At 33.6% G+C, this 118,042-nt stretch overlaps 4 protein-coding genes across 13 annotated transcripts in view; 2 read left to right on the top strand and 2 right to left on the bottom strand.

The window, feature by feature from the left end:
• Window positions 1-14,608: 14,608 nt before the first annotated feature.
• On the top strand, window positions 14,609-67,899 carry LOC111044174 (sodium-independent sulfate anion transporter). 4 transcript variants are annotated; one of them, XM_039435013.1, is made up of 13 exons: window positions 14,609-14,822; window positions 31,798-32,009; window positions 45,680-45,936; window positions 46,749-46,944; window positions 49,241-49,461; window positions 50,060-50,240; window positions 52,869-53,033; window positions 54,318-54,479; window positions 59,425-59,565; window positions 60,548-60,693; window positions 63,218-63,382; window positions 65,429-65,592; window positions 66,791-67,899. In XM_039435013.1, exons 2-13 carry the CDS (start codon window positions 31,841-31,843, stop codon window positions 66,840-66,842), a joined length of 2,019 nt encoding a protein of 672 aa, XP_039290947.1. In that variant the 5' UTR covers window positions 14,609-14,822; window positions 31,798-31,840; the 3' UTR covers window positions 66,843-67,899. The 4 variants fall into 4 exon arrangements, with proteins under 4 accessions (XP_039290947.1, XP_039290948.1, XP_039290949.1 ...); XM_039435014.1 differs by lacking the exon at window positions 14,609-14,822 and adding an exon at window positions 22,867-23,014 and having other exon boundaries at window positions 66,791-66,994; XM_039435015.1 differs by lacking the exons at window positions 14,609-14,822; window positions 31,798-32,009 and adding an exon at window positions 38,014-38,361 and having other exon boundaries at window positions 66,791-66,994.
• Window positions 67,900-69,878: 1,979 nt separating this feature from the next.
• LOC111044177 (probable DNA-directed RNA polymerase III subunit RPC6) lies at window positions 69,879-88,977 on the bottom strand. The gene is given in 7 exon segments (XM_039435005.1): window positions 69,879-70,016; window positions 70,018-70,035; window positions 75,366-75,527; window positions 77,405-77,656; window positions 81,775-82,026; window positions 83,500-83,620; window positions 88,729-88,977. Coding segments are annotated over 7 exon segments (930 nt in total). The 5' UTR covers window positions 88,797-88,977; the 3' UTR covers window positions 69,879-69,959.
• A 73-nt stretch (window positions 88,978-89,050) lies between these two features.
• LOC111044176 (hexosaminidase D) lies at window positions 89,051-106,538 on the top strand. Of its 2 annotated transcripts, none has more exons than XM_039435004.1 (8): window positions 89,051-89,549; window positions 92,229-92,393; window positions 95,085-95,325; window positions 97,252-97,444; window positions 99,552-99,722; window positions 103,992-104,102; window positions 105,353-105,439; window positions 106,287-106,538. In XM_039435004.1, exons 1-8 carry the CDS (start codon window positions 89,259-89,261, stop codon window positions 106,468-106,470), a joined length of 1,443 nt encoding a protein of 480 aa, XP_039290938.1. In that variant the 5' UTR covers window positions 89,051-89,258; the 3' UTR covers window positions 106,471-106,538. The 2 variants fall into 2 exon arrangements, with proteins under 2 accessions (XP_039290938.1, XP_039290937.1); XM_039435003.1 differs by lacking the exon at window positions 95,085-95,325 and adding an exon at window positions 93,518-93,758 and having other exon boundaries at window positions 89,259-89,549.
• A 2,139-nt stretch (window positions 106,539-108,677) lies between these two features.
• LOC111044179 (lysosome membrane protein 2) overlaps window positions 108,678-118,042 on the bottom strand; it is a 224,715-nt gene continuing 215,350 nt past the window's right edge. For all 6 annotated transcript variants that reach the window (XM_022329263.2, XM_039435000.1, XM_022329262.2 and 3 more), the window contains exons 9-11: window positions 117,717-117,835; window positions 116,445-116,567; window positions 108,678-112,586 (exon numbers count right to left, since the gene is read on the bottom strand). In XM_022329263.2, coding sequence (XP_022184955.2) covers window positions 112,269-112,586; window positions 116,445-116,567; window positions 117,717-117,835 — 560 coding nt within the window. In that variant the 3' untranslated portion in view covers window positions 108,678-112,268. The remainder of the gene's footprint in view (window positions 112,587-116,444; window positions 116,568-117,716; window positions 117,836-118,042) is intronic.

The following is a 118,042-nucleotide window of genomic DNA, read 5'->3' as shown; positions in this document are numbered from 1 at the left end:
TTCACGTGAAATTAATCAGGATTAAAATTTAACCTGCTTTTGTGAGAGAAATTTTTGCATTCCTCTGGGAATTAATCTCAATCCACTGTGATTAGATAGAACCTTTCTGTATGAACTATAAAATATATTATAATTTATATATTTTCCTAAAACATGTAATTATCACAAATTCAATCACAATAATCAGGGAAGATATGGAGCATATCATGGACAAGTTATGACAATAATCATTTATTATTTCTTTTTTCGTAATAAATTTCATATGCTTTTGCACTCTGCGGAGCTCGGAGCCCCGATATTTTCATATTAACTTTAAAAAATCATTATGAGATTATTGAAAAATATAATTTCTTGCTTAATAAAATATTATTGATTATTTTAAACGAAAATGAACCATTAATAAACCTGTATCAGCTACCGTCCATAGAAGGCATTGCCAAGACAGAGGATCGGAAACGTTTTTCTTCTATCTTTCTCCACTGCCATTATAACGTGGACCTCTCTATAATATACTCATTGAAATTAAACTTATCTATATCAACAAGAAGATTGATAGTTCGAGAGATAATGATCGTCTCACTTCTCTCTGTGTAATTCAAAATGAACCACGAATCAAAACACAAAAATAATAGTACTGTATTCTCTGTCTAAATAACATTTTCAACAGTTCCTAATTCACTTGAAACTGTGAGGATTACTCATAAGTAACATTATTGCTTCTCATTTAACCAGTGTGTAGTTTCAAATGGATCACACTATACCAAAAACACTTTGAATGAAAGTAGAGCTCTGATGATTCTGTTATTGTAGAATTTTAACTCTCCATATTGGCCTGCATCGTTTGATGAAACCGCCTCTAGCCAGCTTTGCTACTGTAGCAATAAACAATGTGAATTAATAAATTGAGATTGACCTCACCAGCTAATTGTGCTAATAAAAGTGTTTGCCACCGATGATTTATTGTGCTCGAAATATTTTTCGGTTCATAAAATTACAGCATGCTGAATATAGTCTAGATTCACCCCTATTGTATCACACTCTACTCTTTTGTATGGTCAAGAACATGTCGTACAGACGATGATACGATGAAACTATCAGACGTTCACCTTGAGGGCAGGCATGCACCAGTTAGTCAAGACAAGACTAGTCACGATTAGTCACATTACTTCACATAGTTGCATATGAAACAACACACACCGATTAGTCATTGCAATTAGACATGTATTCATAAGCAACTATATGAAGTATTGTGACTAAACGTGTCTTGTCTTGACTAACTGGTGTGCGCCTAGCCTTAGGCTGGTCAAGACAAGACTAGTCACGTTTAGTCACAATACTTCACATAGTTGCTTCTGAAACAACTCACACCGATTAGTCATTGCAATTAGACATGTCTTCATAAGCAACTATATGAAGTATTGTGACTAAACGTGTCTTGTCTTGACTAACTGGTGTGCGCCTAGCCTTAGGCTGGTCAAGACAAGACTAGTCTCGTTTAGTCACAATACTTCATATAGTTGCTTATGGAGTCATGTCTAATTGCAATGACTAATCGGTGTGTGTTGTTTCATAAGCAACTATGTGAAGTATTGTGACTAATCGTGACTAGTCTTGTCTTGAATAAGGGTAGGCACACACCAGTTAGTCAAGACATGACTAATCACGATTAGTCACAATACTTCACATAGTTGCTTATGACGCAACTCACACTGATTGGTCTTTGCAATTAGACATGTCTTCAGAAGCAACTATGTGGAGTATTGTGTCTGATCATGTCTTGTCTTGTCTTGTCTTGACTAACTGGTGTGTGCCTACCCTTATTCAAGACAAGACTAGTCACGATTAGTCACATTACTTCACATAGTTGCTTATGAAGCAACACACACCGATTAGTCATTGCAATTGGACATGTCTTCATAAGCAACTATGTGAAGTATTGTGACTAAACGTGTCTGATCATGTCTTGTATTGTCTTGACTAACTGGTGTGTGCCTAGCCTAATAGTTAAAGGCTTCCACCAATAGCGGTGATCGACCATTCTTATAAATACTGCTTGCGCTGTACTTTTAATTTCATTTTCCGAGAGATTGATAATGGTGTAACAACCGAAACCAGTATCTGGTCTATCAATAAAACTGTGGTTGGACAAGAGTCTTCTTATTCAGTATCATACATCTTTTTATTCTTTATTGGTTCATACATCATCAAAATGATAGAGAGAGAAAAAATAAGGTAACCTTGTGCTATTCCTCTCCCAAATTTAGATAAGGTTACACATAGTCCCAAATAGGTTGAGCCTTGTAGTTGTTCACTTCATAAAATTTTCAGTCCTTACTTAGTTTCACAAAGTAGATTTTTAAATTGAGATGCTTCAAAACCAAACATTCCTCTATTATTTATTCACAAAATAACTTCATAAAGAAGAAGGAGAATAATGAGAAGTAGGTAACATATTTTGATATAAAGCGAACTCCTCAAAATTATATGATGTAGGTATTTATGAGCGTGCCGATATAATTTATGGGACTAATAAACTTTGAAGTATCTACCAATTATGAATTAAGTCATTGAATTGTTTTCATGATTATGAATCGTTGGGGTGTAGAGTGCTGTACATCAAACCACTTGAAATACATGAGAACTGAAAACACTTCAAATATTTCTAGAAAAATGTGTTGCTCAAATCTGAACAAATAATAGTTCATTACTTGAAATATTCCAAGATCAAATATATCTTAAATTGTTGTTTCCGATTTTTGAAAAGTTGTTGAAATAGGAACATGAAATTTGATAATATTGTGCATTCCGAAACCAGTTTACTCTGTTGAGACTTTCATTCGCTTCTCAGACATTCATTATCTAGATCCAATTTATTTTGAAACCATTTACTTCATTATAAATACATCCGTTAACGTGCTTAATTATACTGATAACAATTTATTCATTATTGTAATTAATTTATTTAAAAAAATATATCCTGAGTTCTCCAGCGCTCTTCTACTGTAATACCCGTGTGGGTTTCACAAGAACCACAATAAAATATTTGATGATTATCTGTATTCTCTTGCTATAACATACATAGCAAACTAATTGGTTAATTAGTTTATAGACATCAATTCATGGGACAATAGTGTGTCATAAATATTTTATACCACGCAAGAATTCACCGGCGTAGGCTATACATTTGAAGAGTCTATTGACTCTTGGAGTGTTTTTCTCACTTGCTCTCCCGCGTCGTAAATTTCTAAGACAATATTATTGACGTCATACTGTCTTTATTACTAAGTTGAAGCTCATAATAATATTTTCAGTTACAACTTGCTTTTAGGAACTGAGTACACGATTGGATAATTTATGAAAATATTTGATCACCGATATTTTATGGAGTGAAACGCCTTCTAATATGACTAGAATATAATAAGAATTAAATAATTATTTAACAAACAGACTAAGAAATTATTGTCAAAAACCACAGAATTAGTTGCCATAAACTCAGTTTATGAGAGATTGACAATGGTGTGACAACCGAAACTGGTCTTTCTAACCATTAATAAATCAGTGGTTTTTGACAATTTCTTAGTATTTTCATTTAATATGAGTAATTACCACAATATCAACTTCTTAACTATAAAAAACAAGAATATAAATTAAGGTTATCTCCATACGAAAAGTAAAGGGAAATTTATTATTCTTTTATAAACGTTTCTCCAAGATCATTGTCAAAGATCTCCCATGGAATAGGCCTATGATCGTGTAATGGGCCCCTAAGATCTTTTCCGAAATTCTATTTTCTGTTTTGAAAGCAGAAGTCAATCATTTTTAAAAAATATTTCTATGTAGGCCGGAGATTACGACGAAGGTAACAGATTTCAATCCATCTAGCTAGAACTTGAAAGGAGAAAATGATAGAAACTTGACAATATCAATCTAGAAACTATCATTCCCGGATCTTGAAAGTTTTCAAGGAAATTTCAATCGATTTGATAGTTTCCTCACTTGGATTTGAAGAAGTGTTTTGTCAGAATTTTAGCTTGTTCGTCACACTTCAAAACATTGATCTCCAAGTGGTAGAGAATTATTCGATAATATGAACCATTCATAATATTCTTGAGCAATCTGGAAGATTCAGATAAAATTTTCAGCTTAGAATACTAATAGTACCTGAAAATCTTACGATTATTTTTCTAAAATTGAAACATTTCTATGGTTTCTGGAAGATTTAGATAAAAGTTTCCACCAATAGCGGTGATCGACCATTCTTATAAATACTGCTTGCGCTGTACTTTTAATTTCATTTTCCGAGAGATTGATAATGGTGTAACAACCGAAACCAGTATCTGGTCTATCAATAAAACTGTGGTTGGACAAGAGTCTTCTTATTCAGTATCATACATCGTCCTTTTATTCTCTATTGATTCAAACAATATTCATCATCAAAATGATAGAGAGAGAAAAAATAAGGTAACCTTGTGCTATTCCTCTCCCAAATTTAGATAAGGTTACACATAGTCCCAAATAGGTTGAGCCTTGTAGTTGTTCACTTCATAAAATTTTCAGTCCTTACTTAGTTTCACAAAGTAGATTTTCAAACTTAGATGCTTCAAAACTAAACATTCCTCTATTATTTATTCACAAAATAACTTCATGGAAAAGAAGGAGAATAATGAGAAGTAGGTAACAAATTTTTTGATACCTACAATTTTTTTATTTTTTTGATATAAAGTGAACTCCTCAAAATTATATGATGTAGGTATTTATGAGCGTGCCGATATAATTTATGGGACTAATAAAACTTTGAAGTATCGTCCAATTATGAATTAAGTCATTGAATTGTTTTCATGATTATGAATCGTTGGGTGTAGAGTGCTGTACATCAAACCACTTGAAATACATGAGAACTGAAAACACTTCAAATATTTCTAGAAAAATGTGTTGCTCAAATCTGAACTAATAATAGTTCATTACTTGAAATATTCCAAAATCGAATAAATCTTTAATTGTTGTTTCCGATTTTTGAAATGTTGTTGAAATAGGAACATGAAATTTGATAATATTGTGCATTCCGGAACCAGTATACTCTGTTGAGACTTTCATTAGCTTCTCAGACATTCATTATCTAGATCCAATTTATTTTGAAACCATTTACTGCATTATAAATACATCCGTTAACGTGCTTAATTATACTGATAACAATTTATTCATTATTGTAATTAATTTATTTAAAAAAATATATCCTGAGTTCTCCAGCGCTCTTCTACTGTAATACCCGGTGTGGGTTTCACAAGAACCACAATAAAATATATGATGATTATCTGTATTCTCTTGCTATAACATACATAGCAAACTAATTGGTTAATTAGTTTATAGACATCAATTCATGGGACAATAAGTGTGTCATAAATATTTTATACCACGCAAGAATTCACCGGCGTAGGCTATACATTTGAAGAGTCTATTGACTCTTGGAGTGTTTTTCTCACTTGCTCTCCCGCGTCGTAAATTTCTAAGACAATATTATTGACGTCATACTGTCTTTATTACTAAGTTGAAGCTCATAATAATATTTTCAGTTACAACTTGCTTTTAGGAACTGAGTACACGATTGGATAATTTATGAAAATATTTGATCACCGATATTTTATGGAGTGAAACGCCTTCTAAGATGACTAGAATATAATAAGAATTAAATAATTATTTAACAAACAGACTAAGAAATTATTGTCAAAAACCACAGAATTAATTGCCATAAACTCAGTTTATGAGAGATTGACAATGGTGTGACAACTGAAACTGGTCTTTCTAACTTTCAATAAAATCTGTGGTTTTTGAAAATTTCTTAGTCTTTTTATTTAATATGAGTAATTACCACAATATCAACTTCTTAACTATAAAAACCAGAATATAAATTAAGGTTATCTCCATACGAAAAGTAAAGGGAAATTTATTATTCTTTTATAAACGTTTCTCAAAGATCATTGTCAAAGATCTCCCATGGAATAGGCCTATGATCGTGTAATGGGCCCCTAAGATCTTTTCCGAAATTCTATTTTCTGTTTTGAAAGCAGAAGTCAATCATTTTTTAAGAAAAATATTTCTATGTAGGCCGGAGATTACGACGAAGGTAACAGATTTCAATCCATCTAGCTAGAACTTGAAAGGAGAAAATGATAGAAACTTGACAATATCAATCTAGAAACTATCATTCCCGGATCTTGAAAGTTTTCAAGGAAATTTCAATCGATTTTGATAGTTTCCTCACTTGGATTTGAAGAAGTGTTTTGTCAGAATTTTAGCTTGTTCGTCACACTTCAAAACATTGATCTCCAAGTGGTAGAGAATTATTCGATAATATGAACCATTCATAATATTCTTGAGAAATCTGGAAGATTCAGATAAAATTTTCAGCTTAGAATACTAATAGTACCTGAAAATCTTACGATTATTTTTCTAAAATTGAAACATTTCTATGGTTTCTGGAAGATTTAGATAAAAGTTTCAGGTTTAGAATAATAGTACCTGAAAATCTTACGATTATTTTTAAAATTTGAACATTTTTATGGTTTGTGTATTATTGATTGAATTTTTAAAACTTGCATGAATGAATAGAACAAGTTACCCCCGCAGTTACAATCATAGTATTCATTCCGCATTTTTCAACTATAACGAACCGATTGTTAGAATGCCTTAAAAGGCAATGAATATCATTCATCATCATCATCATCATCATCATCCCATCCAATCCAGAAGCAGAAGCCTAAAGCTCAAGTTGATATTATCCTCAACAACAGAAAGTGAGATATACTAGAAATGTTAGAAGTTTGAATACATTAAAATTCAACTCTAATAAATTAAAGTATTATACTTACTTCTTACTTCGTACTTCATACTTCTTTCCTTAGTGACGAGAGATCTGGATTGAATAGAATAGAATGACTGCCTTTATTTTTGACCTAGGGGGGCGAAGTTAGGGCGCAGTCGGCACTTAATCCTCTAAGACTGATTGACTGTGTCTGGTAGTGAACCTGACTTGGTCCTTGCCATAGGATTGACATACATTTTTACATATACATTCCATTTTTCTGTGATAAAATATAGGAGAATTCGAATATTTGAATGTACTTATGTGATCTAAAGTTAAACTGAATTGCAACAAAACTATTCCATTCAAATATCAATTTTGGTCAGATGTTTGATTATTGGAATAGGAATGATTCCAGGCTTAACTCTAATAGCCAAGTCTTTCCGAAAGTATGCATTGAGAAATGATTGTATTCTATACTATTAAACAAGCAATTTGTGTTTATATGTTTAGATGTTTATATATCTGTATGTTACCGGATCTCGAAAACGGCTATAACGATTCTCACGAAATTTGGAACAAAGTAGGTTTATAATATGAGAATTTGATTACACTAGGTCTCAACCTTGGGATAACTCGCTGAAGGACATTAAAAGGATAAATACGTCCTTGGAAAAACAGCTGGAAATTTTGTCGTAATGGAAGTGAGTGCGCGAGTGCGTGGGTGGGTTATTCCTCAGCTGATCTCACAAGAAGAATAATCCAGCAAGAAAAACTTATTTTTCTTTATCTTTTTTTAGAAAACATGTTTACTTCAGAAAGTCCAAAATATTAACTAGATGCTGTTAGTGTAGAATAGTACATAGTATGCTAACAAATATTGTAGCAAACATAGTATATCATTCTAAATCGAATTCATACTAGCCTATATCTATTTGTAATTGATGATGTGTTTGTTTTTTGAAGTGTGAATAAATTGTTATTTTGATGAGTGATAGTAGCTTAACCTAGATTTTGATTCGACTGTAGTATAAATTTGAAAAGGGACAGTTTTGGGTATAAGCCTGTTGTGCCTCCTCATATAACTGTAAAAATAATTGTACGACTGAAAAAATGAATAAATAAATATAAACTATAAATTTAATCTTTAGTTACAAATCTTCTATGCTTTTACACTCCAGAGCGAAGCTCGGTCCCCCGACATTTAAATTTAAGAAGGCCCGTATGCAGATACTCGGTTTAAACGGAGAAATGTCAGCTGTTCGTTTGAACCCCGTATGAAACACATTATGATAAATGCAGCCATATCTACAAGTAAACGTGGTTTAGCGTTTTTTAACGTATAGTGTTAGCATATTAATTGATAAATAAATAGGCGTAATGCAAAATTCGAGAGCATAATCGGGTGATTGACCATCACAATCCTTGTCCTTGATTGATCAATTGACTGGCAAACATAATTGATTATTATTTACTGGTGCACAAATCCTTTCTGTTGATTCTTCGCAGACTTCGTTTTCCCAATTTCCATAATTTACTTCCTCTAAAAGTGCATTCCGTTGCATTTCCTCTAAAAGTGCATTCCGTTGCATTTCCTTGTTTCATCCTTCGTTGCTTCGATTGATCTCCGTTTTGCTCCAGTTCAGTGGTTTCCTTTCGATAATTCCTGAGTAATTCCTCTCTTTCATCAATTTTGGATTCCATCACAAAATCATTCATCATCAACTCACATTTAGAAAAATAGAAAAATTTACAATATAGAATGTGAAGTTTGCTACTTGAAAGTAGAGTGCAGGCAGCCGAGATGAGATTTCTCCGAAGAACCAAGGGATGTGACAGAAGATATCATTTCAGGAATGAAGATATTAGGAAAGGGTTAAAAATCTGCAGCATGAATGAAAGAGTTACGGAGAATCGGAATCAATGGAGGGAGCATATTTAAAGAATGTCAGCTGAAAGAATACCATTTAAAGTCTATAATTATCAGCCAGTAGACAAAAGAGATGTTGGCAGACCACGCAAGCGGTGGCAATAATAGGATTTTTTATGTTTATTTGAATTCAAATAACTGATTATTGATTTCAAATAATATACTTCTATAGTGAGGTCCACGTTATAATGGCAGTGGAGAAAGATAGGAGAACAACGTTGCCGACCTTTGTATTGTTAATGCCTCCCACACCATGGGATATCTTCTTAGGCTATCTTTTCTTTATGATTATTAATATACTTCATGCTAAATGATTGCTATTTTGAGACGATCATGTCATCATCATGGTTCTTGACCTTGATGCATTATCAATAGATTTAATCATTACTAATCCAAATTTGGGGAAGGAACAGTTCAAGCCTTTTGTTCCTTACCCAATCATTCATAGTTGAGAATGATATTGTATCCATCAATATATAGATAAATAAAAATAATAAACAAATAAATAGAGTTTAGGCATTACATAATGAAGGGAACAACGATTTTATCGTCTGGTGATATTTTTTTCCCTTGAAAATACTTGAATCCTGATTGTTTATTTCCCGCGGAAGAGGTTCCTTGTCATTTTTTCTCAGATGGAATCGTTCAAGAACAAGTAGATCGACTTTTGACAGTCAGAATTGCTTGGATGAGGAGATTGGTTTCATTCATGATAGCATAATATCATAGAGAAACGATTGCATAAGTATATATCCCATGGTATAGGGCGTTTATGTCGCAATTTTTACTGTTATCCCAAGCCGATAGTTCACGTAGTTCTTTCCTATGCAGCTGTGTGACGCTGGTAGTCTCTCAAATTGTGCCGTTCACACACTCTCACCCCAACAAAACAGTAAAAATTGACAATAATCGACAGTAATCGGCTTGAGATAACAGTAAAAGTTGCGACATAGATTCCCTATACCAAGGGATATCTACTTACGCTATTGTTTCTCTATGATAATATTCAAAGTGAATTTCACTACGACATGTATGATTGATCTACAAGTGGATTGAATGATGAACTTTCACGAATTTCCACTTGATTTCTCAACTTTTTTTGTCTTGTTCAATCAATTGCTGGGAAATAGCTACTCAATGGAAAGAGCTTCTGTTGAATGATTGAATTTTCAATAACAAAAAATGATCATGAACAAAAATGAACTTCAAATTCTTGAGTGGTTTTCAAGTTTGTAAGATTATTTTGGAAGTAGTTTTCTCGACTTTGAAGTTCTTGCTTCTTAATTAGACAACAAAGTGTGGATCAAGGTATTTAATGCTTTATCTGTTAAGGTCGTTTTACTATTAAGTTCAAGGGATGATCATGAGGCTATCAAGTTTATCTGTGAAATTTTTGTGAAAACCTTTAAAGTTTGAATAAGAGTCTAGTAAGTGCACTTCCTAACACTTCCGCTATGTTGATTTCTTGAGAGTTTACGTATAAAAATAAAAAATATGACCTACTTCTTCTAGTGAGGTCCACGTTATAATGGCAGTGGAGAAAGATAGGAGAACAACGTTGCCGAACCTCTGTCTTGTCAACGCCTTCTATAGACGGTAGCAGATACAGCTGTATTGATGTAATATTATATATATATATATATAGTGAGTCCACGTTATAATGGCAGTGGAGAAAGATAGGAGAACAACGTTGCCGAACCTCTGTCTTGTCAATGCCTTCTATAGGCGGTAGCAGATACAGCTGTATTGATGAATATTATATATATATATATTATATATATATATATAGTGAGTCCACGTTATAATGGCAGTGGAGAAAGATAGGAGAACAACGTTGCCGAACCTCTGTCTTGTCAATGCCTTCTATAGACGGTATCAGATACAGGTTCATTGATGTAATATTAACGGTTCATTCTCGTTTAAAATAATCAATTATATTTTATCAAGCAAGAAATGATATTTTTCAATAATTTCATAATGAATTTCCATAATTTAGATGGAATATTTTGTTAATTTATTATCAATTCTACATTGTTAAAAGACGATCTGGCAACAGAGAAAAGCGAGAGAGAGATAGCGCTGTCTGCTTTGTTGAATGATAGACAAGGATAGACCATTGCTAATCAAACACTGCCATTATAACGTGGACCTCACTATAGAATGATATTCACTTTAAACTGTCAGTCAGTATCCATATAATACTTTTCAATGAACCAGTTCATACAATAATTGTCAGTATTCCTGATGAATGACATAATTGCTTTCCACTCAACCGATACTGCCAACTTGAAGTGAATCTCGGCACAGGGCAATTTTTCAAGCTGTCAAAACTCTTATTGATTGGTTACGCGAAATCAATGATATTATATTTTATGAACGATTAGAGACCATGACTTCGGCACATATTATACTGTATTCAATAATAATTGATACGGCCTTGTGTCAACAATACGACGACTTATTGAGAGAACATCTACAACTTTAGGAGTTCTCGTGTGTTATTCACACATGAGGGAAAAGGGAAAATTTGAGGGAACTTTATGTTCTGAATTTTTGATGATAGAGTTGCAGATTATTCGTTGAAAAAGACCACGGTAGCAGATACGGAAAAGAAGAAGAAGGAGAAGATGAGGAGAAGAAGAAGAAGGAGAAGAAGATGGAGAAGAAGAAGAAGAAAAATCTGGTGTGGCGCACTCACACAACTTTCCTTGCCGTTATGAAAATTGATCAACTGACGCTAGTGTTCCCGCGCATATCAAATCTACTATTCTAAGATCTGAGACAGCTGGTGACAAGACGATAGCGCTGCAGACACACGAAGTCTGCTATCTCTTCATAGTGAATGATTTAATAGAATCAACAGTTGCCAACAGTTTGCAATTAAATGATCTTATTTTCTCGCATTTCGAGCTTATTTTCAATTTTTGGTGAAAATGTTACTGAACATAAATTGTAGAGATATTCATGCTGAATCTTTTCCACTAATTTTTTTTGTTTGAATTGTATCTGAAGCCTGATAATTGAGAATCTAAAATCAAACTTTGCATAGATGGGGCGGTGCTCCTGAATTTTTTACAGATATGGGATTTGTGGCAGTCGATAGAGCTTATCAATGACTTTTTTAGGTATGAATTTGATCAAAATCGTTGGAGCCGTTTTCGATAAAATCGCGAAAAACCCTGTTTTTGACAACATTTTCGCCATTTTAGCCGCCATCTTGAATTGCATTTGATCGAAATTGTTCGTGTCGGATCCTTATAGTGTAAGGACCTCAAGTTCCAAATTTCAAGTCATTCCATTAATTGGGAGATGAGATATCTTGTACACAGACGCACATTCACTCATACACATACACACACACACACACACCACACACACACACACACACCACACACACACACACAACACACACACACACACACCACACACACACACACACACACACACACACACACACACACACACACACATTTCTGAGTTGCTTACCTAACTCGCAATGTCTATCTGTAGCAATTCAAATTTATAGCTGGTAAATGTAGTTGGTAACCCTATCAATATAATCTTTTGTGAGTAAAATAGGTTAGATTAACGGATTCATTGTTATAAACTTTGGTAACGATTAAATATTACTCATTACATCAAAAATACAATACTCACATTAACTTCCTGATCCATTGAAGAGCCACTAGATACCGGAAATATTCGTAGAACTATAAAATTCACGAGAGCGGCGATATAAAGGTCAGTTGCACTTGAAATTCGCGACGCGACTGTTCAAATCAAAGGCAGAGGTGACCGTCAAAATTTGACAAGTTATGACAAGCGACGTGCTTACCTGACGGCCGGCAGACGGTTCATGGCTGCCGCGTGCCGTTCACCGGTTGCCATGGTAACGGCGCTTGGCGGCACATTTGAAAATTTCAAAATTACAGCCGACTGAGTTTCTGTAGATTTCTGTAGACAGTTATATTGTTGAGCATTGTTGAATGAAGAAGGAAAAGAAGAAGAAGAAGAAGAAGAAGAAGAAGAAGAAGAAGATGAAGAAGAAGAATGAAATTCATATGAGAAAAATAGTACAGATGAAGAGAAAGTATGACTAACAACAGGATAAAAATATGAGAGACGAATATAGGAAAACTGTATCAGATGGATGGGATGTGTAAGACAATGGCCCATATGAATAAAACCAGAGCAAATGCTCATGAGCAAGAGCATGGAGCATAAGGTTTTGCTCATGAGCAAAAGGTAGAAGCAAAAGCATTTGCTCATTTTTATATGAATAAGCTTTACCTTATACTCTTACCTTATGCTCCTGAACTCTGGAGCAAATGCTCACGTATTTTAGAGATTTTTCATCAGCTGATTCGCTTTTGTAGCCTTGGTTTGTTTTTATAGCTCACGGAAGCGCTAAATATGCAAGTAGGGTGCACCGCTTGTGTTTGCGTCGTCTGCTCTGTTTTCTATTTATGAATAGAGTTTTAGGTTAGTTGAGTTTAGAATTTTGAAATAATAGCGTGAAAAAATGTCATCTCTATAATAATCTTCAGCATATTCTTATAATATCAATAGCCTTCTTGTAATCGTACACACTCTCATCTTCTTAAATGCCTATCTCCTATTTTATTTATTTATTTACTCATTCAGAATTACACACTTACAGAAAAGTACCACAGGCTTATAAGCCCAAAACGGTTCCAATTCTAATTTATACAACAGTCCAAATGTAGCTAGGTTATGTGTCACTTAACATTCATCAATTACACACTCAATTTACAATTCAAAACACACAAAAATCATTTTTAAATTAAAAATACTTCTAAATCAAATTAAATCAATCACAATTAATAGAAAATTCCAAACTTTTAAAAAACTATAAAATTTTGAGACCGAAAAGACAAACACACTGATGGCTATCTTTATAACAGGTAGTCTATCTTTTTTGATGGCTATCTTTTGTATTTATTCTTTTGTAGGAATAATGGTGATATATCATGGTTGAATCTAATAAGAGTTTTATAGTTCTCAACTATTGGTTGTGATCGTATCTGGTATAGTTTCCTCTTCCTCATACGGATTAGTTGAGCCATTTTATTATGAGCAAAAGGTGATAAGCTGCTCTAGACTAGACTCACTTTTTTTGAAGCATTTGCTTCAAAAGTTGAGCAAATGCTCTAGTTTATTCATACAATTTTGAGCAAAAGCTTTTACTTTCGAGCAAATGCTCGAACTATTTTTTTGATGAGCATGAGCAAAAGGTTTTGCTCACGTTTATTCATAAAAAATGAAGCAAATGCTCCATATTTTAGAAGTATAAGCAAATGCTCAACTTTATCATATGGCCCAATGAATGTGAAAGAGGTTGAGAAAATAAGAGGTAGGGCTGTATTAAATAGGATCCAATTACTCTAGTGTAGATTTCTTTATACTACCTACATTATAATCATACTGTTGCCCATGCACAGGGCTTAATTATAAAGAGCTCTACTTGAGTTCAAATCTTTGTTCGTCAATAATAACACTGATAAGTATATAAGAGTATATATGTATAGGGATATAGGGATATAGGATGATGGAGAGGAAGAGGAGGAGGAGGAGGAGGAGAGGAGGAGGAGGAGGAGGAGGAGGAGGAGGAGGAGGAGGAGGAGATCGATGACGAGGAGAAGGAAGAGAAAGAAGAGGAAGAGGAGGAGATGATGATGAGGAAACTGTGAAGAAAATGGATCAGAGATATCGTTTCAAAAAACCATGAAGTGAAAAAAATGAGAATTTGAAATAAGTTTTTCAAGTTCTCCAATCAAGGGAAAAGGGAATTTCCGAGGGAATATCTCCCCGCGACCGCGACCACTGTAGAGATAAAGAATGAAGACTGTTTTTAAGGCGGGATTGCATTTGAAGTGGTCTAGTATTGGGCCTTTTCTTCAATTAATTAGACAGCCGATTCCGAACCAGTTAGTCACAGTTCGCGGTTGAGTTCGCTGCAGTTAGTAGTTATCAAACTCACTGTTCAAGTGCGAAACGTCTTCACAATCTTTCCATCGCCCAAGGAATAATTATCTAGTGTTTTATGTGAATTTTATCGAGGAACACTACAAGGTAATAGAATTATCAATTATATCAATATTATAGTAAAATGTCAATATTCAGTTTCAACTGTCAATACACTACTATTAGTTCCCATTCCATTAACAATTACATTCATTATTTGATTAATTTTTGTTGGTGTGCCATTTTTGATATTATTTACATATATCCTACTTCAAGAGAACCCGAGTTCGAATCTTGATCGGGGCAAACGTTTTTGACCACAGCACACTCACATAGATACGGCCACCCCGTCTTTCGGAGGAGACGATAACCGTCGGTCCCGACTATCTAAAAAGTAGTCATCTATCATCATCATCCCTCTCACTCATTACCCACGCACAAGAGCTTATGTGGGCATCACCCTCAGTAATATTAATACTACTATATCATTTTTATTGTATGGAACCATTAGTATAGCATACGTTTTTATGTGTCATTGAATAAGATAAATTGGGACCAGTGGTTCTCCAGTATATAATGAAGCTATCTTGTAGCCCTGAAATGAATGAGAAAATATACTGTTTTAATATTTCAGGAAGAGTTTTGAAAACAAATATACACATTTTTTAAAAACACTTCACTCACTTGGGCTACTTTTTAACAAATTGATAAAAACCTTGAAGTACCCTTTATTTTTCAAAAACTTTAAAAGTAGATTAAAGTAAACTTAAAATTTTAAAGTTTTAAGAAAATTAAGGGTACTTCAAGATTTTTATATTGTTTTTATTAATACACATTTTTGTACATTGATCACTACAATTACAATTTTGCTGGGAGGTTGATCTTCTCTCAAACATTAAATTTTCTCTGTTGTATATCCATACTTTTTCACTGTTAAAATTAAACTTGAATTTTAAAAAACACTTTTTTCACTTCAAAAGTGTTTTTTTTATTCAAGTTTAATTAACTTTTCGCTTGCGATTGAGTGATGAGAATGATGATGATGCTGATGATTCCAATGAGAAACGAGTCTCTTCAAATTGTATCTTTACTAGTTTTTGAATATGATTCATGAGCATAGTGTTCAATAAATGTTCAACAAATAGTGAGTAGGTTTTTGATATTGTATTCAAATTTTTTAAATAAGTGCAATATTTCTAAAGTTTTTAATTTATTGTGATTCATTTAGAGTATAAAATCAACCTTCAAAATTCAAAATTTTAAATCATCATTTCTGGACAGAAAATCAAGTGACGAAGCAATGTGTGATTATATAACCTTATCTTTTGGACAACATTAACATTTTATCAAAATTTCTGGAGAGAAATAGTACAGGCTTAGCCTAGTTTTTCCTCCAATGTCATAATTGTATTATGATTATAGTATTTAATACAATAAATAAAAAAAATAAAAATAGTCAATCTTCCATGAAACTCTTATATTACTTTTTATTCTCTGTTTCTCCATGTAATTACCTCCTCTTTAGTCAGTCTTCTTCTACCTCACTCTTCTTTCTTATTCACCTCCTATTCCTCAGTCCTCTCTCTCATCTTTTCCCATTTTGTTCTTGTTCTTGAATCCAATAGTCACTATAAGAAAGCTTGATTAGCATCACTGTTTGAATTTTTTTGTCGTGAATCCTATTATATTAAGCGAGCAATTCCTGTATTTTTATATATTTATATCTGGTTATTTACGTTCAACGGATCTCGAAAACGGCTCTAACGATTTTCACGAAATTTAAAACATAGTAGGTTTATGATATAAAAATTCGATTGCACTAGGTCTCATCCTTGAGAAAACTCGCTGAACAACATTAAAAAGATAATTCATCCTTGGCTGAAACAGCTGTGGATAGTAAAAAAGTGAGTGAGCGAGTGAGTATGTGAAAAATCGAAATATCGGATCTTCGAAATTCATAAGGTGACATAATTATAGCCAGCTGTGGAATATAAACACGATCATTTTTGAGAATAATTGTGTTCTGTTTATCAATAAATAAAAATAAGGAGCAAAGTTCGGTGCCCCGATATTTGGAGTGAATACAGCAGTTTCTCATGACTGTTCAGACTCCAGAGTAATAATTGTTCGATTGATTGATTGAGTACTAGTAATAAGAGATATCTAAGCAACAGTACCTCAATTTTAGAGAATCAAGTTGCAATTCTCATTTTCATGAAGTGAAGATGACATCCACTTCATCACATTCCCTTTCTGATAGCAACCAGATCTTGAGGAGCTGAGATTTCGACTAACTGAGACGCTCTCATCCGACTTATTCGTGGTCAACTGAAAACGTGATGAAGTGAATGTCAACTCATAAATGAATCTCAGTAACGATCTAAGACAAGAGAGCTCTAGTTGTATTGCAACCAATAACATGAACCAGTCGGGGCGATTACAGTTTGGCTAAATCGAGTTCCAATTGTTTACGAGAATCTTCAATTTCAATTTTCAATTTATTGGAAAAAAAAGATACATTGTAGTGAATGTAGCTAATCAGTGTGGATGCGACAGGCACACTGCCCAAAACCGCACTCCTCACAAAATAATAAGAAAACAAAAACAACTTATACAGAAATATCTTATAGAGGATGAAGCTCTAGAATCTCGAAAAAAATTCAAAATATTTCAATATCTAACTCTATTGGAAAAGGCTTGTATCAGACCAGAGATTACAGAAATAATCTATTTTAATAAAATGTTTCTCAAAACATTTTCTTATGATCAGACCAAATATTTTTAGAAGAGAATTCAACATGTAATAATATTCATGAAATCCAGTTTGTTGACATTTCTTGAACCCATATTATAGACTATTAGTAGGCCTGTATTCGTGATGAAAATTCCTGACACCCATTTTCTTGATTAAGGTCATGTCCCAATATTGAAATCACCTTCTCCTTCTCAAACCAAGTCGAAATTACATCCATTTTTGTTCAAAACTTTATTATGAATAAATTCCCTTGCCAAAAGCAATGTCACCCAGTGCTCCATAAGAACAGTGACACAGATTTGATCTTCTTATTGAAATTCCTCCATGCTTGGACACGTCTATGGACCCATCATTAATGAGTTTTTTAGCGGACGATAAAATTTTATTCGCGAATATAATTTAAAGTGACTTGATCCTAAAATACAGAAAAATGTTTGAGATATAATATAATCCATATATCTACTATAGGCCCACTTTATTATCTGAATAATAAAATTATATTATCTCTGCCAAATATGAGCCTAGAACCAGAATGTAAGTTGCCTATATTCTCCGAAGATCTCGTATCCAGAAGGTTTTACTATGTTGAGATCATCGTAAAATACAGCTTTTTCCGATTTGAATATTTCATTATTCATTGAGTAATTTGCAAAACAGTGCCATAAAATTCCAAGGTAATCAAGCAAGGTCAAATATGGGGGATAATGAATGATTACAGGTTTTCAATGAGATTGTTTTCTTGGCTTATATGAGGTGTTGATGTATTAAAGAATGTTATGGTTGATTCTTGATTCATCGAGAAACATCGAGAATGTTAGAAAAACAAGCAAGTAAGAAAATTTTCCATGCTTGATATGATATTTGTTCTAGTATCTGTAGTAAGTCCTTGAGATATGTTCCAAAAAGACTGTGTGATGTTTCCCAGTCCTCAAGAGTACTTGAAAAGTTCACTTTAATGACACAAAGTAAAGAGAAGAATTTCCAAGTTCATAACACGCTGTATAGTGGAATTTCAGAGTTGAAGTTGAAAATAAAATGATAAAGTAATATGATAATAGGCTATCACATTTTATATCATAATCAACTTTAAAAAATTTCATGAAAAACAGAAACTAAAGAATTTACTCCAAATTTTATAGGCTGGGTACTTTAACAAGATATTTGGTAAAATTAATACTGTAGGCCTACTAGGCTACTACCTACTAGACAGATTCAAAGCGTTACGTATGTGTTCTAAGAGAGGGGAAAATCTTGCAGAATAATACTGTCTATAAACAAGAAAGATTAAGAGATATTTTATACATAATGTGGAAATTGAAATAAATGATAATTGTCCATGAATTATAGAAGAGAATGGAACATAGACGACACCTGACAATCTATAAATCTGTCTGAAAACAATCTTGTAGGCTACCATGATACTGAAAAACTAGGTTGTTTTTTACTTTCCTTGCCCTATTACCATAGGTAAGGAAAGTATTGCTTTCCGAAAAAAATTAAGGTACCCAAATTTCTACATTTCTATACGTTTCAAGGTCCCCTGAGTCCGAAAAAGTGGTTTTTGGGTATTGGTCTGTATGTGTGGGTGTGTGTGTGTGTGTGTGTGTGTGTGTGTGTGTGGTGTGTGTGTGTGTGGTGTGTGTGTGTGTATAAGGAGTTTATGTGCGTCTGTGTACACGATATCTCATCTCCCAATTAACGGAATGACTTGAAATTTGGAAGTTAAGGTCCTTACAATATAAGGATCCGACACGAACAATTTCGATCAAATGCAATTTAAGATGGCGGCTAAAATGGCGAAAATGTTGTCAAAAACAGGGTTTTTTGCGATTTTCTCGAAAACGGCTCCAACGATTCTGATTAAATACCTGGAATAGTCATTGATAAGCTCTATCAATTGCCACAAGTCCCATATCTGTAAAAATTTCAGGAGCTCCGCCCCATCTATGCAAAGTTGGATTTCAGATTCCCAATTATCAGGCTTCAGATACAATTTAAACGAAACAATTCGAGTGGAGAAGATTGAGCATAAAAATCTCTACAATTAATGTTGAGTAACATTTTAACCTAAAATTGAAATTAAGCTCGAAATTCGAGAAAATGTGATTATCCTGTTGGCAACTGTTGATTCTATTAAATCATTCACTATGAAGAGATATCAGACCTTTTATGTCTCCAGCGTTATTGTCCTGTCACCAGCTGGCTTAGATCTTTGTTCATAAGTAGACTTGTGATGCGCGTGAACTCTAGCGTCAGGTGATCAATTCTAATAACGGCAAGGAAAGTTGTGCGAGTGCGCCACACCAGATTTTTATCATAGGCTAAATGAGAGACTATGTTGTTAATCATAAGTTTGAAAAAGAGCATTCAATAGTATAGTCATTTATCAGCTAAGGGCTGTACGCACAGTCTAAATTCAATGCTGATTTATTATAATATGTCAAGTTTTGAGTTAGAATCACTAGCTAATTCAGTTCAATTTTAACTTCGACTTTGCATAACTCCTACGAATACTAGCTTTTGATGCATTCTCTCATAAAACTGCTTCATAATCGCATGAACCGTAGCTCATTCACTCAAGCATTTATTTAGTTCCATGATTGAGTAAATGAGAAATGTGTCAAATGGAATACAAAATTGAATAAATAGCCTAAACTTCAACAAAATCAAAAACAATATTGTGGAACCGATTTGGGCAAGTCGCTAAGCAATTAATGGTCAGTTTTCAAAACTGATATGCAATGGGAAAAACTGAGACTTATCAATGAAGAACTCAATTGAAATCCTAAAACCAAAGCATGACTAAATTACTACTATTTCTCTACTTCATAAGGTTACTATCTTATCCACTATTATTATTCACTATTCTACTAAACTGTCCAAAATAGCCGACTACAAATCTAGTTATCTTGACGAGCATGAAATCGATTTACTGCTGGCTTAAACATTAAAAAAAAACAGAGTTGACCTTACTTTAAACTGCAACAGAATTGTGCATCTCTGTCATCTAATCGGCTTGAGATCCATGCTAAATTGACAATGAAGCCATGTCAACCAACATTATCAAAAATCATCCCAAAAAGCCGTGAAATCTTCTCATAATAGGCTATTTGGTTCTATTTTGAAAATAGTTTTATTGAAACAAAAGAAGTATTTCAGACCAAAACTATGTATGAAATCATCTCTTAATACTTGGTTCTATTTTGACGACAGTTCTATTGAAACAAAAACAAGTAAGTTACAGCAAAATATTCAGGATGACTACTTATGTAATAAATATAATGATAGCGTGAAAAATCATTCTATAATATTATGTTAAAGTTTAAAAGTTCAATATCGGGGAGTACAAAAGCATGTAAAATTTATTACGAAAGAAATTATAATATATTTATAGTTCATACAGAAAGGTTCTATCTAATCACAGTGGATTGAGATTAATTCCCAGAGGAATGCAAAAATTTCTCTCACAAAAGCATGTTAAATTTTAATCCTGATTAATTTCACGTAGTCAAATCAGAGAAGACTATTTCATAAAGATAGCTTATCTGATTGGTTCTACTGGAATTAATCAGGATTAAAATTTAACCGGCTTTTGTACAACCGGCACTAAGTACCTGATTGAATGATTACAAAAGTTCAACAGCTGAGTCATAATTTTATCTCAGTCCCACACACATGCACTCGCTCACTCACTTCCATCATCAACAGACGACGAAATTATCAGCTGTTTACCGGAAAAAACACTAAATCCATCTTGCTTCTTCTTTTATATCTTTGTTTTCTTACTTCTCTTCTTTTATTTCTTGCTCCCCTTTGCCTTCTCTTCGTCCTGTTTTTACCTCATCCTTCTTCTACTTATCTTTCTTCTCCTTATACGTCTTCTTGTCTCACTTCTTCATCAACTCTAACTCAAATATTTTCCCTTTATTCAAATTATTTCATAATCACATCCATCCAATTGTATTTCTATTTCTTTCCATCCATATTCATATTAAAATTCTTCATTCTTCTTATTCTTCCTCTTCTTCTTCTTCTTCTTCATCTTCTCCTGCCTTCTTCATCACCTCCACCTGTCACTTCTTTTTCTTCTTCTTCTTCTTCTTCTCCTTATTCTTCTTCGTCTTTTTCTTCTTATTTCTCTTCTTCTCCTTCTTCTTTTTAAATTCTTGCCTTTTCGTATTCTTTTAATGTTAATACAACCCCATCTTCCTCTGCCATCTGCTAAGTATTTTCCTTTCATCTCTCTCCATTCCCTCTCTCCTTACCTCCATCTTCAATTCATGTAGATGCATAACAATATAATTATCTATAGTTATTATATTACAAATTGCTTTTTCATATTATAAACAGCTCAATAATTATCTTCTTAATTTATATTATGTAAATTCATCCATAATTTTGCTGTATTGTAAGCTATTGTATATAAGTGTATAAGCCAGTATATATTGTAATCTACATAAATAAAGTACTCAATCAATCAATCAATCCTGCCTTCTCCTTCTCCTTCTTCTTCTTCTTCTTCTTCTTCTTCTTCTTCTTCTTCTTCTCCTCCTCCTCCTCCTCCTCCTCCTCCTCCTCCTGCCTTCTTCCTCTTCTTCTTCACCTCCTTCTGTCTTCTTCTTCTTCATCTTCTTCACCTCCTCCTGTCTTCTTCTTTTTCTTTTCCACCTCCTACTGTCTGCTTCTTCTTCTCCTCCTCCTCCTCCTCTCCTCCTCCTACTGCCTTCTTCTTCTTATTTTTCTCCTTCTTCTTCTTTGTTCGAATAGATCAGCTATTTCTTCCTCTACTTATAATAAATAGGCCTACAATAATATTATTCTCATATCTGTGGTTCTTTTTCTAAAATCATCAAGTTTTTTTTAATTTCATTCTCCCCCTCCACTTTGTTCATTTCTTTGGTTTCTGAATTTTCACGTGTTTTACGAATTTTGCCCTTCTCCTTCCACCTACTAGTTTTTCACTAGTCATCTTATCTTTTGTCTCCTTCTCTTTCTCCAAACCATAACCTTCCCTCATAACATTTATGTTTGATTGATCCTCGTGCCAAAAAGAACTGGATCTACAGCATCTGTTCTTTGCTACTTCCTCCTCTGTTTCTTTTCCTCTCTCTCCTTTCTCCACACTTCTCCTATTCCCAGTCCTTTTTCTTCCTTATTCTGCTACACCATCAACCTTCTCTCTCATACACGCAAGTCTCATCCAGTAAAATACAATCTCACGCACATTCCAGTTCAGAGTTTGCCGGAGTTAAGACTAGTGACGTTTTCTTCATCTTCTGACAACAAGTTATTATTAATTTCTCACGTGGACTGATCAGTTTCGCACATGCTTTTGACGAGGAAAACTTACCGCAACATCGCATTAATCTTCTGCACAAAGACTCCACTTATCTGCAAGTTTATCTGCAAGTTTACAGTGTCATTCGTAGTTGTTGCTGAGAACTAGAAGGAACAACATTAGGGAAATCATTTCATTCTTGAATCTGTGTTCAATTGTTCATCTACATTGATCATTTCTGAAGTGTTGATAGCCTCTGTCGTCACAGTAAGTAATAGTCTCAATAGTATAATGTTTACAAATCTGTTGATATCATGTTTACGATATTATTCCAATTTAGAATGAATATTCAAACATTATTTCATAATTTTCAACATTAGGAACATTATTTCAGTCTTGAAGCTTCATTTGTTCATTACATCGATTGTTTCTGAAGTGTTGATAGTCTCTCTGTCGTCTCAGTAAGTAATAGTCTCAATAGTATAATGTTTACAAATCTGTTGATATCATGTTTACGAAATTATTCAAATATAGAATGAAGATTCTCTACGAAATTATCTTGATTGACCGAGCGAAGTGAAGTCTAAGATTCAAGTCGACGGTTTGGCATTTCTCTTTATGTCCATATGTTTTCATGTTATATGTTCCGCATTTACGGCGAAACGCGGTTATAGATTTTCATCAAATTTGACAGGTATGTTACTTTTTAAATTGCGCGTCGACGTATATACAAGGTTTTTGGAAATTTTGCATTTCAAGGATACTATAAAAGGAAAAGAAGCCTCCTTCATACGCCAATATTAGAGTGAAAATCAGACTATAGAATTATTCATCATAAATCAGCTGTCGAGTGGATTATAAATTGCATGCGATTCAATATCTCAATGTAACTTAGTGAGAAAAACAGCTGTTGTGTGGACTATTAATTGCATGCAGTGAGGCATGCAATTTATTGATAACTTGAAGTAGCATAGTATTTTCTCCCGACTTTTCTCTGCTTTCAACTCGGTAAGCTTTTGATGATAGTAGCATAGCTGTTTACATCGAAATATTTGCATTGTCGATACAACAACCCAAACAGTCATTAATCGTTTATACACCGATATCTCGCCGACACGACAGGACAGGACAGAATTTACTCTGGTGGACAGTATTAGAGGAGACTGTGATTAATAACTGCGCGAGGTCTACTGTTCACAGAACTAATAGTATCAATTTATATTTTATACATTGTGATAATTGAATTTATCCATCGATTACAACTCTTCCATTGCATTGAAAATCATAGTTTAGACTCCAGGTTCTTGTAACTCAAAAAATGGACAATCTGGAAGTATCAATAAAAAACGTTGAAAAAGTGTATGAATTCAGGGCTACTTTCTGGTATTTATAAAATAGAATAAATTTAATTATAGTACCCTTTGAAATTAATGAAATAATAGAATAAGAATGGTGTGATCACCGAAACTAGTAGTTATAATTTGTATTCTCATTATATTATTTTATTAATTTCAAAGGTTACTATAATTCTATTTTATGAATTGATAAAAGTGTTTCATTCCTGATTAATTTGAAAATAATAAGTTTTCAAGCTGGAAGACTATTCATTTTCATAGAAACTATGAGTCCTATTTTAGTGACATAACTCAAATTCAAGGCAATTCCTTAATCAAGGTCAAGAAAACATTTTTCATGACCAAAATATTCGATTAAGTAAGCTGATGTCATTCTTGGAGATATCGCTACACATAATAAGTTGTCAGCTAACATGTCATGTCAATTTATTATTGAACTATCTTCTAAATTTTATAGCGGTTGTCAATCAAATTCGAAAAAAATTGATAACGAAATTTCCGTGAAGCGATTTTGATAAGAGATTATCGCGTTGAAAGGTTGCCTACATTGATGGGTTCACAAGGAAAGTTTCAAGTGGAACTCAAGGACAGAGGGTGGATAATTTATTAATAATAGTCAACTCTTAAGCCGTGTCCACACTGAGCACAAACATGTTTGTTGAGGAGCTCAGGGACAAACATTTCAAAACGTTTGGACAATCATTGTTTGTCAAACAAAAAATTACTGTTTTTTTCAAACATTTTCAGTGTTTGCTGTAAAACATAAAACCTGTTCTCCCCACTTACAAATATTTTGTTTGGTGACGCGTCCACACTGGCCACGGGCAAACATTGTTTGTCAAACATAATAAAATTCGCCAAAACATTTTCAGCAAACAAGTTTGTCAAACATTTGTTTAGTGTGGACATGGCTTTATATAGAGTTAGAGTAATCAATGAGATAAGTAAATAATGATTGATGAACTTGTAATATCACAAAATTTATCGAATTTGTAGCGTTAAGAGCAGAATGTTCAAAATATATCAATTCGATTCTCCATTTCCAAAGAAGATTCACTTTATGAAACAAAACAAAATACAATAATTGATGGACAATTTCAATTAATTGAATATCATAAAACTTAGTTCTTGAGTCTTGAACAATTCATTGTGGAATGAGAGAAATGTGGGTTGTCGCTTTGGTAGTGAAAACCACGCCTTCTTGGCTCTCATTGGTCAGAAGCTCTCAGCGCTTGGCCAATCGTATTCTTTCACGGTTGGTTTAGTCATTGAGCTAGTTCTGTTACGGATTGAGATAGAACGATACAAATCATAATTCTATCTTGACGGCTTATTTGAAAAAAAGATTTTCTCGACTCCCAATAATATTGATTCATGGTGGATGGTTTTTTATTCAAATATTGGTGAATTTCATCAATTTTCCCCAAATTGCTTTTAAATGATATTATGATAGAATATGTGTAAACAAAATAGACCTTGTAAAATTCTCATGATGTTGAAAATTTCTGAATATTGAATTTGGTATAATATTTGAAGTTGGTTTTCAATATTGTGTCAAAGCATAGAGTAGTTTCTGAAATCCCAAACCAAATTACATTAACGACATGAAATCTGCAAAAAATAATCAGCCATTACATTTCTACTAGTTCTTTCTGTCTTTGATCATAACAGAAGAAATAGAATGATTAAGACGAAAAACAGCTGAACAAAAATAACAAAGAACAGGACATAACAATATAACGATATAAACAATATAACAATGTAAACATATATAACAATAGAAAGAAATAGAATGATTAAGACGAAAAACAGCTGAACAAAAATCCGGTATGTAATAAAAATAACAAAGAACAGGACAGAACTAATTGCAAAATATTATCCACTGAAAATACCAGAGAAGATCAATAATTGAAAGGAAAAATGATCCTTTTCCTGATGGAATTATTAATGAACTTGATTTAAAATTTCACGAGGAAAACAATAGATAAAAATAGCAGTTGAAAAATGATTCAATTCTTTGAATAATATTATTGAGGAAATCTATCAGGCTCTAGAACTCAATGAAGGAATGGATTAAAGAGTTTCATAGAAGCAACAAATTGACTTGAGAGAGAAACATATAAATTACAAAAGAGAAAAATTAAGAGAGGAAAATGAAATAGGAAAGATTAAAAATTAAAAGACCAAAATAAAATACAAATAATATATAACCACTAACGAATATTCCAATAGGAAACAATGAGAACAATCGAAATGAATTTGGTTTCCAATGGGGAAAATGCTTCTTCATCCTGAAACCTGTTTTTACTAAGAAAACGTGTTTTCCACACAATTGGTCAATAAAACCAAAGTACAATAATTAAAATCTACGGTCATAATAGCATTTTCTCACATTATTTCTATATGAATCAGTTGGTAAACGCTTTTGTGAACTACAATTAGTATGTTCTCAACCAGTTTGTAAATCCAGTCATGAGATATTATGCCTCAGGTATCCATTATTGAGTTTTTGATTTATTGAGACAGCATTAGTTCAGTGGGTGACATTGACGCTATTTATGAAAAATGCTACATTTTGGAGTGAATTTCACTGTAGGTTTTCACTGTAGAATTATGATACTCACACAAAGTTTCCAATTATTTATGTTTCCTAATAAAATGAATTTATATAATATAAATTAGGATTATACGTGTCATCATTGATGATATTCATATATTTTTAACCAGCTTCGTAAGGGTCTATTTTAAAACTTGACAAACTGGAAACTTGACGTAATGAAATTTTGAAAAATTGAAAATATACCTATAACCATCCTGGGTTAATTAAGAATCTATATGCAAAATTTCAAGTTGATCAGTCCAGTAGTTCAGATGTGATGATGCGTCAAACTTAATTTTCCTATCCTGTACGTGTTTAAGCCAGTTTTTTACTTATTATAGTACTAGCCGACAGGCTCGATTTGCTCGCGATATCCGTCTAGCCAGGGATCCGCCCCCTGGACCTCCGACTGGATCGTCCGAAAATGAGATTATCGGGCTCGCTTCGCTCGCCTGCATTTTTCATTTGAGCAAGCTTCATTCCATCAGAAAGTCAAAGTACTGAGAAAACGCAGGAAAGCTGGGAAAAACGTTGGACAAACGCTGATTTTGGGCGTATCTTTGAAGAAATATTAAAGTCACCTCATCTCAAAATTTTTAGACCCTAGCTAAACCTCTGTGCCAAATTTGAAAATTTTCTGTCTATTACTTGATGAAATAACTGAGAAAACTAAAAAAAAAAAAACGCTAATTTTTGGTGTATCTTTGGCGTTATTCCAAATTCCTTCTAACACAACATTATTACAGCCCAGCTGAGCTTCTGTAGTAAATTTGAACTATTTCTGTTCATTTGTTCTCGATAAATCTGAGAAAAAGCAAAAAAAAAACTCTGGAAAAACGCTAATTATGGGCGTATCTTTGACGTTATTGCAAATTCCTTCTAATACAACATTATTACACCCTAGCTTAGCTTATGTACTAAATTTTAACAATTTCTGTTCATTTGTTCTCGATAAAGCAGAGAAAAAGCAAAAAAACCGCTGAAAAAACGCTAATTTTGGGCGTATCTTTGACGTTATTGCAAATTCCTTCTAATACAACATTATTACACCCTAGCTGAGCTTCTGTACTAAATTTGAACATTTTCTGTTCATTTGTTCTCGATAAAGCTGAGAAAACGACCTACAAGTTTACAAAAATTATTTGCACATGAGGGAATCGAGACTAGAACCACAAAAGACACTATTTCATTGATCAAGAGTCAAAATAATATTATATATATATAATTTGGATTTTGAAATTCAAGTATTATAAATGAAGTGTCTATAAATAACAACTAGGATATCCATCCAAACTTATAAGAATACTATCTAAAAATAATACGGATTGGAATTTGAATTTGTATTTATTAAAGTTTCACCAGAGATCTAACAGTTTGGATGAATTTTATTCTTTGTTGAATCAAACTCAAACAAGTGATGAGCAAGTAGCCTTTCAATAAATGAGAGACATTGACCATTAATCGATTGAATGGAGTGAATATCGGTCAATGATTTACTCCTGAACTGAATTGACCATGATCAATGATCAGTTAACTGTTGGTCAACGATCAGTCAACTGTTGATCGAATATGCAATTATTGTATTTGCTAGACTCGTTTGTGTACGTCACAGATCATGTCAACCGGGTACAATGCTGTTGGTGAATGAGTTTTCGATGTCAATACTGATTTATGGGCGAGTTTGATAGGACATTAGTTATAGTATGAGGTCCACGTTATAATGGCTGCATTTGATCAACATTTTTGTATTGCTATCCTTGTCCATCATCCTTGTATCATCTCCGTATCATCCTTGTATCATCTTCGTATCATCTTTGTATCATCCTTGTATCAACTTTGTATCATCTTTGTATCTTCCTTGTATCAACTTCGTAACATCTTTGTATCATCTTCCTATAGTGAGGTCCACGTTATAATGGAAGTATTTGATCAGCATTTGTATTGCTATCCTTGTCTATACAATCCAGATTAGTTATAGAATGAGGTCCACGTTATAATGGCAGTATTTGATCAACATTTGTATTGCTATCCTTGTCCATCATCCTTGTATCATCTTTGTATGATCTTCGTATCATCTTTGCATAATCTTTGTATCATCTTCCAATAGTGAGGATCACGTTATAATAGCAGTGTTTGATCAGAATTTGTATTGCTATCCTTGTCTTACATTCGACAAAGCAGATGATGCTACTCTTTTCTAGCTCTGAAACGTAGCCAGATCGGTTTTTAACCGATACTGATACCAGATCAGAATGTGGATACTGAGTGAATGTCTTTAATACACTGGCAATGGAGACAATGCATCTCCAGCCTATTTCAGTAATTACATTATTATTTTAACAAGTGATTTTAGTGAATTTTCATGTTATAAACTACATAAAATTTCAAGTGATGAGATGGGATGATCGAACAACGAAACAAACTCCCTTGGTAAGACCCAAAGTTCAATAGTTTTTCCAAAAGAATTAATAAGTTTTCGTTAATTTGAGGGCTCAGTATCATCCATGATGAGAGATGAATTATTCGCCCCCTGTTTCAATAACTTCAAACTTTATGATAATCTTTTTGTGTAGTTGAGAAGTTGATATTGTGGTAATTATTCATATTGAATGAAAAAGACTAAGAAATTGTCAAAAAACCACTGATTTATTGATAATTAGAAAGACCGGTTTCGGTTATTACACCATTGTCAATCTCTGATAAACTTATCCGGTCTTTCTAATTATCAATAAATCAGTGGTTTTTTGACAATTTCTTAGTCTTTTTCATTCAATCTTTATGATAATGAATAATTCATAAATATTAGACAATAGAATAGGATGGCTGCCTAGTTATTGAAGTTTTTTCAATTTATCACATAATTTTGAAACCATCCCCTCTCTTTAGTACACTTTTTAGAATTTGACAAGAGATGGATACGGTTCAAGTTCACAGAGATTCACATAAATGAAATCGGTAGTACGTTGAAATTGTATTGAATTTAATTGGCAGTGGAAAAATAAATGTTGATAATATAAGAAACCAATTTATGGCAAGTTGCGTTGTGTTTCCTGTATGACTTATCTCATATAGAAATAGCCTTCAATTTTGTGTTTGATAGTTTGTATTCTGTATCAGTGGTTGTGTTAAGTTTCATGAGTGATGGAATGATGATTTTTCTAGTAGGTCTTTGTTTATGAGTTTGTTTTTGATGTTGATTACCAATAACAATTTGTTCTATCACAATTTAATATCGGAGCACCGAGCTTCGTTCGTTATTAATTTATTTATTGACTATTGATAAACCGAACACAATTCTTTAAAATGATTGGGGAAGGACTAAAGCTGGGTTTACACCAAAGTTATTAACAAAATGTTGATAACTTAATCCTTATAGATTCTATTAGATTGAACATAGCTTATGATACATATGACGAACATATGTGTTCGTCAAGTTCCGTACAATCTAATAGAATCTATAAGGAGTAAGTTATTAACATTTTGTTAATAAGTTTGGTGTAAACCCAGCTTAACAGACACAGCCCAAAACTGTTTCTTCTCCGAATTTCGATTTATACACAATAAATAGTCCAGAAAGTAGGTTATGTTCCTTACACTTGAATTCAGGTCCAATTTTTAGTTCAAACATTTGAAAAAAAAGTTCTAATTTAGATTATTTACAAACCAAAATTAATAACAAAATAACACTCACTAATCACTTAAAATTGTCAAATAATGATAAACTTTGAAAATTATGATATACTCTAGTTTAGAAGGATTATCATGTAATGTCAACAAATCAAATTATTTTCATTAAGTCGATTAAATTGTCTAGCTAGATAATATTTCTCGCTGATTAATTACACAGCTGGAAATGAATCTGTTTCTCTCCACACACTCATCTTCTGTTTCGACAGACGACGAAATTATCATCTGTTTTTCCAAGGATGAATAATTGTTATCCTTTTCATGTCCTTCAGCAAGTTTTCCCAGGGATGAGACCTAGTGCAATCGAATTTTTATATCATAAACCTACTATGTTCCAAATTTCGTGAAAATCGTTAGAGCCGTTTTCGAGATCCGTTGAACATAAATAACCAGATAACCAGATATCCTATACTATTAAACGAGCAACTTCTGCTTATATGTTTAGATGTGCAGATGTTTAGATGTTTATATGTTTGTATTTCACCGGATCTCGAAAACGGCTCTAACGATTCTCACGAAATTCAGAACATAGTAGGTTTATGATATGAAGATTCGATTGCACTAGGTCTCATCCCTGGAAAAACTCGCTGAAGGACATTAAAAGGATAATTATTATTCATCCTTGGAAAAACAGCTGATGATGATTATTTCGTCGTCTGTTGGTGATGGAAGTGAGTGAGCGAGTTCATGAGTGTGGGACTATGTCAAAATTATGACTCAGCTGTTGAACTTTTGTAATCATTTAATCAGGTACTTGGTGCTGGTTGGAAGAAAGCCGGGTTATTTCCAATCCTGATTAATTCCAGTAGATCCATCTTTTTGAAATGGTCTTCTCTGATTTGGTTCACGTGAAGTTAATCAGAATTAAAATTTAACCGGATTTTGTGCAACTGGGCCTTTGTGAGGGAAATTTTTGCTTTCCTCTGGGAATTAATCTCAATTTACTGTGATTAGATAGTACATTTCTGTATGAATGTTATTATAATTTCTTCTTTAGTAATAAATGGTTTATGCTTTTGTACTCCAGAGCGAAGCTCGGTCCCCGATATTAAAAACATAAACAGATATACAGAAATTGCTCGCTTGATATAATAGGATACAAAAGTTCCATGCAGGCCTAATTGATTTTTGAAAGTGACACATCAAATTTCTATGTAGACTCCATGCACAAGTTTGTTGAAATAAAGTCTAGCGGTAAGGAGGGTGACAAACTTCGGTCTGCTAGCACCGCCTGGTACGTGGGTTCGAATCCCGCTGATGGCATGGACGTTTGATCATCTCATAAATTCATCAACACACTCTCCATTACCCACGAACAAGCAAAACGATCATGTGGGCATCATTCACAATACAAAACAAAATTCACTATCCTTTTCATTTCTAAACAGAGTTTTCTCTATTTTTTCCAGATATGATAACAACGTAAACTTTATCCAATGAAATAGTGAGGAAATGAAGCAAGATCTTCTCAAGAGCGATCTGAACCTGAGAGACAACATGCAGACCAGTTACACAAACACCGCCTTCGACGGCAAGCAGAGTGAGAACGGAAACAATGAGACAAAGATGGCAGATCTCACTGACGAGAGACGTGTGAAGGTTGGCAGCAATGACTTCATTTGTGAGTAGAATATTTCATATTTTTTAGTTGGCAATAGATGTTAGTTATTTTCCTCACATTTTTTAGCAATGTCATTTTTAATGTCCTAAACTTGGGAGAGAAATAGTACAAGGTATTCTTAGTTCTTTTCTACCGATCTGTGCTTCATTGTAGAAAAGAATAAATTAATAAATATACGGTATGGCAATAGTTATTCGTGCAACTAGTGCGCAAAGTGACAATTTGCTGCACCGGAAGAAACGTTTACGAATGGTTTCTTGAGTGCAGCAGAGGAACTTTGCGCACGTATTTCACATTAAATTTTTCCTACAGTTACCATTGAATATGAAAAGTGGGTAATTATGGGTAAAATTCCCTGAAATCCATCAAATGTTTTTCTGTGTAATTTTATTATTAATAAAAACCTTAATTTACTTGAAATTGAATAATGTAGTAGTAAATGAATGAAGGCGGCTGTCACTCATGTCGCTGTCATCCACTGTTGTCCATCGTTGTCATCGTTATTATTATAACGTGCACCACAACACTATACCTCAGTCACTGTTACTAACTTCATTTTGCTGCACTGGTGCTCCATATATAACCTACTAACTATTTTGCGTTGCCATGTTCCAAATCTGGAGTGCAGAAAAAAAAATCTGCAGTGCACTAGAGCGGAAAAGTGATTCTTTGCGTTCTGTAATCAGTGCAGGAATGGTCACTTTTCAAGGTAACTGTAGGAGAAAGTAAATTCGTATGGCTTTTGTTGGTGGGGAGTCCCTTGCGGGAAGGTCCCACCGCCTGAATATATAATTTAAGCCGTCAATGGGGCCTTACGACTGTCATACTTCAGCCGGGTCCGACATTTTAATGTGCCCATCCGATAACACGGGAGTGATCTGGATAAAATACTTTTGGTAATGAGAGAGTTTGAACCCGGGATCTCTATGCTGCTACGCAAGCACTCAATCCACTAGACCACGGATCACTCCTGCGATATGGTATTAATGTCAGAAAAGGCATTCTGCTCCTGGAAAATTTCAAACTCTATTGGGGTGGAAGCCCATTTTTATGTTAGCTGAGAACTCTTCTACGTCACACAGCGTCGACCAATCACGTTCGAGTACACTTCAGCTGCTTGGTAGACCACGCCCACAACGCTCTCTCATTGGCTGATGATTTCATTACGTAACCTAACTGTCTCCATTCTGTTGAAAGATACCATTTTCTTCAATACAATAGTTGAGATGACTTTTTCAAGAGACGAGAAGTTGGGGATTAAGACGGCCTTCACAAATATTCCATTTATTTATTTCATTTACACAACATCCAATATGTTTTTGTAATGTATTACCGTACTTGAAAAGTGATAGAGAAATTGAAATATTCTGTCATGAAACAGCATAATTTCATTTATTTATCCGACACAATCTAATCTTAATGGAAAATAATCAGAAGAAAGTGGAAATCTATTTCAGTTCCATCAATCCACCTCTGCAACTTTCTTTTCGGCCCACTATTTCTTCAGATTCCATTCCCACCTTGAAATTCTTTAATTATCTCAACCTTGAATTGCCTTGATCTTAGTCTGAGTAGCAGTTATATGCAGATGAGGTTATCATTCTATTTAGAAAAAAGCTCGAATTTGAAATCTGTGCCAAGTCTTGAGACACTATGACTGCACGGGTGAGGATTTATTACAAATTGGTTCTTTTTTATTCATCATCTCATCTCTTTCTATTTTCTTCTCTCTTTCCATGTTCCCCTCTCTTTCTATATTACCCTTCTATTCTTCCTTCTTTTCCACATCATCTTTTCAATTCCCTTTTATGCTTCTTCTATTCATCTCAGAACAATTTCTGAACAAATCTATAGTTATTATATTACAAATTGCTTTTTCATATCATATACAGTTCAATAATTATTTTCTTAGTCTATATTATGTAAATTCATCTATAATTTTGCTGTGTAGTGAGCTATTGTATATAAGTGTATAAGCCAGTATATATTGTAATCTACATAAATAAAGTACTCAATCAATCAAAACAACGTCTTTCTCTTACCGTACCATCATTTTAGAACCTCTTACCGTACCACATCTTTTTGTATCCTTCCTCTATTACTCGTCTAATTGTATTCTTCTACTATTATTCTTAACACTGTGAACCGTATGCTACGTAACTGTCTTTATACAGAATGTTTCATAAAAACGGGAAATTTTGAAGGTAAATAATTTCAAGTAAAACAAATCTTTAAATGAAGTTTTTCATATAATTCAATAGTAAAAATAATGCCATTTTAGATTGAATAATACCGTAACATCTATTTTTTGAAGATGACATCTTGCAGGTGTGTTCCTTTTCTACGCAAACATTCCTGTAGTCTCTTCATCACATTGTCCATGGTTTGACGTAACATTACAACTGGAATTTGAAATCGCTTCTGGAATCTTGGCTTTCAATTCTGCAACAACTGAAGAATTGAAAGCCATGATTCGAGAAGCGATTTCAAATTCCAGTTGTAATGATACGTCAAACCATGGACAATGTGATGAAGAGACTACAGGAATGTTTGCGTAGAAAAGGAACACACCTGCAAGATGTCATCTTCAAAAGATAGATTTTACGGTATTATGTATTCTAAAATGGCATCATTTTCACTATTGAATTATATGAAAAACTTTATTTAAAGGTTTGCTTTTCTTGGAATTATTTAACTTTCAAAATTTCCCGTTTCTCTGAAACACTCTGTACTTTCATTGTTTCTATATAGGTTCCCCTTCTAAGATTTTTCTTCTCATCTGCTCTTTTATCAGTTATTTTCAACGTATATTAATAATTTCTATCCCAGTCAATTCTCTTTTTAATCTACATGATCGTTCATCTTTTCCATTCATTTTAATATTCTTTCTTCTTATTCTCATACTTTATCATTGTCAAGTTTCTTCTGATTCTCTTTATTTATTCATTCATTCATTTATATCATTGACAGTCACATATATCTCTCTTTCTCGTCACTCTTCTCATTATCAGCATCTCCTTCTTCTACTGTTATATTTTTTATCATTTATAATTTCTTTCTCAACCTCCTCCCACTCTTTTTCTTCTTCTTCTCCTTCTATTTTTTCCCTTTTCTTCCTAGTCATTTCATCCTGGTGATCCTACCTTCTGGAATATCCTATTTGCATCGTTGTTTCTTCTTCTTTTCCTTCTCCTGTCTTCATCATCATCATCATCATCATCATCTCCTTCTTGTTCTTCTTCTTCCTCGCTTCTACTGTTAATTTTCTTCTTCTCCTTCTTCTTCAAGCGTGCTGAATGTCACCGATTTAGCCGCTCTTTACATCTTTTGAAGTGGTGAAAGTGAACAAACTCTCCTCTTGACTTCGCGTCCAGTCTGAAATGATCACAGAACGTTGCCAAATTTTATTGGCCGAATACCGACGAGAGAAGTTATATTATAATAACAACACGAGTATTTAACGCTTGTCTCTATTGTCTGCTTTATCTTCTTCATTTCTATTCCAATTTGTTTCTCTTTCTCTGTTAATTTCCTTGATGTAATTTCAAAATGGATAGACGTGTACAAAATGTACGGTTTCAAGTTTGTCGTGGAAGTAATAACGTTTGATCTCTTGACCTTTGTTCAGCTACAAGTTTTGAAAATGCAATTCACAGGGGGTCGATCATTTTATCAGAGAGAACAGAGATGATATATTTTTGATATATTTTATCTCTCATCTCATTAAAAATGAATAAGTAGAAATTCATCTCAGTTTGTGTGATCGTCATCTCGAGAATTCATGAAGGTGTAACCCATAGATGGAACTTATACAATATACAGTAAACAGGAATAAGGTTAATGAACAGTATTTGAAGTCTAAAATAAGGATGATTGTAATGATAATTGAATCCTCTTTTACGTTATAAATTTATCTGGCATTAGACTTTCGTGATGAATATTAATAGACAACACAACAAAAGAGTAAACTACGGTACCAAATTCTGTTTCTGCAAAAATCATAGATCTTTGGAAATGACTCCCAATTATTGGTGTAGAACCCACGTAAATAGAAAACACTTATTAAAATTTACACTATCTTCATAAATTTTTCACCTCATCAAACTCTTATTAGACAAACTATTGAGATTTTCACAACATATTATTCATTCGGTGAATGTAAAAGAATATGATTCTCTTGAATCATGAATGATCTTCCAATACCTGAAACAGCTTTTTTTTCACTAATCTGTCAAGAAAATATCAATCTACAAAATGAACAACAAACTGCATAGGCCTACTAGCTAAAAATTTAATGAATCTAATTATTAATTCTCATTTCGAATGAAAACAAGGTGAGTCACTTATATGCAACACATTCTCATGTTGTGAAGTACTTGAATAATCTCTCAAGAGCTGATTGAATAAACTTGAAAAAGTAACAAAATAATCCACACAGTAGGCCTACCTATTTCAGTTGGTTGCATTCCTCATTGAAAACTCTTGACTTACTTATGTAGTAAGGTCCACGTTATAATGGCAGTGAAAACAGATAGGAGATCAACACTGCCGATTCCCTGACTTGCCACTGCCTATTATAGCAGATACCAGTAAGATCCGATGTAATATCAACACTGTTCATTCCTATTTTAAATGATCAATAATTATATTTCAATCGTCAAGAAATTATATTTTTCAATGATTAAATAATTAATTTTCATAACTGAGATTAAACATTCTATTGAACAATTATATTTCTACATTATTCAATAACAATCTGAAAACGATACGGAGCTGGAATAGTATATTTCGCACCTAGAGCAGAAAATGAGATTTTTCCGGCTCGAAATCGGTTTTCAAGTCCGAGGCCGTAGGGCCGAAGACTAGAAAAGATTGAGAGCCGGAAAAACATTTTTGCCCGTGGTGCGAACGCTATTTTTCGCCACACACAAAAATAAACAATATATATATGAGAATAGTTGTTTACTAAGCACTTCCGAAAGCAGAAGTGGAAGGTGATAGCTCTAGCAAATCTGAATATCAGGAAATTGTCCAAGTATTTTTATTTTTTAATCTGATTTGTCTAAATAACCTAAAAGATGATGTTCAATTATGTGGGAGGTTGAGTTTATACTTTTTTATTCTTTCAATTGACAATATAGGATAATATTATTATATAATATGTTTTAATTATTGAATAATGAACACAAATAATGAAACGTTTTTTGATCAGCTGTTTTTTGATCACCTTTCTTATTTCCATGTTAGCGGCTGGAAAGGATACTCTTTCCGGCCTAGGCCGGAAAGAAACCTGTTCTGAAGTCAGACGAGAGTCGTCTGCAAACAATGTCTTTCAAATCTACGTAGGGACTGGAAAACAGCTGCTTTCTGTGCAGTGTGGCGAAAAAGTATATACAGCTATCTGCTTTGTCGAATGATAGACAAGGATAGCAACACCAGTGTTAATCAAATACTGCCATTATAACGTGGACCTCACTATAGTTGTAGCCTATAAATATTAAATGAAGTATAGAATCGCATTCTATTATTGGGAGATATATAATCTAATCAGATAACTTGTCTCATTGCTAACTTAGTCTAATTCAATTATTGTGATTATCATCACTATGCTATTAATATTCAAATGGGGAAAAACTTCGGGGAATAAAAAAGTTCTCACAATAACTACTCTTCTCTAATATAACTCAGTTTCAATATTGCATCATTAAAACTGCATATTTTATTACATCTCCTCTTCATTTCTGCTCTAATTTCCACCTTTTCCGTTCATTGGTTTCAGAGAATGAAATCCATCTTGAATTTTCCTTGAAAATCTCGCTTCTAATTCACACCTCAATAACGCGCTAGGCCAACCGCTGTCCGAGGGTTATCAATCTCCGGTTTTATTCATAACTCAGAATCAGATAGCGACAAGTTTTTTGCTTTTTGGCGAGTTTTTGATCCAGTTGGCCATCTGCCTATTATACACCACATCTACCAGCGAAATTTACAAGACTGAATTTGCACTAGTGGGTAGTCACTTTCAAGTAGTGGAGAAGTCTACCGGACAGTGCTTAAACGGTGGTTTAATGTGAATAATTGGTGGTGAATCGCTAGTTAATCGATGGTTGAAGTTAGTCAATCAGTGATCAATCGTGAAATTAATCGAAGCGTTCCATAAGGAATTATTAGAGAATAGTTTTATATTATACTGTGGAGAGTTTGGAACGAGTGTGGAAAGTTTTTGAACTGTTAAGAACGGGAAGAAACGTTTGGGAGTGTTTAAAAAAATCAATGGTTTCAAGTTTTTCTACATCGTTTTTTAATAGTTTGGATCATCCGTTTGAAGAGCATTGAAAAGTTATGGAATCATGTGAGTTTTCAAATCGAAGTTTCCAATAACGGTTTATCATTAAATCTCCCCTTAATTGCAATTATAATAATAATTTATTTTTGTCAAGGAACAATAATTACAAAATTGCATTAGCAATTTAAAGGAAACATTACAATAATAATTTGGTTTGAATTGTTCCTGAAACACAAATATAGGATTCAGTACGGTAGTTTGTTCCACCGTTTCAAATCTGTTTTCAGTAGATTGTCTCACCGTTTTAAATATGATTTCAGTATAGTTTGTCCTTCGAGTACGGATATCGGATAATAGATCGATTGTATGTTTATTACTTATTAATACACTATCTCCATTTAGCCTAATTTGTATTTCTCAGCCCTATACTTATTTGTACTTATACAAAAAAGTACAAATACTTATTTTCTCAATCAATACTAATATAAATTTATAGTAAATTATACTTTACTATAATGTAAAGTTGAATAAATTATCAATACGGTACTGTACATACATTTCAAGCATAGACTTCCAAGAAACAAAACACATTTGTGAATTCATTATTCATATTATCATCGTTTGTATTTCTTGTTATTTATGAATGGTTTAAAAACCATCTTTTCCTTTCTGGAGGAATCAAATTTTAGTATGAATTATGAATCGTTTCAAGACAATTTTAAGTAGTCAATTGAAATTAGAAGCCAATTGAATTAAGTAGCCAATTAATTTCAAGTAATATTGAGGAGCAGTTTCATCATTCGACTTGCAGCTCAGATGCATTTTATCAGTTAGGCTCAACTCACACTTACGCGACTCAGGTCGAGAAGAGACTCAACTCTAGTCGAGAGCATGTGTTTCCAAATGGTGACAGTCGCGGAGACTAGAATCGACTGAAACACATGCTCTCGACTAGAGTCGAGTCTCTTCTCGACCTGAGTCGCGTAAGTGTGAGTTGAGTCTTAAGCTACTTTGTTTCAAACATTGTTTGGTAGCCTATTCAATTGAAATGTCAAGTAGTTTCAACTTAGTGCTTGAATGAGTAATTGGGAATGAACTCTTTGAATTCCATTCTAAATCTTTAACAACGAATTCAGTTTTTGAGTTCTCATTTTAAAATGAATATAGCCAGTAGTTCATCTAGTGTTTATAAGTCACATTTTAAAATTAATTTATATATTCAGGATAATAGTTAATAGAAAATTTATGGGACTCAATTGATTAAACAATTTAGATACTCAACACAATTTTAGATTGGATTAGATTAATAATTGACAAAAAAAACTATTTTAGCAATAATAGGTGAAAAGAAATAATCTAAAAACTAGAATATTTTTCAGTAAGTTATGAGCTCAAGATACCTCTCAAACGAAGATGATTATGAGTTCTCTTGTGAATTCGATATTCTTATTTATTTATTTTCCATTTCAAAACTCCATTGTTCAAAATTAAGTTCATATACGAGTTTAATTCCCAATGAAAGCTTCCTTTCTAGGAAGAAATCGATCATTTATTGATAAGACCCTGTTGTTTTTTGGAATGTGTCAACTCATCACCCAAGTTGAAATAACAATTAGATTGCTCTAAATTAGCAAGAGCGCAATAATTATGTCTGTATGATCCTGAAATTGCCAACTTGCTCCAGTTTAAACTAGTGTGTCATTGTTGGGAGGCAGAAACGTTGGAAGGAGTCATGTGTAGGCCCTGACTTATGTCAGATAAATTATGAAATATCGTCAACATATAGACTGTCCAAATCTTTTATATATATGTGGCATGTTAAATATCGTATTGAATTGCATGCCACATTCGAATGGCATAAATGAGTGGAATGTGCCTCTTTTTATATACTGTATATATTTTTTATACATATATTTTTTAATGTTGACAGTATAGATTTCCAGAAATACGGGTGAAGCACTCGTCAGTAAACTAATTACCTAATTGATTACCTGGCCGATCAATTAACTGGTCAACTAATTGAGACTTTAAGTCACCAATGATCAATTCAAACTAGAGTACCTATATCGAATATATGAATAGTTATTTTCAAAAAAAAATTATTTATTTATTTTATTTATTTATTTACAATGCAAATGACACTAATGTAATAACATTGAAAGATAAAATAATAAGATAGTCCTTGTGCTATTTTTCTTCCAAATTTATAGGTGAAAAAGTCTGAAATAAGGTTAGAATTTCTCGTGTACAATTTTGATAAAATTTTAGTCCAAAACAAAAATGAAAACTATAAATTTTGAATTTATATGGCTTGAATTAATAAATCAATTGGAAATATTCCACTCAATTACCACTTGTAACGAATAATATTGAGTTATTTAAGAAAATTTGAAACCATTTAAGCAACACAAACTTGTAAACACTAAAGCTCAGCTGATTATTGAATAATAATAAAAAACAATTATGAAAAATAAATTTTCTCTATTCACAAAATGAAATATATCTGCAGTTACAAATAAAATATAGTGAATACTCCCCATAAAGACACAGTCTGGGCGTGGAAAAAAATGCATTATCTTAAAATGTTTGTATTTAGGGCGACTTATTTTTATTTATAAAATAACATCATAGTACCCTTTTTTGAAAAGTTTTGAATATGAAATAATTTGTGTTTTTAATCTGTCATTTTATGTTAACAACTTTCCAATAAAAGGGTAAGTTACTATGATGTTATTTTATAAATATAATGTATTAAATAAATTTATTTCCCTTTCCCATTTAAATTGGAAAGTGAACTAATGATGATAATCTAAGCTGATGGAATAGAAGAATATGGATGTCTTTAAAATGTGATTATATTCTGTACTAGTTGTTCTGTGAACAGTAGACCTCACGCAGTATTCTCATCCACAAGTACCTGATTGAAACTATAGACCTTATGGAAATACAGCAATAGACTGGCTTCTCTACACACATCTGTGTAATCACTTGTCAGCTGATTTATGATGAATAATTCTATAGTCTGAATTTTACTCTATTATTGGCGTATGAAGGAGGATTCCTTTTATATTATCCTTGAAATGCAAAATTTCCAAAAACCTTGTATATACGTCGACGCGCAATTAAAAAAGGAACATACCTGTCAAATTTCATGAGAATCTATTACCGCGTTTCGCCGTAAGTGTGCAACATATAAACATTCAAACATTTAAACATTAAGAGAAATGCCAAACCGTCGACTTGAATCTTAGACCTCACTTCGCTCGGTCAATTAGATACTAGTGTTCTTAAAATACTAAGTAGTAGGGTACTTATACATTCTGATGGGGAACTCTATACCTGCAGTCCAAGATACTTTCTTATAATCATTTTCAAGATGAATCAATAAGGTTACAATTTTCAAACCTTACAGAATGTCCAATGGTTCTAATATAATCTTAACAGTTCTATGTATAACCCTATCTAAATTTGAGAGAGGAATAGCACAAGGTCACCTAATTTTTCCTCTCCCTATCATTTTGATGATGTATCATTGTATGATATATAAATACAATATTTATATTATAAAAAATATATGATACCGGTACATAATTTATATATATTTTTTTAATAAAGAATGAATGAATCTATTTCCTATTACATTTATTTGGGATACTATCAAACTATTACTTGCCATATAATAATTATTTTAAATTTCCAATGTAAGCTATACGGTAGGCTATGAATCCTATTATATTAAGCGAGCAATATCTGTATTTATATATCTTTTTATTTTTATATATCTGGATATTTTTATATCTGGTTATTCATGTTTAACTGATCTCGAAAACGGGTCTAACGATTTTCACGGAATTTGGAACATAGTAGGTTTATGATATGAAGATTCGATTGCACTAGGTCTCATCCTTGAGAAAACTCGCTGAAAAACATTAAAAGGGGCGGACAACATTATTAAAGGGGCAACATCAAAAGTTGCCCAAAGGGGCAACATTTCATCCTTGGCTGAAACAGCTGTGGATAGTAAAAAAGTGAGTATGTGAAAAATCGAAATATATCATTTCCGAAATTCATAAGATGACGTAGGCCTATAGCCAGATGTGAAATATAAACACGATCATTTTAGAGAATTGTGTTCTGTTTATCAATAAATAAAAATAACGAGCGAAGCTCGCGGTGCCCCGATATTAGAACACTAAGAAGGACTTCTGTTAATACAAAAATATTGACTGAAGAACTGAATAGCATAAGGAAATTTGAAAAATCATACAGTAAAGCCCTGTATACAAACATCGATTTTGTTCGTACGATATTTTGTCATCCTTATGAATTCTATCAGATTAAACGGAGCTTGACAAACATCATCTGTTTGAATTCATCTGTTTAATCCAATAAAATAAGGACGGAAAAATAACGTACGAACAACAATCGATGTGTGTGTAGCTAGCCTAATACAGTAATAATATTCCAGCAGCTGTAATATAGATGAAAATTTAAACTTTGATAATACCGATAGTTGAATATCATTTCAAAAGATTAAAAGTACAGAAGTAACAAAGTAGCCTATGTCTCAGCGACTACATTATCGCTCCTATCTTAGTACCTATCACCAAAACCTATCCGTGCTTGTTTAATACATAAAGATAAGGTTCTTCATTCTAAATTATCGCTAGTTTCAACGGACAGAGAAAACAAACGTTTAGTTGACCAAAGGATAGCTTACAGCGATCATGACCAAACAAAACTTTCTGCCATTTAGATAGAATTTTAATGTGTTTCAAAATTTATAAACAATTTTATAATCATTGGTACTTTATAATCATGTAATACTATTAATCTGAAGAAATTTGCATGCTGTTTTCATTTGAAACGTTATATATTACCAGTGACAAATTTTAATAACATTTTGACCTACATTAATTGGATAAAACTTTTCTAAGCTAACAAAGTGATTTTTGGAAATCAACATTTGAGGAATATACATCGAAAAGTAAGTTTGGTGATGTGTTATATCGTTATAATTATATATTATCAATTATCTTCTAATTAAGTAAGTTATATTATCCCATCCAATCAATTTCATTGAAAATCTCTCAGTTCTAATATTGTTGAGAGCAGTACTGTACTCGAAATGTTTCTTATAGAATCGAATAAGATAGAAAAATCGTTCAATGAAACAAATTGAAAACTTGCTGCTTGACAAAATTGAATAAAACATGTAAATGTGCAATTTGATGTGTTTATAAATTTACATAAAAATGAACATCATGTCTACAAGAATTCACTTGACAACTATGATGCTAATTTTATAAATTATAAGGTCAGCCTCCGATGAAAAACTTTATAAAACATTGAAGTTATATTGCACCTGGACTAGTATAACAAATGGAAAAATGATTTATTTTAAATTCATTGCCATTAGAGTTGACAATGTTACGGAGTAAAATGAGATTAAAAAAAAACTTGAAGTGCACTTCATAAGGATAAATCATTTTGATTAGTTTCAGGAAGGAATATTATGTATTGTTGAGTTTAAAATGATTTTAATTTTACAATGAAGATGTATTATGATTTGATAAATATTACACAAAATTAATAACATTGGGTAATATCCCAAAGTGATATCTTGTTAATTGTCGCTTACCGAGCAAAGTATTTTTCTATTTTATATTTAAGTTAAGTTATGGTGCAATGGACAAAACAGAACAATCAGTTACAAAAAAATGAAGAAATGTAATCAGGTCGATCAAGAAAAGAGAACTATTGTTATTGATTGTTTTATTGTATGTAATGGATTATTTTTATAAATCCCTTAAATAGCTTACAGCTAGAGGGATACTATCGCACTGTTGTAATATTCGAATAAATAAATAAATTTGCAATAAGCCTACTTAAAAAAAATAGACAATTATTTAAGAAATAACTAACAATGATAAAACATTAGTTTGACAGAATATACAAATCTTCTGAAGCATATAATATAATAGTTATTCACTAATAACGTATTTTATTAGGGTCACTGATTTTGATTTGTTAGTTGAACAATAATACCTTAGCACTTTTTTAAAACTTTTCTACAGAAGATAGTCAATAACGATATAATTCGTGAAATATATTACCTGTAAATTCTTCTCATAAATAATCTATTATATTCTTCAAGAAAATATATTTTTTAATGATGAATTAAGGTTGAATATTTCGTTAATTAATTATTTGTCTGCATTGATGAAAAACGATCAAACAGTGCGGAGGTTGTAAAGGAGAGCACTATCTGCTTTGTCGAATGACAGAAAGGGATAGCAACACCAAAATTATGAGGATCATTAAGGATAGCTACATTAAATACTGCCATATTATAACGTAGACCTCACTATAGCCTGAAACTGTACTTCTCTAAAGTCTTGATGAATAATAGTACCGTATGTTTCAAGAGATTGATCAAGCATTTATCTAGATGAAATAAAAAATGAATAAATAAATGTTATTTCCTGTTTCAAGAAATTGATCAAGCATTTATCCAAATAATGAAAAAAAAGTTATTTCCCAAAAAACTAAAACTACTACATCAATCACAGAAAATATTAGATAAATTACAATTACTTAAAATAAACATTTCTTATGTGTCCTCTACATGCTTAGTGTTTTCTGTGTGGAAATTGACCTACTCCACTACGGCCTACCATGTTCTAGAGTAGGTTTAATTATTAGATTAATCAGTAGGTTAATCTATTTACAAATATAACTTTCTGGAAGTATTTAAGTGCCTAGGTGATGATGAGGGTATGAATGATGATACAAAAAGTTTTCATTTAGGCTACGATGATTTCATGAATGGATAAGAGGAGAGATGAGCGTTATTTATTTATTAATTTATCCATAGACAATATAGATATAATCTAGGTGAAAATAACAGACATTCGCCCAAACCTGCTCTTAACCTTAATTTGAAATAAAACAGTCCAGAGATTATGTAGAGTTCATGGAGTTGATTTACACACAATTTCACTTGTTATGTACTTTATTATGCCTCGAATTTTATTTATTTATTTATAACATTGTGTACAAATACTTAACATGAGGGAAGGCACAACAGGCTCATGCCCAAAACTGTCCCATTTCCAATTTATACTACACAGTCCAAATCAAAATGTTGGTTATGTCACTTCCCACTTTTCAAAATATAATTTACGCTTTTTCAAAGGTTTACAGTCCTAAACAAAACAAGACTTCATCCACACATTATTTCTCTCTTTCAAGAGGTGGTAGACCGTTGCGAAGAATAAATTAAGATTTATTTATAAATTTTCTCTTTTTCCAGTTGTGGAGGACCGTAACATTTTGCAAAAAAATATGTTAAGATTTATTTATAAATTTTGTCTTTTTCCAGTGGTGGAAGACCACACAGGACGTCAGAGAAAAGTGAGCGTAAAGGAAAAGGTGGACTCTTTTGTGCCCTGGATGCAAACGAAGCTGAGGAAAGGATGCACCAAGAAGAATCTCTACAGGCGGCTGCCAATTCTGCAATGGCTGCCAAAATACAGCACCGATGATGCCGTAGGAGACCTCGTGGCCGGAGTTACTGTGGGACTACTAGTTATACCTCAGTCACTGGCTTATTCAAATATAGCTGATCTACCTGCACAGGTAATGATTTAAAAGAATATTTCTATGACTAGAAGAATCAGTTATTCATGGTAGTAGAGTAGTTGGTAAGAATATGGAAATATACGTTTTTTACTGGAAAAACCTTGTTGATGGTGAGTTCTTAATGAATATACCATATTATTTTCACACTGAATATGACACTATACGGCTTGAAACAGTTTGTAATTTTCAATTAATTCGTCATATTTCTAGAGTACATTCCAGTGTTTCATTGAAAATATAGATTACTTTAGCTTGATGATGAGATTTTGCTCATATCATCCATATATAATTATTGATTTCCTCAGTAAACGTTTTCTATTATTTCTTAATGCATTAATTTATAATGTTCTATCTAGTTCGAAAATCATTCCTCCCTTCTATAACTATCACGTCATACACATGATTTATTATCTGAATATAATTTTTTTACACAAATATAAGAATAGATGTATAGGATATTCATGTTAACAGTAACAAGAAGCTTATCAAGTAGTTTGCAAAAGATATTATAAAGACACGAATATTATATTATCATGTATCAGTTTTCGATTTTCATAATTGGAGAATGTACATATAAAAATAGAAATCCAAGTAGCTTACCATTAATTGCTCACTCACAACATGTTTCGGCTATATGTTGTGAGTAGTCTAAGCAATTTTATTTCAAAAAGGGTACTTTATATTTATATTAGAGAGTAGCCCTAACGGAAATTAAGACAATTGGATAATATATTTGGAAAATGGGTTTTCTCATTATTTCAAGATTTTTCTTAATAAAAAATATACTATATTGTATAATATTTTTGCAGTATGGTCTCTACGGATCCTTTGTTGGCTGCCTGATGTACATATTCCTGGGAAGCTGCAAAGATGTGCCCATGGGTCCCACGGCTATTTGCTCACTGCTAACTTACCAGACTATCAAAGGAATGGGACCTGACCATGCTATACTGTTATGCTTCCTAAGCGGGGTCATACAGCTTATAATGGGTATAGTTGGACTAGGTGAGTAGAATATAAGCTGTAATTTGTTTGCGAAAGAAAATTAGTTACAAACATCATGAATGAAACATGAATTGTATAACTTAATACATCATACGGAACTGTAGGTATAGGTACTGCAAATTTAAATTCACTCCTGCACTACCAAAAAAAGCACAATGTTTGAAATACAAATACAAAAGTCACACAGACAGATACAGAATGAAGCAATACACAAAAAAATATATGAAGTCTGAACACAAATAACAATAAGCTTCCACAAAATATATGAGTTCTATACATGAATAATAACAGATATAGACTAAAAATACATTTAAACAGTGAAATAAGTCAAGAAGAAAAGCCCTCCATACTCAGATCATGCTATTCTTTAAGTGAATAAAGTGGCTTAGCTTTCAGGAACTTGAGCTTTATAAATTGGAATTTTCTAAAGGTGACATTGAATGGTAAAAAATTTTCTACAAATTTTCTAACAAATACAAATATAATTACAGCATTTTCACTTATTTCCAACTAATCCGTCTTTCTCAATTGGAATTTTCTAAAGGTAACATTAAATGTTGAATTTTTTTTTTACAAATTTGTAACAAATACAAAAATAATCACAGCATTTTCACTTATTTTTAACTGATCCGTCTTTCTCAAGTTTTCTTTGTTTAATTTTCTAATTGATCCACAATAATTGACGCACAATGAGATTATCAATCTTGAAAGAGAAAAGTAAAAATTATTATGAGAGAGAAGTGAAAAGTGAATTAAATAGAAGTTAAGATTTGTGTTTGGTTACGTTTTTCAATCACAATCCAAGAAATAAGAATATATTTTATGATGACTCTGATGAAAATCAAGCTCATTTCCAATAACCAAAATATTCAAATGTTGTGTCTCAATAATAATAATATGTATCTAAAAACAAAAATACATAAATGTATGTCGTGTCTCTATTATTTAGGAATAATGGAAATTCAGGATTTATTTCAATTCAATTCAATTCAATTTATTCCAATACAAAAACAATGTACAATATAGAACAGAATAATAATTATGGAATAATTATTTCCCCGCATGGACTGTTGATTCGTGCGCGGGGAAAGAGTACACAATCTATACAGGTAATACAAGTGCAAAAATAATCAGTCGAATAATTTATATTGATTCAAGCTTAACCTATAAATAAAAAAAAATATGTTAAATCCTGTAATGTATAAAATACAAACTGTATGAATGATGATTCACACAGCACAAGTACCCGACTCAGAATACTTCATCTTCTTGTGAGCTATCTGAACTGACGATTTAACAACCTTAAATAGAAAATTTGGTACAAATAATAATAAAATTGAAACTATTGAAATTCAATTTATTCTGATGGGTATGGAAGTCGAAATTTTATATTGTTTATTGGTAGGAAGGCTATGTCTGGTGCACTAATTTTATTAAGGATTGATCGTAAAATTGGGTGAGCAAACAAAAATATATCATTCTGGTTGAATATGGGGGGAGTCACTTAGGGCCGGTTTCCGAGCTCGGGATTTGGCTAAGTCCTAGACTTTAAACAGCTGGAGTCAGAAAATTGGCTTTTCCAAAACGGGGCGTAGTCGCAGTCGATATTGTCATAGTCACGTTTGAATCGAATTTCAAAAAACTGGAAAATTAAACAAAAGAGAGAATAAAAAAAAGAGAGAATCGTGTAAAGCTTCAGCTATTTTGAATTATTTAGAAATGTTGAATTTTGCCAAGGAAAAACGTTTCCAATTATAGAAATGAGAAAATAAAAACTATGACTACTGTTATAAAAGCTGCGACTACGCCCCGTTTTGGAAAGCCAATTTTCTGACTCCAGCTGTTTAAAGTCTAGGACTTAGCCAAATCCCGAGCTCGGAAACCGGTCCTTAATGTTTTTGATGAAATATCAGATTAGATTTCAAAAACAAGAATATTTGAATGTTATGTCTCTCTTCACGAGGAATAATCACATTCTTTCAACAACCAAAATATTCAAATTTCATGTCTCTTTTTCAGAAATAATGTTTGATATCCAGAAACCAAAATATTCAAATTTTGTTTCTCTTTTTTAGGAATAATGATAGATTTCCAAAAACCAAAATATTTAAATGTTTTTTCTCTTATTCAGAAAAAAGACGTTCTTCTAGAAACCAAAATATTTAAATGTCGTGTCTCTTTTCAGGAATAATGATTGATATGCAAAAACCAAAATATTCAAATTTTATGTCTCTGTTGCAGGAATATGATTGATATCCATAAACCAAAATATTTAAATTTCGTATCTCTTTTTCAGGAATAATGATAGACTTCGTCTCAGGTCCAGTATCGTCAGGTTTCACTTCGGCTGTTGCTTTGCTGATCATCTCGTCTCAAGTGAAGGATATCCTGGGTATCAACGGAGGTGGGGCCACGTTTGTCAACATGTGGTACAACCTGGCGCAAGACATACAGAACATCAACTACTCTGACCTCACACTGGGTGTAACTTGTATCGTCATACTACTGTCTATGAGGGTGAGCATGATGTTTCGATAATTAAATATTTTTGAAACTAGGATAAATAAAAATCGAGTATTCTATGGAGAAAGTTAACTTGCTCTCCTTACTCATCAACATATTTTGTTCAATATTCTTAATATTCATATAAATTTTACATGTTTAATAAAAATAATGTACTCCTATCATTCCACTGAGGCCATTCAGACCAAAGACACACAATAGCCTACCAATGTCAGCAAAAAACAACAATACTCGAAATTTTATGGTATTTTCATTCATGGTAAATATGAATCCACAATATGGCTGATCTCTACTACCATATAAAAAGGTTTCCCATGATTTTTATTTTCAATTTGAATAGAAGCTAAGTGAAATTTCTCTTGTCTTCTTCTTCTTCTTCGATGGCCCAACATCCAGTCTAAATCGAGCCCTGGCCTCCTCAATCCTGCCTCTCCATCCATCTCGATCCCTTGCCTCCGCCCTCCAATTTCAACCTACAGCTCAAATCGAACCCTGGCCTCCTCAATCCTGCCTCTCCATCCATCTCGATCCCTTGCCTCCGCCCCCAATTTCTCACATAAAATTTATCTTGGCTATCTTTAATTTTTCTCAGATGCTGGGAGAAGTGAAAATCGGACCCGAGGAAGAAGTGCTATGTACACCGACGCAAAAGCTAGTCAATAAAACTATTTGGCTGATCGGTACATCTAGAAACTCGATCATAGTCATCATCAGTGGAATCTATGCTTATTATGTCCAGGTCCAATATGGCGAGATACCCTTTAAAGTTATAGGTGGGTTTCAAATTTTTCTTCTTTCGAAATATACGAATTAAATTTACACTATGAACAGAGATATTGTAGAAATTTTTCCATGATGAAATAAAAACGATATTGTCAGTTCCACATAATTTATTTGAGTCAAACTTATAAGTTTCAATACACTAAGGCATCATCGTCAGTCAGAAAGACCACTAAAGATGATGCTTTAGTGCATTGAAACTTAAGTTTGGCTCAAATAAATTATGTGGAACTGACAATATAATTTCTATTCCACCTTCAATATCAATTATTTTATTTCTCAATAATGATGTTAATTTTTTAGCTTAGTGGAATTTATAGGAATGATAGTGATTGCATTGTCCATATTGTCAATCAGGTCATAGTGTTTGCATTAATTTGTCCATATTGTCTATGGAATTAAGAAACTCTCTTCCACACGCAGACGACTGATATTTGTGGAAAAATTCCGTGTACAATTGATTGTCTGTGTACATTCCGTGTGATTGATATGAATTGCCCATTTTTTGTAGAAGGAATGTTTCAAAGTAATTGCTATTAATACCAACATTTATTTATTTATTTACAACAATATGGGAGCATACGGGAAACCCCCAAAAATTGCTCCCCAATCAAAAAAAAAAAAAAAAAAAAAATACAATAATCACTTTACAAAGAAATTGAAAATCGAGGGGAAGAAACAAGGGAAAAAACTATTTTATATTAGTGAAGAAATGTTATGAGAAACAAAATATACTGAAAACTAAATAATATACCGTACTGAATACTAGAGACTATACTATATACAAGAAACCATTGACAATATGAGAAAATAATATGAGAGGAATCAACAAATTACAAATAACATTCCAAGAATGATGTGAATTATGCTGAGAATAAATTAAGAATAAGAATGAGGTGAATGATAACAGAGCTAAGAATGAAAGAAAGACATCTACTAAATATGGTACTCTATGTAAGTTGATGAGGTCTAGCGTGGGAAAAATAGGTGTCACATTGGGTGAAGCTGCTTACATGCCTTCTTGAACTGACTGGGATTCATATGAAAAAGGTCTAGGTGAAAACTATGGTAATTATAAAGATTCATCATGCGGTTGACTATTGGAGTTGCATTGGGGAGGAAGAAATCTGAAGCCGGAACGCCGTGAAACTGAAGACACATATATATTCAGCAATGAAAGGAGGTAGGTTGATTGAACACGGTTGTTCAATATATTATATAGGAACAAAAGCAATTTACAGCTCCTAGATGCTTCCAGGGATTGAATATCAAATATGGCTCTTAGAGGTTAGCTGTGGGAAAATTGAAAGGACAGAGCATTTTGAAACGCTTGAAATATACAAACCTTAGAAATTTACTTTGAATTCTTTCTAATTCCAGCTTATGAGAGGTGAGATATGGATGCCATACTTCAGAGCAGTAGTTTAATAAACGTCTGATAAGTGTCTTATATAATAGGATAAGAATATTGTGATTATCAAATTGAGAGCAGGTTCTCCGAATGAATCCAATCTGTTGACATGCTCTGGAACATAAACTTCTCACATGATTATTGAAATTGAGCTCAGGATCAAAAATTACACCAAGGTCTCTAAAATGATCCACTCTCTTTATTATTTGGTTATTGATTCCATAGATGGGATTTGCGGATCTATTTGTCTTGTGAAAGACAGCGTAGCACATTTGACAATATTAACATACCGTATTTACAATAACTATTACTCTAATTCAGATATTGTTTTTGGTGAGATATAGTTATATTATTCATAATAGAACACTAGAATATTTTCTTAAAATATCACGATTTTATTAAAAAGTTACAAACATGTTTCTAACACTGCATGAAGTGTGCAACACCAACATCATAGGTGCTGAAACATGTTTATAACTATTATTATTAAACAAAAATCCCAATTAAATGCTGTATGTTCACCCCGAGGACTTCTGCTACTGCAAATATTGACAACAGGGTAAACAGCTAGATGGAAATTCGATGAGCGCTACTATTCAAAAATTATTTGTCAGCCCGGGAATCGAACCCAGTATCTCATAATTGCCGGTCAGGAAGCTTACCCTTAGGGTAAGGCCGTTAGGTTAGGCCCTTCCCCAATGGCCTCCTGTACACCAAACTGACAATCTCTGGATAGCAGCGCTCATTTTTTACGAATAGAAGCCATAGCGGCCAGCCAGTCCAAAGATGGAAGTTACTGAGATATTGTAATTATTCAAATGCTAATGAATTATTATTATTAAATGAAAATCCAAATTAAATGCTGAAACTTCAATGCTGTTTGTAACTTTTTAATAAATTCGTGATATTTTCAGAAAATATTCTAGTGTTTTATTATTACTCTACTAATAAATGTAACTTACAAGTTACTGTAACTACAATAATATTCTCCATTTGATTCCCATTCAAAGAAAAAATTCACTTTGAAATACAAAAAATATCATAAACTTTTCATACGGTACAGTAGTCTACAATTTTTTCATGTCATTACTGGGGTAGCTCATAAATTATTGATTTATTCAATTTTGAAACTATTTTAAAAACATTAATTACAATGAACACTTTTAATCAATTCCTCTCCATTTTAATGAATTTGTTAAATATGTTTCAGGATACATTCCTCCAGGCTTGCCAGAATTCAAGCTACCACCCTTCAGTACAGTACAGAACAATGTTACATACAATTTCTTCGACATGTGCGGAGTCATGGGTCAGGGAATATTTGTTTTGCCACTCATTGCTCTTCTGGAGAATATCGCTATTTGCAAAGCTTTCGGTAAGTTTGATATCAAAAATATTCTAATTATAAGCAATAAGGACGAGATATTAACCGGTTTTTCTGGTGCCAACTCAATCAGCCAATCGGAGATCATCCTGCCGCCTTGACGACTCTGAAAACGCCGTCTTAAAACGCCTAAAAATGCCCAATAAGGTCTCGACCTAATACTAATACATATAATAATGATAGATAAATTTATTTCAAATAATATAAAATTTATCTTCTTTCTTTTTCCGCAATCTTTTTCCAGTTCTTCTTCCTCTTCCTCAGTTTAGGGAGAAATTTGTACTCTATACATTTAAGAAGAACATTCATGATATAGAAGTTGCTGTTTCCAATGCTGTTAGACTAATGTTCCTCAACAGCGAACAGCAAAACAATAGAGATGTAACTCAACATGGTGTGTTCATCTTTCAAAAATATTTTATCACAAATATATATATTATATATATATACTATATATATCATATATATATATATAGATATATATATATATATATATTAAATTAAATAAAAAGATTTTAAGCCACAGATTTGTGGTTTTTGATAAATCTTAGTCTTCTATTCAATATGAATAATTACCACAATATCAACTTCTCAACTACACAAAAAGGGATTGAATATCTCTTATTTTTTCAACAGCAAAAAAAAAAAAAATTTTATCACATATTTTTTTTAACTCGCTTATTTTTCAAAACAGCAAACGGCAAGACAGTACAAAAATGCAACTCAGCATGGTGTGTTCATTAAAAGAAAAAGAAAATACTTTTTTCCTGTCTCTCTAAGGCTAGGCGCACACCAGTTAGTCAAGACAAGAAAAGACATGATCAGACACGTTTAGTCCCAATACTTTACATTGCTGCTTATGATGCAACACACACTGATTAGTCATTGCAATTAGGCATGTCTTCATAAGCAACTATGTGAAGTATTGTGACTAAACGTGTCTGATCAAGTCTTGTCTTGACTAACTGGTGTGTGCCCAGCCTAAGGCTAGGCGCACACCAGCTAGTCAAGACAAGACAAGACATGATCAGACACGTTCAGTCACAATACTTCACATAGTTGCTTATGAAGACATGCCTAATTGCAATGACTAATCAGTGTGAGTTGCGTCTTAAGCAACTACGTGACTGAACGTGTCTGATCATGTCTTGTCTTGTCTTGACTAACTGGTGTGCACCTAGCCTTATCTTTTCAACAGCAAACGGAATTAAAAATGTTTTATCACGTATCATGTTCTTTTTCAATTTTCTAATCTCTCTAAAATTTTTGCAACAGCTAATGGGAAGACAGTAGATGCAACACAGGAGCTGATAGCGATAGGGCTTTGCAACATTGGCAACTCGATGATTCAGAGCTTCCCGGGTTCAGGCTCACTGTCACGTAGTGCCGTCAACAACTCAAGCGGGGTACGGACACCACTTGGCGGCCTATACACGGGTGAGTCATTCGATTCAACTTCAGCTGGCAGTATATGAGCCATATAAGACTCGCTTTCAACTATTTTTAATTCATAAATAGCAAAATTGAACTATCAATCAAATCAAATTCTTTATTTACACATTGTTGTACAAAAAGTTAATTGTATCAAGTAGTGTATCGTCAAAAATAAAATCAAAACTTAGAACATAAAACATCTCTTTTCTGTATAGGGCTACTTTCATAGAAATAGAAAGAAAAAATGAGAATCTTCGTACCCTTTTTGAAATATTTAATCACAACATGTTTCCGACATTGATGCCATTTTCAAGTGATATCAACTTGAAAAGGGCATCAATGTCCGAAACATATTGTGATTGAATATTTCAAAAAGGGTACGAAGATTTTTCTTTCTATTTTTAACATAAAACATATATGCCATACAGTAGGCCACTACATCAATCATGTATAGTATGAGTAATTTCTTATATTATTTGTAAGTTCCATCTACTATAGTAGAGCTATATATATACTATTTATTGAAATAGAAAGAAAAATAAAAATCTGGTGTGGCGCACTCACACAACTTTCCTTGCCGTTATGAAAATTGATCACTGACGCTAGTGTTCCCGCGCATCTCAAGTCTACTATTCAATATTTGAGCCAGCTGGTGACAGGGCAATACGCTGGAGACACACATGAGTCTGCTATCTCTTCATAGTGAATGATTAATAGAATCAACAATAATTTGCAATTGAATAATCACATTTTCTCAAATTAAAGCTTATTTTCATTTTAGGTGAAAATGTTACTGAACATTAATTGTAGAGATTTTCTGCTCAATCTACTCCACTTGATTTTCTTTGTTTCAATGTATCTGAAGCCTGATAATTGGGAATCTATCTGCATTGATGGGGCGGAGATCCTGAAATTTTTACAGATATGGGACTTGTGGCAGTTGATAGAGCTTATCGATGACTATATTAGGTATGAATTTGATCGAAATCGTTGGAGCCGTTTCCGAGAAAATCACGAAAACCCTGTTTTTGACAACATTTTCGCCATTTTAGCCGCCATCTTGAATTGCATTTGATCGAAATTGTTCGTGTCGGATCTTTTAGTGAAAGGACCTCAAGTTCCAAATTTCAAGTCATTCCGTTAATTGGGAGATGAGATATCGTGTACACTGACGCACATACCTCATACCAACACACCACACACACACCACACACACACACACACACACACCACACACACACACACACACACACCACACACACACACAACATACAGACCAATACCCAAAAACCAGTTTTTTAGACTCAGGGGACCTTGAAACGTATAGAATTTAGAAATTGGGGTACCTTAATTTTTTTCGGAAAGCAATACTTTCCTTACCTATGGTAATAGGGCAAGCAAAGTAAAAATGTCAGTACCCTTTTTGAATTATTTAATCACTCAAATAATAATTCAAAAAGGGTACTGACATTTTTATTTTTCTTTCTATCTCTATAAAAGTAGCCCTATACAGAAAAGAGATAAATAGTATTTATTATTTTACAAAGGCGTCTTCCTAGATGTATTTTAAGCCTATTATGATGATGATGATGATGATGGGATGATTGATAATACAATGAAGGTAGAGTTATGGATGAATAAAAATTGAGGCCATTTCCGGAAAAAGGCCTCAAAACGGCTTTTTCCGATTATCGTTCCAATCGATTCGTCATGTTACTGTATTTTTAGTAGACTCACAAAGTTACAATGCATTATCTCAAAAACTGAGCACTCTATGAATTCTTTTGTCTCTCTATGCACTGCTGTCTGGAGCCCATTTTCAGGTGATAGTCAGTTGGTAAATTTCATATATTTTCTAAATTCCAATACAGGATCAGATAGCATGTTTAGATTCATAAAATTATAAAGGTTTACAAAATTTTGAACTGGTTCTAAAAGAGTCTAAGCAAATTATTTAACAAAACAAAAACATAAACTTTGAACTGATTTTACTCAAAACACACTTTTGTCATACCGTATGTGCCCTTTTTCCGGAAATGGCCTCAATTAGGCCTATAGGTTATGCTATCCACTTGAATCGATTTGAGTCCACTTTTGTGTCCAGAAATAAATAAACTAGAAATTTCGAATTTGATTTGATTGAAAACCGAATATAATAGAATGATTACATTCAATAAACTCCCAGAACTTGAAAATATTGGGTTATTAAGAAAAATTTTGAATCAGAAATAAAACACAAACTAATCCACTCTCCTGCCTCCATCATGTCTACCGATTCTTCCAAAATCTACCAAATTCTACAACAGTAAGATCCACTTTTTAGAATGAATTGAACGAGAAGCATTTAAGTTGTAATTTATAAAGAAGGCTTAAGGTGGGCGCACACAGATCGTCATCCACTCTCCTGCCTCCATCATGTCTACCGATTCTTCCAAAATCTACCAAATTCTACAACAGTAAGATCCACTTTTTAGAATGAATTGAACGAGAAGCATTTAAGTTGTAATTTATAAAGAAGGCTTAAGGTAGGCGCACACAGATCGTCATCGGACGGACGGCACGCATCGGACGATTAGATTCGATGCATTGTTTTCAATTGGAGTGTGCATACCTATACGATGCGGATAGGTATGCGCACTCCAATTGGAAACTATGCATCAAATCTGATCGTCCGATGACGATCTGTGTGCGCCTACCTTAAGCCTAAAGTTTGAGGCAATGTACCTAGAATACCTATGTATTCTAGATACCTTGGTTTGAGACAAAGGAAAATTCCCAAGCATGTTCAAACACAGCGTAGTTATACCTATTCCTAAAAAGCCAAATTGTATAAACATAGATCAGTTCCGCCCAATTTCACTTTTACCGGTTTTTTCCAAGATTTTAGAAAAAATATTCAAGATTAGACTTGAAAACTTTTATAAAAATAATAACTTTTTTAGTGATAACCAATATGGTTTCCGTGAAGGAAGAAGTACAGAAGCGGCAATTAAAAATCTCATTTCAAAAATAAATGACAGTTTTAGTGTTAATAATAAGTGTGCAGCTCTGTTTCTTGATATATCTAAAGCATATGATGCAATTGATAAAAACATGCTTCTAAAAAAACTTGATTTATCAGGAGTAAGAGGAATTGCCAATGATTGGTTAAGATGCTACCTATCTAATAGGAGTCAAAGGGTCAGAATTAACGATACGTTGAGTGAACCCGGGGACATTACCATAGGTATTCCTCAAGGATCAGTGTTATCAAGTACTTTATTCCTGGTCTTTATTAACGATTTGACGGATGGTGACTTACAGGGAAAGATTACATCTTTTGCAGACGATACAGTTATATTTTATTCGGCCAAAACAAATCAAGAACTTAAAAATAAATTAGAAATGGATCTTAAGCACCTTAGGTGGTGGTTTTGCGAAAATAAATTAACTATCAACACAGACAAATCTAATATAATACAATTTAATCTTCAAAACACGGATCAGGAGTTAACTAGTATTTACTTCCATAAATTAGATTGTGCGCAACAGGTGAATAATTTATTGTGTAACTGTGAAACTATAAAACAAGCACGTACAGTTAAATATCTGGGCCTCATATTGGATAGTAGGCTCACTTGGTCAGATCATGTACAGAAGATAAAAATGAGTTATTTGTATACATAAGGAAGTTCTATTACCTCAGACAGTTATGTCCAAAAGAAGTATTGTTACAATTATACCATGCAATTATTGGTTCTAGAATAAATTATGGAATAATATGCTATGGGAGTGCATACAATGTTCATATTAAACCTGTGATTACTGGTCAGAAACATATATTAAAAATAATTTGTAATAAACCTAAACAATATAGTTCAATGATGCTCTTCAGAGAACTGTCAATATTATCAGTGAGACATTCTTTTCTATTCAAAGCATTGCTGGATTTAGCTGAAAATAATTTCGATATTCAACAGATGAGAGAAAGAATAAACCTCAGGAATTCACAGGACATTAACCTCCCAAAACCAAGATTAGAACATTCCAGACGACACTTCAAATACATAGCTATAAAAATATTCAATTCACTTCCAGTAACAACAAGGAAAGTAACGTCACGTCAGTTATTTAGAAAAGAAATCAAGAAATTCATTTTACAACTAGACAACCGAATGATTTTTTTACTAAATTAATATAGGTCTAAATTTAGTATAATTTACACATTACACGACATGAACACTGCAACAATCAAAGATCATGAACTCACAAATCCCGTCCGGTATGCGTAAACAGTAAGACAGTATCAAATTTCAATCACTGTATCTTTCTTCAAAACGCATTCATTTATGGTATAATTACATCAGCACTTTGAAAAAAAACGAAACGTTAACTATGAATAAAATTGAACTAAATATGAAAAAAAACAGCAACCACTCCGTACATAGTTTTAAGTTTTATGTAAGTGTGTGTGTGTGTGTGTGTGTGTGTGTGTGTGTGTGTGTGTGTGTGTGTGTGTGTGTGTGTGTGTGTGTGTGTGTGTGTTTGTGTGTGTGTGTGTGGTGTGTTTGTGCGCATGTGTGAATGTGTGTGCGTATGAATGTGTGCGCATATGTGAATGTGTGTGCGTATGAATGTGTGCAAGAATGATTATAAATATTGACATATTGATTATTTCAATATAATACCATATTCAATTATTATGTTCTTCATGATATAATATTTAAATTTGTATATAAATATTTTATTATATATATTCAAGTGTCCCCACACAGGGTAGCCTATAGGGAACACATATTAGAAATTAGGAAACAATATTGTATTTGATTTTTGGAATGCATTTGATTGTATAATTATTTTTTTTTTGAATAAAGAATTTGAATAAAGACAAAAACCTTACTATAGTTTAATTTATTATTTTGTGTTTATTAAATTGAGTTTTCCTCAAATTCAATATTTGTTGTTTCAGGAGCCCTGGTCATCATCGCCCTCCTATTTTTCACACCCTGCTTCTACTACATTCCAAAAGCGGTGTTGGCTGCAGTTATTATAGCAGCTGTCGTCTTCATGGTCGAAGTTAGAGTTGTCAAGCCTATATGGAGGTCTAAAAGTAAGTTAATTCGAGAATAACCATTTATCAAAGTGATATTTTTCATCAGGGAACCAAGTGAATGTAGTATATTATCTTATATATTGCTGCATGGATTGAGATTTAAAAATAATATTATTGCAATTGTTAGTACGGTACGGTACCACGTATAAAATTGTAGGGACCATTATTTACAAACTTTAAACCACAGAAAAAAGGAACAAGCTTTGTTCTTTCCTTTGCGATTATACTGAATACTTTTCGATAATCATACAACCTAGCAAAATATTGAATAGTGATCATTAACAAGCAATATGTAATAGAAAGTGTAATTGAAGAGTATTATACTGAAGTCAATTACTGAGATATTGCAATTACTCAAATGCTAATGAATTATAATTATAATAATTATTATTAAACTTCGGGGTGACTTACAGCATTCAATTTAGATTTTCGTTTAATAATAATATTATACTGAACTCGAACTGATAATTTTTTATGTTCTTTGCAAGAGTAGTCTACAACAAAGCTATATAAACAATGTAAAGAATTGTGATTCTACACTGAGATTTACTTTAAACTGTAAAAATGCCAATATTATCAATGCCATAATGTATCAGAGCTGATTCCATTACAGGCTAATAACACAGACACAAAAATTTTGGTTGTATTTGCAAAATTAGGTACTTGAATATTTTAGATCAAATCAAATGTTTCAATTGTCGTTCTAAATATACATGTGTATTGACAAAGTCATGAAAACGGAGCATAGTCCTTAGTAAGAATCCTGAGATAATCTCATCAAATATTTTTCAAAATAAATATTGAATTGCACTGTAATCTATTTTAAAATCAAATATCGATGATGTGAGATCTCTCAATTCTTTTGACAAGAGTTATTGATTATATAAGCATACAGTCACCAATTTTACTAGCCTGTAGGCTTGGATATGAATGTGTTATAAAGGTATTTAATTAATTTTATATATTTTTTCAATTTCAGAAAGTGATTTGATACCTGGTGTGGCCACGTTTATAGCCTGTCTTCTATTACACTTGGAAATCGGTATTCTAATCGGCATAGGACTGAATCTCATATCAATTTTATATCATGCAGCAAGACCGAAGATCTCAATCGACATACATAAGGTGAGAAATATTTCCGTGTTTTTGAAATTTTTGTGACAGATTCTATAGTGAGGTCCATGTTTTAAGCATGATGGAGCGATAGCAACACCAAACTTAATCAAATACTGCCATAATAACGTGTACCTCATTGTAGTCGATAAACAGCATTGAAAAGAGAACCTTGTATTGATGTAGAATATTTTAATCTATCGTAGAGGGACGAAGTTGTACATTTATTTTCAATAAGTGAAAAACAAGGGCTTACCTTTTACCGGTACCAAACAATAATTATTGATAACTAGCTGGCCCGGCGAACTCCGTACCACCAAATAGTTGATTCATCTCATGACAAACTTTAGCTGGATGCACACCTGAGGAGGCGCGATGCGGCATTTTGCATCCAGGTGCTTCTTGCTTATTGGTTTGAATGGAAGAACTCATACACACTGAATCGGGCATTGGGTGGAACGGTGTGATAAGGAAATCTCCATAAGATCAACACTGTATCACCAAGCCGCGTCTCCTCAGGTGTGCTTAGCCTTAGCTTAATCTGATACACTATATTTTTATGAAAATTATCCAACAATCAGTATTTACATTCATATCTCAATATGGACTTCATATGTGCTTAGTTATTTTTATGACAGTTATCCAACAATCAGTATTTACATTTATATCTTAATATGGACTTCGTATATGTGCTTAATTATTTTTATGAAAATTATCCAACAATCAGTATTTACATTTATATCTCAATATGGACTTCCTATGTGCTTAGTTATTTTTATGAAAATCATCCAACAATCAGTATTTACATTTATATCTCAATAATATGGACTTCCTATGTGCTCAGTTAGTTGTGGAGCAGTATGTATTTTCAGATATAGTTGAATGCAGCTTGCTGGGAAATTGAATGGCATATCTCCTTGTTGCTGATTTTCCCGTGCATATTCTAAATTTACAGCATTTCGAGTTCTACGACCCAAGTTTGGACGTCGTTCGTACCACGTTATTATTAAGAATTAGAATTTTGTGAATCAGTAGAAATTAAATAGAAAAACAGATCTATCAACAGCTGTTGGATAACGCAATGATTATAACAGCTGATTTTTATTTCTGTGTGTGGCCAGCTCACAAATCTTTAATCACAGGATTACAGCTTCACAAATCTGTAACCACAGGATTACATGTAAACTATGAAGGACCGTAGGAAAGAGTCCTGAAGTCAGAATATGAATTTGATAGGCCATAAACCTGCTCCTGAACATAACAAACAACTAAAAAATCATCAAATTCGGTGCACACATAAAAAAGTTATTAAATGTCAAAATTTTAGGCTCGATTTTCATTTAAATAGATAATCGTGATCAATAATAAGTGGTTGATAACTTCTATTTCTAGCTTCTATTTCTAATGGTTGATAACTCTCTAAAACAATTCTAGGCAAACCCAGACTTTATCCTACAAGCGATCTATTCAATGAATTCAAAGTACTAACTGTTCGACAGCTGTACATAAAAAACTTGATAATATATATTAAAAAGAATAAAAATAAATTTCTTCTTCGTGAAAGAAACTTGAATTTAAATTTACGTCCTACTAGAGAAACATTCCATCAAGACATTTACATTTATTACATTCCTTAATAACAACATCAAATTAATGATTGAGAGAGAATCAACAGGATAAACCCAAAACTGTTCCTCTTCCTAATTTTGATAAAAATAGTCCAAATGAGGTTATGAAAACACTTTTATAAAGATCACAAAAATTTACAGTCCAAATATACATTATTCTAAAAATTTATAGACAGGATGGATTTGAATGTATGTAGAAGACAATTCACTTACTTATCACAGAGGATAATAAATCTTGTTCCTACTCATATTATTGCCAATACAAACCGGAGCAAAAAACTAAATTTCGAGATTGAGGAATGGATAAGATCAAATAAAACTGAAGAAAAAATCTTCTAGGCACCAACTGTTTCTTTTATGTTTTTTTTAACATAGAGTAATAATTATTGTGTGTTACTAACTTTTATCTTATTTCATCATCTACTAATCTACAAATTTATATTTGTGTGTAAATTCCACTAATCTTTGTTCTTAATTTGGTTTAATTTCTTAGTTGAATAAATATATTACTGCAACTTAGGTCTACGCACAGGTTTTACCTTGTAGGCTACTCCTTAAACATAGATGGACATAAAAAAATATACTGCAGTTTTGGAATCATTTTATATATTTAATAGTATTTTTCTTGTATTATTTTTAGATGTTATAATATTATATTATTATAATTGTGTATGTTTTTGAGAAATAAATTTGAATTTGAATTTGAATTTGATTTGTGTTTTTTATTATGTAAAAATAATACATAACACACAACATAACAATACAATATAACATCACATACAACACAACTCTAATAATCATGTTCTGTCTTGCTCCAAATTCAATAATATTCTTTAGAAATATATATTCTTCTTAAACCTATTTGAATGTTCTCGATTTTATTTCATTTTTTGGTATTTTTGTTTTAGAGTCGAGGAGGTGTAGAGTACCTTCTATTAACCCCTGACCGCTGCCTTATTTTTCCATCGGTGGATTACGTGAGTGCTCTAGTCACAAAGCACAGTGTAAAACGGGGCATACCAGTCGTTATAGACTGTTCTCATATCTATGGTGCTGATTTTACTGCAGCTAAGGTGAGTTAACATTGATTATTCTATAATTCACAATAGTTTCATGAAACTTTCTAGTTATGGGTTCCATTCCTTGTTTAACATGAATGTGTGAAGTGTAAAGTTTTAGGCTCAAAAATTTCTAGTTTCATTAAAAATTTAGACTTTTCGAATAATTATTGAGTTACTGTTCTAGATTTTTTGATTCTTGACTCTAATAGTATTTATTTGATTCAAATTTGCTCGTTTATCTGAGTATTGAAGAGTGTAGTTTGAAAAGTGAAAGTGACATAACCAACATTTTGATTTGGACAGTATAGTATAAATTGGAAATGGGACAGTTTTGGGCATGAGCCTGTTGTGCCTTTCCTCATGTCAAGTATGTGTACACAATGTGTTAAATGGATAATAATAATCTTAATTTTCTGCATCAACATAAATTGTTCATCCATGATTATTTAAGGATATTATTGGTCCATAATATAAATAATGTAGTATCTCTAAACTGATTGTACGGTATCTATCTCTATCTATCTATATCAATTCTAATCATTCAATTAGCCTATATTATCAAGGCAGCATATTCTGCCTCATGAATAAAGATATTTTGTTATAGAACTGATAAAAGATGATTCAGTTGAACCCTGGCTTCTTGTTCAGAAATAACTTACAGCAATTCTCATGTTTTGATTGACAACTACTCAACGGTAGGCCTATACTATCATTTTGTTATCGTACATATTTTGTTGCAATAGAGATTCACATCATGAGGCTATCAAAAAATACCTATACAAAGTTGTGAAGTTGGAAATTGAAACTTGCTACAATCATGATACTTGTAGCAGCATATTCACCCAAAAAATCAAAATTTAGATGAACATATTAATAAATAATATGTTAATAATAAATTGCTAATCATATCACATGTCATTGTCAAACTAATGCTGGCAATCTTTATACTTTATTGATAATTAATACAATCTACTCCTTATTTTCTCCAAAAAGTTTATTGAATGGTAATAAACATGGAATGTTTAAAATTTCTCGAACTCACGAGATTTTGAAGTCAAGATCATAAGTATAACCTCCGGTATGTCCCTGATAATACACCGTGATTCAAAAAGAATACCACAACTTTGAAAACTGATAACTATGCAAAGAATAAACGGAGAGTAGAGCACTATCTGTCATCGATTTGAGGAAGCTCTGAAGTTTTTTTAGTTCCTTATTTAGTCGCATTGGCACTCATCTGTCCGTGCCTATTTGAATGAAAACTATCCGAGGCAATGGATCGGCCGCCAAGCAGCTCGAGACAGAGCACTTCATCACTGGCCTCATAGATGCCCTGAGCTCACCCCCTTTTTTCTGTGGGGGTACGTTAAAGATAAAGTGTATCGACCTCCTCTACCAGCTAACATTGAGGAGCTCAAACAAGAAATAACAACAGCTATACAAACTGTTACGCCCGATATGCTACTGAGGGTGTGCAATGGGTGTGTATCGTATTGATATGACTCGAGTGTCTGGAGGGGGTCACATTGAACATTTGTGGACTTGTTTTCTAGTGGGGAAAACCTTGATTTAATACTCTTCATTTTGATTTATAATCCAAGTTACTATTATGTTTCCTTGATTAAATACAGATTTTCAAAGTTGTGGTATTCTTTTTGAATTACCCTGTATTTATACCAATTAATTTTTGGCTGATGTAGAAGCTTTGAAATATTGTCAATTATCAATAGAAACAGAGTATCCTCTATGATAAAAGCTTACGTTTTTCTTCATCTCAACAAGTACCGTATATATTATGTTGCATATCCATATACTTTTCACTAATAAATAATAAAACTTGAATTTTATAAACAAGTATGAAGTGAAAATGCACTCACTATTGTTGGTGACGATCATTAGACATTAGAGTAAGTTTCTACAGTGTGATGATAACCCACACCAGGTCGAAACGATCGTCACTGCCAATAGTAAGTACATTTACACTCCATAACTTACGTGTTTTTAAATGTCAAGTATATTATGGACTGGTGTTGATCAAGTTATTTTCATGTTTTGCAGGTTATTGAAATCCTAACACAGGACTTTTCCAAACGAAAACAGCCTCTTTTCTTCTACAATTTGAAGCCAAGTGTTGTGGCCGTATTTGAAGGAGTCCAACCCAAAGATTTTGTCGTCTATTACAATGATCATCAACTGGACCATCTACTATTGACGCATACTGTGTGAGTATTCAAAAATTCACTAAACAGTATTTTCTCTCATAACTTACCTATGTTATTACTAAGAAAAACTTAGTTTTCTAAAGTGGAATCTTCTTTCGATTGATTATTGTTGTTTGATTAGAATTCCTCATTATTTATAAAAAAGTATGTTATTGAATTCACTTATGACGTCCTATTGTTGCATATAAAAGACAAGCTTCACAACATTGAATCGTCACAATCAATAATAAACACAGAAAGTACAATAGTGCAAAGAGGAGACGTCAAAGAAAAAACACTGCCTCCAGGAGCACCCCCTGGAAGAAATCGATTAATTTCAGTTGATTTGAAGGAAATTTTTATTTTGTAATAATTCTATGATATGTAATTTTCTTCCCTCAAGGCATCCACACATTCATCCACTGTGTATGGCGCTCTTTTTAACAGAACTTTCCTTATCCTTCCGGTCATCTTTAAAAAGTTGGAAAAATCTTTAAAATTATGGGGGAGTCTATTTATAATTTTTATTGCGCAATAGTTTGGGCCTTTCTCCAGAAGGGTTAGTCTATGTGCCGGGTAACCGAGGATTGAGTCACCACTCCTCGTATTGTAGGAATGATCGAGTAAAACGGATGAGAATGTCCTCCAATTTTTACTAAAGTAAATGATGATCTCCAGAAAGTACATGGCTGGCAAATTTGATATACTCTCTCTCACAAAATAAGGCCTATAGGATGTTCGGGCACTGAGGTTGAAGGTTATTCTCAGAGCTCTTTTCTGCCTCCTGAAAATTACCCCAAGGTGTGTGTCATAGCCACCCCAGAATATCAAACTGTAAAGAATGACATGAGATAGCCATGATAGATCGCAAGCAGGGAATTATACCCTCACACACCTCAGCGAGAACAGAATAGCAGATATCCTATGCAAGAGACGCTGCACCTGATCACCCCATTTCAAGTCATCCTGCAGCTCGACCCCGAGAAACCTTGTCACTTGACTGATTGTAGCCTGATAGGTCTACGTTAGGTATATTGTTGTCTAAAGTTCGACGGGATGCTGTAAATTGAAGACTTTTTGTTTTGTTCATTATTTTGAATTGTTTTCATTATAATTGTTTAAAGATACTGACACTGCAACACTGTATCAATATAAATCTACGCATTATTATATATCATTATTGATGGAAATTGATCATTTTGTTGAAATTTCTTTTCAGCGCCACACTACAAGGCAAAAATTTCAAGACTCTTGGCAACGATCTGAAATGAAATCGCTAAAAAAATTTATCAACAATTTATTGTGTCTTCTAAGCGAATGGACTACTTGTATATACTTCTTTGAATAGTATTGAGCGTTTCAACGATCCAACACAAGGTCAGAAAAGTTCTACAATAATTTAGAGTCGTGTCAGTACAATTTTCATCTCAAGAACTGGACATCACATACGCAGGAACTGAAGGATTTTTTGTTGTGTCAGTCAAATTTCGGCTCAAAAATTTGACCAAGCAAGAGCAAATGACATCCTACTCATTGGACGTTTTCTTAAAAGTGTCGCCACAAGTCATACTCGAAGAGTTTTGCTTTGTGAAGTGATAGAAACAAAAATAAGCTGCAACTAATTTCAGTTGTTTGAGATGAGAATATTGTTTTGATGTTATACATCTAGAATGGTGATTTATGTATTTATGTATACAAGAATAAATTTCAGACAATCTGTTTCTTGACTAGATTGTTGACTCGAGGAAAAATCGAGTATAAATAAATAATGTGCCCAATTAGGATTGGTTTTAAAATTAGGATTAGTTTTTATACTGGGATAATAGAATTCGATGTAATTATAGCAAATGAATATTAGATATTCTAATTTTATTGTTGTCTATTGTAGATATAGAAATCAATGTTATTGCTTATGATATTATATGATACTCACTATTATTTATATTAGTAGACTTAGTTTCAGAAAAGATTCTAATATTGACTTTTATATCAATTAACTGTCAATTTACGACCAAAAGTATCTGTACACAATATCACTGAATTATTATTACTTTCCAGTTGAACATATTCAGGAAAATTAACAATAACTGAATCAATACTAAAACAATCAACATTGAAAATACAATATTGGTTTCACATCTAATCTAATTTATAAAATTATATGTATTTATTTGTAAATTAGTTCATTAAGTCCTGATATAATAGATTGTTCAAAGATGGAGCGGAGCTTTTATGATTATTTCAAAAGGATTTTGAATGTGATAATTTGAGAATATAATTCAGATTGATGTACTAAAGTAATAACCGATAAAAGAAGCCGTTATTTGATGGATTGTGTTTTATTTTCTCCAATATTTATTACTCTCTCAAATAGTAGGCAATTTATACTACAGATATCTCAAAACATTTGGGATTCTTGAATCCAATGATGATTTCAGCAGACTACTTATTTCTCCTAGAATTTTGATTGTTTTAAGCTGGCAAAGAGGGAAAGATTTCGCAGACCATTATCAGAGTTTCTACTTGAGATGGTTAGCCTACTCCAAGGTATTTGAATTTATTGATTTGTTCAAATTCATACTCATCAATATTCAAGCTGCCCACTCTTTCCCGCTGGTTCCTTGTTAAATGTATGATTTAAGGTTCGGTGTCATTATTATATCTATAGTGAGGTCCACGTTATAATGGCAGTGGAGAAAGATGGGAGAACAACATTGCCGATCCTCACTGTCTTGTCAATGCCTTCTATAGACGGTAGCTGATACAGTTTTATGGATGTAATATTAACTGTTCATTCTCATTTAAAATAATCAATTATATTTTATTAAGCAAGAAATTATTTTTTTTCACTGATTTAATAATGAATTTTAATAATTAAGATGAAATATTTTGATAATTAATTATTAGTTCTACATTGTTGAAATACGTTCTGGCAAAGCAGGAAAGAGATAGCGCTATCCGCTTTGTTGAATGATAGACAAGGATACAATACCATTGCCAATCGAACACTGCCATTATGACGTGGACCCCACTTTAGGCCAAAATTCGATTCTGCCTCTTTCATCAAGAGAGGCTGAACAACGCGGGGTAACTTTGAGGGGTTTACAAATATGGAGGACCGAGGAAAAATACATAAAAGCGGATTGACTCACTTGATGCGGTTTTAACGACGACTGGGGGTCTCAGCCAGCTATGCTGGGAGATAGCACCCTTCTCCTCTTCCTCGGAGATAGACAGAGTTAGGTAGAGAGAGAGAGAGAGAGAGAGAGGGGGATCTAAAAGCGATAAGATGCACTGTACTGATTCCGTTCTAACCAGAGGCAATGGTTTTCATGTCCTCTATATGCTCTGCATTTATTGCAGCTTCATCTGCGATAGCCAAAACATTATTCTCAGATCCAACTCATAGGCTGAATAGTTTTTTGGTGACACTAATATGTCATAAAATGTTCAATTCTCATGTAAAATTTGATTTGGAGTCCAACGCAACTAGTCGCAAGTTCATTATATCCAATGGTTATTGAGATATTCCAAAAAAAAAATTACTTACTCACTTACTCCCAGGGCCATCTATATCTAAGTTGATATTTGGCCGCACCAACAAACTGTCTCCATGTAATTCGCTCCTCAGCATCTTTCTCTGTCGCTCCAAGCCCCTCCAGTACCTATTAAAATTTGGTACTTATTATTTAGTATATAGTAATTTTTATTTAGTAATATTTTATATTTATTATTGGAATATCTCAATAATAAAATCAGGAGAGAGACAAAACTTAAGTTCTATAAGGTTATGGTTATTCCAACGCTCTTATATGGCTCTGAATCTTGGATACCTAAGAAGAAAGAATGGAGTAGGTTACAGGCTGCCGAAATGAGGTTAAGAGCAGTAAAAGGGTGCACAAGGGAAGATAGGCTTCATAATGTCGATATAAGAAGCAAGCTCAACATAATCTCCATATGACAGAAGATTGAAGAAAATCGGCAAAACTGGAAAGATCATGTTGAAAGGATGGAGAGCGACAGGATTCCCAGGGCAGTCATGTTGTATAACCCGGTTGGGAGGAGAAGTGTGGGCAGACCCCGTAAAAGATGGATGTGATGGTGAGTTTGAAGTCGGAACAGGCAAATTGCCTAATCCTTGTAGGAAGACGACGACGACATCTCAATAATTATTGCAAAATTCCAATAACCATAGGCGTGAAGGTTGTCATTCACTGTACAATAAATTGAAACAATATATATATCTAACATCTGCTAAATGTCCTCTATTGGAATTCAAGTATCGAGGTAAAAACTGAAAAATAGTCTCAAACTTCAATAATAATTTATTGTATCTACTGTACAAAAATATCCAACAGTTTCAACTTGAAAATGAGTTCTCACTTTTATTACGACATCCAATCATTAAGATACACACACACTTCAGGGTTCACTTTGCCGGGGATAGCTGCAGTTGTTGATTACCTGTAACAATTATAACAGAAATTAGAAACCGATTATATTTTTTTTCAAAAATATTTATCCAATACTAGCTGGGCCGGCGAACTTCGTACCGCCAAATAGTTTAATGCATGTCATGACAAACTTTAGCTGGATGCACACCTGAGGAGGCGCGATGCGGCATTTTATTTATATAGATAATTTTCCAACTGAAAAATAAATTATTTACTGAAAATCAATTAATATACCGAAGACAGCACAATTATTCGAAGAAAAGCAATGTTTTTAGAGCATGTAAGTCTTTAACCTGAGGCCGCACTGCTGGATGGTTATACACAGAACAGTCATCTTGTTTTTAGTCGGGGCATTTAGAATAAAATACAAGGGCGGTTATGGAGCAGCGCACACCCTTGTCTACTATCTACCGACGGCTGTTGCATGACGCAATGATTATGGCAGCTGATTTTTATTTCTGTGTGTGGCCAGCTCACAAATCTTCTACCATAACATTACATGTAAACTTGTAAACTTTGAAGGACCGTAGGAAAGAGTCCTGAGATCGGATTATAAATCTGATAGGCCATAAACCTGGTCCTGAACATAACGAACACAACTGAAAAAATCATCAAATTCGGTGCACACATAAAAAAATTATTGAATGTCAAAATTTAAGGCTCAATTTTTATTTATATAGATTAAGGTCAGGTTTTTGTTTGTAAGCTTTTCTATTGACAGAAATAAATGGGGAAATTGCATTTGTTGGAATAGAATAGAATAGAAAAAACGTTTATTGAATAAATAAGCTACCTTAAGCGAACCTCAAAGAGGCTGCTTGACAAGGTACTATATTATACAAAACATGTGAATTCAAATATAATTATACATATATCAGTGAACTTTATTTTTACTTAACAGTTAAATTCACTTATCAGTTTATTACACTGTCAAATTTACTTAACAGTTAAAGTTATCATGATATTAATTAATTAATTGTTGGCTCAGCTCTCAAAAATCTAAAGAGTGTTATAATATATAGTCAACCTGAACTTACATACAAAAAAAAGAACAGAATGAATTACAACAATACAATACATTAATAATGAGTTACATTATGTTACATCTAAAGTGTAATTATTATTCAACCAAATCTTTAAATTTCTTTTCAACAGGCGCATATCAACAAACTCAGCACAATTATCGGGTAAATCATTGAAAGTTCTTGGTAGAATGTAGATTAAGGTGTTTCTGGCTAAATTATTCGAAGTAAATGGTACAGCATACCTCTCATTCCTTAAATCATATCGATTAACTTTCATAACTAAATATTTTTTTGCAGAAGTAATTTTCTAAAATCAAAGTAAACAGAAATATACCTTTGTATTGATCTGAAATTTGGCATGAATATTTATGCTATAAAGACTCAACTATAAAAAATAAAAATATGGCGGCCATTTTAAATTTTTGATGGCGAATATCTCGAAAACCGTCCATTTTACAGAAAATTTACAAGAGACAAAAAAGTTAGCAAATTTTTTCACGATTCCAATGATACCTAATTTATTAAGATTGGTCGAAGAATAACAGAGAAATTAATTTTTATCGTACTGCATGCATGACTACTTTTCACCATTTAAAGATCAATATTAATTTTTTTTATAATTTCATGAAAACTGTTCTTATTACAGAAATATACAAGAATAACTTTCCTCCAAATTTTATTTTACATTGGAAAATATTACTTTCACTCAAATCGGTTCACTGATACTAATGCAGCAATTGCTCAAAATGCCGTCCTTCAACTTGATTACACAGTCTGCACCTCTCAATCATGGACCGTCGAACTGCTATAAAAGCATTTTCATCATCTTGAATGGCACCTGCTGCAGCAACCACTCTTGCCACAAGGTCTTCTTCGTTTTCTACTGGCGTGCTGTAAACAAGGTCTTTCATATGGCCCCAGAAAAAAAAATCTAAAGGGTTGAGGTCAGGTGAACGTGCGGGCCACGGTACTGGTCCACCCCGCCCAATCCACCGCTGACGATAGGTCATGTTCAGAAAGTCCGTAACAACATTTCCGAAATGAGCAGGGGCACCATCATGTTGAAACCAAATATTATATCTGTTTGCAAGAGGCACATCTTCCAAAAGTTCTGGTAGTATGTCTCTTAAAAAAGTAATGTACGTGGGAGAATTCAGACGATTAGGAAGAATGTATGGTCCAATCACGCGATTACCTAAGATACCCGCCCAAACATTCAGCGAAAATCTATGCTGATAACCACGCACTTTGACCTCATGAGGATTGTCTAAGGCCCAGACGTGACTGTTGCGAGAGTTGAAGATTCCTTCTCTTGTAAAGCTGGACTCATCGGTAAATAACACATTTTCTAGAAAATTTGGTTGGATAATGTCTTGCTGAAGAAACCAACGGGCACAGTTTACTCTTGGCTCATAGTCGCGTTCAACCAATGAGTGAACTTTTTGAAAGCGGAAGGGGTGAAGTCTTTCCTTGTTTAGTACACGCCACACAGAAGAAGCACTTGAATTGATTTGCTTTGCAACTGCTCTCGTACTCGTTCTAGGATTGAAATCGAATTTCTGCAATACTTCCTCTTCAAAAGCAACATTTCGAACTGCTCGAGGCCTACCAGCAATTACCCTGTTCCGTTCAAATGAACCAACTTCTCTCAGCCGATTGTGAGTTCTTGTGAACACCTTGTCGGAAGGGAGACGGCGGTTTGGAAATGCAGCTGCATACATTCTTCTTGCTTCGGTCGCATTGCCAAGAGCTGCTCCATACATGAAGTGAATATCGGTGTACTCCAGCGAACTAAATTCCATTACAATAATTAAATATTTGTGTAGAAGCAACGTAAGAAAATATTGAAACTGGAAATTTAAGATAGAAATAAGACCTAGGAAACGTGAGACTAAGAAATAGGAAGCACTACATCTGGTTCTTTACTTTTAATGAAACAACAATACTTTTACAAGACAACATTATCATCTGAAAACCATTGTAAAATCATCTGTTTGCCCATATGGAGCCATACCGAGTTTCAAAGCTTCATCTTAAATACATCTGGAATTAAAAAATTAATATTGATCTTTAAATGGTGAAAAGTGGTCATGCATGCAGTACGAAAAAAATCAATTTCTCTGTTATTCTTCGACCAATCTTAATAAATTAGGTATCATTGGAATCGTGAAAAAATTTGCTAACTTTTTTGTCTCTTGTAAATTTTCTGTAAAATGGACGGTTTTCGAGATATTCGCTATCAAAATTTAAAATGGCCGCCATTTTGAAAAATTTCAACGAACATTTTTTTTTTATTTTTTATAGTTGAGTCTTTATAGCATAAATATTCATGCCAAATTTCAGATCAATACAACATTTCGTTCTTGAGATAAAAATTTTTAAGTGAAAAAAACAAAATGGCAGCTATAAGGATAACCGCTGAGTTTTGGACACTTCAAATATGACATTTGTAGTCTCCTAGCATCCAGGTACAATACCCTAAAATTCTCGACACTACTTCTGAAACACCCTGTATATATTCCTGCATTGACAAGTCCAAATTTGAGTTAAGAATTCTGCATGGGACATTCTACTATAGTGAGGTCCACGTTACAATGGCAGTATAGGATCAACATTGGTGTTGCTATCCTTGTCTATCATTCGATAAAGCAAATATCACTGTCCTTTTCTAGCTCCACAACGTTGACAGATCGTTTTTCTAACAATGTAGAAATATTATCAACATAATATTTAATCTCAAATTTATTACTCAATCATAAAATAATATATTTATTGACGAATAAAATATGATTATTTTAAACAAGAATGAACAGATAATATTAAATCAGACATGCCGGTATCACCTATCCTATATTGAAGGCAGTGTCAAGGCAGAGAATCGGCAACACTGTTCTCCTATCTTTCTCCACCGCCATTATAACGTGGACCTCACTATCAGCTTAGAACTTTGTACATAATCATGTAAAAGTAAATTAACAACTCAGTTGTTCATGTTCAGCCTATTATCATGATGAATTTATTTGAATTTGGTTTATTCATTTCGAAACACTCTGTATATTTAAGTTTGATTCAACAAATTACAAGATAGACAAAGAACCCAATAATAAAACGAGCTCATTCTCATAAATTTATATCTATTAGCTAATTAATTTCGAAACACTCTCTATACTCATGTTTGATTCAAAAATGTAATGAAATGCAACGAATAGAGAACGAATGATATAGGCTATCATGTATTTTAAGACGGGCTACACACATGTGTCGCAAGACACGTGTCTTAAGACGCGTGTCGTGTCTTATCAAACTTCATGAGACATGCATGTCTTTTGCATGTCTCTGCCGCTTGTCGCATGTCTTGTGATTTTCGGTTGCTACAAAGTTGTATTACAGACTGAGCATCAGCAGTGACAAAGAGTGCTCAGTGCTGGCAGTAGACAGAGGCTGAAGCGCATGCGCGGAGTGATGTCTCGCGCGACATGTGTTATGTCTACGACAAATCGCATGTCCGAGTCATGTCGCATATGAAACCAATCTGTGTTGTAAAATCAGAGCTTACTCACTGCTTGCGACAGATGTTCGAGGCATCGCCTGTGTATCGGACAGGTGTCGCACGGAACTTGTATAGGATCAATATTGGTGTTGCTATCCTTGTCTATCATTCAAGAAAGCAAATAGCACTGTCCTTTTCTAGCTCCACAACGTTGACAGATCGTTTTTCCAACAATGTACAAATATTATCAACATATTTCATCTCAAATTTATTACTCAATCATAAAATAATATATTTATGGTTTCATACCTAACCTAACCTAACCTAACCTAACCTAACCCAACCTAACCTAACCTAACCTAACCTAACCTAACCTAACCTTATGGTTTCATATGCGACATGACTCGGACATGCGATTTGTTGTAGACACCATGCGACACATGTCGCGCGAGACATCACTCTGCGCATGCGCTTCAGCCACTGTCTACTGCCAGCACTGAGCACTGTTTGTCACTGCTCATGCTCAGTCTGTAGTACAACCGAAAATCACGAGACATACGACAAAACGACAGAGACATGCAAAAGACATGCATGTCTCATGAAATTTGATAAGATACGACATGCGTCTTGCGACACTAGTGTGTAGCCCGTCTAAGGCTTAACCTATTTCGGACTATGTGTAAACTTGGGAATTTATGTCTAAATTTGGGGGAGGAATAGCACAAGGTTACCTGATTTTTTTCTCTCCCTATCATTTCAATGATGTAATTATTGTATAAATCAATAAAGAATTGATTAATAATAAGATGGAATAATGATACATACCGGACAAACACCACAAGGCATTCTCACAAGATCAGGAGGCGGCAGTAGAGAATCGATAGCTCTGAATAGGTATCCTCCATCCGGTGAAACGATTCTTTCCAGTTTGCCATCGAAGACAAGTGTATCCAAAATTGTCTTTATATCATCCTCAGACAATTGAACCTGCGACAAAATGCACTCTTTTGAAATTGGAATCAATTAATTGACCGAGCGAAGTGAGGTCTAAGATTCAAGTCTACGGTTTGGCATTTCTCTTAATGTTTAAATGTTTATATGTTTATATGTTGCGCATTTACGGCGAAACGCGATAATAGATTTTCATGAAATTTGACAGGTATGTTCCTTTTTTAATTACGCGTCGACGTATATACAAGGTTTTTGGAAATGTTGCATTTCAAGGATAATATAGAAGGAAAAAGGAGCCTCCTTCATACGCCAATATTAGAGTAAAAATCAGACTATAGAATTATTCATCATAAATCAGCTGACAAGTGATTACACAGATGTGTGGAGAAGCCAGTCTATTGCTGTATTTCCATAAGGTCTATAGTTTCAATCAGGTACTTGTGGATGAGAATACTGCGTGAGGTCTGCTGTTCACAGAACTACTAGTTCTTTAGTGATTAAACTACACATGAAATACCTAAGATAACAAGTTGTGTAGGGATTTGTGTTGTGAGGTCCACGTTTTGATGGCAGTATTTGATTAACATTAGTGTTGCTACCCTTGTTGACCGAGCGAAGTGAGATCTAAGATTCAAGTCGACGGTTTTGCATCTCTCTTTATGTTTAAATGTTTATATTATGTTTAAAAGTTTAAATGTTCAAATGTTTATTTGTTGCGCATTTACAGCGAAACGCAGCAATAGATACTCTTGAAATTTGACAGGTATGTTCCTTTTTGAATTTCGCAACGACGTATACATTAGTTTTTTTTTTAATTTTGCATTTTAAGGATAATACAAAAGGAAAAGGAGTTTCCATCGAACACCAATATTACCGTAAAAATCAGACTATAGAATTATTCATCATAAATCAGCTGTTTAGTGGACTGTAATACTAACCGTTCAAAAACATCGAACATCTTGAAAATTTATCTTTCCATCAACGTTAGTAGACAGTTGTCTACTAACAGTTGTTACACTCAAGGTGCGTACAGATATACGCGCCGCGAACATGAGCAATTCACTTTTAATCAGCTGATTATATCTGTATTTTTACAGAAACGGTAAGATTCAGATATAAAAAAGCTTGGCATCAGCTGATTAAAAGTGAATTGCTCATGTTCGTGGCGCATGAATGTGTACGCACCTTTAGACTTAACAGTTGTTTAGCTGTCTACTAAGACAGTTGTCTACTAACTTTGTCTTTCCATACGCTGAAGCAACGATTCTATTTGGAGTTATTGACAGAAAACTTTTTTCTTTTTTAATCTGATGATTAAAATTGCAACAAATATTATTGAGAAGAAATTGATTTCTAAAATCATGAAAAGTGAGAAATAAAGTTTGTAGGAAATCAGCATTATGGTAGTTTATTTTGTTAATTTCAACACACCGATTTTTCGCCAACACGACAACACAGAATGTTCTCAGGTTTGGCTGCAACTGTCTACAACGTTGATGGAAAGATACATTTTCAAGATGTTCAATGTTTTTGAACGGGTAGTATTATAGTCCACTAAACAGCTGATTTATGATGAATAACTATAGTCTGATTTTTACTCTAATATTGGCGTATGAAGGAGGCTCCTTTTTCCTTTTATATTATCCTTGAAACGCAAAATTTCCAAAAACCTTGTATATACGTCGACGCGCAATTTAAAAAGGAACATACCTGTCAAATTTCATGAAAATCTATTACCGCGTTTCGCCATAAATGCGCAACATATAAACATAATTATAAACATTTAAACATTAAGAGAAATGCCAAACCGTCGACTTGAATCTTAGACCTCACTTCGCTCGGTCAAATATAGATGACCACAAAACATAATATTGTTATAATGTATATTTTGGATAATTAGGACAGAAACCGACCTTACTGATACCCAACTCAGTGATGAATTTCCAAACATCCTTGGCAGATGCATAGGACGCATTGCGTATAGCAAGTGGTCCCCCTTTGTTGGTGATCGTCTTCTCCTTCTTCGCCTGCAGAAAACGGTAGCACTGCTGGTTCAGGACGTCGACAAACTCAGTTTCGAAATCCTGATCACAGTACCACGCTCCACCGGTCAGGGTCCGGTCGGGCTCCAGATTGAACAGCATGTAGACTTTCTTTTTGCTTGCCTTGAAAAAAAATACACAGAAAATTATCTATTTATTTATTTAACAATAATAAAAAACACATGCTGCGTCGAGAAGAGATTACAGTCGCAGTCTCGGTACACGGTTGCACGTTGCACAAAAGCCGGTTAAATTTTAATCGTGATTTATTCCACGAGAACCAATCAGAGAAGCCGTCTTTTCAAAAACGCCTTCTCTGATTGGTTCTCATGAAACTAATCACGATTAAAATTTAACCGTATTTTAGGCAACCGGGCCATAGTCATAAAATTATTGGGAATGGAAAACCAGGCTTCTATGATGATTAAATGTCTTGTAAAAACTACTCCAAATCTATAGATTTTGTTTTTGAGAAGAAAATAAAGATATGATAAAAACACATGGTCATGAAATTTATTTAGCGTATGGCTTCCAAGACATAAATCAGTATTCATTTTCATCTTTACTTCTTCAAGATCATAATCATAATATATGATAATGATCCCTTGTCTCAAGGTATAAAAATAAACATAAATGGTAACTAAAAACAATTTATTCAAATACATATACCCAGTCATAGCCACCTCTAATACAAGGCCGCGGCCTACGATGTTGCAACGTCGCAATGTAGGCCTACAATCTAATACATGATTGGTGAAAAAGATCAGCTGGTAATTTTAAAAATCTTTATTACCAATCATTTATTAGATTCTAGGCCTACACTGCGACGTTTCAATATCGTAGGCCGCGGCCTTGTATTAAGCTGCGTACACATATTCGTGCTTCCAACCCGCACCGATCACGCTCCTCCCTCGTACCGCCTTCGTACCGCCCTCGTACCACCATCGAACAACAGTCGCACCGCCCACGCACCCATCATGAACGTTACGGAAGATGGTAGATCTTCTCGCGTTCCCCGGTCGAACCATTGTTGCTCGCCGGTCGATCATTAATCGCTCTGCTGGAGTGACGTTCGGTTGCGGAGCGGAGCGACAGTCTGTACGCACCTATAGAGGTGGCTATAACCCAGTCCATTCAGATAGGCTATTGAATCTGGAAATGCCATCAAGAAAATGGGTGTAATGTTAGTTCCCCTCCTCGCGGTGCACCCTGGATAAGGCTAAATGAGTTAACAACAATCGGCAGTCAGACAAATCTTGTGGTACTGTACTCCTGACTATTAATAATGGAATGACTGCGAATGAAAAAACAGTCTTAATAATAATTAATAATTATTATTAAATGTCTTGCAAAAGCTGCTCCAAATCTCAAAGTGTGTGGATTTTGTTTTTGAGAGAAAAATAAAAAACTGATAATTATTCAATGTCATGCAATAAATGTTCTCAAAATTGAGAAAATGCTTAACAAATTAACCTTAATGCTTGACAAATTTGATGCCGGATCCACACGTTGGCCCAATCTATATATATAAAAACGAAATGGCACTCACTCACTCACTCGCAGAACTAAAAATCTACCGGACAAAAATCGTTCAAATTTGGTAGGTATGTTCAGTTGGCCCTTTAGAGGCGCAATAAGAACAGATTTGAAAAAAATTCCAAAGATACGCCCAAAATCTGCGATTTTCCAGCGTTTTCTCAGCTTTATCGAGAACAAATGAACAGAAAATGTTCAAATTTACTACAGAAGCTCAGCTGGGGTGTAATAATGATGTGTTAAAAGGAATTTGAAATAACGCCAAAGATACGCCCAAAATCTGCGTTTTTCCAGCGTATTTTTGCGCTTTCTCTGCTTTATCGAGAACAAATGAACAGAAAATGTTCAAATTTACTACAGAAGCTCAGCTGGGGTGTAATAATGATGTGTTAAAAGGAATTTGAAATAACGCCAAAGATACGCCCAAAATCTGCGTTTTTCCAGCGTTTTCTCAGTTCTTTCATCAAGTAATAGACAGAAAATGTTCAAATTGCACTAAATAATTGAAATTAATCGGTGATTGAATCGAGCGAGGAAGTACTTTGACTTCCTGATGGAATGAAGCATGCTCAAATGAAAAATGCAGGCGAGCCCGCCGATCTCATTTTTGGACGATCCAGTCGGGGGTCCAGGGGGCGGAGGCCCCTGGCTAGACGGATACGGCGAGCGAAGAGAGCCTGACGGATAGTGCTTACAAATGACGTCCAGCGCCAGTGTGAATGAGTGGTTTGCCAGCGCTGGTCTTCATTTTCTTTCGCTTTGATTTTTGTCGAGCATAGGCCAGCCAACGAAGACCAATGAAGACCAGTGAAGGCGAGCGCTGGTAAACCACTCATCCACACTATGTCAGCCAATGCGTGTTGGTCCCTGTTTTGTCGTCTACTCTGCTTTTTTTCTGTGTAATTGAGTTGCAACAGGCCTAATTTCATTTTAGTTATTAATTTCAATTTTTATCATTGATATGTCGCTGCTACCGCTGGCCTTGATGAGGCACTGATCACATTGCAGTGTGGATGGCAAGACCAACGCGGCCAAGCTTACCAGGCTGGGCCAGCTTACTGGGCTAACGTGTGGATTAGGTATGAGCTATAGTGAGGTCCACGTTATAATGGTAGTGTTTAATTGGCAATGGTATTGCTATCCTTATCTTTCATTCAACAAAGAGGATAGAGCTATCTCTTCCTCGCTTTGCTCTGTTGCCAGATCGTCTTTTAACAAAGTAGAATTAACAAAATATTTATCATCTTAATTATGAAAACTCATTATGAAAATAATTGAAAAATATAATAGTCCAGTTAATATAGACATAAAAAGGGGGTGTGCTTGCAATTTATATTGTAGTTCTGATTTTTTAAAATATTATTTGGGTACATAAGAGAAGTCCAGAACCAATTTCTTCATGCAGAATTTCCTTGTGCTACATACAGAGTGGGCCAAAAACCTCGTATTTTCGACTCATTTTCCAGTTTTCAGCTTTTTCTGCCAAATATTTCGGCCATTTTTTGTGTATTGGAATATCGGCTCGAGTACACTCAGCAATAATTTTTCCATTTTTCGACCGAATTTGACTTGTGATGCATGATTTTGGACCGTCTTGACGAGCCGAGAAGAATGAAGTGCAGTACGATGAAATCTGAGCATTGTTTCAAAAGTTATAAGTGTTTGAAATTTTGATCCTTGAGGTGTCCTTAAGCGCGCCTCTCCATTAGGGAATACTGAAATGAAGTGCTAACGGGTGATACTCATAGAACATAATCTCATGAACTTAACTCATTGTACGAAATATCAATGTGAGGACAATGTAGTTGGTAATGATGGTTGAAGCTGAAAATTAGGTGTTTTTTACAATACAAGGAGCATTGTTGTCAGGTGTACCTGAAAATCTATAAGAGATAGAGCGTTCTACCTGATATCAGATTGTAGAGCAGAAAAATACACCCAGAGGGATTTTGAATTATACATCTAAATGGTAACAATCGAAAGATATTGTTGATCAAAAACTAAAATTCATCAAAATTGATTTTTTCTTTAAATTTCACTCATTTTTGAAAATTCATAACTCAGTACTCATTGGAGATAGAGAGTTCCGAATGATCTCATTTCATTCAAAATTTTATCATCTAAAAAAAAGGCAAGAGCAAATTTTTATGTCCGATTACGAGATTTGGCAGAAATAGCTGAAAACTGGAAAATGAACCGAAAATACAAGGTTTTTCGCCCACTCTGTATCTAGCGCAAGGAAATTTTGCATGAAGAAATTGGTTCTGGACTTCTCTTATGTACCCAAATAATATATTAAAAAATCAGAACTACAATATAAATTGCATGCACCAATGTATATAGTGACTGGACTATAATTTCTTGCTTAATAAAATATAATTGATATATTTTAAACGAGAATGAACAGTTAATATTAAGTGAATAAAACTTTATCAGCTACCGTGTATAGAAGGGACTGACAAGACGGAGGATCGGCAACGTTTTTCTCCTATCTTGCTCCACTGCCATTATAACATGGACCTCACTATAGTCGTTAATAATTGAAACAAACTAACCTATTTCGGACTATGTGTAACCTTATCTAAATTTGAGAGAGGAATAGCACAAGGCTTCCTTATTTTTCTCTCCCTATCATTCTTGAAGATGTACTTATTGTATGAATCGATAAAGAATATGAATAAAGAAGAAATTAAAACTTGACTTACAGCAACAGACTTGACAGCTTTAATCATTTTCTTGCCCTCTAGCAGTTTCAAAATCTTGTTCAATTGAGTTGGCATCAAATTTGACTTGAATCTTATATCTCTGATCCAAATTCCTTTATTTCCAGCTTCCTCAATTATTTTAAAAACAACTTTCTCTTCATTGTCAGCTCCTTTGAGTTTTTCAACTATCTGGCTGTTGTCTTTGATTTTGTAGACAAGGTTTCCACCAGAGTTGAATAGATCTATGAAGCCCTGAAAAAAGAGTAGGCCTATAATACCATAGATAAAGGATAAGCATAATTAAGAAAATATTGCTTTATTGCTTGTCTTTGATAATACTTTAGTTGATATTTTTACTGTATGTGATATAGAAACGAATGACTTTTTTATTTGATGACGAAGTTAGGACAGTAATGTCCACTCTACCACTCAACCACGAATATAGCCTGATTTTCATTAGTAGAGTTAGTGGTAGAGTTACCTGGACAAGTACTAACTATCTTGTGAACTCTCCCAATGAAAACATTCATGGTGGAGTAATAGAGTCATGGTAGAGTACTAGTTTTTAGTAGAGTAGAGTGGGATAGCATCGTGGGATAGTACTCTACCACTTGCCTTCCCCCACCACCGCTTCCCACTCTACTCTACCACTACTATGCTAATGAAAACAATCTCGAGATAGTAGAGTAGAGTCGTGCCGTAGGCTATCAAGTTTAAGAAGTATTGTTATTTATTAAAAAGTGTTAATAAGGGTTTAAATGTTAATTTATTAAAAAGTATTGACATTTTTGGTTCTGTTCACTAGACAACACACTTTACCTACTATTGTCAATTGTAGTGAAAACAGTTACTCGACCAAGTAAGTAGAGTAGAGTTAGCTCGGTAGAGTTAGTATGCCAGTTACTCGGCCACTAACTCTACTAGTGAAAACCAGGCTTATAGGTTGATATAAGTACTGTAGATCTTCTCCAAATCAAATTTTATATAAGATTCTACCATTTTATTACATATATTGGTGTCACCAAAAAATTGTTTAGCCAATGGTTAAGATATTAGAATAATTATACATGACTAAATAAATAAATTATTAGGATATACCACGAAAAATGTACTAGGTTGTGCACATCTTTTTGGAACATCTCAATAACCATTGATGTTATGATCTTGAAACAGGTTGCATTGGACTCTAAATCAAATTTCATAAGATTTGAACATTTCAGACGTATTGGGGCCATCAAAATACTATTTACCCAATGTTTATTGAGATATTTCATTAAATGCACTGGATTGTGCACTGGAAGTGTGGAAGAATTTTATAATTTTATGTGACATGTGCTATATTTTTGTAAGCTCCTGTTATTCTATTTAATTATTTTCTGTATTTTTCAATGGCCAGTTGTAAAGTGTTTTGGCTTAATAAAATTGATAAGATGAGAATTGTAATTGAAAATATATTACACAATTATAAGAAGAAGATCTTGACTCAGTAATGAAGGAAAATACAATTTATTAGAGGTAGAATTTTCGTTGATTGAAGGAATATTAGTTTTACTTTTTGAGTAGTTGAGAAGTTGAAATTTAGTTGAATATTAGTTCAACTAATTATTTAAATATTACTACATTAGTTGAGAAGATGAATATTAGTTCATCATATTCATTCAACGGGTAGTTAATATTGTTTTATTGAATCTGAATGTAATAATTTCAATTAATCTAACAACTTACTTTGGCAATCAGTTTATTCAATATTGTCACCCTCATTTCGGCTGTCAAGTTAGGGAATGCTTTTTCCAAATCTGCGTCTGTAACTCCCTTTGATCCTGCCGAAGTTACAACTGATATAAACCTGAAATAAGCATTTCAAAATTGACAATTTTGGAACATATCAAGATATGGATCATCAATCTGATTCTGTAGTTCAACTGACATTACGGATACTCTGTAAAACCACAGATACAAGATATCCCATGATATAAGTCGTTCATGTTCCAAATTTCAAGCAGATTTTTGTTTACTCAGGCCGATTACTGTTGACTACTGTCTATTACTATTGTTTTGTTTGGGGGTGAGGGTGTAATAACGGCACAGTATGAGAGACTACCAGCGTCACATAGCTTCACGAAAAAAAACTACTATGACTATCGGCTTGAGATAACGGTTGAAATTCAGAACATAAACGCCCTATTTTTATTATTATTATTATTATTGGCGTATGGTAAACACATAGACACACACATACACGCACATAGATTCACAAAAATATTCAGGTCTTTGACCTTTGTCAGCTTGAAAAAAGTTATAAAACAAAATAAAACCATCTATCTAGGTTATAGCATACAAACAAAAATATATGACAAAGGAAAGTGTATATATGCACAAGGAAATAGGAAATAATCAAGTCAAACTTGGATGTCCAGGTTGGTTATGTAGGCTATTGCTTGTGGAGAAGCTGCTATAAAATCATCTGAACCGCCCTGATAGGCTCGAATAGCACAATGCCGGATGATATGATTCATTGTTTGACTAGCCTCTCCACAATCACAATCAGGGGAGAGCAATCTGCCTCCACAATCACAATCAGGGGAGAGCAATCTGCCTCCACAATCACAATCAGGGGAGAGCAATCTGCCTCCACAATCACAATCAGGGGAGAGCAATCTGCCTCCACAATCACAATCAGGGGAGAGCAATCTGCCTCCACAATCACAATCAGGGGAGAGCAATCTGCCTCCACAATCACAATCAGGGGAAGGCAATCTGCCCCAGTCACTAAGAGATGCTCTACATCTTCCGTGCCCAGTTCTAATCATGTTGAGTGCTGTCAATGTTCGCCTTGGCAGATCAAACCCAGCCACACTCCTCCCAACAGAATACCTCAGACTAACACTGAGAGGCGCTCTATCCATCCACTCTTCCTCCCAGCTATCAGCGACAGAGAAATTCTCACGTTCTATCTGCTCAGCCAAGCGCCTGGGAGGGCGCCTTGACCTCAGCCTGTTACCGAGCTCCAGAAGATCTCTGTGGATTGGGAGTGCTCTGTCATTTTTACTTTCCTTGCCCTATTACCATCGGTAAGGAAAGTATTGCATTCCGAAAAAAATTAAGGTACCCCAATTTCTAAATTTCTATACGTTTCAAGATCACCTGAGTCCAAGTGTGTGTGTGTGTGTGTGTGTGTGTGTGTGTGTGTGTGTGTGTGTGTGTGTGTGTGTGTGTGTGTGTGTGTGTGTGTATGTGTGTCTGTGTACACGATATCTCATCTCCCAATTAACGGAATGACTTGAAATTTGGAGCTTAAGGTCCTTACACTATAAGGATGGAGTGGCCGTAATCGAGTGGATCAGATGCTGGCTTTATGATTCAGAGGCCCGGGTTCAAATCCCGGCCTGGGCAAGATAATTATCTCGGGCCACTCCCGTGTTTCGGATGGACACGTTAAGCCGTCGGTCCCGGCTGCCTGAAAAGCAGTCGTTAGGTCATGTCAGAGGCCCTGAAATTGATCAGTTGCGACCTGAAAACTCTGACACCAGACCTGAGCCAGCCAGGTCACTCGATATTATTATTATTACTATAAGGATCCGACACGAACAATTTCGATCAAATGCAATTCAAAATGGCGGCTAAAATGTTGTCAAAAACAGAGTTTTTCGCGATTTTTTCAAAAATAGCTCCAACGATTTTGATTAAATTTATACCTAAAATAGTCATTGATAAGCACTATCAACTGCCACAAGTCCCATATCTGTAAAAATTTCAGGAGTTCCGCCCCATCTATGCAAAGTTTGATTTTAGATTTCCAATTATCAGGTCTCAGATATAATTTAAACGAAAAGCTGCGAGTGGAAAAGATTGAGTATGAAAATCTCTAAAATTAATGTCTAGTAACATTTCCATCTAAAATTGAAAATAAGCTTGAAATTTGAGAAAATGTGATTATTTAATTGCAAACTGTTGGAGACTGTTGATTCTATTGAATCATTCACTACGAAGAGATGGCAGATCTCGTGTGTATCAAGCGTTATTGTCCTGTCACCAGCTGGCTCAGATCTTAGAATAGTAGACTTGAGTCTTACTAGCGTCAGGTGATAAATTTTCATAACGGCAAGGAAAGTTGTGTGAGTGAGCCACACCAGATTTTTTATCTTATTATACTCACGAACAAGAGCAAATCTTCGCAGCCCTGGTGGAGCAATGTTGTTATATACATATAAACGCCCTATATCATGGAATATCTTTTAATGCTATATTTTCTTATTGTAAAACTGAGGCCAGTATTATGTTGGAATAAGCTGGAATAACAGTGAAACATTAGGTAAGATGACGATTGCTACCTCACTCCTTCAATAATTGACCGAGCGAAGTGATGTCTAAGATTAAAGTCGACGGTTTGCCATTTCTCTTAATGTTTATATGTTTTTATGTTGCGCATTTACGGCGAAACGCGGTAATAGATTTTCATGAAATTTGACAGGTATGTTCCTTTTTAAATTGCGCGTCGACGTATATACAAGGTTTTTGGAAATTTTGCATTTCAAGGATAATATAAAAGGAAAAATGAGCCTTCTTCATACGCCAATATTACCGTAAAAATCAGACTATAGAATTATTCATCATGAATCAGCTGTCTAGTGGACATACTACCCGTTCAAAAACATCGAACATCTTGAAAATTTATCTTTCCATCAACGTTGTAGACAGTTGCAGCCACACCTGATAACAGCGCTCACACTCACATTCCGGGACGAAACGTCACGGTATGATATAGGACAGAAAGCTCCGTGTTTTATTTTGGATTCTTTCTAGACATTTTTAATTGATAAATTATTTATTAATTTTTGATAAAACATAACAACAGGTCAATGTAACTCACTGAGCGCGAGGTCTACTGTTCACAGAACTACAAGTATAAAAGGAAAAGGAGCCTCCTTCATACGCCAATATTAGAGTAAAAATCAGACTATAGAATTATTCATCATAAATCAGCTGACAATAGTGATTACACAGATGTGTGGAGAAGCCAGTCTATTGCTGTATTTCCATAAGGTCTATAGTTTCAATCAGGAACTTGTGGATGAGAATACTGCGTGAGGTCTACTGTTCACAGAACTACTAGTTATTAGGAAACCAGGAATATGCTTCACTCCTCAAGTCTTGTTTTCCCAGCTGTGTTTAAACTGATGTAGCGAGCAAGATATGGTATTGAATAAAACGACTACTTAGATGTCGTCCAAACACTGATGTAATAAATCTTTAATGCCGCATCCACATGTTGGCCCAATGAAGGCCAATGTGGACCAGCGCCAGTGTGTGGATGGGTGGTTTGTCAGCGCTGGCGTACATTGGCCTTCGAAAACATAAATAGTAATTCACAATAAGAAATTGTCAAATTCTTCAAGGATCATTGTCTAAGACTGAATACAACTAAATGTGAGGCCATAAAGTTCTCAGCTGGAATTCGCAAGAATGAGGAGACTGACTTTGCCGTTGATGGTCAATTGATTCAGGAATCCTCAAAGTCAAAGTTCCTGGGATTGACAATAGACCAACGATTGTCTTCGAATTTCCACGTGGATGATGTATTAAAAAGATAAACTCTGGCCTCTATTCACTCAGGGTGTTGTCCAATTATTGCAGCCAGACAACACTGAGAACCATCTACTTTGCCAACATTTATTCTCACCTGTCTTTTGGAATAGGTCTCTATGGAGGAACATCTCTTGGAAACTTGAAAAAATAATTTATATTACAGAAGAAAGCAGTTAGAATAATCTTAAGGTTAGGTTTCAGAGAGTCTGTACGAGAGAAAGCCTCAACATCTTGACCGTCTATGGACTGTATATAATGGAATGTATTCTGACTTTAAAATTAAAAAATGAAAAATATGTCAATCATCAATATCATATCCGCTCAAGAAGAACGTATCCACTTCAACAACATAGGAGGCATTTATTTGAAAAACGCCCCTCCTACATGGGAGCTGAATTGTTCAATCGGCTGCCAATCAATATCAGAGAGAAGGATGGTGCAGACTTTAAGAGAGAATTGAAAGAAATATTTAATTTTAATCAGCCCATATTGTATACAAGACTTCCTAAACTGATTATTGTGAATTATTATTTATATTGTATGAATGCAATGATAAATAAAGAACTATTTGATTTGATGATTTGCTTCTTTACCAGGCTGGGCCCGATTACTGTGCCAGCATGTGGCTACGAAATAATATTTTTATTTTTTTAAAAAAATCTGAAGTTGGACAAAATCTATTCTTTCTATTCAGTATGGATAGCTACCACAATATAACGTTTACAACTATTCAGAAAATTTGGTATCCCTAATGTGAATGATTCAATACGAACTAATTAGACTCACTTAGAAACCAAGAGTGTGGAAGTGAGGTAAAAGTGTTTTTCCTCATTCTTGTTGTTTCATTGGTATCCTGATGTAATACTACCCATATTACACTAGGGACACCTCATACTTCATACTTACTTATACATTACTCAAATATACCATTGGTGTATTACTGGTGTCCCATCTTGCTTTCTTATGGTAGCGTTCTTAGTGTCTCACTGGTGTCCTGGTGTAATACTACCCATATTGCGCTTATTTCACTAGAGACACCAGCCCGGACACCATTGGTGTCCCATCTTGCTTTACACACGGTCACCACTGATGTCATAGCCTTGGCATGTATTGCTTTTGGACACGAGGAGCCACCAAATTTCAAAGTAAGTCACAGGTAATTAGTTCTTATTACATTAATTAGGGACACCAGATTTTGGATGCCGGCTGGTGTCTCAGTCGGGTCGCCATCGCATGCCCGACTACATCAATTTTGGTGTGCCAACTTGCTTTACACACGGTGTTCCTACTGACGACCCAGTCTGGTGTCCTAATATAACCTGCAAAGTAATAGACTAATAAAATAAATCTTATTCAATGAAAACTCACATTTGCTCATTTCCAGTTTGTTGAGGTGCGTTAGATGAACCAGGCGTTGAGCTATCACTTGTTTCCATATTGATAGAATATTTAGAATAATATGTAATTAGAAATACTGTTGTTGAAGTTTGTTTTCATTTATTTACCCTCAGCTCTTAAATCTTTACTTTTCCTGTTTCCATGCTACTTAACCTCAAATTAAAAACATCAACAAAAATAATATCCAACGCTATCCTAATCACAGTTCACCACCAACGTCGAAGAAGATTTTTACTTCTGGCAGCATTGCAAAATGCAAACAGCTGTTCTTATTTCTGTCGGCTGTCAACCAAAATATTGTCTAACATCACAGTTTTGTCTATGAATAAACACTTGTGTTTATATATATTTTATGATTGAGTTCATAATCATAATATAACCACTTTGTGTGAACAATATTACAATTAACTTTCAAAGTGTTTAAACTATTAACTATTTGCAATGTAAGTTAATTATTTCAAATCCGTATTTCTATTCCTCGTTCCGGTTGTATAGAGAGCATGGCTTGCAAATTTGGTGACCATATTTTGATCCATCTAGATTTAAAACGTTCCCCTATAAAAATAGACTATCTGGAGAAGTTTTTCCAAAAAATTCGCGAATGTGGGGCAAACGGACTATTAGTGGAATGGGAAGATACGTTCCCGTACAGTGGTCACCTGGAAGACATTGGGTCTGCAAAATCTTCATCAAAAGCATATTCTGTTGAAGAAGTTGGGAGAATCGTAGAGCTAGCAAAGAATTATGAGCTTAATTTGATTCCTCTTGTACAGACTTTTGGTCATTTAGAGGTAAGTGTTTACATATAAAAAACAATTATTTTAGTTTATTACCGCTAGTTATTCATCTCATGTCCATAAGGTGGGCACAAGACCACCAGAGACACGTCAGGAAAAAAGTAAAAAAGGGTCCAGCTGATCTATTTGTCAAAAAGTAAGAACAAAAGCAAGCAAACAGAACAAAAGTAATCAAAAATATGCTCTTAGAAACTAAGCTTTAAAAACTAAATCTACGTTTACACCAAAGTTATTAACAAAATGTTAATAACTTAATCCTTATAGATTTTATTAGATTGAACGGAACTTTCAAACACATATGTTTATCATGTATATGATAAGTTATGTTCAATCTAATAGAATCTATAAAGACGGAGAAATAAAAATTTTGTTAATAACTTTGGTGTAAACGCAGCTTAAGGTTCAACACAGGTTCATAAAATAATAAGAGTTTTATTGGTTTATCCAATAATATAAAGTTTTAAATTTTTTGACGCAATTTATTCAGCAAGTGCTAGTCATGGATGCAGATTAATGAATTTCTGAAAAGTCTTTCAATGCCATCCGAAATTGGCTGGCCGGCAGATTCCTGGCCACCAATGTCAGCTTGTTGGAGAGCCTGACAGACAGATGGGCCACACCCGATCGAGTCCTGCTCAGTCTTTGGTAGGGTTCATCCAGTCTTCGCCTCCCTCTAGTCTCATATGGTTGGATATTCTGCCTGGTTACAAGCTTCCCTACATTCGCATATGATTTGCAAAGAGTTCGAAATGTATAGAGGGAGAAGGCTGTAGGATCCTCTCTCTCACAAAGAGGGGACAACAGTGGGCAAGTCTCTCAGCACCACAAAGAATCCTCAGGGCCCTCTTCTGAATGAGCAACACTCGTGACACATCTGTGGCTCCACCCTAAAGTGTGAGGCCGTATAAAATTATACTCTGGAAAACAGATAAAATAAATAGCAGATCTTGAGATAGAATACAGGAACACATTATTTCGATTTCTTGAGCAGGAAAACCACCCTGCTCAGCCCGCAGCAGACAGCCTCAATGTGGTTAGCTCTCAAGACAGCTTCCTGTTCAGAACAAACCCAAGCTGTTTGACCGGCAAAAATCATACCAGTTCAAAGCACAAAGCAAACAACCTGGTCTTTAATATTGCGGCCCTCAGTGCATCCACTCCATGACCATGATCTATAGATCTATAATACTATAGTTCAGCATATAATATTCATATTCCAATGCAACTGATGTCAATATTTAATTGACCGAGCGAAGTGAGGTCTAAGGCGGGATGCACGCCGGAGAAACGCGTTTCGTGAAAACGTTTCAGGAAACGTGAAACGAAAGTTGCTCGCGATCGACTGATAAGATTAAGCAGGGAACGTTTCTTTTGTATGCATGCGCGAGTGAATAGGATTGCATGAAACAAGTTTCATGAAAGAGGGCTTCACGAAATGCGTTTCTCCGGTGTGCATCCCGCCTTAGATTCAAGTTGACGGTTTTGCATTTCTCTTTATGTTTATATTTTTATGTTCCGCATTTACAGCGAAACGCAGCAATAGATTTTCATAAAATTTGACAGGTATGTTCATTTTTGAATTTCGCGTCGACGTATACATACGGTTTTTTGAAATTGCGTTTTAAGGATAATACAAAAGGAAAAGGAGTCTCATTTGAACGCCAAAATTACCGTAATTGACCGAGCGAAGTGACGTCTAAGATTCAAGTCGTCGGTTTGGCATATCTCTTAAGGTTTAAATGTTTATATGTTGCGCATTTACGGCGAAACGCGGTAATAAATTTTCATGAAATTTGACAGGTATGTTCCTTTTTTAATTGCGCGTCGACGTATACATACGGTTTTTGGAAATTTTGCTTTTCAAGGATAATATAAAAGGAAAAGGGAGCCTCCTTCATACGCCAATATTACCGTAAAAATCAGACTTTAGAATTATTCATCATAAATCAGCTGTCTAGTGGACTATAATACTACCCGTTCAAAAACATACAACATCTTGAAAATGATTGTATCTTTCCATCAACGTTAGTAGACAGTTGTCTACTAACTTTGTCTTCCCATAAGCTGAGGCCATGATTCTAGTTTGGAGTTATTGATAGAAAACAGTTATTGATTGATATCGACGGCATCCAGACCTGATAACAGCGCTCACACTCACATTCCGGGACGAGTCGTCACGGTACAATAGGACAGAAAGCTCTATGTTTATTTAGGATTTTTTCTTGACATTTTAAATTGATACATTATTTATTTATTTTTGAGAAACATAACAACAGGTCAATGTAACTTACTGAGCGCAAGGTCTACTGTTCACATAACTATTAAGTAGAAATATATCTGTATGAACTAACCTTGCTTTTTATTTGTATATTCAGCACATATTATTTAAAAACATATCTGTAAACATGATCATGATCTAGGGTTCTATAATTCTATAGATCTATAATTATCCTATAGGTAGTTCTGCGTATAATGTTCATATTCTATTGAAACTGATGTCAATATTTAAAAACATATTTATTTATTATTTTACAAAGGCGACTTTCTAGAAGTATTTTAAGCCTAGGTGATGATGATGAGATGAATGAACTAATTTAATTTTCTGTATGAACTAACCTTGCTTACTATTTGTATATTCACCACATATTAAGCTTAACTTGTATATTTTTTCAGTTTGTCCTGAAGCATACAAAATGGATGCATTTAAGAGAAAAAGAGAATTATCCAAGCTCTATGTGTCCTTCCCACCCAGAAGCAATAGGACTGGCAACCTCCATGATAGACCAGATCCTGACTCTGATTCCAGACACGAAATTTATCCATATTGGTGCAGATGAGGTCAGTTCAGCTCAGCTTCTATGCTTTTCTGTTAACAAACTGTTTTATTGAAAATTTACTGTTGTATTATAAAACTATTGGATAAAGAAGAAGAAAATACAATTTTACATAAGTAAATGAATATAATTTTATCAGAAGCTCTGAATGCCCTGAAGGTATTGGGTAATAACAATCTCTATATATAAAAATGAATGTCTGTTTGTGTGTTAGTTTGTTTGTTCCCTATAGACTCGAAAACTACTTGACAGAACGGCAAGAAGCTTTGGGAATATGTTGTGTGAATATTGGGGATGGTTTCTGACCAGAAATTTTAATAGGGGGGTAATAATAATTATATATCAATCCATTTTACAGACCTATGTTTTCGAAATTGTCGGCCGAGCGGCTAACGAACATTTTCACTTGAAAATGGCATCAATGTCCGAAACATGTTGTGATTAAATAATTCAAAAAGGGTACTGAGATTTTTATTTTTCTTTCTATTTTTATTACAAGTAGCCCTATACAGAAAAGAGATAAATAAGCATAATTAAGTTTTTTTTCGGTAATTATTCAAAATTATATTCTTAATATGTGAATATTTCCTATTTTAGTTATAAATATTGGGGCACCGAGCTCCACTCTGGAGTACAAAAGCATATACAATTTATTACGAAAGAAGAAATTATAGTTTATAGTTCATACAGAAAGGTTCTAACTAATCACAGAGGATTGAAATGTTAAATTTTAATCCAAATCAGAGAAGCCCATTTCAAAAAGATAGCTTATTAGATTGGTTCTACTGGAATTAATCAGGATTAAAATTTAACCGGCTCTTGTACAACCGGCACTGATTGAATGATTACAAAAGTTCAACAGCTGAGTCATAATTTTGTCTCAACATCATCAACAGACGACCATATTTCCAGCTGTTTTTCCAAGGACGTATTTATCCTTTTAATGCCCTTCAGCGAGTTATCCCAGGGTTGAGACCTAGTGCAATCGAATTTTCATATCATAAACCTACTTTCTTCCAAATTTCAATTATGCTTGTATATATTATATTCATGTTGCATTCTTTTCCTTATTCTACTATGTATTATTGTACGGGAAATTAATATGACGCATTAAATCTTTTTTTTCAGGTGTGGCATATGAGAATATGCAAAAAATGCAGCCCGATAACAAAAGAACGGCTGTTCCTGACCCATGTAATGAAAGTTCTGAAACATTTACAATCACATCATCCCAATGTTAAGCCCATCATGTGGGATGATATGCTGCGCCCCATTAATATAAACACCCTTAAAGAATTCGAAATCGGAAGTTTTGTACAGCCAATGATTTGGTATTATCAGCCGATGGAAACGTTCAACATACCCGAAGGTAAAATAGCATTATTTATACATAAAGTATCCATATTCCTATATTGGAATTCACTCCAAATTGTCAGCTTAGGTTAAATAAGTAAGTAGCATTGGTGTTAATCTTGAGAAATGTTCATTCAATTAATTCATTCATCCAATTATAAACACTACTAGCCGTCAGGCTCGCTTCGCTCGCGGCTCCGCCCCCTGGACCCCCGACTGGATCGTCCAGAAATGAGATCAGCGGGCTCGCTTCGCTCGCCTGCATTTTTCATTTGAGCATGCTTCATTCCATCAGAAAGTCAAAGTACTGAGAAAACGCAGGAAAGCTGAGAAAACGCTGATTTTGGGCGTATCTTTGATGAAATATTAAAGTGACCTCATCACAACATTTTTAGACCCTACCTAAACCTCTGTTTAAAATTTGGACATTTTCTGTCTATTACTTGATGAAAGAACTGAGAAAACGCTAATTTTGGGCGTATCTTTGGCGTTATTTCAAATTCCTTCTAACACAACATTATTACACCCCAGCTTAGCTTCTGTACTAAATTTGAACAATTTCTGTTCATTTGTTCTCGATGAATCTGAGAAAAAGCATAAAAACGTTGGAAAACGCTAAGCGTCTTTACCACAGAACTACTAGTATAAATAAAAATTGAAATCTTTGTGATTGGAAAATCACTTGATAATGGCATTATATAGCTGAAACATGTCGTGATTAAACTAGTAGTTCTGTGAACAGTATACCTCACGCACTATTCTCATCCACAAGTACCTGATTGAAACTATAGACCTTATGGAAATACAGCAATAGACTGGCTTCTCCACACATCTGTGTAATCACTTGTCAGCTAATTTATGATGAATAATTCCATAGTCTGATTTTCACTCTAATATTTGCGTATGAAGGAGGCTCCTTTTTCCTTTTATATTATCCTTGAAATGCAATCCAAACCAGAGAAGCCCATTTCAAAAAGATAGCTTATCAGATTGGTTCTACTGGAATTAATCAGGATTAAAATTTAACCGGCTCTTGTACAACCGGCACTGATTGAATGATTACAAAAGTTCAACAGCTGAGTCATAATTTTGTCTCAACATCATCAACAGACGACCATATTTCCAGCTGTTTTTCCAAGGACGTATTTATCCTTTTAATGTCCTTCAGCGAGTTATCCCAGGGTTGAGACCTAGTGCAATCGAATTTTTATATCATAAACCTACTTTCTTCCAAATTTCAATTATGCTTGTATATATTATATTCATGTTGCATTCTTTTCCTTATTCTACTATGTATTATTGTACGGGAAATTAATATGACGCAATAAATACTTTTTTTCAGGTGTGGCATATGAGAATATGCAAAAAATGCAGTCCGATAACAAAAGAACGGCTGTTCCTGACCCATGTAATGAAAGTTCTGAAACATTTACAATCACATCATCCCAATGTTAAGCCCATCATGTGGGATGATATGCTGCGCCCCATTAATATAAACACCCTTAAAGAATTCGAAATCGGAAGTTTTGTACAGCCAATGATTTGGTATTATCAGCCGATGGAAACGTTCAACATACCCGAAGGTAAAATAGCATTATTTATACAAAAAGTATCCATATTCCTATATTGGAATTCACTCCAAATTGTCAGCTAAGGTTAAATGAGTAAGTAGCATTGGTGTTAATCTTGAGAAATGTTCATTCAATTAATTCATTCATCCAATTATAAACACTACTAGCCGTCAGGCTCGCTTCGCTCGCCATATCCGTCTAGCCAGGGGGCTCTGCCCCCTGGACCCCCGACTGGATCGTCCAGGAATGAGATCAGCGGCCTCGCTTCGCTCGCCTGCATTTTTCATTTGAGCATGCTTCATTCCATCAGAAAGTCAAAGTACTGAGAAAAACGCTGATTTTGGGCGTATCTTTGATGAAATATTAAAGTCACCTCATCACAACATTTTTAGACCCTACCTAAACCTCTGTTTAAAATTTGGACATTTTCTGTCTATTACTTGATGAAAGAACTGAGAAAACGCTAATTTTGGGCGTATCTTTGGCGTTATTTCAAATTCCTTCTAACACAACATTATTACACCCCAGCTTAGCTTCTGTACTAAATTTGAACAATTTCTGTTCATTTGTTCTCGATGAATCTGAGAAAAAGCAAAAAAACGTTGGAAAACGCTAATTTTGGGAAAATTAGCGTCTTTACCACAGAACTACTAGTATAAATAAAAATTGAAATCTTTGTGATTGGAAAATCACTTGATAATGGCATTATATAGCCGAAACATGTCGTGATTAAACTAGTAGTTCTGTGAACAGTATACCTCACGCAGTATTCTCATCCACAAGTACCTGATTGAAACTATAGACCTTATGGAAATACAGCAATAGAGTGGCTTCTCCACACATCTGTGTAATCACTTGTCAGCTAATTTATGATGAATAATTCCATAGTCTGATTTTCACTCTAATATTTGCGTATGAAGGAGGCTCCTTTTTCCTTTTATATTATCCTTGAAATGCAAAATTTCCAAAAACCTTGTATATACGTTGACGCGCAATTTAAAAAGGAACATACCTGTCGAATTTCATGAAAATCTATTACCGTGTTCCGCCGTAAATGCGCAACATATAAACATTTAAACATTTATGCCCCGTTTCACCAACCTTGATCAAATATAGCCTAGCCATGGTCAATTAGACCATAGTCAGAATACTGTATTTTTTCTGTAATTACTGTACTGATTTTTCTTCATATTCATTATTTCGGGGCGAGCCCCCTAGGCATAGCCACCTCTAATACCTCTGTATTATATATTATACCTCTGCCCCCTTCTTATATACGCCCCTGGCACAGACGTTTTGTATAGTCACACATCTATAATAATTTATAATAATATTTCAAAAATAAGAATTGAATACTCTCATATAAAGAGATTTACAAATCACCATCGATTTTGACAATAATTTTTTTATGAACAAAAGAACATTCCAATTCTAATGAGATACATTGGTTGATGTAAGGATTGAATAACATATTCAATAATTTACTGATAATTTACTAATTAAAATATTCCGAGAACGAACCTAATAAATTTAATAACTTACCACAACTAAAAACTTTGAAATTTTTCATTGCGTCAAAAACATAACCCACAAACAAGCATGGGAATTGATCGAACCAGTCTTTTAACCGTGATCAAATAATTTGATCGCCCGTTTGGCGGCAGTCAAACTTAACCATTGGTTTGACCGTGGTCAAACGTAACTGGTGTTGGTGGAACGAATTATTTCTGATTTGACCAGCTGATAGACTTTAACCATGTTCAAATGCCTTGACCAAGGTTGGTGAAACGGGGCATAAGAGAAATGCCGAACCGTCGACTTGAATCTTAGACCTCACTTCGCTCGGTCAATTATACATTAAGTTTGGCATCATAACCTACACTATTCTTCAACTCTATTCACTTTGTTTGAGTTTCCAATCTCTCCATTATTTTTCAGATATCTTGTCAAAATACGAGAAAGTGTTCAATACCGTCTGGGTGGCATCTGCCTTCAAAGGCGCTACTAGAAGTTGTCAAATTCTGCCAGTCATCAAAGTTCACGTTTCCAATCACTTAAGTTGGCTCTCACTCTTGGAAAAGCATGGACATCGCTTCAAAATTCAAGGCATCGCTATGACAGGATGGTCGAGGTAATAAACAATCATTAAAAATAAATCTCAAAACACGTAGGGCCGGTTTCCGAGCTCGAAATTTGGCTAAGTTCTAGACATAAACAGCTGGAGTCGAAAATTGGCTTTCCGAAACGGGGCGTAGTCGTAGTCATTTGTATGTCACAGTCACGTTTGAATGATTTCGAAAAAACAAGAAAATTGAACACAAAATAAAATAGAAAGAAAATAGTGTACAGTTTCAGCTATTCTGAATTATTCAGGAATGTTTCATTTCGTCAAGGAAAAACGTTTCCAATTATAGAAATGAGAGAATAAAGATTGTCATAAAAACTGTGACTACGCCCCGTTTTGGAAAGCCAATTTTCTGACTCCAGCTGTTTAAAGTCTATAACTTAGCTAAATCCAGAGTTCGGAAACTGGCCCTTACAGACCAAGTAATGAATGCTCAAAAAAGGTAGAGGGAAAAGTTTGGAATACAATTTTTAACCACGCAGCTGTTTTGAAAATTTCTTGAGATCCTGTAACAAAAAATGGGAAGTTCAGCTATCCAGTTCCTCAAATCTCACGGCATCCAGTTTTTGTTGCAGGCTGATACACTGTCAGCTACAACGTTGCACACTATAGTGAGGTCCACGCTATAATGGCAGTGTTTGATTGGCAATGGTATTGCTATTCTTGTCTATCATTCAACAAAGCGGATAGCGCTATCTCTTTATCGCATTGCTCTGTTGTCAGATCGTCTTTTAACAATGTAGAATTAACAATTAATTAACAAAATATTCAATCTTGATTATGAAAATTCATTATGAAATCATTGAAAAATATAATTTATTGCTTAATGAAATATAATTGATTATTTTAAACGAGAATGAACAGTTAATATTACATCAATAATCCTGTATCAGCTACCGTCTATAGAGGGCATTGACAAGACAGAGGATTGGCAACGTTGTTCTCCTATCTTTCTTCACTGCCATTATAACATAAACAATATAGCTAATCTGTATAGCTATCGATTATCTATAATATAATAGAGGAAATAATTGGCTTATACAAGTAGGGGATAGGAAATTCACGAGTGACGCATCATCACGTCTCAACTACTCAACTGATTATCGTGAAATTTTTTTATAACTTGGACCTCACCATAGGGATTAGTGAAAACGGGTTAGGGAGAATTTAGTTGATGATTAGGAGTTAGGTTTTTAATGTCAATATTTATTTATTTATTTATCACATTGTGTACAAATACTCAACATGAGGAAAGGCACAACAGGCTCATGCCCAAAACTGTCCCATTTCCAATTTAAACTATACTGTCCAAATCAAATGTTGGTTATGTATGTCACTTTCACTTTCCAAAATACAATATGCTGGTATTATTAATAATTTTTTGATAATTTTGGAATTAAATAGGTCTCTGAAAAACTGTATCCACTGGATTCTTTGAAAGCAACAGGAACTTGACGAACTGAAAACTTCACGTACTGAAGTTGGCTATTTCTTGATCAACTGAGATCTTGATGAAGTGAGATTCATCCGTCTCATTGATATTTGAAACGTTTATGAAAAATTACAATATTCGACCACAGTTGTAAGATTTTATTTGTTGAATGACACGATTTTGTTTGGATCTTTGTTTAACCTTCCGGCAGTCGCGCTCTTGTAAAAAGTACAACAGTGTCAGTTTTTTTGCTGCACAAAACTATTGAATGGGTTGGTGTCAGTGAATGAGTCACCTATGCATTCCAAAACTTTCCCCCCATCACTCTACTGAGTTGCATCATCAACCGAGCAATGGTTCAGTCTTTAGGTGCCATTTAGTCGCGACAGTGCATAAGATAGGGAAAGACTGTATACGGGGACTGTAAACGAACCAATAACAGATTTGATAGCTTTGTTTGATGTACCTTATTGAACTATGAAATGGTAATCATCCAAAATGTTCATAGGCGTAAAATAATCCAAGAAGATGAAAAAAGTGATTATACAAGTAATTAATATGTTTTGACAGTAAACAGAATACATAACACTTGGATAATTGGATGTTGTACAAAGTACAACACGCGACTGCTCGTGTGATTGAGAAGGTTGATAATATTATTGTATTATCTTTTTTTCGCAGATTTGACCACTTTGCCACCCTGTGTGAGCTGCTACCAGTATCTATTCCGTGTCTTGCCATCTGTCTATGTGTTTGGACTAATCGTACCTTCAATGATCATTTTCATAATGAAGTGGCTAGAAGCCTGGGATATACTCACGGATCAGCTTTATCCTCTAATCCTTATCCTAGGTGAGTTTTAGATGAGTAGTAATTTTTTAATTAGACAAATTACTGGATTAGTGATTTTACTTTCCTTGCCCTATTACCATAGGTAAGGAAAGAATTGCTTTCCGAAAAAAATTAAGGTACCCCAATTTCTATACGTTTCAAGGTCCCCTGAGTCCAAAAAAATGGTTTTTGGGTATTGGTCAGTATGTGTGTGTGTGTGTATGAGTGTATGTGCGTCTGTGTACACGATATCTCATCTCCCAATTGACGGAATGACTTTGGAACGTAAGGTCCTTACAATATAAGGATCCGATACGAACAATTTCGATCAAATGCGATTCAAGATGGCGAAAATGTCGTCAAAAACAGGGTTTTTCGCGATTTTCTCGAAAACGGCTCCAACGATTTTGATTAAAGTTATACCTGAAATAGTCATCGATAAGCTTCATCTGCCACAAGTCCCATATCTGTAAAAATTTCAGGAGCTCCGCCCCATCTATGCAAAGTTTGATTTTAGATTCTCAATTATCAGTCTTCAGATACAATTTGAACAAAACATTTGGAGTGGAATAGATTGAGCATGAGAATCTCTACAATTAATGTTCAGTAACATTTTCACCTAAAATTAAAAATAAGCTCGGAATTCGAGAAAATGTGATTATCCAATTGCAAACTGTTGATTCTATTGAATGATTCACTATGAAGAGATAGCAGACCTCGTGTGTCTCCAGCGTTATTGCCCTGTCACCAGCTGGCTCAAATCTTTGAATTGTAGACTTGAGATTCGCGGGAACACTAGCGTCAGGTGATCAATTTTCATAACGGCAAGGAAAGTTGTGTGAGTGCGTTACACCAGATTTTTGGTGTTTAGTTTTGCGTTTTTTCATTTCTAAAATCAAAAGAAACTTTTTCAAAATATAATTTATGTGAAAATCATGAATCGCTGAAACAGTTTTCTGTCAAGAGATATTGCGGTTATGTCGGCTAAGTGGGACTCCCTACGGGACTTCCCACAATCCAAGTCATACGCTAACAACATTCTAATAAATTAATTTATTAACTTAACACATTCGTCAGAATATTTAGATATTCATTATCCAATCCTCCATTCATCTATTAATATCGGGGCACCGAGCTTCGCTCGTTATTTATTTATTGATAAACCGAACACAATTCTTTAAAATGATTGGGGAAGGACTAACAGGCACAGCCCAAAACTGTTTCTTCCCCGAATTTTGATTTATACACTATAAATAGTCCAGAAAGTAGGTTATGTTCCATACACTTGAATTCAGGTTCAATTTTCAGTCCAAACATTTAAAAACAAAAAAGTTCTGATTTAGATTATTTACATACCAAATTGATTAACAAAATAACACCATAGAGAAAACAATAGCATAAGTAGATATCCCATGGTATAGGGCGTTTATGTCGCAACTTTTACTGCTATCTCAAGCTGATAGTCCACCTAGTTCTTTCCTGTGAAGCTTTATGACCCTGGTAGTCTCTCATATTGTGCCGTTCATACACTATTACCCGGTCAAAAAAGTAAAAATCGACAGTAATCGGCTTGAGATAACAGTAAAAGTTACGACATAAACGCCCTATACCATGGGATATCTACTTACGCTATTGTTTCTCTATGATAACACTCATTAATCACTTAAAATTGTCAAATAATCATTAACTTTGAAAATTATGGTATACTCTAGTTTAGAATGATTATCATTTCATGTCAACAAATCAGATTATTTTGATCAAGTCGATTAAAATTTCTAGATAATATTTCTTGCTGATTGATTACACAGCTGGAAATAATTATGTCTCTCCCACACACGCATCTTCTGTTTCGACAGACGACGAAATTATCATCTGTTTTCCCAAGGATGAATAATTGTTATCCTTTTCATGTCCTTCAGCGAGTTTTCCCAGGGATGAGACCTAGTGCAATCGAATTTTTAAATATCATAAACCTACTATGTTCCAAATTTCGTGAAAATCGTTAAAGCCGTTTTCGAGATCCGTTGAAAATAAATAACCAGATAACCAGATATAAAAATATAAACAGATATACAGAAATTGCTCGCTTAATATTATATCTCACTCCCTGAGTAGTTGCGAAGGTGTTATTGTGGTATATTATCCATACTGAATATTATCATAGATTATAGATAGATAGCTAATACATGGTATAGGATATGTTCCAAATTTTACTGTTAACTCAAGCCGATAGTCCTGGTAGCTCATTTCGGGAAGCTATGTGACGCTGGTAGTCTCTCATAATGTGCCGTTCTTACACTCTTAGGCTCAACTCACACTTACGAGACTCAGGTCGAGAAGAGACTCGACTCTAGTCGAGAGCATGTGTTTTCAAATGGTGACATCGCGGAGACTAGAATCGACTGGTCTGAGTGTCACCATTTGGAAACACATGCTATCAACTAGAGTCCAGTCTCTTCTCGACCTGAGTCGCGTAAGTGTTAGTTGAGCCTTCAGGTGCGTACAGATATACGCGCAGCGAACATGAGCAATTCACTTTTAATCAGCTGACTATATCTGTATTTTTACAGAAACGGTAAGATACAGATATAAAAAGCTTGGCATCAGCTGATTGAAAGTGAATTACTCATGTTCGCGGCGTAAATCTGTACGCACCTTAACATTCTCAACAGCACAGTAATAATAGACAGTAGTCAACAGTAATAGGCTTGAGTTAACAAAACATTGGCTTGTAATTTGGAACATAAACAACCTATACCATGGAATCTTCTCTCTATGATAGAATCTAGCATTTTTATCCAGTTATATATTTCTTAACAAACTTTTCTCATCATTTACTACTATAATTTTTCCTTCAAACATAATTTAAAAGCCTGCAGTTCATAATATTAACAGAATAAGACGTTGATGTTGTCAGTACCATTATATTTATATACACTATAGTTTGAAATACCACCATGCAATCAAATTTCTAAAATCCGCAAGTCAAGCAGAATAAGTTGAAATATAGTGGTATTGACAACATCAAAGTCTTGGTGCCAGTTGCACAAAAGCCGGTTAAATTTTAATGTCACAAGAACCAATCAGAGAAGGCTTTTGTGCAACCGGCACTCATTCTTTCAATTGTGTAGAAATACCATAACATCTCCCACCATACCATCAAATACCATACCATAATCATACCATAACCATACCATAACCATACCATAACCATACCATAACCATACCATAACCATACCATAACCATACCATAACCATACCATAACCATACCATAACCATACCATAACCATACCATAACCATACCATAACCATACCTAACCATACCATAACCATACCATAACCATACCATAACCATACCATACCATACCATAACCATACCATACCATACCATAACCATACCATAACCATACCATAACATACCATAACCATCCATAACCATACCATAACATACCATAACCATACCATAACCATACCATAACCATACCATAACCATACCATAACCATACCATAACCATACCATAACCATACCATAACCATACCATAACCATACATAACCATACCATAACCATACCATAACCATACCATAACCATACCATAACCATACCATAACCATAACCATACCATAACCATACCATAACCATACCATAACCATACCATAACCATACCATACCATAACCATACCATAACCATACCATAACCATACCATAACCATACCATAACCATACCATAACCATACCATAACCATACCATAACCATACCATAACCATACCATAACCATACCATAACCATACCATAACCATACCATAACCATACCATAACCATACCATAACCATACCATAACCATACCATAACCTTATCATAACCATACCATAACCATATCATAACCATACCATAACCATATTATAACCTAACCTAACCATACCATCCCACTACAGTTCAATTTAGTATTGAAATAGAGAAACAATAGCTTGAGTAGATAGTCCATAGTGTAGTTATCTCAAGCCGATTACTGTTGATTATTGTCGAATTTTACTGTTTTGTTGGGGTGAGAGCGTATGAACGGCACAATATGAGAGACTACCAGTGTCATACAGCTTCACGGGAAAGAACTACTTAAACTATCGGCTTGAGATAACAGTAAAAGTTGCGATATAAACGCCCTATACCATAGGATATCTACTTATGCTATTGTTTCTCTATGGTATTGATTATTAGGTATCACATCAATCTGTCTATTTAAAAAAATAATAAATTCAAATTAAATTGTATTTGTTTTGTTTCTTGTTGAGGCCGAAACCAATAGCATGCGTGCTGAGTTTTGCTGGCTGGAAGGTGGCTTTAGGTGCGGAGTGGCTTGAGAATGTTCGCTGCAAACACAGATGTATTGTCAATTCCGATCAGTAAGTCTCTAAAACGTATTTTTCATCGCCCTAGAACTGTTGTCCGCTGAAAATTATACTGAAAAATAATTTAGAATCAATGTAGAAATAATTTGGAATCAATGCTAAAATAATTATACTGAACATTAAAGGTAGGCGTACACAGATCGTCATCGGACGGACGGCACGCATCGGACGGATCGGACGATTAGATTTGATGCATTGTTTTCAATTGGAGTGCGCATACCTATATGATGCGGATAAGTATGCGCACTCCAATTGAAAACAATGCATCAAATCTAATCGTCCGATCCGTCCGATGCGTGCCGTCCGTCCGACGACGATCTGTGTGCGCCTACCTTTTTAAGGTCCACGTTATAATGGCAGTGGAGTAAGATAGGAGAAAAACGTTGCTGATCCTCTTGTCATGTCAATGTCTTCTATAGACGGTAGCTGATACAGTTTTATTGATGTAATATTAACTGTTCATTCTCGTTCAAAATAATCAATTACATTTTATTAAGCAAGGAGTTTTATTTTTTAATAATTTCATCATGAATTTTCATAATTAAGATAAAATTTTTGTTAATTAATTATTAATTCTACATTGTTAAAAGACTATCTTGCAACAGAGCAAAGCGAGAAAGAGATATCCGCTTTGTTGAATGATAGACAAGGATAGCAATACCATTGCGAATCAAACACTGCCATTATAACGTGGACTTCACTATAGGATTTTATATTATATAGTTGTGTAGACTTTGAATCACACATTTAATAAATTTGTTCTAATAATTATTAAATTAGAATCAATTGATCAATAACAATCAAAATAGGCCTATGACCATCCTCGTTAAATTGAGAATCTTTATGTAGAATTTCAAGCTCCCCAGTTGAGTAGTTGAGACGTGATGATGCATCATTCGTGAATTTCCTATCCCGTACATGTTTAAGACGATTTTTTCCTCTATTATATTATAAACTAACAGGTAACCCGTGCTCCGCAAGGGTCTATTTCAAAACTTGACAAACTGAAAACTTGATGTACCTAATTAAATCTTGAAGAATTGAAAATATGCCTATAACAATCCTCGGTTAATTAAGAATCTTTATGTAAAATTTCAAGCTAATCAGTTGAGTAGTTCAGACCTGATCGTGAATTTCTTATCCCGTACGTGTCGAAGACGATACTTCCCTATATTATTTCATAGATAGATGTATACTGAAAATTATATTTACCGACAATCATTGCTACTTTGTTTTGTTCTCAGGGTAAACACGTGGATGAATAGTTGGCAGCTGAAGAATAATTTGGTAAATCCTATGCAGATTGAATGCTTATTACAATCGCTCAGAGCGTAAGTATAGGCCATTTATTTGAAAGACATGATATTATAATATCTCTTTTCTGTATAGGGCTACTTGTAATATAAATATAAAGAAAAATAAAAATCTCAGTAATTAAGAATCTTCCAGCAGTATTTATTTATTTACTTCATATCACTTGAAAATGACATAAATGTCCGAAACATGTTGTGATACATGTGAAACATGGCTTTTTGAAATGGGGCGTAGTCGTAGTCATTGTCATAAACTCGTTTGAATTAAATTTCCAAAAACTAGAAAATTGAACACAAAATAAAATAGTGTAAAGTTTCATCTATTTTGAATTATTTAGGAATGTTTAATTTCGTCGAGGAAAAACGTTTCCAATAATGAGAATTAGAAAATAAAAACTGCGACTACTGTCATAAAAACTGCAACTACGCCCCGTTATGGAAAGCCAATTTTTTGACTCCAGCTGTTTAAAGTCTAGAGCATAGCTAAATCCTGAGCTCGGAAACTGGCCCTAAATTTTAAAATCCACTTTGTGAGAATAATTGAGGACTGAAAATTGTGTGAAGTGAACAACTACAAGACTTGACCTATTTCAAACTATGTGTAACCTTATCTAAAATTGGGAGAGGAATAGCACAAGGTTACCTTAATTTTTCCTCTCACTGTCATTTTGATGATGTCCTAACCTAACCTAACTTAACCTAACCTAACCCAACCTAACCTAACCTAACATGAATCAATCAATAAAGAATATTGTATATGCATTTTATATTCCATATTATCATTGTATATTTGTACTTGTTGTGGAATAAGTAAGGTTTTTGATTTAATTGGTTTGTTAATATATTTTTTTATGTTTTATAACAGGCTGAAGACCGAATGGGACACCATGGAACAATTCTTCAGAACTAACATGGCAGACATTTACTACGATTCAACCATTGATGAATGGATTGGCACCCTTCTGGAACCTCCACGTCAACAGGTAATCTCACTAATAGAGAGCGCTACTAAACACGTTCAGAAAAACTCGTCACAAAATACCCAATAAACGAAGTTTAATCAAAGTGTAAATTAATCCAGGATTGGATCAAGCCATGATCTCTTGTATTTTAATTGGGCCAAATGACGGTTCAAACTACTGTTACTATAGCTTATGTATTAACTGTAGTTCAAACCAGGATTATAATTAAACTGCTATTGTAGCCCAATCAAATAGTACATCGGACCAAACAATAATTAAGGTAATTGATTTTATTGTTTTAATCGGTCCATTTGGGTATTAGTAAGAGTAATCTATGGTTTCCAACCAAAATTTCTGAAGGCATAACTTTTGGCAGCCTGAAAACCAAGAGATTTTGGTACTTTTTTCCGTTTTTTCACGATATCTCCAAAACCAATTGTTCAATCAAAATTTTTGCTCTATTCTTTTCTGAAGAAAATTAAATTCTCTACAATTTTCATTGCCTAAGTGTTTTTCTATCTCCAATAGGAAGCGGGTTATAGCTCGTTGAAAATTGTTAATTTTTTTTCAACTTGGCGAAAAATCGCTAAATCAATGTTTTTTTCCTTTTCACTTCTTATAAAGTGGTATGTGGTATTTTTATATCGTAATTAGAGTATTACTAAGTTGTCAATACAATCACTAATGATAGAGTTGGAACAAAAAAGGTATATTTTAGGGTGGTGATTTAATTTATGAGACTCATGAATTGGCGCTAACTTCTTTTGGGTGAATTCAGACCAACTGCTAATTGCTAAAAACGGTCATTGTTGGAAATAAAAAGTGCACGTTATACAGTGTTATAGTGTGAAAATTATAAAGTATTCACTAGAGTAGATTTCATAAAAATAGTCCTATTGAGGATGAAACAGCAAATATTGATTGAACAATTGGTTTTGGAGATATCGTGAAAAAACTGAAAAAAGTACCAAAATCTCTTGGTTTTCAGGCTGCCAAAAGTTATGCCTTCAGAAATTATGGTGGGAAACCATAGATTACTCTTACTAATACCCAAATGGACCGATTAAAACAATAAAATCAATTACCTTAATTTTTGTTTGGTCGGGCCGCATTATAATGACTATTTGACTGGGCTATTGAGCAAACGGGCCAAAGAATATTTCTATAGATTCCTCACTTTAAACTGTCATTATTTTCTTTGAATAACATTGATGCTTTCCATTCAATGTATGCTGATACAGTTGAACTGTTAGAATTGTTTGAATGGGCAATATTGATGTTTTCCAAACGGAATTATGACAGTTGAAAATGAAATTAAATAGAAATATTCTTCAAACTCTCTAGTCATACAATCTTTGAAGTGAATATCACTTTACTTGGTGTCTATTTATATTGCTAAGCAACTACAGGGTAAGTAATCCGAATATAAAACTTTCTAATTATTGATGTAGTTAATAAACAGTATAAAAAATACAAAAAAAATGTACTTTTCTATGGAAACCTAGTATATTATTCCTAAGTAGGAATATTCTTGGAGAACTTCTTATGTAGAACTGACAGGTTGTAAATCATCAGTGTTTACAAGCTTGTGTTTCTTCAATGGTTCAAAATTTTCTTAAATAACTCAATATTATTCGTGGTATACGTGGTGTTACAAGTGGTACGGTAATTGAGTGGAATATTTCTTATCAATTCATTAATTCAAGTCATCTTTAATGTTTTAATGTTTATTTTGGACAACAATTATTTTATAAAAATTGTACACGTGAAATTCTAACCTTATCTTGGACTTTGTCACCTATAAATTTGGAAGAAAAATAGCACAAGGACTACCCTATTATTTTATCTACCAATGTTATTACATTAGTGTCATTTGTATTGTAAATAAATATTGTTTTTTATGAGGAATAAATAATTTTTTGAATTGAATTTGAATATTTAGTTTTTCAAATAATATATTTCATTTTTGTAACTTACTTCATAGTTTACTCATTGCCACAGTCTTCAAATTTATTTATTCATTCATTTAGCAGTAGAAAGTCAACTTTTTCTTTCTTGTATTGTGCCTATTGTTGTATTGACTCCTCCTCTAAACATGGACTTCACGTTCCATATTAGAGGGAGTAATTTTCAGGGAATATATTGTAAAATTTACTTTCTGAAAATAAAATGAATTTGAATTGAATTGAATTTATAAATTTTCTATTCTATATTATTCTATTTTCAAAATTATAATATCAAATTCTTAGTTTCTGAGAATGGAGGAGTTTTGGGATGAAATAAAATATCCAACATAATAGAAAAGAGCTATATAATATTTCAATGGCCTAACTATGCTTGTGTATAACACAGACATATTTCTCCAATATAAATAGTTTGAAAAAATAATTATAAAATAGTAATTTTAATATTACATACACTGATAATATAACTTACTATCTAATATTTACATGAGTCAATACTTGAATCAACTTACGAACTACTGTTTTAACAGAAATTGTAGATTAAAAACAATACTTGATAATAATTGAATCCTTATTTGAATATTATGCTCATTCATACAAAAGTGTTGCTACATCTCACAAGTTTACATTTGGTATTTTTTTTTTCAAGAAATCCGAGTATAACTGTTCAAATTAGCTATCCAACGATTTCTCTGTTTTTTGCCAGCACATTCAAGTACTATGAACATATTTTACTGAATAAAATTCAAATTTCTAATTGATAAAAATTTCCGTTTCAAATTCATTGCACATATTTGTCTGGCCTATTTTTTGTTTTGTTTATTGCAAAAATCTAATCTAAAGGTTTTAATTAGTTTGACTAGAAGATCTCCTGTAAATATTTTATTTCTGTACGCAGTTCAAAAATTGTAAAAATGTGAAAGTTGTTGAATATTTTAAAAGAATCATTCCCATTTTAATTTTGTTCGAAACTACGAGAATTAAGATTCCCTTTTTCTACTATTACAGTAGTTTAGATCCTCCAAATATTCCTGCCATTAGCTCTATTCATAAGATTCTATTTTCTTCTTTAGGACATCAAAACTGAATGGTTGACCTTTGCCTATAGCGAGATCTTTCCAAAAACTTCTAATATTTGGTACAACTGCATGTATTTCAATTGAAAATGCTTTTAATTTGATTGTAATTAGTCTAAATTTTTCCAGATATTTCTATTCTATATCTTGAACTATGTATCAGATATTCATATTGTGAATTTGAGACTATGTGTTATATTAGTATAGTATTCATTGAATTGTACCAGAATATTATGTATTGAAGTTGGTTTTCTCATGAATTGATGTATATCTATTACCAGAAATAAAAACTAATCAGTACAGTCTTTACATGGAATGTTTTATTTCTGAAAGCCTCTGCCTGAGATATCTAAAAAATCATTTTATAGTTGATTTTCAACTAAAGTAAAGAATGATTATTTTTTAAATTGGCGGTATATTCTGCAATGTTTGTTAGGTACACAGTATTGCATTTTAAGAAATTTACTAACAAGTTCAATTGAATATGTATACTGAGTGTCTTCTCTTTTATTTTTCATATTTGATAACTGTATACTTATTGTAAAAATACTTCTATTGAGTAAATTATACCTCAGTAAGTACATTGCAATTCTCATTTGAATACTCCTCATATTATCAATTCAACATTTGAATAATTGCCAATTAAGTGAGTGAAAGTATAATAGATTGAACTTTTATACTTTCTTTCAATTCTTGCAGCAAATATTATTGTAGATTGTTATATAGAACGAAATCCATAATGATGATTGATGCAACAATAACTTTACCAACAAATTTCTCGAATTTTTTATAGAATTTCTCCGAGAATCATAAAGGGTGAAGTCTTCTGAACAAACCTCGACTTCATTTTGATTGAACTTAGCGTACTTTATACACGTTTCACTGTACTTAAACTCTATATAAGTGAGCAAACCATTCAGATAAAATACATATGTATATAATATAACTACAGGATATAATTCTAATCAAAGTTTTGATCCTAACGAGGTCTGACGATTTTATTTTTACCTATTTGTACAAAAGTCAGTCAATGATATTATTGCTCATTGTAAGTTTTCCTAGGGGTACCTTCGAATTTCCAGGTTTTCACCAGCTTTTCATGGTTATTCGAATTTTTACAGACTTTTCTATAACTATACGAATTTTCTCCTACATATTGGAGCATTTTTGAACTATACTCGATTACCCTCCGTCTTCATTGAAATTTCTTTCTAAACTTTGATTTTCTCTGAATTTTCAGAACTTTTACTAAACTGATCAAGTTTATCAGAGCAGGTCCCTTTCAAACGTGAAAGGCTACTGTTGAGAAGAATATACAAACCTTTCCCCAAGCAGTATAACTTTATTCCTTTTATTTTCCAACTTTTGCTCACCCAACTTCATTAGAACTGCTAAATACTCTAGCCTACTTTCATAGAGTTCATCTATACTTTTCAATATCATTAAAATTCAAAACATCCTCCTAATAAACAGAGTATTTTCATATTTTTGTGAGTATCCAGCTATTTGAACAAATATCCCGAATAATCTTCCATACCCCTCTTTACTAGAGTTAATCTAAACTGTTCCCAATCATTACACTTCATCAGAAAATCTTTCCCAATAATTATTAGAGTTCTCAAACTTCTTTCTGTCTATTCAACTTATTACAAGCTCCACCCGATAATTATTGGAATATTTCCTCACTTTTCTTTGATTATCAGAGATTTCTCCTTATCACATTATTTTCAATCCTTCCCCTAACGATTGTCCCACTCCGTATTAGTTTTTTGAGTATTTTAAACTAACCCTCAATTATCGATCCAATCAATCGAGTTTATTCGAATTTTCCTCGATAATCCCAGTCTCCCCAAAGATCTCCCTGATCTATTTAAGAATTACCCCCATTGGGAATTAATTATTGAGGACATCCCTTATTGAGAATCCATTGATGGTTTTTCTCATTGAGAATTAATTATCAAGGACATTCCTCATCAAGGATTTCCTCATTGAGAATTTATAATCAAGGATTATTTCCTTCAAGAACTTTCTTTATTAAGATGTCATTGAAGGTATTCCTCATTGAGAATTAATTAATTATCAAGGATCATTGAAGGATTTCCTCTTTGAGAATTCACAATCAAGGATTATTTCCTTCAAGGACTTTCGTTTTAAGGATTCATTGAAGGTATTCCTCATTGAGAATTAATTAATTATCAAGGATCATTGAAGGGTTTCCTCTTTGAGAATTCACAATCAAGGATTATTTCCTTCAAGGACTTTCTTTATTGAGAATTCATTGATGTTATTCCTCATTGAGAATTAATTATCAATGACATTCATTATCAAGGATCATTGAAGGGTTTCCTCTTTGAGAATTCACAATCAAGGATTATTTCCTTCAAGGTCTTTCCTCGATTAAGATTTCATTGAGAACTAGTTATCAGGGATTATCTCATTCAAGGACTTCCCCTTTCAAGAATTCATGTAAGGCCTCCCTCATTGAGAATTAATTATCAAGGACATTCCTTATGAGGATTTCATGTAAGTTTCTCCTCAATAAGAACTAATCATCAATGACTCTCTTTATTAAGCGGTCATTGAAGGTCTTCCACATTGAGAATCACCAAGGATTTCCCCAAAGATTATTGACAATTAATTATCAAGGATCCCCTCCAAGGACTTCTATTATTTTACCCCATTGAGAATTATCAAGGATTTCCCCATAGATTACAGCCATTGACAATTATCAAGGATCTCCTCCAAGGACATCTATTATTTTACTCCATTGAGAATTACCAAGGATTTCCTTTGGGTATTTTGGAACCAGGATTTATGAACAGGGTTCTCCCGATTGGTTTGCCACTCATAAAGCCTCCTGCTCGGGGCAAAACGCAGTCTCAGTGGTGTTGTTGTGCAGTAGAGCGTAGGAGTCGCGGATGATCATCACCTGACCATGTACCCCGTTCACGATGAAGTTGCTTCCGCGCCGGATCTGCCGCTTGCCCAGCTCGATGTTGTCCGAGGTGAAGACGAGGTCCTTGTAGGCGCGGATGAAGCTGGTGACCAGGATGATGATGCCGGTCAGGATGAGAGAGTAGTTGATGGAGGGACCCAGGCGGTCGGCGACTGTTGTCGACAGGTACACCCAGCGGTGGATGGTGGGGGTAAGGTCTGACACTCCCTACAACAAATTTAAAACATTTTAGAATTCCCATCAAGGTATTTCTACTGTAATTTATTTAGAGTATTACGTCAACCTACAAATTAAAAATTTTCAAATTATTATTCCTGGACCATAAATCAAATGATGTAGCAGTGTGTAATTACATAACCTCAACTTTTCGACAACATTAACATTCTATCAAAATTCTTGGAGAGAAATAGTACAGGCTCAACCTAGTATTTCCTCCAATGTCATAATTAATTATATATTCTATAATTATAGTGCTTTATACAATAAATGGAATGAGAATAGCTATTTATGTATTAAGAGGGTAATGCGCGACTTTATCGCTCGCGCAAAACAGTTATCACACGACGCGTTATAGAAGCATTATGCGCGAATTACATACAAAAATTGTTCTACAACTGCCCAAACCTGTTAAATTACTTATATCGGCGGAGTTACAATTACCGACTTTTTAGGTTAAGAACTGACCTTTTGGCGAGCTGCTTACCATCAGCTGATTAGCGAGCGTAAAGAAACTCTTCTGCGTACGCGCGAATGATTAGCGAGCGTAAAGAAAATCTACTGCGCATGCGCGGATGGTTAGCGAGTGAAAAAGTAGATTCTCCTCAGAAATAGGTGTTTTACGAGGAGAATTGAGTATGTAAATTCTTTTTTTACGCGCAGTTGTAGAAAAAAAATTTTCTCGTTTGTGCAATCTTGAAGGTATTGGAAATATGCTACAGTGAGGTCCAGGTTATAATGCAGTATTTGATCAACATTTTTAGAGAAAAATTTTTTGGTTTTGAAGCATCTAAATTTAAAAATCTACTTTGTGAAAATAATTAAGAACTGAAAATTTTGTGTAGTGAACAACTACAAGACTCAATCAATTTCGGACTATGTGTAACATCTAAATTTGGGAGAGGAAAAGCACAAGGTTACCTTTATTTTCTCTCCCTATCACTTTTAAGGCTGTTCACTTTTATTATTCAAATTGATTAATATTTTCCAATTTAAATAAAAATAAAAAGGTGTAGCGAACAGCCTTAATGATGTACTTGTTGTATGAATCAATAAAGAATAAACATTGGTGTTGCTATATCCTTGTCTATCATCCGACAAAGCAGTTAGCTCTATCCATTTCTACCTCTGCAACGTTGCCAGATCGTTTTCAATAATGTTAAAGTCAACAAAATATTGTATCTTAATTATGAGAAATGTATTATTTATTTATTAAAATAAATATTTTCTTGACAAATGGAATATAAATATAGTGAAGTATATATTTAAATATAAAAATAATTTCATTTGCACTAATAATACTATCAATAATCAATACAATTTAGACCCACCACAAATAAGTACCTAATCTATCATACTAACATTGAAAATATTAGAAGACAACTCATATATTTAAGCACTAAAATTATAAATAAAATTCCTGAACAAATTATTAGCTGTGCCAAGATAACAAAAAAAGTAAAAACAGATATCAATGCTTGGATCAAAATTAACTACTTCTTCTACCTTTGAGAACTATAATAAGTTAACAGAGAACTTTTCTGATTAGTGCGCTCACTTCCCCTACTTGTGCTCTATCACATCCCTTTCCCAATCCTTTCCAAAAATTCCAAGGATCAAAAGCCTTCCTATGACATGGATAGCCATAGTTGGAAGAACTTTTGATCCTCTACCCTTCTTCACCACATAACATGTATAAATTGCCTTCTAATATTGTAATGTGTTCTCATATTTATGTTATTTATTTTATACTGTAATGCTTTTTTATTGATGTAATTAATTTTTATTTCATATTGATGTATCTTATGTGTGTGTGTGTGTGAATAAATAAATTGAAATTGAACTGATCAATGTTACAAGAATGAGCAATTAATATTTCATCAGATATACAGGTATGAAAGCTATATTCTTGTTTGTAAGATAACATCATATAGTATTCTTTTTTGAAAAGTTTATAAAAAACTTTAAAAATATAAAAAACACATTTGTTATTATACAAATCTGTTATTTTATATTAAAATCTTTTCAAAAAATGGTACTATGATTTTATTTTACAAATAAGAGATCAAATAGCCCTGAATATATACATTTTAAGAAGCTATATATTCTGTATGGAAGGCAGTGACAATGCAGAGATTCGGCAGTCTTCTTTTCTTTCTCCACTGCCTTTATAACGTGGACTCCACTGTATAAATAAGAGTTTTATATTCACTTAAAAATAATAGACATATTTTAGAACTAGTAGTGAGAATAGTTCTACCCACGTACGGTACTACCATAGAGAAACAATAGCTTTTATTTATTTATTTATTTAATTATTTATTCCATTGTCATTACAGATCATAGTTATAATAAATATAATATGATTTGGAGAAGACAACAGGCATAGCCCAAAACTGTCTTCTCCCAAATTTTTACAAATACAAGTTTCAAAAAAGAATAAGGTTAAGATTTCACTTTCACTTCAAAACTAAAGACTAAACTAAAAATTTGAATTTTGATATTTAAAAACTGATTAAAAACAAAAATATTTCACTCAAATCTCTACAGAGGAAATTTTTGAGTAATTTTGCAAAATTTTGAGCCAGAAAAGAAACACAACTATTCACTATTATCCCATGGTATAGGGCGTTTATGTCGCAACTTTTAGTGTTATCTCAAGCCAATAGTCCATGTAACTCTTTCCCGTGAAGCTGTGTGACACTGGTAGTCTCTCATATTGTGCCGTTCATACACTCTCATACCAACAAAACAGTAAAATTCGACAATAATCAACAGTAATCGGCTTGAGATAACAGTAAAAGTTGCGACATAAACGCCCTATACCATGGGATATCTACTTACGCTATTGTTTCTCTATGGAACTACTCAACATTGTTAGGTATTTCATAATGAGTACACAATGATACCATATATAATAAAAACACTAGATTAGTATCTTATGTATCACGAATTCAGTATTTGGAAAAAATTACAGACGTTTCAAAGCCTATAATCATCTTCAGACACTGTAATTTTTCAACATAGATTCGTGATATTAGAGAATATTATTGGTTTTTCATTATGAATGAGAGTATTACCATAGAGAAACAATAGCATAAGTAGATATCTCATGGTATAGGGCGTTTATGTCGCAACTTTTACTGTTATCTCAAGCCGATAGTCCACTTAGTTCTTTGGCGTGAAGCTTTATGACGCAGGTAGTCTCTCATATTGTGCCATTCATACACTCTTACCCGGTCAAAACAGTAAAAATCGACGGTAATCGGCTTGAGATAACAGTAAAAGTTGCGACATAAACGCCCTATACCATGGGATATCTACTTACGCTATTGTTTCTTCATGGTATTACTATATTTTGTCTAGCACAGTATCAGAAGACGAAGATATTGTCAAATATCACACATTTATTTGTAGAAAAATACAAACATGTTTCAACAGACCTTATGTAAAGATGACATTCCTCAGTGTGCCAGAAAATGATATTTCAACTATGACAAGGTTAATAGATTTATTTCTATTTTGTTTATTTATTAAATCGCATGTGTGTGAATTTTTAAATTACTTTTAAATTTGTGAAAGATATAAATGAAATGTATATATATGAGAAGATAATACCGACTCCTGGCAGATAACCAGAAGTCAAAAAATTTGTCTTGTGATACATTTCTCATATTACAACCATTTTTTTCCTTACATATATAATTTGTTGAGTTTTAAGACTTCATTGTGGTGTATGATTTTATTGTTTTTATTGATTGAATAAAGACATTTTCTACTCTACAAATAACAAATATTAGTAACAACTATCGTACTTTGAACTATTTTTGAAAAAAAAGAATAACTCACCTCTTCCAGCCACATGATAGGGAATATAATACTGCGGAAATTCTGTACAGGGTTGATGTTAGCTTTCTCCACCTTCAGGTTCATTTGTACTCTCACTTTGGCCTCCAGTGTTACACCCATTTTCTAAAATTAAACAATAAATCATAGTTTTATACAATCATTAACCATTTTCTGTAATTAAACAATGAATATCGATCAACGTTGAATAAACTCTCATTCTCATAAACAATGCATAACTGAAAATAATTATTTATTTAATTAAAAGTTTAATTTAATTTTATTATGTCAATTTTTGTGAATGTTACCATAGGCAAGAGCCTAGTAACAATTGTCAATAAATATCTTATCTTATCTTTATTTGGTAGAGAGTTAGTGGGGAGGATATTTTTAATATTCTTTCCAAAGAATGGACATTGATATGTCCAAAGCTCCGCCAATTTATGTAGATGCATAACAATATAATTATTATCTATAGTTATTATATTACAAATTGCTTTTTCATATCATATACAGTTCAATAATTATTTTCTTAGTCTATATTATGTAAGTTCATCTATAATTTTGCTGTATTGTAAGCTATTGTATATAAGTGTATAAGCAGTAGGCCTATATATTGTCATCTACATAAATAAAGTACTCAATCAATCAATCAATCAATCAATCAATCTCTCTGACAAACATTTTGTGAAAAAATATGTGTAATATATAGAATTGGCAATAGGCCTACTGTAGATTTCTATAGCATATAATATTGACTTTATTGTTCTAGTTCAGGCACTGTGTTACTTGTAAATATTTGAAAAAAACACTTACTTTTAGTAAAAACATTTACTTCAGCCTCTGAGGTTGATGAAGCTTTTCCTCAGGAGTGAAATGCATTCCTCAATACTCCAACAAAAGTAAGTGTTTTTTTCAAATATTTACAAGTAACACAGTGTCAGAACTACAACAAAGTTATTATATAGTGTTTCGTCATGGAAAGCAACATCAATATAATTTGGTTTTGTCTTATCTGAGGTAGCCCTATAAAAATATAAAAAAATTTAGTTATTATAATTATAGTGTTTCGTCATGAAGAGCAACATCAATATAATCTTGTTTTGTCTTATCTGAGGTAGGCCTATAAAAATAATAAAAAATAGGCGAGGCTTACAAAATAGTCCTTTAAATCAGTCTAGAGTTTCTTTGTTTCAGATTCCTCGCAGGCATAAATTACAAATAATAAAGTGATTTATTTCAAGATTGAGAATTATTATTTAAGGATTCACTTACCGGGTTTATTTTGAAATAAGTCTCATGCTTCTCCTGGTCTGGCTTGAGTCCTTCCACAGTCTCCAAGAGGCTCTTATCAGCCTTATAGAAATGTGGGAATGACACGTAGATCGGAGCATCTGGAAAATTATGAAAAAAATAAATATAGTTCCAGTAATAGTTCTATTCTATTTATATTAAAATGTTCTTCTGCTTGTTTCTTGAACAATAATCTTAGGCTACTTTCTCCTTCATCATCATCATCATCATCATCATCATCATCATCATCATCATCATCATCATCTCATCATCATCATCATCATCATCATCATCATCATCATCATCAT

This window comes from Nilaparvata lugens, chromosome 8 (genome assembly GCF_014356525.2).
Source record: "Nilaparvata lugens isolate BPH chromosome 8, ASM1435652v1, whole genome shotgun sequence".
NCBI lineage: Eukaryota > Metazoa > Arthropoda > Insecta > Hemiptera > Delphacidae > Nilaparvata > Nilaparvata lugens.
The sequence above is the reverse complement of the archived record's forward strand: the minus strand, read 5'-3'. Positions and strand labels throughout refer to the sequence as shown.

Bases quoted from the DNA above. Each gene is read 5' to 3' on its own strand.
- LOC111044174 (XM_039435013.1), top strand. From the start codon at position 31,841: ATGAAGCAAGATCTTCTCAAGAGCGATCTGAACCTGAGAGACAACATG. The intron at 49,462-50,059 runs GTGAGCATGATG...AATTTTTCTCAG, and splicing joins TCATACTACTGTCTATGAGG to ATGCTGGGAGAAGTGAAAAT. The intron at 59,566-60,547 runs GTAAGTTAATTC...TTTCAATTTCAG, and splicing joins GCCTATATGGAGGTCTAAAA to AAAGTGATTTGATACCTGGT.
- LOC111044176 (XM_039435004.1), top strand. From the start codon at position 89,259: ATGGCTTGCAAATTTGGTGACCATATTTTGATCCATCTAGATTTAAAA. The intron at 92,394-95,084 runs GTCAGTTCAGCT...ACTTTTTTTCAG, and splicing joins TCCATATTGGTGCAGATGAG to GTGTGGCATATGAGAATATG. The intron at 104,103-105,352 runs GTAAGTCTCTAA...TTTTGTTCTCAG, and splicing joins TGTATTGTCAATTCCGATCA to GGTAAACACGTGGATGAATA.